Genomic DNA, 144,179 nt, shown 5'->3' on the forward strand with positions numbered 1-144,179 from the left:
GCACACATCACTCACATATAATTTAGGGTATAGATGAGTCATTAACACTGGGGTGGGTAAAGAACCAGTTTGCAATTGTCTGAACAGCACCGCCTCCGCTCGGCTCAGCCCCGGGTGCGGGGGTGGGAAAGTCCTTCGAGCGAGGCGGTGGAACTGTGTAAGTTCGTTGAACATCGTCATGCGGTCCTTGGCACTACACCACGTTGGACGGTCGGTTGCAGCGGCGCGGTTGGTTAGCGCTCGCGCCACTGCGTGTGCCGTCTCGTTGTGGTTATCGTGCTTCTCGGACGCATCGTTGCCCGCGTGCGCCGGGAACCACTTGATTCTAACATACCGATTCTGTCGTTGCAGGTCAGCCGAACACAGAACGCGCATAGCCTCACCACACACTTTGCCCTTTGCATAATTCCGCACTGCACTTCGCGAATCGCACAACACCGCCTGGCACCCGGGGTCGGCAATGGCCAGGGCAATGGCCACCTCCTCCGCCTGACACGCCTCGCGGACCCGTAAGCTCGTCGCTGCCCTCGTCGCGCCGGACGTCGCCTCGATGACGGTAGCTACGAACGCCGCGCAGTCTCCCTCGTATTCTGCCGCATCCACGAACCTTGCGTACTCGTCCTTGGCGTGAAAGTCGATGAGGGCCTTGGCCCTCGCCGCTCTTCTCTCCTTGTTATACTCCGGGTTGATGTTTCTCGGGATGAGGTCCACCCGAATTCGGCGCCGGGTTCCGTCCGGGACAGAAACGTCGCTACTCGCCGCTTTCGCTCCGGGCGTGAAGCCCAAGTATTGAAGTATGCGCCTGCCGGCTTCGGTCAAAGAGAGCCGCTCCAGCTGGGCGGTCCGTCGCGCTTCCGCAATTTCGTCGAGGGTATTGTGTACCCCCAGGCTCAGGAGCTTGTTGGTGTTCGTACACTCGAATAGTCCGAGTGCCGCCTTGTAAGCTCGGCGTATCAGGGCGTTGATTTTATTCCTTTCACATTGCATCCAGTTGTGGAAGGCTGAAACGTAGGTGACGTGGCTGATTACGAAGGAGTGCACAAGCCGAATCAAGCTTTCCTCCTTCATCCCGGCCTTGCGGTTGGCAACCCGTCTTATGAGACGTATTGCGTTGGTAATCTTGGCTGTAAGGCGGGAAATAGTCTCGCCGTTGCCCTGTCGCTTGTCTATAGTCATGCCGAGCACCCGGATTTTGTCGACCTCCGGGATCACGTGGCCGTTCCTCGTCACGATCTTGATGGCCTCGTGATCCCTCGCTTCGCTCTTCTTACGTCTGACGTACTTCGGTGGTAACACCAGCAGTTCTGACTTGCTCGGTGAGCAGATCAAACCGGAACCGTTCAGCTGGTCCTCAATCGCGTCGACGGCTTCTTGCAGCATGCTCTCAATGTGACAATCGCTGCCTCCCGGAACCCACAGCGTGATGTCATCGGCGTAGATGGTGTGCCGGACGCCCTCGACGCGAGAGAGTCGCTTGGCCACCCCGATCATAACGAGGTTGAATAACAACGGCGAGATGACCGAGCAAGTCAAGATCTTTGATACCAGCAAGTAATCCAGGGCGCCATCTTCATACCTTTGCACACGGATTCACAGCCGTCAGGTGCGACATCTCCCTTCTGGCTCTACTTAAGCAGCTGCCTTCGTCCGGCCACTTTCAGTGGGCACGGAAAAGCGGCAACCATGCAGTCGCCGCTAACCCCTTTTTGCTTCTAGATGCAGGTTTGTGAAGCTCCGTCTCTTTACTCTAAACGTACGAGTAACGTCTTTCTGCTGCTTTTCATGTGCCCAAGTGTATTTTTTGCCTCGCTGTGTGAATGTGCGTTTGTTCCAATGCTGCTCATCCTATATGGTGACGTGAACTTAATCCGGGACCCGCAACCGACACGCAGTACAAAGAACTTCTTGCAGCCATTTCTGCCCTTTCAGCAAAAATAGATTCACGACACACAGAGGTAATGAATGGTCTCGCCGAATTAAATGAAAAGCAATCTCAACTAACTAATCAAGTGTCCGATTTAACCACTAGATTAACGACAGTTCAATCGCTTGTTGAATCACTTGAGCTTAACCCGTCTTCAGCTGACATACCTGCAGTTATAGCTCACGCCGTTAAAACTGAAAATGCCTCTCTCTTGACACGTCTCGATGATCTAGAAGATCGCTCCCGCCGTGATAACTTAATACTTTATGCTATTTCTGACACTCCGTCAGAAACATGGGCGCAGTCCGAAAAATTGGTATGTGAATTTTTATCTCATCATCTTAAGTTTGAGATCCCCGAGAATATGGTATGTAGAGCCCACCGACTTGGCTCGTATACTGCTAATAAGACTCGCCCGATTGTAATGAAATTTTCTTGCTCAAAACTAAAGGATAAAATTCTGGCACTAAAATCTAATACGAAATCCACCGGGGTATCTGTGGGCGAAGATTTTTGCCGAGCAACGCGCCAGTCTAGGAAAAAGCTACTTGATTTTGCTAAGGCATCGGGCTAGACATACTCAATACGGCTTCACAAGTTATTTTTGAACAAGAAGTGCTACGTTTACTGTTCTACCACTGACAATGTATGTGAAGTCGACATGCCACGTGCAGCACGCTCTTCAGTTCGGTCGCGTCAAGCTATCGAAGGAAATGGCTCGACATAGCTAGCGCATGCGCAATGTAATAACAGCATATCAGTTTTTTTCACTAACGTGCGAAGTCTACTAAATAAACGTGCTACAGTGTCCTCAGTGATTGATTCATGCGCTGCTGACATTGTATGTCTCACCGAAACATGGCTGTCTGCTCGGATAAAAAATACCGAAATTTTTTATTGTGACAAAGTGTATTCATGTGATCGCTGCGATGGTGGTGTGCGATCAGGTGGAGGTGTCTTGATTGCAGTTACTGAAACGCTCACTTCGAACTCAGTTTCCATAGAAACACCACTTGAACTTGTTTGCGTGCGTGTTGTACTCGACAACAGAGATGTCATTTTTTGCACATGCTATCGCCCTCCAACTGCTTCGACATCCTTTTGCGATGACCTTCATGACGCATTGAACAAATTAGTTGTCAGATACCCAAATGCGCCCCTTTTTCTTCTTGGTGACTTCAACTTTCCCGATATCATTTGGCATAATGACACGGCAACGCCCCAGTCTTCTCAGAGTACCCAGTTTATAAACACTTGTTTGGACTTCCACTTCACCCAGCTTGTACTGAAACCAACGTGCGTGTCTGCCTCTTCATCTAACATACTAGACCTGATTCTCACTACGAACCCTCACACAGTTTCCCCAATTCTTTACTTAAAAGGCTTAAGTGATCACCTTGCACTCACTTTTCATATCAACCCACGGGCTCCTGTTCAGAAAACTACGAAGGTGATCCGCGATTACAGGAAAGCTGACTTGGCTTCCATTACCGCTGAAATGGAAAATTTCGCAGCTTCTTACATCGCTAATTGCGATCAGCACTGTGTTGAAGAAAACTGGTGCATTTTTAAAAATTAATTGTCACTAATCGAACGTTTCGTACCGCAAAGAACAGTCGCTTGCAAGCCACGGTCCCCTTGGTTCGACCCCTTTTTGAAGCGACTACGTAACAAAAAAGCGGTTGTTTCGTCGCGCAAAAGCTTCACGCATTGACGCTACTTGGTCCGCTTACTACCGCACTGAGAGTGACTACAACGCAGCCGCCGCTAGTGCGAAACAGCATTTTTATTCTGTTACACTTCCGTCTATCTTGCAAACTAATCCTCGAAAATTCTGGACCATAGTTAACGGTACTCCCAGCAAAATAATCCAATTAATATACCCCAATGATGAACCTGTTGCTCCTGAAGAACGCTGTAATACATTTAATGATGCGTTTTCTTCCCATGTTACCGCAATGTCACATAGATTACCGCTTGTATCCAATTCTGGCTTTTCGCCCATGGATTCAATCTCTATTGACTGGGTTGGTGTTAGCTGCCTAATTAACAATCAAAAAACGTCCTCCTCAGCCAGCCCAGACTGCCTGAATTCAAAAATTTTGAAGTGTACTAATGTAACTTCTGCTGTTATTTTGTCACACATTTTCACTCAGTCATTAAAGCAGTCTGTTCTTCCACACGACTGGTTCGTGGGAAAGGTGATTCCAGTTCACAAATCAGGTAACACACACTAACCCAGCAATTACAGGCCTATCTCACTAACAAGCATTTCATGCAAAATTCTCGAGCATATAAGATATTCACATTTGGCTGAGTTTTTAGAATTAAACTCCTTTTTCAACCCCTGTCAACACGGTTACCGTAAGTTCTTTTCCTGTGAAACACAGCTCTTTGAAGTTTACTAACGATCTCTTTGCAATTTCTTATCTAGGTACCGACATTGACTGCGTATTTCTTGATTTTGGCAAAGCCTTTGAGTCTGTGACCCATGATTTACTTCTGCTTAAGCTGACTGAACTTAACTTGGACGTAAACGTACTCGAGTGGATAAAAAAAATTCTTTCTAACAGGACGCAGTTTGTAAACGCTAATAACTGTAATTCTCGGTTTTCTAATGTACCAGCAGGTGTTCCTCAAGGCTCAGTCCTGGGTCCACTTCTCTTCCTGATCTACATTAACGATCTCCCGAACTGCGTTCTTTCCTCTTCCATAAAGCTTTTCGCGGATGGCTGTGTTCTTTACCGTAAAATTACTAATCCTTCAGATTCCCAAGAGCTGCAGGACGACGTTAACCGCGTAACTGAGTGGTGTTCTAATTGGTGCATGAGACTAAATTCAAATATATGCAAGGCCGTGCGTATATCTCGTAACACTGCCACGCACACGTACTTTATTAATGGTGCACCTGTGACGTCAGTTACCTCTTACAAGTATCTCGGCCTTCACATATCAAATAACCTTTCTTGGCACTCGCATATTGACTATGTTACTAAAAACGCTAACCGCATGCTTGGTTACTTGCGCCGTAATTTTAGCTCTGCCCCTTCTTCCGTGAAGCTAACTCTTTACAAAACCTTAGTTCGCTCCAAATTGGAGTATGCTTCAGCCATTTGGGATCCGATTCTTCATTAGTTTCTACTCTTGAAAGTATTCAAAACCGCGGTGCACGCTTTGTCTTATCTAATTATTCTCGCTATGCAAGTATCCCTTCAATGAAACGAACTCTTAACTTACCTGATCTTTCGTCACGCCGCAAATATTCCCGTCTCTCTCTTTTTAACAAAGTTTTTCACTTGAACCCCCTTTTAAAAGAAACCTTTCTTGCCCCTCCGTCTTATATTTCGGCTCGCACTGACCACAGCCTTAAAATCGGCGTGCCATTGTGCCGTGCAAACCGGTACAGTGACTCATTCATCCCTAGGACAAGCACGGACTGGAATTGCCTTCCCGCATCAATCGCACTCATCACCGACTCTACCAACCTCAAGACCGCTGTTCAGAATGCCTTTTGTTAATATCTTTTATTAATAATTTTTGTTTGTATTTTTACTGCATTACTTCTTCTTTTGACTCCACTCCTTTCTGTACGTGAAATCAATAAATAAATAAATAAATAAATAAATAAATAAATAAATAAATAAATAAATAAATGCTGGCACGAGAAGTGGGCTGGCGACTTGGTGGTCGCGCTGTTGCTTTTTTAGGGGGCCCGCGCTCACTCAGGAGACCAGAGTAGATAGTAGTGAAGAAGTTCCCCTAGGGAAACATCAGAAGAGCATCGCCGTCGATAACAAAAATAGGAGGAAAGCAAGAAAAAGAGCCCGCCATGAAATAGGCTACATAAACATGCAGGGCGGCAGAAGGAAGGAAAAGTGGACAGAGATGGAGGAGCAATTAAATAGCGAATAAATAGGGGTGTATGCGGTTACAGAAACGCACCTTAAAGACTCACAAGAGCCGCCAGTTATTGAGAGTTAAGTTTGGAAAGGGGTGCAACAGAACTAAGTCGGAAAGGGAGGGGGAGTCGGAATGCTCAACCATCAGGGAGCCAAATGGAAAACAGTAAATTCACAATAACAAGAGCATCTTTGGTTATCAGGTACAATGAGTGGGAAAAAACTTGGCTGGGCATTACGTATTTGTGGACCGGAAATAATTGCACAGAGAAGAATAAAGAGTTAGTGGAATGCATAAACGCTGATATTAAGGGTTTCGCGAATGGTGCTGAAATTGTCCTATTAGGTGACATGAATGCCCACAAACAGGATTCAGATGGTAATACCGACAACAAAGGGAAGTCAATGCTAGACCTTTGAAGCAACATAACCTCGTCGTGAATACAGGGCCTAAGTGTGAAGGGCAGATCACGTGAGAAGTGGGAAACCGGTATTCGACCAGTTATTACTGTCCGATGACAGAAGGAATTCGTGATAAGTTGAGAGAAATGGTCATCGATGAGGAAGGGTTTAGCAACAGAGGGAGTGACCATAAACGCATTTTGAAAATGGGATATGTAGTTGGGAAAGAGAGCAACGAGCGCAAAATGGGCAGTCCAAATTTTAACGCTGAACAAATAGCAAATATAGTCACTAGAGTTGAGGAAGAACTTGGCAAATGGCCAAGTAAATAGTGGGACTATGGTGAGCTTCTAAGTGTAATAACGACAGAAATACGGAAAGAGAAACATGTTTGTTGGAAAGGAAAAAAGAAACCGAAAAGCTGATGGAACAAGGAGATACGAGAAGAGATCGCCGAACGACAGAAAGCATCTCGAGAGCACAGGTAGGCAAAGAAGGCGCATGCCGCAGGATGAAGTAACCAGTAAATGGGAAATATACCGGGAGAAAAAGTCTATGGTTCAAATACTGGTGCAAGCAAAATTAAAAGGTGAAAGGGAACGTTGGTTCTCAGAAATACGTGAGGAAAAGAACGCCGCACCTAGAATATTTTGGAACCACATAGAATTATTACGCAGGAAGTCAACAGCAATATAACATATCGTAGACGAAGATAAAAACAGACTGGAAGGAGAAGCGGCATTAAATTGCATCCGAAAATTAACAGCCGAATCTTTCCAAGGCAATTACGAGGTTGTATTTGAAGAAAAAAAGAGCATGAGAGAGACTCAGGTGGGAAAGGAGCTGGTGCTGAAAAATTTCAACTGGAAGAAAGCGGAAGAGAAAATTCCTAAGCGCACAGCCACAGAGCTAGACGAGGTTCCCGTTAGGCTGATAAATGAACTAGGACCAAAAAGTAAGGAAGCTCTGGTGAAAGCGGTGGAAAAAACTTTAAAAAGATAGACGAATACAAGACAGTTGGCGACAAAGTAGAATGAATTTAATTTATATAGGTGAACGGGGGGAAAGACAGAATTCACTCATATAGACCGTTGACCATTACATCGGTAATATGCAGGGTAGCAATGCAGGCAATCAAATTAAAGCTTCAAGCATGGGCAGAGAAGAATGGCATTTCGGGAGAGCTTCAGAATGGCTTCAGAATATGTAGGCGTTTGGATGATAACTTGTTTGTTCTTGCTCAGTGTATTGAAAGATCAAAAGCACAAAGGAGACCGTTGTATGTGGCCTTTTTAGACATTACAGGAGCCTACGACAACGTAGACCGCAACATTTTGTGGGACATTTTGGAAGCGGAAAGCTTCGGTGACGATTGTCTAGAGGTTTTGAGAGAGATTTACCTAGAAAATACCGTTTGCGTTGAATGGGAATGGATGAGGAGCGAGCAGAAAGTTCATATCAACAAGGGACTGAGGCAGGGGCGCCCTTTATCCCCGCTGCTGATTATGATGAACACGGTGAGGATGGAGAGGGCGCTAGAAGGAAATAATATCGGGTTTAATCTCTCATACAAACAGGCGGGTACAGAAATAGAGCAGCAGCTCCCAGGTTTATTTTATGCGGACGACATTGTGTTCATATCTAACAATCAAAGTGATTTGCAACTTCTGGCTAATATCTGTGGACAGGAAGGCAACAATTTAGGTATTAAATTTAGTGTTAGAAAATCAGGTGTTATGGTATTCAATGAAAACAGTCAACAGACAGTGGAGATACAGGACCAGGAAATACCTCGGGTAACAGAATATAAATACGTTGGTATATGGATAACCGAAGGCAATAGATAATTGGAAACCACAGGGAAAAACCATAAAAGTAAAGGGGAAGAGAAATTCAGCCATAATGAAGCACAGAGCGCTATGTAGATACAATAGGCACGAGGTCCTCCGAGGCATGTGGAAAGGTGTAATGGTTCCAGGACTTACTTTTGGAAATGCGGTTGTTTGCTATAAATCAGGGGTACAATCAGGACTCGACGGGAACCAAAGGTCAGTGGGTCGCCTCGCATTGGGCGCTCACGGGAAGACTACAAATGAAGCTGTGCAGGGTGATATGGGCTGGACTAGTTTTGAAGTGAGGGAAGCTCGCAGTAAAATTCAGTATGAAGAACGGCTGAGGAATATGGAAGTATGCAAATGGGCTGGTATAGTGTTCAGGTATCTGTACAGGAAAAACATTGATTCACAGTGGAGGAAAAGAACTAGGAAGCTTACCAGCAAGTATGCGGCCTGTAGGGTGGACAACACAGCAACAAAGAAGGTCAAGCGGAAAGTCAAAGAGGCTGAATTAGTCTCATGGGTGGCGGCAATGAAAAAGAAACCTGCCATGAGTAACTACTTAAGAGGACAAAACGAAATCAGGAAAGAAACCATCTATGATAACTCAAAGGGAAGCTCATTACTTTTCGAAGTGAGATCGGGATGCCTTAGAACACGCACCTATAAAGCGAGATATAAGACGGAAGAAGAAGCATGTGCTTGCTACGGTAAAGCTAGGGAAACTACGGAGCATGTTTTATTAGAATGTGAAAACGTCTACCCAGCGGTCGATTTAGGCACCACTGGCCTCCTTGACGCCCTTGGGTTCAGCGTGAGCAGTGGTAAAGCAAACATGTCCGCAATAGGCTTTAGTAAGAGGCGATTGGGGGATTGCTGGAAGAAAAGTATGAAAGCGACAAAAGACGGAAAGGTACAAAAGCACAGTTCGCAATACGGGATCAGAAAATTTGGGCGTGGTAGTTCATAGTGTTTGTTTTTTCTTTTTTTATTGTTTAACCTAGGTACGACATTAGGCAGTATAACAGCAAGAGCTTGGTGGCGCAACCCACTGCCCCGTTCCAAAGGGGACGCTCATAACATCCATCCCTCTATCCATCCGACGCGGCTCATCTTTCCGCTCACAGCGCGATTCCTAAGTGCAGCGTCCGATGCGGGGCGCCTCTGACGTGATCGCTGCGCCGTAGCGCGTCTGGTGGGAAAGCGTTCCTTGCGATGTGTGCCGTGATGCTGGCGAGGAATCATGCGTCTGAGGTGCTCCCAAGCGAGATAGAGGACGATCCATCGAGGCGTCAGCCCCATGACCGCGTCCGCCTTTATGGCGCGTCGCGGCCCGGCTGTCTGTGCCGATCACGACGTTTGTTTGACATAGATCGTTTCTCCCTCCGAGACCTGTACAGAGTTCTTTGGTTCGTTCCGCTTGCTCAGGCGCACGTTTCGTCTTTGTGTGACTCAAGAGCATGCAGAGCGAATGAGTGGGCGGTGCGAACAGGGTGCGATAACGCATCGCGTTCCACTCTTGAAGGCGAAGCTTAAGCCTCCTCAAATTTTTTGGTCTGGCTGCTCTCTGGAAGTTCTCTGGCTACCAGACAACTAAAAGAAGCGAGGGGCGCTCGCCGCCATCTTTGCGGGGACCACGAATTGCAACGCGGGCGCTTGAGGACTTAAATCTACCTCGCTCAGTCAACTGTATACGGTCGTCTTCGGATTTGCTTACTTCCAGCTTTATCTTTTTAGGTGCTAACACTCCGTTCCGCATTGCGAAGCGGTGCGATACGAGCCGTGGTGAACAGTTTGAAGCTTTTGTGCGTGTGTCCCCTGCTGATGGTTTCTTCGCGGCGGTGATTAGCGGTGATCAACGCGCCGCGCTCTCATGAGTGCACATTACCTGCATCGTGTTCCACGCAAGTTGTAGACGCTCATTCACACATTGCGGTGCATTTTGGGTTCGTCTTTCTCTGGTGGCGTTCCTTTTCACATATCTCGCGCATGTATATATCTCCATTCTCTGCAGTTAGCGAAGGCTTCGCAGCTAGCCCGTGTTCACTCCGTCGCATGCTTAGGTGGCAGCTCGAAACCGATATGTGCTCGAACTGCAGGCCATTGATCTAAGAATGCCCTGATTAATAGGCACTCGTACATTAGACACACGTACATTGGCTTATTGCTCTCATGATAGCGACCAATGTTTTTCCTGTGAAACGTTTCGCTGGTCCCAGGCGGCATGCATTTTCATGCGCCAGCCGCGTCGCCAGCTCATAAATTAGGGTCAAAATGAGAAGCACAATCAGCCACAACAAACTTTCTGAAATCGAAGCCCAAGCCGGTCGGCACGAAATTTTATGCGTATAAGATGTACCCGATAACCTGCTGTTTCATGTCTTGTGATGACACAACGGCAACTCATCAATGTCGCCGGTGGGCGGCGTGTTCACTGCGAGCAGGGATCCTCGAGCTATCGCTCTCGAGTATGCAATCATTTACGCGCGATTTCGCGTCTCATGATCCGCCGCGTCGCAGGCCACCTGTTGCGCTGCGCAAGGTGTAATTGGCCCAGTGCGGGTCCTGCGCCGAGTCGCGCGAAAGTGATCGTATCCCTTTATGCAACTGCATTTCCAAGCTGGCAACGCATAAATAGGTCAACTACGCCCAGCGCGCGCCGGCCTCGCCGGGCGCTGCCATGCTGGTGGCATGTTTACATTTGGCCAGCTAGCATTACCGGCATTCGATTTTGCAAACTTCGGCCAGGTTCGGGTTGTCTTGGGATCCCAGCCCACGTGACTTCCTATCAGAACCGGAACTAGCGGGCTGCCAGAACTCCGAAAATCGAAGAGGCCCACTGTAGAAGAGTCCTTCAAAACACACAGAATTATTCTCCACTTCCGGCGGAGTTTTTTCTACTTCCTCTGTAAATAAAAAGATGTTGATCCATAAATATTTTCACAAACAATATTTTCCTCCCTGTTTGGCTGTTGCCTTGGCTTTCTTCCTTAGTAGATCGCTTAATTTCTCATCTTCTTGGGACTCTTGTTTCCAGTTGCCGATTTTGCACAAAAAGTGCAGTAGAGTTAAGGAAAAACCAGACGAGGTAAGGAGTGACAGTCATATTGCTTATGTGTTGAAAGTTTATTGCAAGGTCTGATGATGGACGCTGTTTCGCAATATTTCATTTTTCACCTTATCTAAATCATATTGCGGATGTATAGTTCCGATGATCCGACAGCGTCGCAGCGAGCCGTAACTCGAGGAAATAATGAAGCAAAAGGAAAAGTTAAATGCAATTGGCGTTTTCTCAGGCCACAATTCGTTCCACTAGCATACAGACCAGCTGACTATGAATCGAGTCTCCTTCCTGGCCCTGGATCAGTGTAAAAAAAGAAAGTTGAACTAACGTAGCAACAGCGATGTGCGTGATCGTTGAATAGATGGTGACATAAAAATTGTGTTGGGCATTATAAATCAAATAGAATATTGCCACATCCTATATGGTCGCTGCGGGTATGTGCCAGGCGATGAGAACGACGCTGAAGTAGCGCGCGAGTGGAAAAACAGAGACGACAACGACGTAGCGTTGACTGCTCTGATAAAGTGCTTCCATACGTCCTCTACGCCGGCTTTCCCGTCTTGTACTAGGCTGCGACACTGGTAGAGGTGCTGGGTAGGATTGCCTCATGCTCGGCACCCATTCGCGGAGCCATACCTCGAAAGGGGAATCACCTTCGTTCGTCGAAACTCCTGTTCACCGGTGCAGTCGCCGCCTGCTAGGCCTGACGCCAGAGTTCAACCCTTTGCATGACCCCGCTGGAACGCGTCTACTTACTTCCGCCATGGCTACTGCAAATCTATCGCAGGTGACGCTGCAGAATCCTAAGATACGAGAAAGTTTCCATGGCGACGCTTTTGAAGATGTCCAAGATTGGCTGGACCAATTTGAGCGTGTCGCCAGTTATAATGACTGGGGCTCCCAGGAAAAGCTGTGTAATGTCTATTTCGCGCTTCAAGACAGTGCGCGGACGTGGTTTGTGAACCGGGAGAGAAGTTTGACCACATGGGATGCCATCCGCACCCAGCTGCTAGACACGTTCACTAGTACCGACAGAAGAGACACTGCGCAGCGCCTACTCGAATCCCGTATTCAAAAACCAAACGAGAGCGTAGCCATGTATGCAGAAGATATGACCCGCCTTTTCCGCAGAGCAGACCCTGAGATGGCCGAAGAAAAGAAGTTACGCTATCTTTTGCGCGGAGTGAAGGAGGAACTGTTTGCCGGACTCATGAGGAACCCACCGACGACAGTGGTCGAATTCACCAAGGAGGCTACCGCTATAGAACGGGCACTAAAGCAACGGTACCGCCAATATGATCGCGCGAACTCGCATGTGAATGCTTGAATTCTACCTGAGAGCTACGGCACGTCTCTGCGTGAAGTCATCCGGGAGATTGTGCGAGAGGAGATCCGGCAGCTCAGGATTTCTCCTATGGCACCAGCGGTGGCTTCTGTCGCTGATATCGTTCGGGAGGAAGTTCGACAGGCCTTTTCGTCCCCCGACCGGCAGGCGGTGCCGCGACGACTAACCTACGCGGAAGCTGCCTGTCGTCCACCTCCCGCGACTTCGATGCTGCTGACACCGTCAACCACTACGACGCAGCCAGCACCGCCACCCCCGATGCCATATTTTCGCCAGTCACTGCCGCCGCCAGCTATGCCGTATCGCCGCCAGCCGATCGCTGCGCCTCGGTCTTACGGCGAATCCCCTGCCGGCTACCCGCTTCGAAAGACCGATTTGTGGCGCACCGCTGACCGCCGGCCGCTGTGCTTTCATTGCGGCGAAGCAGGACAAGTTTATCGCGCGTGCCACTACCGCGCAGCCGGGCATCCGAGGTTTCCCAGCTGCAATTACCCTGTGTTTGATGCTTCACGTACCTGCGACGAAAATTGTACAAACTTTCGGCTGGAAGGTTCCGCGACGCCTCGATCGTGTTCCCCTTCTCCAGCTCGTTATACCCCACCGACCCGTCGCGATTTTTCTGACGCCTCTAGGGGCAGGTCCCCTAGCCCGCGCCGGGGAAACTAGAAGCAGCGACCTCCGGGGGTGAGGTTGCAAACCGTCTAACTTTGCAAGAGCCCCCATCACCGACGACCGACGACTCTAAAACTCCGAATTCTCCAACCGCACCCCCTGTAACCGATGCCGTCAGCGCCGATCTTGTCGTTTTCATTGACGGCCACCAAGTGGCCGTCTCGTCGATACTGGTTCGCATTTTTCGATAATAAGTCAAAAGCTGGCCGACAGGTTGAGAAAAGTGAAGACGCCGTGGACCGGACCCAGCATCAGAACTGCCGGCGGCCAGCTGATGACGCCGACCGGAAAATGCACAGCCAGGATAGTAATCGCCGGTGAAACCTTCGTCGCCACCCTCGTCATTCTCTTCGAGTGCTGCAAGGAACTTATATTGGGTATGGATTTCTTGAGAGAGTACGGTGGAGTGATTAATGTCCGTGACCTCGTCGTCTCATTTTCTACGAGCTCAGACGACGTCGACCCCGCGGAGCACCAGCGACCCCGCTTACGTATCGCCGACGACGACGTCACGCTTCCGCCGCGAAGCTGTTCCCTCGTACCTGTTATCTGCGACAACTTGAACACCGGGACTGGTGCCACCGAAAACATCGACGCACTGGTACAGAGTCAAGGCGTTTCCATCGCCAGGGCCGTAATTAACGTACACGACGGACGTGCTGAACTCCTGCTGACAAATTTTACCAGGGAACGTCGACACATTGTTAGAGGCACGGCTGTTGTTTACTTCGACGAATTTACCTCAATACAAGACTGCTTCTCAGTGGAGCACGCGACGGCCACCGTGGCCATGCCTGCCCCTGTGGTTGATATCAGTCCTACCTTGTCACCCGTCGAACGTAACAGCCTTCTTGAGCTCATCGATGAGTTTAAGAGCTGCTTTTCATCTACGTCACGAGTCAGCCAGACGCCGCTCACTAAGCACCGTATTGTTGCCGAAACCGACGCCAGACCAATTCGGCAGAATCCTTATCGTGTGGCACCGAAAGAGCGCGAGGCGATACAAACGCGAGTGAAGACGATGCTTGAGGACGGGGTTATTCGGCCATCTAAGAGTCCTTGGGCATCGCCTGTCTAGTTGCTAAAAAGGACGGTAGCCTGCGCTTCTGCGTCGACTACCGAAAACTCAACCAGTTCACAAAGAAAGACGTTTATCCGCTGCCGCGTATCGACGATTCACTGGACAGGCTACGAAACGCACGTTACTTTTCGTCGATGGACTTGAAAAGCGGCTACTGGCAAATAGAAGTTGATGAGAGCGACCGTGAGAAGACCGCTTTTGTGACGCCCGACGGACTTTATGAATTTCAGGTGCTCCCCTTCGGTTTGTGTTCTGCGCCAGCAACGTTTCAGCTACTAATGGACACGGTACTCTCAGGCCTCAAATGGCAAACCTGTCTGGTGTACCTCGACGACGTGATTGTTTTCTCCGTCACGTTCGAGGAACACTTACGGAGACTAAAGACGGTCTTTGAAGCAATACGCTCAGCTGGTCTAACTGAAACCTGAAAAGTGCCATTTTGGCTTTGAAGAACTTCAATTTCTCGGTCACGTTGTCAGTCGTGAAGGTGTCCGACCTGACCCTGATAAAATCTCTGCCGTTGCTACTTTCCCAACGCCATCAGATAAAAAGACCGTGCGAAGTTTTCTGGGCCTTTGCGCCTACTACCGATGCTTTATTGCGGACTTTTCGCGCATCGCATGGCTATTAACGAATCTAACCAGAGAAGATGTCCCCTTCGTATGGGGTGACGACCAGCAACGGCTGCAGACGCCTCCCGTGCTCGCACACTTTGATGACGACGCTCCTACGATTCTTCATACCGACGCTAGTAATGTCGGCCTCGGCGCAGTGCTTGTACAGCGGCAGGACGGCGCCGAAAGAGTCATTGCTTACGCCAGCAGGACGCTATCAAGGACGGAGGCAAACTACTCCACTACAGAAAAAGAATGTCTCGCACTGGTGTGGGCCGTCCTGAAGTTTCGGCCATATTTGTATGGTCGGTGTTTCACCGTTGTCGGTGATCATCATGCACTTTGCTGGCTGACTAATTTAAAAGATCCAGCTGGTCGGCTAGCGCGCTGGAGTCTTCGTCTCCAAGAGTTCGACTTCACGGTTGTCTACAAATCAGGGAAACGACACACCGACGCCTACTACCTTTCTCGGTCTCCTGTTCAGACTGCAGTGCACGACGATGACACAGCTTTTCTAGGCGTGCTAGATACTGTCGCCGTTTCACGCCACCAACGCGAGCACGCAGAACTGGTTCCTCTTTTTGATTACTTAGAGGGAAGAACAGGCAGCGTGCCGAGGTTATTCGCCAGAGGGCTGCCTTCATTCTGCTTACACCACGACGTTCTGTATAAAAACTTTTCACCTAGTGGCAACAGCTACCTACTCGTCATTCCCGCATCTCTTCACGACGAAGTCCTACATGCTTGTCACAACAAGCCGACCGCTGGTCACTTGGGCTACACTCGGACATTGGCAAGAATTAGGCTAAAGTACTATTGGCCGAGACTTGCGTCGATCGTGAAACGTTACACACAGACATGCCTGGATTGCCAGCGCCGCAAAGCCCTACCCGGCAAGCCAGCTGGACTGCTGCATCCTGTTCAGATACCGCAAGCGCCATTCGAACAAATTGGCATGGACCTTTTAGGTCCGTTTCTACTGTCTACTGCCGGAAATAGGTTGATAATCGTCGTCACGGATTATCTTACGCGATACGCCGAAACAGGTGCTATCCAACGTTGGAACAGCAGCCGAAGCAGAGCGATTTTTGTCGAAGCCGTCGTCCTCAGGCATGGCGCTCCCGCAGTGGTCATAACAGACAGAGGATCTGCGTTCACGGCTGCGCTTCTGGATACCGTGTTGCGACTAAGTGGTACCACTCACCGAAAGACCACGGCTTATCATGCCCAAACTAATGGGCTGACAGAACGTATGAATAAGACTCTGGCCGACATGATGAGTATGTACATCGACGTCGACCACAAGAACTGGGACGAGATTTTGCCATATGTTACATTTGCGTATAACACGGCTCGTCAAGAGACAACACGCACGACGCCTTTCAACCTCGTTTACGGACGCGAAGTGACAACAATGTTGGACGCAATGCTGCCGCACGAGTGCGGTGACGCCGGGACTGGTGCAGAGGAAGCCGGGCAGCTTGCGCGTTTGCGAATCAAAGAACAACAGGAATACGATGCCCGACACTACAATCTTCGACACAGACCCGTCACGTACAACGTCGGTGACCAGGTGTGGGTCTGGACTCCGATTCGTCGGCGGGGGCTGTCTGAAAAGCTCCTGCGAAGATACTTCGGCCCGTGCACAGTTCTGCGCCGCATCAGCGATGTTAATTATGAAGTTGTCCCCGACAGCCATAACTGCTCCAAATGCCAGCGGCATCTGCCCGAGGTTGTGCATGTGCTTCGTATTAAGCCATACATTTCCTCATGACCTCAACTTGGCACCGTTTGTGTACAGCCTTCGGACGTTGGTGCATCGGGACGATGTCTCTTTTTTTCAAAGGGGGGGGGGGGGCAAATGCCACATCCTATATGGTCGCCGCGGGTATGTGCCAGGCGATGTGAACGACGCTGAAGTAGCGCGCGAGTGGAAAAACAGAGACAACGACGTCGCGTTGACTGCACTGATAAAGTGCTTCCATACGTCCTCTACGCCGGCTTTCCCGTCTTCTACTAGGCTGCGACAATATAATTACAACAATAAACTATGCCCTGCCTGCTGCAATAAATGGTGACAACTAAATTCATCTGGAGTTAATCGTGCGGGCACCGAATCGATGAGAAGACTGGCCTCCACACTCCAGATGCCAGTAACTACCGCTATCCAAAAGGAATTAAAAAATTAATCGTTCAACTCTGTGAAGATGGAATGGCAGCGAAAGCTGACGACAGTCAACGCTCTCAAACGAAAAGCAAAGTGTTTCACCTCCGCCGCGGGCCGGCCTGAAGATAGTGCAACACCGAACCGACCCTCGGTGGAGGTGAAGCAGGCGTGAAGCACCGTGCATACGTGGGCCAATCCCGAAAGCAGTGCAACACCTGGCCGACCCGCGGCAAAGGTAAAGCAAGCGTTAAGTACTCCCCCTACGTGGGCCGATGCCGAAGATAGCGCAACACCGGGCCGCCCCACGGCGGAGGTGAAAGCAGGCATTAAGAACTCCCCACATGTAACGATCCCGAAGATACTGCAATACCGGGCCCATCCTCGGCAGAGGTGAAGCAGGCGTTAAGCACTCCCCATACGTGGGTCCATCCCGAAGGTAGTGCAATGCCGGGCCGACACGCGGTCACGGAGTAAGACATTTAGGAGGGCAAACTCCCGTCAGCGCGAGCGAGCGCGGGCGACCAGATAAGGTCACAATTGTTGTATGCGCCGACGGGGCCATATACAGTGGCGGCGCCATGCGGCGCGTCGGAGAAGCCGCAGCGAAAAAAAAATGCAGCGCCCGGGCAGGCCGCTCCGGCGCGCTCTCAACCAACGTTACTAGATCCTTTCAGTTGTCAAACTCCCCTTGCGGCGGCCGTCGAGGCACGGCCCCTTTTCGTTTCCACTCAACAGGTGGCGCGGCGGCCGCTGTTAGCCCGGCCGTGCTCGGCGCCCTACGCTGCGAAGCGCTGGCGATTGCTTAGCGAGTGGCGTTATTTTTGTTGAAATCGCCAAATATGCACAGCGCGTCATTAATCTATTTGCAGCTTATTTCGTACCCATTCCTAAGTTTAAAAAATGCCACGACTTAGCCAACTGAACAAGGAAAGCGCTTGCACCCAAAGCTGTGACGGACCACTCTTCACTGCGGCCGTCGTTTGCGTCTGCTAGAGCACGGCCGCTTTTTATCCTGCGGCCGTGGCTAGATACTAGCAACTAAAAGAGAAAGAAATAAGACAAGATCTTTGTTTTTCTCAACGAGTTCAAAAGCTTTTATTACAGGAGCCGCATACGGCTTATGAATTTACCGCGTGGCTTTACAAAAGACGAGCTTTTTTGTTTGCGATGGCTACTTTCTCTCGTGTTTCTAGTCTGCACCCAGTCTTCGAACAGTGGCACAAACATCAGTACCAATGCATGATCAGCAAGGTGGTTTGCATTTGGTGCCATGACTTCACCATAGTTTATAAAGCCATCCATTCTGCATGAGGCCTTATTGAAGGAGACACCTCGCTTCAACTTTATCTCGTCAAGGAGCAATACTCCTAGCCGTGTCAAGTGACTTTTGTTGCTGAAATGGCTTCTGACACTGTTCAATGCAACTTGGTTGAATCCATACTTGCATGGTATTCCTGCTATTATTTGGCGAAGGCGAGCCTTTGATGGCAGTGGTAGCAGCTGCATATCACCAAGTGTAGGCCTTCGGGCTTGAGATTTGCAGTAACAAACATGTCATAAGCCATTCATCATCATATCGCCTCCCATTTTTTGACTTGGCTTTTGCAGCCATGAAAACTGTTTTGAAAGCTAGTTGCTGCCTGGCCGGAAGAATATGAAGAGAGCAGTCAATTGTCTCTTCTGTAATTGCACTAAGCTTCCTCTTCATCAGAACGACTTCTTCCTTCAGTTTTTCTCGCCTTGAGGTTGCACGAATTGCTTTGCGACGCAGTAACTTCAAGCGAGCAGCCTGCTTTTTCTTGGTATCTTTTTGCTGTTTCGTCCACTGCAAGAAAAGCTTCTCGAGAGTCCGGCACTGAGCACATGTAGCATTGACACTCAATGCCGTGCATGTGTTGCGCCTCCACGTTTCACCATGCTTTGTTGCCACCACTGACGAAGAGATTTTTGGGTACTTCTTTGCAGGACAGCCCTTACACAGCTTCAGCTGTTCCACATATAGCACGAGGCATGTGAAGTCTTCCATACACTTGAACTCAGTGGTCTGCTTCCCGGCATACACACTGCGTGGCACAACTCGACCATCTGCGCTGACAAATTAAGGCTGTCTGACAACACCACAGACATTTCTACATGCGGGATATTCTTTCTTATCCCGAGCTTGTACAAAACGACCGTTGCCTTAACAACGTCAAGGGACCAACCTCGAATTTTTCGTCCCTCTTTCGCCACGCGACTGAGCACATGAAACACATTCTCCGCCGGCATGCTGTCATCGGTAAGCAAGCTCGCTTCGTCGTCGGCAGCTCTGACAGCAGCATTCACACACTCAGCTTGTTTCTTATGCCGCTTTTGTTGTGCTGGTGATCGTCTGGGAGCTGGTGCTCTGCGTTTCCGTGTGGGTTTCGAGAGGGAACTTGGGCAGTTCGGAAACAGGCGAGGCACGGCGTCATCTTTCAGCGTCCATTTGTCGCGCGGTATGACCACAATATCACCACAAATGTTGTGTTCGAAGACCTTCAAAATCTCATCATTGATGAAGTGGAGGTCGCAGACGGAACACGAGCTTGAAAGCTTCTTGTCCAGCCGTGGTATAGCGCGCTCCCACTGTTGAAGGCGCTCAGCATTGCGGGGTGCCTTGAAAAAATGTCTCTTGTCCACGGATCGCGTGGAGTCGTAGCCGCTCTTACAGCCTGGAACGAAGCAGCGTGGCATAGTGCATACGACTGGCAGCGCGATGCACTAAACATTAAATACCGCGAGTGCGAGCGCAAACGTGAGCAAACGACGACTACACACAGCGGCCACCTGCGCACAACGTGCTGCTACGCTGCGCCTTGCCGGGCTAACTCCGTCGTGCGCGCCCTCTCGCGGCGCGCAACGGAAAGGGGCCAGGCGCCGCTCAGCAGTTTGAGAACTGAAAGAATTTAAGAGCGTTGCTCTCAACGGCGGTAATTTCTTTCCAGGCCGCCAGCACGATAACGGCTCCGCGGGCTTGTGACTTTCTCTGGTCGCCGCAAACAGCGGAGTTTCCACTCCTAAATAGACAGTTTTAGTATAGCGTAAAATGCTTGCGTTAGCGTTAGCGTGCGACGCAACGCTAACGCAAAGAAAGATTGCAATGCGCGGCACAAGGTAGTGTTTTAGAATAGCGGAACGGAGAAAAGCGTTAACGTTAACGCAATCAAATACAGCGCCATCTAGATGTAAAAACACAAAGTACTGGAAAGCCAAATCTATACGAAATGCCGAGCTTATCCAATGCCGAATCCGCAAGTGTGTCCCTAAGTCAAACTTATCGAAAGCCACAGTCGATGCGTTAATTACGCATGTAGGTGTTTGATTTGAGTGTTGTTTTGTCGAGAGTCGCGAAACGCACCGATTATTCTTAGCATGCCGCGATCGAGTATTCTGTGGGACCCATATTACGTGTCCTTTTTATGTCCGGATGACATCGACGCCCTCATGCTTCGGGAACGAGAGCGACCGCGCAGGTTCTACGTGTTCTTAAGATCCACTCAACATCGAAGCTATTCCGGAGGGGACGTTTCGCCGGCAATTTCGCTTCCGGAAATCCGATTTCCCACTTCTTTCACTTTTTTGCAACGGACGCCCATCTTGACGTCCGTCCGAATGGGGTCAAGGCGAAAACCTCCATCAGGAGGTTCATATCGTCGTCGTCGGTAAAACGCACACGCATTGCGACCACAGCACCGACCACACTACTGTGTTTTGCCGCGGAAAACGTGACAGGCATCTGCTTGACATGCGGCTTTACACCAAGCGAACGAGCGAAATACACTTGGGCGCCATCTCGAGGCGGATACAGCAAACATGAGCAAACATTAGCAACCCCTCTCGTTAAGCCTACTGCGCCGCTAATCGAGAACGTATATCGTAAACAACGCTCATTTGTCACCTGTGCGCCACTGTCGAAGCATCATCACACAAATCTAAAGCGAACACCAGCATTAGTGGGGAACGAATGAGCCGAACAGTGCAGGCCGACGACTCGATAGATCCGAAGCGGGCTGCTCTCACTTCAACTGGCGCCGCCATCTTGCCGTAGTAAGGCTCCCCTTGCGTGCGTTAGCGTTCAACGCTAAATCCTGAAAATAGAGAGTTTTAGAATTGGGGGCGCAAGGCACTGGGCCCCCAAGCCGCGTTGCGTCGGTTGCTCTTGGGTTTAGATGAGCAGCAGAGTTTGAGGATTGGGTCGAATGCAGACAGCGTTGGGTCGAGCGCTCGGGACGCCGCAGTGTGGAAAATAAAAAGGTGCTTGAAAGCAAAAAAAGAAAAAAAGGAACCTCTTTTCTTACAAGTCAAAACGAAAAGAATGCATTTTTGAGCAAAAAGAGGCGAACAATGTAAGAAGCGTAATCACTGTGTTAGTACCAGTTAGTATTACGAATTAAGTGTGCGATTCGAAGCCAAGCAAAGCCAATCGAAGCGAAGTGCTCTTAGTTAGTGTTTTCTTGTGTCGCGCTGCGAAAAAACTGTGAGTTCACCCGCGTGAAATGGCGAAAATCAGTTGAAGTAAATAAAGTTTGCTCTGCGACCATATGCTGTACGTCATCACTGTCACCCGCGAGGGCGGCCCAAGACGGCTTGGGGGCCCACGCTAGTTTTCGATTCTTGGGTTAACGCGAACGCAAGAACCCAAGACTGGCTCGGGTTCTGCGCATGCGCACTTGTCGCGCGCAATTTTCTTGGGTCCCCAAGCCGCTTGGGCCCCCAATTCTAAAGCTCTCTAGAGAGAATTGCGCGCGACAAGTGCGCATGCGCAGAACCCGAGCCAGTCTTGGGTTCTTGCGTTCGCGTTAACCCAAGACCCAAGAATCGAAAACTAGCGTGGGCCCCCAAGCCGTCTTGGGCCGCCCTCGCGGGTGACAGTGATGACGTACAGCATATGGTCGCAGAGCAAACTTTATTTACTTCAACTGATTTTCGCCATTTCACGCGGGTGAACTCACAGTTTTTTCGCAGCGCGACACAAGAAAACACTAAGAGCACTTCACTTCGATTGGCTTTGCTTGGCTTGGAATCGCACACTTAATTCGTAATACTAACTGGTACTAACACAGTGATTACGCTTCTTACATTGTTCGCCCCTTTTTGCTCAAAAATGCATTCTGTTCGTTTTCACTTGTAAGAAATGAGGTTCCTTCTTTTTTTTCTTTTTTTGCTTTCAAGCACCTTTTTATTTTCCACGCTGCGGCGTCCCGAGCGCTCGACCCAACGCTGTCTGCATTCGACCCAATCCTCAAACTCTGCTGCTCATCTAAACCCAAGAGCAACCGACACAACGCGGCTTGGGGGCCCAGTGCCTTGCGCCCCCAATTCTAAAACTCTCTATTAGCGTACGCACGTAAGAGCTCCAGCAGCGTTTACGTACAGCGCATGCGCAGTGTGGTGCACGCAACGCTAACTCTTTGCGTTTACTGCTTTACGCTATACTAAAACTCTGTTTCTTGCTCCGTGCACGCGGTGGAGGTGAAGCGGGCGTTAAGCACTCCCCATACGTGAACCCATACCGAAGATTCTGAAGGGCGCTTTATAGGTTCCAGAGTCCACAGGGGTATGTGCCATTGATATTGGACCCTTTTTGCAGTATCACCACCATCTTTCCCATATCTACAGCGACTCCATAGCCGCTATCAGAGCTTTCCAAAAGGGCACGGTCTGCGCACAGGCTCTCAGAATTGTTTCAAAGAAAGAGATTAAGAACCACTTCATATACTGGTTCCCGGCACACTTAGGACCAAAGATCGGCGACGTCCCCAACCTTAACGAGGCGGCTCACGAGGCTGCGCGCGCGCTTACAGACCGCGCGGCTTCACCCAACCAGTCGGAGAATAAGGACGCGCCCACTACATACAATGAAATCACTAAACACTACTACATACACCGCAGGCAGTATAGCACGCCACACCGCACGCTCACTCGAGCTCAAGCGGTTGCACTCAGAATGCTACAGACAGACACATACCCCACGCATAACAGATTACACCATTACATGCCTGAGCTCTACGACAAGTCTTATTGCACCAATTGCAATACATCCCTTAACGTATATCATTTACTCTGGCCGTGCTCGCAAGCTCACATAAACTCCGAACCGGACAAGCGCAAGTTTGAAAAAGCAATCCGGAGCGAAGAACTCGCTCCCCAACTCTGGGCTGTCCAGCAGGTCCACGACGCCGCCAGGAAACTCAACCTCCCGGTTCCGTCGTGGGAGACGCCCGCTCCATGAGAACCCAAAGCTCTCGTGGCCTGCAAGACCTGAATAAACTTGATTTCCTTCCTTCCTACCAGGATCGGCCCACATCATTTTTTGTTAACGGACGCCGAAAAAACTACGGAAGTTAGTCATACACTGCTTTCGCTGTAAAAGGCAGCAAAATGTTGATCGCCGAGTAGACAGATTTGTCGGCGCTTTAGGAATGCGTGTGAGGAGTGGCGGCGTGGGCGGATAGCGGGGGGGGGGGGGAGGGGGCGTATGCCGCTTAATTTCGGGGGGGGGGGCGGTCCCCCCTTGGGTACGTGCCTGATATATATACGTGTATATGTAACTATTGTACTCATATAGGAGGTTGTTGCCAAGTACTGCACCAGGGTGGCCAATCCTGCTCTGGTGAGGGAGGGCGTTAGCGGTTCTGGTCCCCGCGATCAGGCTTACTCCAGGCCCGTTTATGCAACTTTGTCAACACGCGGATTTTTTTTTTTTTCGTTGGAAAATTGCACGGCACCGGGATTCGAACCACGGTCCTCTTGCACGTGAGGCGGATGCTCTACCTCTACACCACCGAGTACACTACGCAAGTAATTTGCCCCGTACTCGCGTATGGGGCAGACACCTGGAGGCTTACGAAAAGGGTTCTACTTAAATTGAGGACGACGCAACGAGCTATGGAAAGAAGAATGATAGGTGTAACGTTAAGGAATAAGAAAAGAGCAGATTGGGTGAGGGAACAAGCGCGAGTTAATAACATCTTAGTTGCAATCAAGAAAAAGAAATGGAGCATGAGCAGGACATGTAATGAGGAGGGAAGATAACCGATGGTCATTAAGAGTTGCGGACTGAATTCCAAGGGAAGGGAAGCGTAGCAGGTGGCGGCAGAAAGTTACGTGGGCGGATGAGATTAAGAAGCTTGCAGGGACAACATGGCCACAATTAGTACATGACCGGGGTAGTTGGAGAAGTATGAGAGAGGCTTTTGCCCTGCAGTGAGCGTAACCAGGCTGATGATGATTATATGTAAATATTTATGTATTCTGCCCCTCCTGCTTGGGCCCCCATTTGGGACTGCAGTATTGTATAAAAAATAAATATCGCCAATGACTACAGTATACCGTTCGCACCTTTTCATTTGCTAATTGAACAACTTCATAAAACTTTTATTTCTTGACCACGTTGAAGCACAGGCTTGCATTACGTTTGTGTCTTCTATTTAGCTTTATAACGATGACTGTTGGAGTGGTGGCATATAGTAGACATCGAACATCAGGTTCCTGACTTGTACATATAGCCTTTTTCTTTTTTGATGTCACAGCGGTTAAAAGCCCAAAACTGGTTTGCTGCGTCCATCCGTCTTGTGTCATCAAGGTGTAAGAATATTATGAGAGGTATGCGAGCGGCAGCGCCTCGCCATGCTGAGGGCATGTCGACTACTTGTGTGCGCTTCTGTCATCCTCCGAGCGACGGCACCTTATGTTCAGGGGCCGCCAGCTCGTTCTAAAGGGTGAAGCCTCATCAACATCACATCATCGTTCGCGTTCTTCGCACGCAGTTGCGAGCACTTCTATGCTTTGCGCTGGTATACGTGTGTTACTTTTGCACGGTTTCTTGCAGTGTGAATTGTTTTGTGAACATGCTCACCAATTTATTTCTCACCATGACAATAGAAACAAGCGCGAACAAGACCAAACCAAAAAAACGAGCAGACAAACGAGCGGTTGGGCGGGTCCGCATTACACCAATTTCCCGCGCGCACATCATTTGAAGGGGCCGCTCTCATTGGTATCCGCCTATCGTGGCTCGCGTCTTCCATCGCGCACTTCGCGTTCGGTATTTCATCTTTTGCGTTCGCTTATGGCCCCCACATGATACATGCCATCTTACGGAAACTGTCTGAAGCGCACGCAAAACCGGTATGCTGGAACGGGTGCCGTTCACACACTTCTCATAATATCCTTACACCGTTGTAATCATCAAGCCATCGTTAGCGCATCATCGGGTGGCCAGCTCGTTATCCTCACCCTCGCCAGAAGGGAACAGAATGTGTTGCAGAGGTATGTAATTCTGAGCAAGTGATATATACTTCTCACATGGACTAATGCGCATCTGTTTGTATGGTGACTGATCATGGATGCCCTGGTCATATGATTGCTTTGCAACACCCACACAAGTGCCATTGCTGGCGAACGCTTGAGGCAGCCTTTATTGCCACAGGTGTACTCAGTTGGCCTCCAAAGGGAGACAGCAAGGTGCGGCGTGAAAAACAAAAATAATGGATGCAAGTTGTCTATAATAATGAGATAAATGCAAGGTAACCTTTACTTGGTAATCACTGATAACTGCATTTCAAAGCAAATTCGAGAATAAGGCACCCGTTGTGTTGCACTTACCTCAGCCGCCCCATAGCACACCAGTCTTCACCGCTACATGAGAACTACTGCAGAACTCCACTTCACAGGTTGGCTCCATACAAGAAGAAAAATACACTAAGTGACACCTGCAGTAAAAGGGCCTTCCACATCTGGTGCCTTGGCCTTGAGCTCTCAGGGCTAATCTTGTATAGAAGGTGCCAGGGGGATCGTGCCACGTTGCTCAGTGGGTAGGACACCGTACATGCAACGCGGAGATGTGGTTCGGTCCTCCCCTACGGCAAAGTATCTTCTCGAGCACTTTAATACCCCCTTACTACTTCTACACTACACTTCGATGATACATAACTAGCTTTCCATTTGAGGTGATTGTGACCAAGAAACAGAGCGCTTCCCCTTGCTCTGCCCACCCACAAATCATGTCCTTGCGGTAGCATGCACTAGAGAGCCAGATGTGCTAAATAAAGCACTATTGTGAAGAGATATGCATGTTACAAAATGTATAGAGCCTTAAATCATCATTCTGTGTGACATGCATGTATTTCAAATGCTATTACAAGCAATACTGTAGGGGGAGGTGACTACGTTGCATGAAATGCAAGCAAGTTTTTGAAAAGATAGCGCTGTCTGTTGTTACCCCTCATGGCAGAAGGAATCTCTCAAGCCTACCATGCTGCTACATTGTGTGCATGCAAATACTGGTAAATATTTCTCTACCAATGAGCAGAGGGATATAGGAAAAATCAACAAAGATGTCAAACATGTGCTTCCTCCACAGAGGCACACTTTACATGTAACAGCTGAAGCCAGGTGCACCAAGCTGTTTATTACACTTTCACGCCTTTTGAGCACTCCATCTTGCCTTCAGCTAACCAGCATCCATTTCAAGAACTCGCCTGGAAAAAAAGAAAAGCAAAGCTAGTTTATGGTTTCCAACACGGTTACAAGTTCTTATAGCTATCGTTTCAATCAAGAGCTCTTGGTTGAAACCAAGACGGGTTGATATGCACGCTGCACTATTAGAAAAAACATAAAAGGCTCAGGGTATGGTAGCACATATACAGGGTAAAAATGTAAAAATCATAGCACAACAAAACAAGGACAATGAGACAGCGCACAGGACAGGCAATAAACTTTCAACTAAGATTTAGTGAAAAAATGTTGCACTTTTAATCCAGCATTTGGTGTCACATTGTTGATATAAAACCATGATGACCAAGACAAACACAACTTACTGAACGCCATGGCAGAAATGCACTTACTTGCAACAAATTGTGGCTATAAAGGCAATCGAGCAAAATGACCACATGCACATCACCACCAAAGAAATCCCTTAGAAACTGTCACGAAAATTTGTTACAAATTAAAAACATGATTAAAAACAAATGATGTATTGGTTCAGAGCCTTGCTTATTAAGCCTCGTTTTCAATTTTGTCGATTTGTTGCCGCTTTTCCTTTTTTTTTTAATTACCGTGCTTACTCAGAAAATGATCGCACTTTTCTGTCAAAAAAAAGATTGACGTAAATTGAAGGGTGCGATAATTACGCGCATTAAATTTCCTCCGAAAAGAAAAAAAAAATTCTTCATCACGCATTTGATGCAGGATGGCAACAGGTCAACAAACGGGACACAAACAGGCTGCTGCCGCTGTAACAGTGCAGGACACCAAAACAAAAATGGCGGCCGGCGGAGCAAGCCGAACGCGCCGAACGTAATTTTTTTTTCTTCTTGTGAGTACATACGCGCATTGAAACAGTTTCTTCCGTATCAGTAATAATATTGTTAATATCAGCAAGTTTGCGACAATAACGTAGCCATGTTCACTTTTGGGGGACAGAAACCGAAATGGGTGCGCTTAGCTGCCAGTGACATAGAAACACATGGCGGGCATGTTGCGGAAACTGTGGCATTTGTCTTCACTACTATCCTAATACAGCACGTTTCCGCTTAGGGTGGGCAAATATCTTATCTGTGTTACAAGCGTCAACGTATGAATAGATAATAATAATAATATTTGGGGTTTTACGTGCCAAAACCACTTTCTGATTATGAGGCACGCCGTAGTGGAGGACTCCGGAAATTTTGACCACCTGGGGTTCTTTGACGTGCACCTAAATCTAAGCACACGGGTGTTTTCGCATTTCGCCCCCATCGAAATGCGGCCGCCGTGGCCGGGATTCGATCCCGCGACCTCGTGCTCAGCAGCCCAAAACGTATGAATAGAGTACACTTCTAATGTATCAGTGTAAACGTGGCTACTATCGTTGCCGCTCAAGATTTGCTGCGTGCCCACGAGTGCAGACGAGAGGAATCGAAAGGTGCCTTTTTTGTTGCTGTTGTTGACCACCACCGTTATAAAGCCAAGGCAAGTTTGCGTGTAGCCTTTTTTTTTTTCATGGAAGTGTGGACAGTGATGAAAGGAATGAAATGGGGCATCTGCTTAAAGGGCCGTTGAAGCGGTTCGGACAAATTTTGTAGACGCATAGGGTACAGCTAAAGCTAATCATTTGCACCACAATTTGTGTGAAACATCTCATATTAAGAGAGCTACGGATTACAAGTTACCCTCCTCCATAGTTACGCATTTTCTCAACTCGTTTGCCGAGTGATTAGGGCTAAGCTCCGCCCTCACTGGCTCTGCGTCACGATGGCACGTCGTGTCGTTGACTTCCGTTTTTCTAGGAGCGCGCGCGCGAAGCCTCTCCAAACACTCCGCCAGCTGCTTGGCAGTCGATCTCAAGCGAGCGCTATCGAAGCTGCGTGCGTTGCGAGCATTCTGTCGCAGCGGCGAACGTGTTTCGTATTCCGGTAACCACAGACTAATACCCCTGTCACACGGCAAATCTAATGTCATTTACAACGAATGACATTCGCTGATAATGCCATTTGTTTGGTGTTACACGGTAAAACGTAAGGACATTTTCGAAAATGACATTTACAAACGAATGAGTTCGCCAAACTCATTCGCATTCGTTTGGAACTGAAAGTGTATCCTCGACACCACGAGTTTACCAGTGTTTCGCAAAAAGTACATGCTTCTTTATTGTTTTAACAAAAAATCACTATTCATCATCATCATCATCATCAGCCTGGTTACGCCCACTGCAGGGCAAAAGCCTCTCCCATATTTCTCCAACAACCCCGGTCCTGTACTAATTGTGGCCATGCCGTGCCCGCAAACTTCTTAATCTCATCCGCCCACCTAACTTTCTGCCGCCCCCTGCTACGCTTCCCTTCCCCTGGGATCCAGTCCGTAACTCAATGACCATCGGTTATCTTCCCTCCTCATTACATGTCCTACCCATGCCCATTTCTTTTTCTTGATTTCAACTAAGATGTCATTAACTCGCATTTGTTCCCTCACCCAATCTGCTCTTTTCTTATCCCTTAACGTTACACCTATCATTCTTTCCATAGCTCGTTGCGTCGTCCTCAATTTGAGTAGAACCCTTTTCGTAAGCCTCCAGGTTTCTGCCCCGTACGTGAGTACTGGTAAGACACAGCTATTATATACTTTTTCTCTTGAGGGATAATGGCAACCTGCTGTTCATGATCTGCGAATGCCTGCCAAACGCACGCCAGCCCATTCTTATTCTTCTGATTATTTCAATCTCATGATCCGGATCCGCCGTCAGTACCTGCCCTAAGTAGATGTATTCCCTTACGACTTCCAGTGCCTCGCTGCCTATTGTAAATTGATGTTCTCTTCCGAGACTGTTAAGCATTACTTTAGTTTTCTGCAGATTAATTTTTAGACCAACTCTTCTGCTTTGCCTCTCAAGGTCAGTGAGCATGCATTGCGATTGGTCACCTGAGTTACTAAGCAAGGCAATATCATCAGCGAATCGCAAGTTACTAAGGTATTCTCCATTAACTTTTATCCCCAATTCTTCCCAATCCAGGTCTCTGAATACCTCCTGTAAACACGCTGTGAATAGCATTGGAGTAATCGTACCTCCCTGCCTGAAGCCTTTCTTTACTGGGATTTTGTTGCTTGCTTTATGGAGGACTACAGTGGCTGTGGAGCCGCTATAGATATCTTTCAGTATTTTTACATACGGCTCGTCTACACCCTGATTCCGTAATGCCTCCATGACTGCTGAGGTTTCGACAGAATCAAACGCTTTCTCGTAATCAATGAAAGCTATACATAAGGGTTGGTTATATTCCGCACATTTCTCTATCACCTTATTGATAGTGTGAATATGATCTATTGTTCAATAGCCTTTACGAAATCCTGCCTGGTCCTTTGCTTGACAGAAATCTACGGTGTCCCTGATTCTACTTGCGATTACCTTAGTAAATAGTTTGTAGGCAACGGACAGTAAGGTGATCGGTCTATAATTTTTCAAGTCTTTGGCGTCCCCTTTCTTATGGATTAGGATTATGTTAGCGTTCTTCCAAGATTCCGGTACGCTCGAGGTCATGAGGCATTGCGTATACAGGGTGGCCAGTTTCTCTAGAACAATCTGTCCACCATCCTTCAACAAATCTGCTGTTACCTGATCCTCCCCAGCAGCCTTCCCCTTTTACTATTCTCTCCTGCATTGTCGTCATGAGTTCCACTGGTACTGTATAAATGTCTATAGAACTCCTCAGCCACTTCAACTATCTCATCCATATTTGTAATGATATTGCCGGCTTTGTCTCTTAACGCATACATCCGATTCTTGCCAATTCCTAGTTTCTTCTTCACTGTTTTTAGGCTTCCTCCGTTCCTGAGAGCATGTTCAATTCTATCCATATTATACTTCCTTATGTCAGCTGTCTTACGCTTGTTGATTAACTTCGAAAGTTCTGCCAATTCTATTCTAGCTGTAGGGTTAGATGCTTTCATACATTGGCGTTTCTTGATAAGATCTTTCGTCTCCTGCGATAGTTTGCTGGTATCCTGCCTAACCGAGTTACCACCGACTTCCATTGCACACTCCTTAATAATGCCCACAAGATTGTCGTTCATTGCTTCAACACTAAAGTCCTCTTCCTGAGTTAAAGCCGAATACCTGTTCTGTAGCTTGATCTGGAATTCCTCTATTTTCCCTCTTACCGCTAACTCACTAATCGGCTTCTTATGTACCAGTTTCTTCCGTTCCCTCCTCAGGTCTAGGCTAATTCGAGTTCTTACCATCCTGTGGTCACTGCAGCGCACCTTGCCGAGCACGTCCACATCTTGTATGATGCCAGGGTTAGCGCAGAGTATGAAGTCTATTTCATTTCTAGTCTCGCCTTTTGAGCTCCTCCACGTCCACTTTCGGCTATCCCGCTTGCGGAAGAAGGTATTCGTTATCCTCATATTATTCTGTTCCGCAAACTCTACTGCTATTCCCCTGCTATTCCTAGTGCCTATGCCATATTCCCCCACTGCCTTGTCTCCAGCCTGCTTCTTGCCTACCTTGGCATTGAAGTCGCCCATCAGTATAGGATATTTTGTTGTGACTTTACCCATCGCCGATTCCATGTCTTCATAAGAGCTTTCGACTTCCTGGTCATCATGACTGGATGTAGGGGCGTAGACCTGTACAACCTTCATATTGTACCTCTTATTAAGTTTCACAACAAGATCTGACACCCTCTCGTTAACGCTATAGAATTCCTGTATGTTACCAGCTATATTCTTATCAATCAGGAATCCGACTCCTAGTTCTCTTCTATCCGCTAAGCCCCGGTAGCACAGGACGTGCCCGCTATTTAGCACTGTATACGCTTCTTTTGGCCTCCTAACTTCACTGAGCCCTATTATATCACTATTATTCTATCCATTTTATTACCCAATTATTGCTTTAACGACATTGAAGTCCATCACGTGCGTGAACACAGAAAACTACTCTCAGTCCAGTGACCAGACAGCCGTCTTTAGCTTTCGCTGCAGCAGTCGTCTTGGTTCGCACCGGAGCATCGGCCGCGGTCGCTTCAATTGACTTGGTCTAAAAGCGTGCGCGTTTTCCTGTGGCACGCGCCAAGAATGAGAATATTAGAAGCCCGCATGCACATCAGAACGGCGATGACATGCAACTGCCCTTCTCGTACCATTTTAGCAGATGTAGCGGACGCGCCTATCATTCTCTTCGCCCTGTTGCTTGCCTTAGTTTTGGCTTGGCTCGACTCGACTCGACTTCGTTGGCAATGTCGACAAGTTAGTGATCGAACGCTACAGTTTGAAAGCAACGATCACATATTCTAGTGGAATTTATCATATTGGAAAATAATTAATGGACAAAGTGGGTTTGAGACCTGTCTTGTTTTTTCTATAGTCATTGTCATCATTTTCAAATGACATTATTTTTCGCCGTGTGACAGCGCGCTGCGAAATGACATTAATCGCAACAAATGTCATTTGTTGGAAATGACATTAGATTTGCCGTGTGACAGGGGTATAACTGGGCGTTCCGACGAAACGGTGCACGATAAACTCAAGCTGATGAAGGAACTTTAGCGTAGACGTACGTGAGCTGCCTGATCGGTCTCTACGGTACAGCCACCCATTGGCGCAGACCTTAACCAGCCAAACAAAGAGGTAATATTGCTCTAACCAAGTATAAAACATTTTAAACATTTACAAAAACGTGTTAACGATTATACTCCTGCGAAAAATTTACACCGGCAGCAAAGATGAATACATTTTGTTACTGCTGTGTGTGGTTGAGCTCTGTGCCGCCAGATGGCTGCACCGTGCAGACCATTCACCAGGGTGTCTACCAAGTTGACATTTACAAGTTTCCTGAGTTTTCCAGGCTTTCCCTGAGTGACACAGAGCTTTGTTTTACGTCAAGAAAGGCTGACACCATGTTGTCCGATGCTAAAGAACGACTTAATCCAGTTTGAATAGTAACGAGTATCATTTATTTTATTAAAAAAGAAATCACAAGGGAGGGGTAAGTAAAATGCGCAGCGAATAAAATACCTTTGAAAAAATAGTCAAACTCATTGCAAATCGAGCCGAACGTTCCCAAATATGAATAAAAAGGAGATGCATACAGAATCAAATGTTTTCGAATATCAGCTATTTTTATCAACTGATAGCAAGCTCAATGGTATGAGGCCCGAACTTTGTCACAAGTGAGATTTTCTCTCAACAGCTGGTGTGTCAACCTCAACTGTCCTGACATACTATCAGCCTGTGCACAAGGCCTCAGTGCTGCGTTTCACTGCCTTATAGAGTTTAAGTAAAACCCTTGCTTGGGATAGTTGGTTCATGCTTGAATGAGTGAAGGCAAGGTGCAAAAGATCAGGACTGAAGAAGGAAACAAACGACAGCTTATTTTCGTTTGGATTAGGGCGGCAGGCTTCCCTTCCCGTGCATTCCTTAATGGTTTACTACTCCTTCCACCACGCGTTCGCTCCACGGACCATTTGAAGCATGCTCTTCGTCAGTCGCACAGTCAACCTCTGATTTCTCGTACTCCCTAGGGGCCGCGAAAATGTTCGTAAAATCGGACAGTTCGAAAAAAATGGATGCATGTCTTTTGCTGCCACTAAGGGCTCCATTCGCCACAGGCACATGCAAAAAGGCCTGCCCGTACACTTATTAGGCATATCGGTGCTCGTGCTGGGACATGAGATGGCGGGTAGACGCGTGTATAATTAAGGAATACATAGTATGTCCCGTGACAATTGCCCCTTCCCATGCTTATTATGCTTCACCGCATAACATTGCTGCATTGAGGCGAAGCTGACTTTCGGGACCCGGCATTATGCAACGCGCCGTGCTTTCCGAGCTTCGAAGCCAATCGCGAGGACCACAAAGGCTGAATCAGTGCCATTGGTGACAGCGGCGAATTCTTTCAATGAAAAGCTCGGCGCCGAACGGCAAGAAGCTTAATATCGAACGCTGAAGCAGCTAGGCCTTGCGTTTACCACGGCGGCGAGATAATCAAAATGGCGGCAGTGGTGGCATCGATTAATGCCGTTTCGGACCTGCAGTCACGGCAAAAAGTCTGGCAAATCGTACGGCGAAGGGCTCTTGCGTCTGAAATCTCAGACGTTCTTATGCACTGACTCAATTAGGAATGTGGTGGTGCCGCTATGGTGCCGCGATGCCCTCTGAATTATCGGGCGTCCGGAAAGTCGGCCAACTGGCAACTCCTCCAACGACACGGCGTCAAAAGACGATTCGCCACGATCCCTCGCTGTTACGCGAGCCAGCATTACCGCGACTTTCATTCTCTTTCAATAAAGTTGCCGCTAATTTTTCCGGATAGAAGCACAAATTCGCCGAGTTTTCCCTGAGTATTTCCAGACGATTCAAAATCCCTGAGAATTCCTGGTTTTTCCATTTGGGAGACACCCTTATTCATATTTGCGCTTCTGCTCATCCCGTGAAACGACACGCAAGGGGACACGGCGCGGCCCTGTCTCCTTGCGCTTGCGTTTACCCTAATACCTGACTCGCGAAACGCTATTGCTTTGGCAATCTTCCGGTGTAAAGTGACGGCCGCAAACGCGCAAATCCTGGCGCCGATCGGATAGCGGCAGTCCGATGCGCTGCAGCCAGTCTGATCGTCTGCTGCCTTGCAGAGGGACACGATGTCGCAGCTTGACATATTGCCGCTCGCAATGTTTGCAGTCCACAACGCAACAAAGTCGAATCATAGTGCTTGCGAAAAGACTCAGACCAACTCTGACCACGGAGCTCTCGTGAAAATGGAGCACAAGCAGACAACGCTTGCTGTGTGCCGGAAGTGCTTAAGTATAGTGAGAAATTGTTCCTGTGCACTCTCTTTCTGTTACTTTCTTTTTATAGAAACAAATTAACTAACATTCCAACTATTACGAACATCATTTGCTTCCTTCTCCATAAAGGTGCAAAACTTATAGATGACGCGCCCACATGACGCCAGTTGGGTGATTTACGTCATATGGGTAGGGGCGGCTGAAAATTCCGCCGAGCAGTGTGCTGCGATCGGCAGCGATGTACATTTTTTAAAACCTTATAATAAATTACACGCTTTCAGCGGAGCACTTAGATGCGTCCATTAATGTTCAGAAGGACCTACTCTAACGACTCAGTACGTTTGTAGAAAATCGTCGAAATTGTTTCAGGGTCCCTTTAAAGAATGTTTGGTGCGTCCAGACCGCTTGGTATCTCTTCAAAAGCCGTTCGCGTAGCGTGCGACAGCATTCGACAGATTATAAGAGCGATCATCATTAGCTACACTTGGCACACAACATATCGCTGCGGCAAGTTCAGGGGTGCGATCGTTATGCAAGTAAATAAGGTATGTGCCAACTGTGTTCTGCTATAATCCTTACCTGGTAATGGATTTCCGATTCAGTGTTTGCTTTTTAAATCATGCTTCTTCAATGTAAGTTTTCAATACTGTAGGTCCTTGGGCATATTTGTGGAATGCTGTTCGTGCACTTGGATTAAAAATGCTCTTTTTTTTTCAATAAACCCAGTGTAACAGATGTCCTGTGCACTGTCTCTTTGTTCTTGCCCTTTCTGTGCCGTCATTTTGATTTTATTCTGACCCAACTAGCACAAGTAAATGTCTTGCTTTTACAGGACGCCAACCCACATACAATAGCATACCATTCACTCTGCATGGCCGATGATGCTGTGTAATATATCGTGCCACTGCCTTGTACATGTGCAATTTTTTAAGCATTTCTTTGTTTAGCAGTTTTCATGTATAAACTTTGAAATTTTCAGTGCCTGCTTTTCGGGTGGATGATACTGATTGCTTATACTTACAGGATGTCGAAAGCGCTAGTACATCTTTAATGCATTAGCATTAGGTCCATGGAAGTAAAAAAAGTATGTGTGTAAAGTGTGGGAAGCTAGTCACGCAGACGTAAAGATGGGAAGGGAAAGCTTAAAAGAGAGAGAGAGAGAGAGTGTGTGTGTGTGTGTATAATTACAACTGACGATGGTCTGCTCAACGTGGATCTGGGACCTCAAAGAGCTGTGACGGAATGCCAACACATTTCTCACATTTACCGATACATCACCACTGATTTTTTGGCTTGTACATTTCATCATCATCATCAGCCTGGTTACGCCCACTGCCGGGCAAAGGCCTCTCCCATACTTCAACTACCCCGGTCAAGTACTAATTGTGGCCATGTTGTCCCTGCAAACTTCTTAATCTCACCCGCCCACCTAACTTTCTGCCGCCCCCTGCTGCACTTCCCTTCCCTTGGAATCCAGTCTGTAACCCTTAATGACCATTGGTTATCTTCTCTCCTCATTAAATGTCCTGCCCATGCCCCCCCCCCCCCATTTCTTTTTCTTGATTTCTACTAAGAGGTCATTAACTCGCGTTTGTTCCCTCACCCCCTAATCTGCTCTTTTCTTATCTCTTAACATTACACCCATCATTCTTTCCATAGCTCGTTGCGTCGTCCTCAATGTAAGTAGAACCCTTTTCCTAAGCCCCCCGGTTTCTGCCCCGTACGTGAGTACTGGTAAGACACAGCTGTTATATACTTTTCTCTTGAGGGATAAAGGCAACTGCTTTGCATGATCTGAGAATGCCTGCCAAATGCACCCCAGCTCATTCTTATTCTTCTAATTATTTCAGTCTCATGATTCGGATCTGCGGTCACTACCTGTCCTAAGTAGATGTATTCCCTTACCACTTCCACTGCCTCGCTACCTATCGCAAACTGCTGTTCTCTTCCAAGATTGTTAAACATTACTTTAGTTTTCTGCAGATTAATTTTTAGACCCACCCTTCTGCTTTGCCTCTCCAGGTCAGTGAGCATGCATTGCAATTGGTCACCTGAGTTACTAAGCGAGGCAATATCATCAGCGAATTGCAAGTTACTAAGGTATTCTCCATTAACTGTTATCCCCAATTCTTCCCAATCTAGGTCTCTGAATACCTGCTGTAAACACACTCATTGGAGAGATTGTATCTCCCAGCCCACGCCTTTCTTCATTGGGATTTTGTTGCTTTCTTTATTAGAGGACTACGGTGGCTGTGGAGACGATATAGATATCTTTCAGTATTTTTACATACGGCTCGTCTACACCGATTCCGCAATGCCTCCATGACTGCTGAGGTTTCGACTGAATCAAATGCTTTCTCGTAATCAATGAAAGCTATATATAGGGGTTGTTTATATTACGTACATTTCTCTATCACTTGATTGAAAGTGTGAATATGGTCTATGGTTGAGTAGCCTTTACGGAATCCTGCCTGGTCCATTGGTTGACAGAAGTCTAAGGTGTTCCTGATTCTATTTGCGATTACATTAGTAAACACTTTGTAAGCAACGGTCAGTAAGCTGATTGGTCTATAATTTTTCATGTCTTTGGCGTCCCCTCTCTTATGGATTAGGATTATGTTAGCGTTCATCCAAGCTTCCAGTACGCTCAAGGTCATGAGGGATTGCGTATACAAGGGTGGCCAGCTTTTCTAGAACAATCTGCCCACCATACTTCAACAAATCTGCTGTTACCTGATCCTCCCCAGCAGCCTTCCCCTTTTACTATTCTCTCCTGCATTATCGTCATGAGTTCCACTGGTACTGTATAAATCTCTCTGGAACTCCTCAGCCACTTGAACTATCTCATCCATATTAGTAATGATTTCGCCGGTTTTGTCTCTTAACGCATACATCTGATTCTTGCCTATTCCTAGTTTCTTCACTGCTTTCAGGCTTCCTCCATTCCTGTGAGCATGTTCAATTCTGTCCATATTATACTTCCTTATGTCAGCTGTCTTACGCTTGTTGATAAACTTGGAAAGTTCTGCCAGTTCTATTTTAGCTGTAGGGTTAGAGGCTTTCATACATTGGCGTTTCTTGTTCAGATCTTTCGTCTCCTACGATAGCTTACTGGTATCCTGTTTAACGGAGTTACCACCGACGTTTATTTCACCCTGCTTAATGATGCCCATAAGATTGTCATTGATTTTTTCAACACTAAGGTCCTCTTCCCGAGTTAAAGCCGAATACCTGTTCTGTAGCTTATCTGGAATTCCTCTATTTTCCCTCTTACCGCTAACTCATTGATCGGCTTCTTATGTACCAGTATCTTCCGTTCCCTCCTCAGGTCTAGGCTAATTCGAGTTCTTACCATTCTATGGCCACTGCAGTGCACTTTGCCGAGCACGTCCACATCTTGTATGATTCCAGGGTTAGCGCAGAGTATAAAGTCTAGTTCATTTCTAGTCTCGCCGTTCGGGCTCCTCCACGTCCACTTTCGGCTATCCTGCTTGCGCAAGAAGGTATTCAATACCCGCATATTATTCTGTTCTGCAAACTCTACTAAAAACTCTCCCCTGCTATTCCTAGAGCCTATGCCGTATTCCCCCACTAATTTGTCTCCAGCCTGCTTCTTGCCTACTCTGGCATTGAAGTCGCCCATCAGTATAGTGAATTTTGTTTTGACTGTACCCATCCCCGATTCGACGTCTTCACAGACGCTTTCGACTTCCTGGTCATCATGACTGGATGTAGGGGCGTAGACTTGTACGACTTTCAATTTGTACCTCTTATTAAGTTTCACAGCAAGACCTGCCACCCTCTCGTTAGTGCTATAGAAGTCGTGTATGTTACCTGCTATATCCTTATTAATGAGGAATCCGACTCCTAGTTCTCGTCTCTCCGCTAAGCCCCAGTAGCACAGGGCGTGCCCGCTTTTAAGCACTGCATATGCTTCTTTTGTCGTAACTTCACTGAGCCCTATAATATCCAATTTACTGCCCTCTAATTCCTCCAACAGCACTGCTAGACTCACCTCACTATATAACGTTCTAGCGTTAAAAGTTGCCAGGTTCAGATTCCAATGGTGGCCTGTTCAGACCCAAGCATTCTTAGCACCCGCTGCTGCGTCACAGGTCTGACCGCCGCTGTGGTCAGCTGCTTCGCAGCCGCTCGGGACTGAGGGCCGGGGTTTGATTGTTGTATTCATATAGGAGGTTGTGGCCAAGTACTGCACCAGGGTGGCCAATCCTGCTCTGGTGAGGGAGTGCGTTACCAGTTCTGGTCACCGGGATCAGCCGATCATATTGACCGCAAATAAGACGGGGACAGAGGGAGAGAACTGTCCCCGTCTGTCCCTCTGTCCCCGTCTTATTCGCGGTCAATATGATATGCAGTAAATACCAACTAGGCCAAAGAAGTTCTTCTGGAGGGATCAGCCTGTTTATGCAATTTTTATCAGCACGCGGATTTTTTTTTTTTTCATCCGGTGGAAAATTGTGTGGCACTGGGATTTGAACCACGGTCCTCTTGCACACGAGGCAGATACTCTACCTCTACGCCACCGCTGTGCCACCTTTCAGATGCATCCAGTGAAAACACACCACACGTATTTGTAGGGCAAGAGGAAAATGCAAGCAATGCAAAGGATGATATGTTACGTCGGTGTGCAGAACGATGTGACAAAATAAGGCAGAGCTGGTCACAACACAGCAAGCAGAAGTGACGTCTGCTTTACACACAATCTAAAAGCATAATTTTGTGTTTTTTTCAGACAGCTGTAGCTTGGATAGGAGGAGAAAAAGGAGGCAGACACTGCCGCTTATTATTGGACAGCGGAAGCCAGTGGACATTTATTGAAGCTGGGTTAGCAAAAGAAACAGGTGCAAAGATAATATGACAGGAAAGGCTGACAATTGGTTTGTTTGGAGGAGACGAAAAATTCAAACTAATTAATGTTGTACAAGTAATTATAGCAATTCAAGTTTCTTGATAGTTAGAACCTTTTTTTACTGTTTTACTTTTAATGTTGCCTTTCAACTGATTTAACCCGAGAGCCTTGTAACGCAAGCTCAACCATCCTACTCAGTTTTGGTGCGCATATACTTGTTTCCTTTCAATAAAATTTTTCAGTTGTAAGAATGTGCTTCGTCCTGTCCACTCTCTTCGTTTCTCATCCTTGTGTGCTTTTACAGTTTCAAGATATAGCAACACGAGAAAACAAATCAGCCACGGTGATAATGGAAGCTCTACAAGTCAATGTCATATCTCACAGATGTCTACCTGCTCCAAATCAGAAACTCAACAAGAAAATGAAACAACCAAATCTACAAGTGGCGGACGACAGAACCAAGATGACTGCAACAGACACCATTGGACTCCTCATAGGCTCAGATTATTATTGGAAGTTAATCACTGGCAGAGCATAAAAAAAATCGAAAGCAGACTGATGGCAGTCGAAACAATACTGGGTTGGCACTGCAAAGTCCATCGGAGTAAACCAAAACAAAATTAAATCAAGAACAAAATCAAGCACTCATGGTTCGAAAGGCTGAAGCTGCAGAAGCAACACTTCAGCAAGAGCTCTAAAGGTTTTGGAGATTGAATCAATGGGGATCACAAATCATAGCTGCAATACTACAAAGGCAGAAATTGTAGAAGAATTCGAGAATAACATAGTACAACCAAATGGTCACTATCAAGTCAGCTTGCTGTGGAAAGAAAACATTAACTTGGAATCAAGGCAAATGCAATGAAGAGACTCCTCCAACTGACGAAAAGATTAAAGAAAAATGATGACATGGTGCATCGCTACCATCAAGTGATCTCAGAATATATGACCTTGGGAGTCGCAGAGAGGTTCAGGAATCCTCAGAACCACTGTGCTAATGCATCCCACATCGCTCAGCTATTCGAGAGGACCAAGCCATGACAAAGGTTTGTGTAGTATTTGAATCCTTTCCACACACACGTGGAAAGACACGTCATTAAATGACAATCTGGAGGCAGGACCTAATTTAAATGGGGACATGCTGTCGCTGCTAATCGATTTTCGAAAGGAAAAAGTGGCCCTAGAAGGAGATGCAGAAAGGAATTCCTACAAATTTCAATCCACAAAGAGGACAAAGATGCCATGAGATTTCTGTAGTGGATGCTGATGGAAAGCTGCTGAATGAAGTACAAACTTGGCGCAAGACTAGGAGTAACTTTCGGTGCAACACCGAGCACGTTTCTTCTGACAGCTACAATCAAGCACCATTTAAAGCAAGTGGCTGAGCGATTTCCAGATACAACAGAAACACTACAGAAAGTGATTCAGATGGATGACGATATCCTACGGGCAGCGATGTTTGATGGTGCTGTCGAGCTGTACAAACAGGCAAAACAAGTGTTCAGAGATGAACTCAAGAAAGATGGGCATCCATTGAAGAAAGATTAAACAAAATAATAGATGAAAATGGAAAGGATGAAGCTCACATGGAGATCTGACTGAAAATATATGCATGATACAGAGGCACTCAAAAGACATGCTATCCTTCCTTGTGGACAATTGGGCATCCTTACCAGCAACATACTTAACAAGGACAGTGTTGTAAGCAAAAGCAAAGATATTTGATCTGCTTGGTTTGCTGTTACCTTTTATGATATGTGCATAGGTAGACTTTGAAAGAACTCTGGAAAAACGGATGCCACGTGGGATGATCCATTCCCTAAAGAAGAATGCGACAAGTGGAGGGACCTGATGTCGAAGTGGAGGAGCTGCGAGTTCTGGAAGTTCTCCATTGCTACACAAGCAAGGATCAAACAGTACAAGCATACAAGCTGCATGTGCTTGCCGACGCGAGTCAAAAAGCATATGGAGCGGCAGCATGCTTGGTAGTAGTACCTATACAATGATGGAACAAAAGAGTCAGGGATACTGACAGCAAGAAGCCGCACAGCTCCAGTCAAACAGCCAAGTTTAGCAAGACTTGAGCTAATGGTAACAGTGAAAGCATCAAGGCTAAGTGGCTACATCAAAAGTCACTTTACCAAAAGAATTCAACAAGCAGCCTGCTGGACTGACTCAATGGTTGCACTTCATTCGATGAAAGGAATAAGCAAAAAGGATACATTTGTTACCAACAGTCACAGAAGTACAAAGAAAACACTACAAACGAGCTGGTCACTCATTCAAGGTGAAAACAATCTGGCCGATCTACTCACATGTGGTACAAATGCAAAGACGTTGATGAACTTGAAAATATGGTGGAATGTACCCGAATCGATTACCTCCATGGACATGGGAAGAGCAAGCGCTATTCACATGAATTAACAGATGGGCGATCAACACGAAGCGCAATGTCACGCCTGCACAGGAACAGCAGAGAATAAACCAATCTTAAGAAATAAAAATTTATTCATCACATGGCCAGCTTTTCAGAGTATTCAGATTCATAGACAATGCAAGAAAAGAATATCACATGGGGCTGTTAACAGGAAACAATATTATAACTGCAGACATATTGGATACGACAAACACAAGTACTACTCAGGCAAACAAGTGGCGATGCTAATTCAAGTGCTAAATCCTTTAAAATAAATGGACAATAAGCCTACTGTGATGACAAAGATTTCCTAAGACAGAAAGGATGCTTGCACTACAGCCAAGATACAAGCCGGCACGTCATTGTACTTCAAAAGGATGGGTATTTTATGGAACTACTGATATGTAACGCTGATCAAATACTATTGCACAGCGTAGTTCAAACAATGCTAATGCAATTGCAGGCTAAGCTCTGGATACTGCAAGGTCACCAAGCTGTAAAAAAGTTTTAAACAAATACATAGTCAGCACTATGCATAACATAAGACTGGCTACTCAAATTATGCCTCACCTCCCAGCGGACTGAGTCAACGAATTGGAGCCATTTCAAGTCACAGGAGTCGACTTCACCAGAACACCTTATGCGAAAAACAAATGCGGGACTGTAAAACAATATGTAGTAATTTTCACTTGCACGGTGACAGAGGAGTACAGTAGAGATGACGAACAGCATGTTAACATCCAGTTTTTTACAAGCTTTTCAACGATTCACCGCACAATGGGGTATACCTCCCATAATCTACTCGGACAATGCCAGGATCTTTACAAAGGCCGAGAAGGAAATCAACAGAATGCTTGAAGCTGTTGGGCACAAACAGGTGAAGGATTACTGCATTACACACCAAATACAATGGAAAAGAATAGTCGAGTGTGCCCCGTGGTGCGGAGGATTTTACAAGCACCTCATACGAAGCCTGAAGACATCGATACAAAAAATAATCTCAAGAAAAACAACTTCAGTGGAGGAACTATGCACATTTGTAGCAGAAGTTGAAAGAGCACTTAACAATCAACCAACAACTTACATGTATGGTGAACCTAATGAGCTCATGCAACTGATGCCTGCAGACATCATAGGGACGGCAACAGCTTCAAGACAGACAAACAAGGCCATACAATGGAAACGTTGAAGAAAAATGGCGAAGTAGATGCAAGCTCATGAAAGCTTGGTTGAAGAGATGGCATCGCGAATATCTCAAGAAAATAGGACCTACTGACAAAGCCAATACACAATAAGCAAAACCAGTGTCCAAAGGCAATGTGGTACTTGAAGACCAGGGCCAAAGAACAGTTTGGAAAGTGTGTCGACTTGGAAAAAGTTACCCTGGACATGATGGAATAACAGGAGCTTGTCTGCTTTGAACAGGCAATAATGAATTTCTAAGATCTGTAAACATGACAGGTGATCTCTTGAAGGGTGATTCAAATAGCCTGCCAAAGCCCATCTCAGTGCAAGTTAGGAGGGCGGGAGCCTGTAAAATATCACCATCGAGGCACTCAAGGACGAAGAGCAAGAGAATGGCTCCTCTAACTATTGGACAGACCACAGAGTGGACTCGGTGGTACTACAGGAATGTATCGCCTTAACTGCCTTCGCGTCTTCATTATGCAGTTCACCACACTTCCTTGGCCCCGGCTGCTTGCTGGTCTCGGGGTGCTGTCCGCGTGCACTTCATCGGCAGCCAACTACGCATGCTCCAACCAACTACGCATGCATTACCCCTACGCATGCTCCAACCGGCGCAGACCATTCACTGCATTGTCACACTTCGACGGCTGTGGATACCCTGCTTCCACCGCAGTATCTTCATTGCCCGTAGTCAACATCATCGCCTTCTCTAACAATCGCCGAGCCTTCCCTTGGATTCGACTATATAAAACCTGACGAAACAATCGCAGCATTTAGTGGGCTCGTCGGTACTACAGAAATGGACTGCCCTAACTGCCTTCGTTTCTTCGTCATGCACGTAATGAACTATCATTGCCTTTATGTTAAGCGCTCCAGTAACCGCTGTCTGTTCGTACTGCCGGGCCCACGGTGCTCCATAGCTATTTTTTATGAGTGCTCCCACATGTTGCTGAAATTACTACTGTTGGCCCGGGACGTTGAAACAAATCCTGGGCCTGTCCTTCCCTCTGCAAATGACGACTCCAATAATATACTTGCCGCTTTTACAGCCCTACAATCGGGGCAGTCAACAATACTTGAGCAATTACGGTCCATCATGTCAACCCTTGCTGACCATGAGAAGGCACTCGCGGATCTAAACGCTAGGCTTGCCAAGAGTGAGTCTGATTTCCAGCCTATTTCAAATACAAAGTCTAAGATGGACCAAATAAAAAGCACTGCTGCTAACTGCTCTGCTCAGGCATCCACTTCGATTGCCCGCATTGACGACCTTGAGAACATGACTCCCCGAAGCAATTTGGAATTCTATGTTTCAGAGATGTAGAAAACGAAAGCTGGAGAGAGTCTGAAAAACTTATCATTGACCATTGTCAAGAGAAGCTCAACATAACGCTTGAAAGCAAAATTTTGAAAGAGCATATCGTCTAGGCGCTTTCAAAGAAGGAAAGACTCACCCAATAATAGTTAAATTTCTGCATTTCAAGGTCAAAGAATGCATTTTATCATCAGCTTACAAGCTTAACTCAACCGGTTACGCACTGAGTGAAGACTTCTCCCCTAACACCCGACTCGCCTGTGAATGCCTTATTGAATTCGCGAAAGCTAACATTTCTTACAATTTCCATCACAATAGACTAGTTTCCGGTGGCAAAACATACAGTTTTGATCAGCAGCTGAGAAAGTACTTGAGCGTAAACCATAGCAGTTACTAACCCATCCCAGCAGCAATGTCAAGCCCAGACACAATCGCCTATCACTTCTTTACACTAACATTCGCAGTTTAATGCCCAAACGCGATTCCCTATGTAGTTTTATCAGCTCATCATCCAGTAACATCGTTCTGCTAACCGAAACGTGGCTAAATTCCTCGATCTTAGATTCCAAAACCATGCCTGAGCTAACTGATTTTGATCTATTCCGGAAAGACAGACCTGACAGCTGCTGTGGCGATGGTGTTCTCATCGCCGCCAAATGTTTTTTAAAATTGTTTGGTTGTGAACGTAGTAACCTCGTTGGAAATTATTTGGGTGTGCTGTCATGCTTCATACCCCCACATTCTCATTGGCATATGCTGTCAACCACCTGATACGGACAGTTCCTTCATGACTGCATTTCATGACATGCTTGGTTCACTAATATCATCTTAACCCAGCACACCCATTTTGCTTTTCGGCAACTTCAACTTTCTGTCTATAGATTGGAGTGATATGGGCAACAACCTAACAAAAAGTTACGCTGGTAGTGAATTTTTGAATACTTGTCTAACATTTGGCCTGACACAAATTATCTAAGCCCACCCCTACCACTGACCATTATTCTAATATTCTCGATCTTATTTTCACTACCCGCCCTGAAGAACTCGGCACTCCTTCGTACATTACGGGCCTCAGTGACCACATTGTAGTCCGCCCTACTTTGTCTATTAATATTACCAAAAGTCCAAAGTCCAAAAAAGTACTAACACTATATGACAAAAGAGACTACACTAGCATGAATAACGATCTCTTTGTGTTCTAAACGATTTCACCTCTACCTACCACCTACGTTCTACTGAGTCAAACTGATCTCTCTTCAAATCCGAGTTGCTGTGCTTAATAAGACTTTACATCCCTACCATTAGCATAACCGAGCGAACGCATTCTCCATGGTTTAATATCACACTAAAACGTTTAAAGAACAAGAAAAAGCACCTTTTTCGTTCTGGCAAACTGTCTAACACTGAATGCATGCGGCTTAAATATCACGCCATTGCCAAAGAATAATCCGATATGACTACCCAAGCTAAAGGCCAGTTCTACTCTACTCCCCTCCCCCAAATATTACAAAACAAACCCAAGTGCTTCCGGAAAACTTATCTCCAATGTAAACACTACTGTTTCACTCTGTGAGGGCACTGGCTCGCCGGTAGACGTATCTAACGTACCTCACGCATTGAACCATGCATTCTGTTCAGTTTTTACTAACAACTCACAGTCTCCGTTCTCCCACCATTGCCGCATCCACCAATGGACACCATCCCATTCAACCCGCAAGGTACTGTCAATATAATTGATTTACTAAACTGTTCATCTTCCTGTGGTATTGATGGAATTAACTCCAAAGCTTTAAAAAATACTAAACATGTTTGCAGTCTTATTCTTTTTATCATATTTCATCAATCATTTCATACTGGTTCTGTTCCACATGAATGGTGAACCGGGAAGGCCATCCAAGTTTTCAAGAAAGGTGACCGATCATCCCCAAGTAACTACCAACCCATTTCGCTAACTAGTGTATGCTCTAAGATCATGGAACATGTCATCTACTCTAATGCCACGATATCTCTAACATCCATCAACTATTTTCATCCCAACCAGCATGGATTCCAGAAAGGCCACTTGTGTGAAACCCAATTAGCTTTGTTCCTGCATGACATTCATTACAATCTTTACCGCAATATCCCAACCAATGCACTGTTCCTAGAGTACGAGAAAGCATTTGGCAAAGTACCCCATTCACTCCTTTTACTCAAACTGTCACTTTTAAATCTTCATCTACATGTCCTTAATCCTTTGAGGGTCAATGACGTGAATATATGGCGCCGCAAACAAGTCCGAAAATGGTCGATGCCGTATATTTACGGTGCCGTCTGTACGTTTAAAAAGCGCGCCCATTTCCAAACTTTTTCTTTTCTATCATGTGCTGCCACTATGTGGAAATACGGGGAATTTTTCTCGCGAGCCTCCCTCTGCCCATTTTCATTGCATGGTTTGTTTTAGCGCTAGTTCACTCACGCGCGTCTATATAGTACCGCCCACGCATTGGCGTACGCGGGCGGGCGGTGGTTCGGGTTTTGTTTTTGCGGGCGGTTTCAGCTTCTTGCACTTGCAAAGCTGATGGCTATCTCGTTACTAATCGCTCAAGGGGCGACCGCCTCTTTCTCGCTAATTCAGTGCTCACAGGGGTGCGCATAGGAAGGATGCCACCGTGCATGCATTTCCGCTGCTTTATTTATTTTTTTTTTTGACACTCGCTAAAACTAATTGCTTCTGGTTGGCGATAAGATGAAGATTAGCGGAAGTTTGTCACACGTTTTGCTTTTCTTACGGGCACACAACCACACAGTTTCCTTGAGTGCGCGCACCTACGCAGTTCGATTACGCTATGGATGTACGTATGAGATATTAGTGTAAGAGCAGGAAGATTTGAGTCTTGCAAAATATTCTCGTGTGCATTTTCAAGGCCTTGAACTATGTGTATAAATATGCACGAAATGTTTAATTCTTATAAGTTTATTTCCTTTTTTCTTGTTGTTATTTATGAATGAAGAGTACATATATATACCAACGCAAGATATTTTTTCTCACTATACGGTCACCCTAGAAAAATTGCGGTGAATTTTTTTTTGAAGTCCCAAGAATTGAAATCTGCAATAAAAAAAAATCGACCCTGGGCAGTCACATGTGTCGAAAAAAATTGACCCTCAAAGGGCTAACTGATAAAAAAATGACTTATAGTGCGAAGGACAAGAGACTGTGAGAGACGACATACACTGCGCTGACTTCCAACAATATTTTATTGCGTTGCCACATCGTGTGTATGTATACAAGAGGGGGCATGCGCAGAAATTGAAAGGCAGTCACAAGGGGTCTTCTATCAGCAAGTCATTTTACTAAGAACATAACAACTTGAAAAAGATGAACATTACTATTTCTATCTATTGAGATACATGACTTCACCAGGGGTCAGCGCGATAGTGGGGGCACAATGCACACACTACCCAGTTTTCTGATGAAATCAGCTTCTATAATTTCCCGCGTGAACTGCAAGCTGTGTCTCGCTAAAACTTCCGTATCTTCAAAGAGGGGCACGCAGCCACAGTCCCGGCAATGGATACCCAAGTGGCCTTGAACAGTTATGGACGTTGTTATAGTGCTCTCTTAAATGATTGTTTAAGCACCTGCCTGTCTGCCTGGCTGCCGCAAAACAGGAGAATCTGTAAACCACATTCGTTGCACGTGTCACAAAACGTTTTCTGTGCCCGACAGAACAAAAACTCTGACGTGATTTAGGTGCGTTTACATGTTTACAGAGCCTTGCCAGCTTTTCTGGGGCTGAGAAAATGACTGATTCCTGCACGCTGCCAAATTTTTTTAGCCTATGGGAGACATCGTGCACATATGGTAGCACTGCAACCCTGTGCCTTTCAACCGGCTGGTTTCTTGAGTGAGCGGGCTCATCACATTTTGTGCTCCTCAGAAGCTGTTCCGCTATGGCTGAAATTAAGGCCAAAGGGTAGCCAGCCCAAGAAAGGAAATCAACCTGTGCAGCAAGACTACGCTGCATCTCGTGTGCACAAGGTTTATTGAGGCTATTAGCGAGGTGTAACTCTATAATACCTCGCTTAACGAGCTTTGAGTGTGCAGAGTTAAAGGGCAAGAGTGGCTTCTTACTTCTCGGTAATCACTTGCAATCTCTTCCTCTCAACTGGCTTCTCTTTGTTAATGACCTCCCTTAACTGTCTGATCTTTTGAAGAAGCTTATCACAGATGCTAGAAACCAAATGCAAAGGAAAACCAGCTAGGCACAGCTTTGTAACCTGGTTGTTAAAGCTGCTTTCTACTTTGTGGATGCAAGATTTATTTAGAGCTTCCTTCAGACAGGTCATAGCAACTCCTCTTTTTACTAACTTGGAGTGGGCACTGTCATATGAAATCAGCTGCTTGTTCGAACTTGGCTGGTATTCCAAACAGACATGCGTGTTCATTAAAGTTATACTGAGGTCCAGGAAGCGAATGCAATTACCACATGGCCTTTCGCACGTGAAGTTTGGAGCCTCCGAAGCATTTCTAAAAGCGTTAATTATCGATTCTACAGTGTCATCTAGCTTAGACCCTGGTACCACGTTAACAACCACCAGGTGTAGTCATCGATGTACTTCATTACGGAAGGAGCATACGACTGAACCAGAATGCTAATTACACACTTCTTAAAGGCACTTAGAAAGATATCTGAAAGAATGGGGGCAAGCAATGCACCAATGCAAATACCCTTGCGTTGTACATACTGTTGGTTTTCAAAACTAACGACAGTGGAATGAAGATAAAAGTTCACAGCTTCTAGAAACTGGTCACTATTCACTCTAGTTGCACAATTGAACCTAACTTCATCAAGATCTATGATCTTGCTCCTAATGGCATTGAGCACTCCATCATGAGGAATCGCATAATACAAGTCTTCAACGTCGAGTGAAAATGCCTACACATTGTCCCAAGTTGCTTGTTCTAAAGTCAGCACGACTTCTGTAGAGCTCTGCACAAAGAAAGGGTCATCTAGGGGCAACTGGCATTAATTGCACTTGAGCTAGTGCCCTACATGCATCTGCGAAGTCTTTTTCGAGATGATGTCCCTAAAGGGGCATTCAGGCTTATGGGTCTTGCCGGAGAAAAATATTTCCAAGATGCCTACCTCAGCCCTATTCGTTGCCTTCCGAAGAGCATCCTCCAAGACCACAATCTCAAGAAGGTTGCGCAAAGGCACAATGTTAATCATCAGCGCACCAGGTAAACTGGCCAATAATATGCCCTGTGCTGACAAAGGCAAAACCCGAACTATGCTCTAAAAAACTTTCAGCGCAGTACACGAAATGCACCAGAAATGTCGTATATGAGACACCCCTAAGCTGCAACCAGGTTTATATCAGTCAAACCGGACGGTGTTACAATGAAAGGGTGCGTCAGCACAATTGGGCCATAAATAACAATGCGGGGGGGCCATCTGGCTGAACATTGTAAGCGTCACAAACGCCGTCTGTATCTTCATGACACAAGGTTTCTGGCACACTCTAGAGATGGACTAGAAAGAGATATTAGAACCTTTCTACATTGCAAAGGCCGAAGGCACGTGCATTAGCTGCCAGTCAGTGGCACTTACCGAAAAAGAGATTGCTTTTCTCATGCGATAGAGAGGTCGTGAAGTCACAGTTGTGCTTTTCTTGTTTATCTATACACAGTTTTTTCATGGGCGCCACCATATTGCTACGTAGTGGCGCCATCTATGGGCAGTCGGCATGCTGGCTTGGGAGAGCGCTCCGTTTTGCATGGCAGGTATACGTTCGGCGATAGTTTCTGGTGTTTGTTTTTGCACTCACGCAGTTCATTTAGCATGACATGCGTCCTCTACACACTAAACAGTTCTGCGAGACGTACTGAAGTGGTTTAAGTCACTATGGCTGGACTTTCTGCTGGCATTGAGGTGGACGGAGAACGCAGCGTGATGTGTGCGCACATATATTTGAGCCTACAATCAGACTCAGAAATCAACTGTGTATTTCTGAATGTTCCATCCACTAATGTGACCTTATTGCAGTATTATCCTCAAGTTCTAAGCTGCGGTTTAGGAGAAATGAAACATATGCAACAATCGTAAGAGCGTGGGTACCGTTCTGCTACGATAGGAGCTGTACTGTTATACTTTGGCAAGCGTTCAAACTGCTTGCTGCAGGTTAAATTGCGCGACTACTTGGTTCGATGGATGAGGATTCCACCCATGAATAAAATAGTTTTGGCTAGTAATAGCAGCATACCTTATAGTCCAAATTAAGCTTGTCCAGCAAAGTGACCGTTTACGAACTGTACGAGCGTCCTAAGCAGTGGTAGGTGCTGGATTACAGATATCTTTGTTCTATGTAGCGCATGGTCCAAGCATACGGCATCAGCAGTTATATATTGTTATATATATCAGCGGTTATCATAATAAACGTTGTGCGGCATGACTATGCGAGGTCGTATTGCGGAATTAGCTCATTTTCTCTTGCTTTTTTTATGAAAGAAGATGATAACCAATTTATTTTTTTGGTTGTGTTCGTTACGTTCTCTACGACGCAATGACACATATTACGGAAATTTTGTCCTCAAAAACAGCCATTGCATTCTTTTTATGCCATACCTTTTATATATTATGGCTGTATACAGGCCAAAAAGGCCATGCCGAAGCACACAGCTTATATATGTATCATGCTGGTTCACCAACCGCAGTGATCGCTGTGTTGAGCAGCACCATCGGCCTCATGCAGGAAGGCTAGCGTAGACATACAGTGATTTCAAGCTTACTAGACTTCAAATGCGTGAGAATGATGCCGGTGTATCACAAATATTTGATAGCACCTGTTACTTAGATGTTTCGTGGTTGCCTTAGGTTGGCTGTGCACGAGCATGCGCTTTTATGTTTTATGTTTTACTCCCTACACCAAGCGATCAGACAGTGAGCTGATTTACCATTTAATGCTGGTAATACAGAGATACCGGCTTTCTTTATTGAATTAAAACCGATATAAGCAAAATAGTTCACAACATATACACACACCGCGACTGATAATGCAGGTACACCGTGGCTGATTATGCACGCCACATTTTTGCGCCCCCAAGACATATTTCTGCCTACTGTAGTTACAGATGCACCAAAAGGCTTCTCTGGCGGCCTTACATGAATGAACATGGTGCAAATTTCACGAAGTACAATCTAAAACATTTTGAAATCTTTCCACAGCATGCGACTGCAATACTTTCAAGCAGCGCCGTGCCGGATCACCCAAGCCACAGAGGAGGAAAGGCTTGCCGTGAGCTCTATCCTTCTCGCCCGATGAAAAGGTCTATATAAATCCTGTTTCTTCAAATGAACGTTCCGTTAGAATTAAGCGGCTGTCCTTCATACATGTTCTTTTAGTTCGCGTCTTTGTATCGCTCATTTCTTGAAGTTTGCAAAGTTAAGACATTCAATCGTTATGATAGAGTAAATCTAGACGTTTGATAGCTTTTGGGCGACAAGGAACAATTTAAAGTCAAAAATAAAATAGAGAATACCCATACAGATACATAGGGCTCCTTAGAAAATGTATGGGGAAGCTCTATGGGTGGACCATGTACTGTTGGACCAACTGAAATTTACGAGTCGGACAACTTTAAATGTGGAATGGATGAACTTAACACCAGGGTGTGAGACAACCTAAAATCTGGAGGTGGGCCAACTTGAAGTTCATGGGCGAGTCAACTTAAATTTGCATGTGGGTCAAGTTAAATTTAGGGCTGGGTCAACTCGAAGTTTGGGAGTGGGGGTGGCAATTGAAATTTGGGTGGGCCAACTTCAATTTTGGGGTGGGCCTAGTTGAAATTTGGGGCTGGGCCAACTCAAAACTTGGGGCTGGGCCAACTTGAAATTTTGAGGTAACCCTATGTCGAATGGAACACTGCCAAAAGTCTGAGCTATGAACACCTCATGGGCAAGCGGGTGCGTTGAGATGCTTCTCGCATTTTCATTGGGCCTTAACAAGGCGCAGTCAGAACACAGGCGAGAGCTTGCGTAGACAAGGAACGCATGCACAACAGAGGCTTGAAAGAACAGCAAGGGTGACATGGCATCACAGCGATGCACACTCCCCTATCGCAGTGCCTCATGCAGCACTGCAGCAGCTGGTGTTCCCTTTCAAACGCTCGGCTCTGTGGAGGTGTGCTCGTGGCCGGCGTTCCGGCTCAAATGGTACGATTGCATTGAGGGGGTCGGATGCGGTGGGAAAATATGACAACTGTCTACTAAAGCCTAAGCATTCTTTGCCACAAGAAAGGCCATGGGTAGACGTGCATAAGCTAGGAAAGGCAAGTAAGCAAAACTACAGACAAGACAAACAAGTAAGCTAAACAATGCTTACCCATAAGTAGACAATTCTCAGAATTTCTGTAGTTCTTTTTCTTTTTAGTTAGTCACTCTGTTGTAAATACTTCATTTTGACTCTATACTCTCTACTAGCCTTTACTTCTACTCTTTTACTGCCACCCCTCCTCTACAGCTGACCGTTGTTCATGTGTCAGCTGACTGCGCCAACCAGTTAGTGCAGTCAGTAGCAATTTTCTTTCCTTTATCTATCCATATGCTTATAGGCACAAAGCTATATTTACGATTTCATGCACAGAATCTTCATTTAACGGACCCGTATTTTGCAGAATGCTGAAAAAAAAAAAGTACACGCTAGGAAGAAAAAGATACTAAACTAGTGGACTGTAAATGTCACTCAAGGTTTCGTGCATTTCACTCTCAATCTGTTTTTATTATTACATGTGCTGCGTTCCACCGAGGTAGTGAGCGCTGCATGCAGTCTGCAGGTCATCTGTCGAGACGGTTTTTGAAGCAGCGGCTCGCACTCACATAACAGCCGCATCAAAAACGGCAGTGACAAACTACTTCCTACCCCTATAGCCACCATCAGCAGCACTGACCATTTTACACAGAGAAAGGTTCTACCAAGCTATTGTTGGAAGTACGGCAGGGAGAAAGACCCCAGTGCAGCAACAAAACAAGAATGGTGCCAGGCGCAGCTCCTCCTGAAAAAATGGGGGGAGGAGGCATTTTCAACTACAGCAGATCACCTGTCGCATGCTGCAACAGCAAAGAGCAGACTTTTTCCCCTTTTTCTTGGAAATGAGTGGCGTCGCGTCGCCTGGTGGGCGTATCTGAACTAGACGCAAGATGGCGGCCATGATACTTTCACTTTAGCTGCTGTAAAGCCGTACCCTACCTGTTCTGAAATGCTCACTCTGCAGAAGAGTCTGATGAGCACACACTTGTGAAATTGAAGGAGTAAAATAATCAAGAAAGCAACAACCTTATTTATGAGGGCCATGAGGTCTTAAAGTTCATTGCCTCTTATGAGAGTGTACTCAAGACGTTTTCGGAACAGGAGCATATCTTTTCGTTGACCAGCCCGGTAAAGACTATGAAGAACATCCTTTAGCTCAATATTCCGCTTCCACCAACTGTTTAGTACGACCACCCGAATGTGATGTTTGACCATTTTGTTATGATGCAACTACACATTTACCTATGGTTAAACCAGTGAAACCACAGGAAACGCATTGCGATAAAAATTGCTGTGAGGAAATTGTAAGCAAGGCTAAAGTATAACTTTATTAAAATGCTTGTAGAAATTATTTTCATCATGAACAAGCTACACCGATATGAAGTTCTGCTCAAAACTGCAAAATAAAACCAAAAGACAGTCTGTCACCAAAGATTTTGTTATGCCACAGGAATTAAAGAACAAAAACCTATGTGATACTGGGTTTGTAATATATCACCTATATTTTATGGTGCTTAGTATGCAATGAAAATGTGCATGTATTTGTTGCAATACATCCTTTCTGCATGTTAAATGGAAATATTGCTCCTTTGTTATATACCTTGTATCAGCTTCATACAACTACAATAGAGGTAAGCACAGCATATTACAAGTTGTGCAAAATTGAATCGTATTGTAGGGAGCACACCTATGGTGGCAATGATTGTTAGGAGAAAGCTTTAGCTGCGTGCGCAAGTCTTGATTACAATAACAAATATGTTGAAGGGCAAATAGTGGCCTGCTGGACATACATGAATGAGATATAGTCAATTTAAAGAAAATGCTCGATTGCATTTATACCTAATGTTATAGGAAGATTCACTGTATAAAATGAATCCAGATCTTGGCAGAGCAGAAATCTTTTTGCGTATTAAAGGAGCGGAAAGCCTCGTTTTGCAAATATCTGATAACCGGCTTTGTGGATCAGTTAAGAGATTTAAGAATATATGCGATTTTCTGTATTTTCTAAAATCAAGCTGTAAATCAATACAGTAAAATCTTGTTAATACAAAGTCATCAGGACTACAAAAAATCTAATTAAGTGGACTTTCGAATTACCCACATACAAAAAAAAGTGCAACCTAGACGAAAAATTTTGCTGCAGGAATGCGCTACCTTTATTCAGCGATTTTTGGGTTACTTAAAGTAATCAGAGATGCTGCTTTGCCGCGTCCTGTAGTTCAAGGCTCCAAGGGTCATGTTTTCTAGTTGGCCAACTACGTGCAGCATTTCAGAATTTCCACCGTGGCACTCAGCAAAACTGTGCATAACGTTTAGTGATTTGATAACTTCCCCGAAAGTGGGTGCTTGGGAGGGCTCGTTAGCATCGCCGTCGTTGCTGTCATCGCACATGGTCGCATCAGCGGTAGCTTCACTCTCTAAGTCCGAGTAGCGCGTTCGTTGATCATTTTCAAAGTTCAGATACTCGGCGAAGCCGACTGCACCGGATTCACTATCTTCTGCGCAGAGGGCACTGATGCGGTCGCAATACTCGGTTCTTTCTTCATCAAGTGCACATGAATAGTCAGCATCAGCATCGATGGTGCTTTCCTTCGAGAAGCCAGCGTGTTCAAAAGACTGCATGATTAAAATGGGTTTCACTTGCTTCAATGCATACACAATAAGACATATGGCCCAAAGGAGGTCGATGGAGTACTTCTTGCTGCTGTCGTAGCAAAGGAGCATGTGCTTGGGCAAGTGGTGGTGGTAAATCTTCCTTGTGTAGTCCATGACGCCTTGGTCCATTGGCTGCGAGATTGACATGGTGTTTGAAGGAAGAAATACCATCCTGATAGCTTTCAGGAGTGGGATGTCACCATGCGCTGGGCAAATATCAACAACGAAGAGTACATTCCTGCCTGTGGCCGTGAACTTGCAGTCAAGCTGCCGAATGTAATCTTCAAATATTACGCCTATTACCCAGGCTTTCTTGTTGTGCCGGTAGATAAGCTCATCCTTTTGACGGCAGCCTCGCATTTTTAAAGCAGCGAGGTTTCCCACTCTTTCCAACTACAAGTAGTGGCAGCTTGTGTTTACCGCATATGTTCGAGCCGAACAGAACGGTAATTCTTTCCTTGCCCTGCTTTCGACTCTTGGCCGCGGTTGTCCTTCGCTGTGAACATTTTTGTGGGCAGCATCTTGTAAAAAAAAAGGGCTGTCTTGTCCAAGGTTGTACACATCGTCTGCACCGTACTTGCTAAGCAACGGAGCCAACGTGCGTTTCTTTCAGTGTCAACGACACTCATTTGCGCTGCCGCTGTCGCCACAGACGGCTACGAAGGACAAATTATTGCGCTCTTTAAAACGGCTAAACCATCCATTGCTACACTTGAACTCTTCGTGCCTAAGTTGTAGAGCCAAGTCGTTGGCCTTCTCCCACAGTAGCGTTCCACTGACGGGAAGGTGGGCTTCGTTAGCCTTCTGGAGCCAGCGAAGTAAAGCCGATTTCACATCTTGGTACGCTGGAGCCCGTACTCGCGACCGCTTCGAAGAATATGTCTTGCTGTAGGGCTCCAGTACCTTTCGCTTGTTTGACTTTTTTTTTACTATCACATGCATTCATTTTTTTTTAACTGCCTGATTTTTTGGATGTTTTCGCGGCCCCTAGGAAGTTCGAAAAAAGATGGATGACTGTACTAGTGACCAAATGGTCGATGAGGCGAATGCGCAGGGGAAGGAGGTCGAGAACAGAAAGAACCGACGCATTGAGGAATGAACCGGAAAGAAAGTGCTGCTGCTTTTTTGAAGGAGCTTGAGCTCAAAAAACTAGGTGTTGGCTGACGTTAAGATGCAGGTGTCCCTCATCCAAACCAAAATAAACTCTTTAAAGCAGTGAAAGGCAACAGTGAGGCGTTGTGCGCAGACTGAGAGTATGTCAGGACAGTTGAAGTTGATTTTCGAGCTGCTGAGAGTGAATCTCACTAGTAACAAAGTTCGGGCCTCATACCAATGAGCTTGCTATCAGTTCATAGAAATAGATAATATTGAAACGTAGATTGAAGACAGAATCTTTAAAAATAGACGCTTCTGTTTAATGGCAGGCCAGGAGAAGAACGTGCAGTCCACGCGCTTCACCGTCTTTCATGGCGCTGACCTTGGCGCGCGCCGTCCCACGTTGTGGGAGCCCCACATCATTTTGTCAATTGCCCCCCGATGCGAAAAGCGACCGTCTTGGTCGTGTCAAAAAGTTTTTTCGGTGACAAGAAATGCAGCTCCTCCGATGCATCTCGGCGTTCACGTACGCGCATAGTAGGGTTTCAAGCGCACTACATGAACAACTTCCGTCCGAGGACAACGGAGCGAATCGGGGTCAGAACTGCAAGGGACTTCACTGTAGGTCACTTCACTGAGGCGACGTGCAACCTTGTAGGGACCAAAATACCGGCGGAGCAACTTTTCCAAGAGTCCACGGTGACGGATCGACCTCCAGACCCACACGAAGGTGCCGGAATTGTAATGGACGTCGCATCGACCCTGGTTGTAACGAAGGGTGTCGGTATGCTGTTGGTTCCGGATATGATGCCGAGCAAGCTGACGTGCTTCTTTGGCTCTTTGTAGGAATTCTTCCGCGTGTTCACTGGGTGGGCTATTATCAACCAGAGGTAGCAAGGCGTCAAGTGTTGACGTGACATGGTGCCCGTATACAACTTCAAACGGCGTAAACTGTGTAGTCTCCTGTACAGCAGTGTTATACGCGAAGGTTACATAGGGTAAAATGTCATCCCACATCTTGTGCTCTACGTCGATATACATGGAGAGCATATCAGCCAGCGTTCTGTTCAGACGTACAGTTAATCCATTGGTTTGAGGGTTATACGCAGTGCTCTTGCGGTGAGAGCAATGCGTCAGCTCGAGAACGCCCTCCATAAGTGCGGCTGTAAATGCTGCACCGCGGTCAGCGATGAGAACAGACGGTGCACCACGTCGTAGGACAATGTGGCGAACAAAGAACTTGGCCATTTCATACGAGTTTGCTTGCGGAGCAGTTTCGGTTTCGGCAAACCAGGTTAACCCTTTGAAGGTTTTTGCCGTACATGTACTGTGGCGGTTTTCTGTCCAGCAAGGTCTTTGCCGTACGGGTACGGTTTCGAACCTCCGTTTGAAATTTCGTGCTATAATGACGATCCGTGCTCACTGGGAGGTGCTGCCACCTCTCAGGACTTACAAGAAGCGTATGAAATTTGTGCTACCTTCCTGGGGAGATAAACAGAACTGATTTCTAGCTTCAGTGCGTCGCGCAGACTGTGGCAACACCCCTTTTGCGGTTTCGGTTTCACCGCGTGATCGAAACGGAGGCGCGCAAAACGTCATTTTTCTGTTTGTCGGCACTCTCTTGCAGGGGCGGTGATGGTTGATTTATATCTTGATTGGCGCTGCTCTTAGCTTATCACCGCCGTTCGCGAGGTATTCTCGCTCTCAGCAGCAACACGCGCGGTTTCGGTTCCGCCGCATGATCGCAACAGAGGCGCGCGAAACGAGATTTTTCTCTTTGTCGGCACGCTCTCGCAGGGGCGGCGGAAGTTGATTTCTATCTTGATTGGCGCTGCTCTTTGTTTATCACCGCCGCTCACGAGGTATTATCGCTCTCTGCGGCAACGCGCTCACGCGAGAAGGTGCCTCAGACCTCTGCCCAAGGCAGCTGCACGCAGAAAAGATGTCATGTGTGCGTCAACACAACTCATCACTCCAAGAGGAGAACAGACATGCATTTTAGGTGTGCAGACTGCGATAAGGTGCTGTGCGTAGAACCGTGTTTTAAGGAGTACCATACTCTGAAATACTACTGAACATTTTGCAGTTCTGAGTGATGCCGACACCAAAATAGTGTTCCTAATTTTTTTTTTACTATTTATTCCCGACTTTATACATTTTGTACATTCAAGATCCACAATAAAGTAATTTGACCACCTGGGAAAGTTTTTTTTCAAAATAATTCGCCCCTCAAAGGGTTAAGTAGTCAGTAGCGACAACTATCCATTTGTTGCGCGAAGAGGTCACTGGGAATGGCCTAAGTATATCCATTCCTATTTGTTGGAACGGTGCTTGAGGAGGGTCCACAGGGTGGAGAAAGCCAGCTGGTTTAACTGGTAGTTTCTTGCAGCGCTGACAATCACGGCACGTCTTGACGCACCGTTGCACAGAAGAAAAAAGCTGGGGCCAGTAATATTTCTGCCGTATCCTTGCTAATGTATTAGCGAATCCCATGTGTCCCGCACATGGCTCATCATGGCAGGCTTGCAAAATCTCTTGGCACAGTGCCGACAGCACGACAAGGAGGTACGTATTTGAACCGCTTCCGCAGTTTTTCTTGTAAAGGACGTTGTTGTGCAAAGAGTATGATGAAGATAAGCCGCGCACGAGCGACCAGGGTAAGACACCTTCAGCTCCTTGAAGGTGCTCGATCAGCGGCAGCAGCTCAGGGTCAGCGCACTGGTGCTCAGCCATCTTTATGGCGTCGATAACGCCGACAAATGGCAAGTCATGGTCAGGGTCCGAGGACATCGTAGGGAGTGGTGCGCGTGACAAACAGTCGGCGTCACTGTGCTTCCATCCAGATCGGTAGGCAACTGTAATGTCGTACTCTTGTAAGCACAGGCTCCAACAGGCTAGTCTGCCTGAAGGATCTTTGAGGTTGGCAAGCCAGCACAGGGCATGGTGATCGCTGACAGCCTTAGAGGGTCTACCGTACAAGTAGGGTCGGAATTTACCAATTGCCCACATAACCACTAAGCATTCTTTTTCAGTGGTTGAGTAGTTTTTCTCAGCCTTGGTGAGACAGCGGCTTGCATAAGCAATGGGGCGTTCCGCACCAGCTTGCCACTGCACAAGAACTGCACCGAGACCCGTATTGCTGGCGTCAGTATGAATTTCAGGGTCACGTCTTCGTCGAAATGAGCAAGTATTGGGGCTCCTTGCAAGCGCTTGCGCAATTCATTGAACGACTGCTGCTGCTCGTCCGGTCAAATGAAAGGCACATCGTCGCATGTGAGCAGTGTCAGAGGCTCAGCAATTCTCGAGAATCCCTTGACAAAGCGCCTATAACATGCGCACAAACCAAGGAAGCAATGGACAGCCTTCTTGTCGGTGGGTGGCGAAAACTCGGCTACGACAGCTAATTTGTCGAGGTCTGGTCGGACGCCTTTAGGACTAACGACATGGCCAAGAAATTTGAGCACTTGGAACCCTAAGTAGCATTTTTCAAGCTTGATGGTGAGGCCGGCAGTATGGATCACCGCGAGGACACTATCGAGTCATGCGAGATGTTCGTCAAACATGTTCGAGAACACGACGACGACGTCCAAGCATACGAGGCAGGTTTGCGATTTGAGTTCAGCAAGCACGGTATCCATCATCCGCTGAAAGGTGGCAGGTGCGGAACAGAGACCGAAGGGGAGAACTTTGAACTCGTAAAGCCCGTCAGGTGTCAGAAACTGTTTTTTCACGATCCTGTTCATCGACTTCGATTTGCCAATACCCTGATTTAAGATCCAACGAAGAAAAAAAATTGGCACATTGTAGACGATCCAATGCGTCGTCGACGCGTGGCAATGGATAAACATCGCGCTTGGTGACACGGTTAAACTTTCTATAATCTACACAGAAGCGTAGTGTGTTGTCTTTCTGACTAACACTACAGGGGAGGCCCACAGGCTTGTGGATGGCTGGATCACGTCGTCTTGGAGCATCTGCTTCACCTGAAGCTTGATCGCTTCCCTTTCCACTGAAGACATTCTGTAAGGATGCTGACGAACAGGACGTGCAGACTCATCCGTTATAATGCGGTGCTTTGTGATGGACGTGCGCCGTACTTTGGACGACGTTGAAAAACAGTCCGCAAATTCATTCACGAGACTCAGTAGACGGTCTTTCTGATGGTCTGGCAGAGCAGCGTTAACGTGAATCCGTTCTTTAGGCTGCGTAACCTAGATTGCTGAGACGATGCGATTTCCAATGTGGCAATGTCAGTAACATCAATGTTTTCGGAAAGAAATGTGTTTGCTGTTTCTCACGGTACATGCCGATATTCGCTGCTAAAGTTTGTTAGCAAGACGACTGAACATTTGTTGCGCACCTTAAGAAGCCCTCTGGCTATGCAAATGTGGCGCTCAAGAAGCAGAGGGATGTTTGCCTCCACAATTCCTTCGGTGTCGTCCTCCATGTCGCATCGGACAAGGGTAAGCACGCTGCTCTTGGGTGGTAACGTAACGTGATCGTCAGCTACGTGAAGCGCGATGTTACGGTCGTTGCCATTGCTGTTTGCTATGGCTTGCGTAGTAGCGAAGCAGACTCCAGACTCTTGCAAGTCGATGATGACACCGCTCGCCTGAATGAAATCCATGCCGAGTATAAGGTCCTTCGAACATTCAGGAAGAATGACGAAGTCGCCGATGTACGTGAAGCCCCGAATGTTGACTAGTCCTGTGCACCGGCCTATTGGAGTTATGAGGTGCCCTCCTGCAGTACGAATCTGAGTCCCGGTCCATTGCGTCGAAACTTTGTTCAGGATACGCGAGAGATTCTGGCTCATAACAGACATGTCCGCACCCACGACGATTAACGCCGTGACTTCGTGGTCATCTATGGTTGGTATGTCGCAAGATACTCACACCTAACTACACTGCTTTCACTGCGTCTCAATTATGTCATCTCGCGGTCATCTTAGTGGAGGATCTTCAGCGTTCACAACGTCAGCGACCTCACCTCCACAGGTCGCTGGACTCAGTTTTCCCGGGAGTCAAGGCTGGGTAAGCGACACCTTGTTGCGCTCGGCGTGAAGATGGGGCTGGAAGACCTGTTTCGGGCAGGTGACGGTGACCGGGGGACACGGAATCGTGAGGCAAATGAGGTCCTGGCGTCAGCGAGGTAGGCTTCAATCTCCAGGGGGCGTTCACCATTGCGCGGGCACGGCGCATTCAGTGAAAATCCAGGGAGCCCAGCTGGGTGGTAAGGACATGCCCTGTAGTGGTGATCTGCTTCACCGCAATTAAAACATTGGGATTGGGAAGAATTGGGGATAAAAGTTAATGGAGAATACCTTAGTAACTTGCGATTCGCTGATGATATTGCCTTGCTTAGTAACTCAGGGGACCAATTGCAATGCATGCTCACTGACCTGGAGAGGCAAAGCAGAAGAGTGGGTCTAAAAATTAATCTGCAGAAAACTAAAGTAATGCTTAACAGTCTCGGGAGAGAACAGCAATTTACAATAGGCAGCGAGGCACTGGAAGTCGTAAGGGAATACATCTACTTAGGGCAGGTAGTGACGGCGGATCCGGATCATGAGACGGAAATAATCAGAAGAATTAGAATGGGCTGGGGTGCGTTTGGCAGGCATTCCCAAATCATGAACAGCAGGTTGCCATTATCCCTCAAGAGAAAAGTATATAATAGCTGTGTCTTACCAGTACTCACCTACGGGGCAGAAATCTGGAGGCTTACGAAAAGGGTTCTACTCAAATTGAGGACGACACAACAAGCTATGGAAAGAAGAATGATAGGTGTAACGTTAAGGGATAAGAAAAGAGCAGATTGGGTGAGGGAACAAACGCGAGTTAATGACATCTTAGTTGAAATCAAGAAAAAGAAATGGGCATGGGCAGGACATGTAATGAGGAGGGCAGATAACCAATGGTCATTAAGGGTTACGGACTGGATCCCAAGGGAAGGGAAGTGCAGCAGGGGGCGGCAGAAAGTTAGGTGGGCGGATGAGATTAAGAAGTTTGCAGGGACGGCATGGCCACAATTAGTACATGACCGGGGTTGTTGGAGAAGCATGGGAGAGGCCTTTGCCCTGCAGTGGGCGCAACCAGGCTGATGATGATGATGATGAATTAAAAGCGCCTCCGGTCTGCGGTATCATAAAGTGCTGGTTCTACAATAAAAGTTTATTCCTCCTCTGGTCTGCAGTGCGTCATACGTCACTCTTGCGGTGTGGTCGTGTTTCAGACATGAATGGCGTGCGGCGAGTCCTGAAGTCGCCAGTTGCTTGTTCAACAGCACGCACACCATGAAAGTCCGGGACGTCGCGCACATCGTAAAAAGTCGGAGACAACGAACTTCTTGCAACTTCCGCATACGACATGCGAGGCTGTGGCTGCCGGACCTCATGCTGTGGTGTCTCGCTTCGCTCCGGGACTTGTACTGCCTGCCCAATTTCCTCCCGGACGACCTCAGCCAGAGTGAGTCGCGGTACTGATGCCGGAGCCACCTGAAGCTTTTGAAGCTCTTCTCGGACAATTAGGCTCCCGCAAGGCGTCGGTATTGTCCAAGGGCATAGTGAGAGGGTCACGCGATAGGGTCGACACGTCGCAGTTGTACTGCCTTGTTCGCTGCTGCAGTGCCTTTTCCATTAATATAGCTTCCGCGAGAAACTCTAACGGTCTTTGGAGAGTTGGGTACCGTATTTACACGATTGTAAGTCGACCACTTTTTTAAAATTTGAAAGTATGAAGTTGGGAGGTCAACTTACAATCGAAACCAAAACATGGCCCCGCCAAAAAAAGCAATACCAACGAGAGCTACAACGTAGTTACAATTTTATGTCTGCTCCATGGCCCTACCCATATCTTTTCGCTATCCCGTGTGTTTGTTCGCTTTTCGGAAGGGTTTTTCAACATTTTTGAGAGTCTTACAGTGGATGCAACACTCATGGGGGGGTGTCAATGGTTGATGGAAGCGCCGCTGTTCCCATTTGCGGCGGCACCCTCAGAACGGCGGCGCTTGCGGGGAGTATCGGTAGTTCATGGAAGAGCAGACACCGCTCGCGGGTTTCTCTTTCTCTGTTTAAAGGCATTGGTATTGGTTTGACCAACTTTTTGACGCGCTCCACTTGACTGCCGGCTACGTGCTACTTCTATGCTTCCCCAGTCGTCATGAGTGCTGCAGGCTCACTAATCGTTCGGCACTCATTCATAGCAGCGTTCAAGAGGGCTGCCATCCTTTCGCCGAAGAAACAAATCACTGCGTAGCGGGCTGCAATTTCGATGTTTCTAAATGGGTGGTGCGAGAGTGGCGACTGCAGCGAAGCGAAATTTTCACCCTGTGGCGGCAAGTGAGAAATTTCCCACGTGCCTAAGTCTGGATGCTTTCCGGAGCTGCAGGCTAAGCTTGCGGCGTACGTCGCTGAAATGCGTGATCGGTCCCTGCCATTGAAGTGCGACATGGTCATGAAACAAGCCCGGACTTTCGCCTTAATTTTAAGGTTCTGCTCCGCCGTGAGTACAACGAGCGGCTGGCGGCAGAAGACTGCAAAATTACGCCAACCGGACCTGTCAAAAGAGCCTCCCTGACGGCTGCGTGTAGTTGGGTGCATTTGGCATGGGCTGCTGTTCTGCAAGATGTCCTGGTGCGGTCGTTTGCCAAATTTGAAATTTCACTGGACCACGACGCACTGTGGGACCGCAGCAACGATGACGATGGCAGCACTAGTGAAGACGAGTAGTCCAGTGACCATATCAGCTACTAATAAATTTTCGTTATCGAATGCGCCCTCGTTTTTTGTTTTTTTTCCGTTCAAGCAATATGGGGGTCGACTTACATTCGGGTCGACTTACAATCGTGTAAATACGGTATTAGTCCACCGAACAACTCTTGGTTGATGCTGCGCATCCAGCTCCTGACCTTTTTTTCTTCCGGCATGGATGGATCCACGTCAAAAAAGTCGGCACATATCTTCCAAACATTGTGATGCTTTCGTTCGGCCGCTGCACTCTCGCCTGAATTGCAGATTCAGCTCGCTCCTTGCAATTGAGGCTGGCGTATGTGCTGATTAGCTGCCATCGGAATTCGTCCCATGTCGATAGGGCCGCCTCACGGTTCTCAAACCATGTCCGCGCATAGTCCTCGAGGGCAAAGTAGGCGTCGTGTAGCTTGTGCTCTGGAGTCCAGCCATTGAATTCTGAGACACGCTCAAAGTGATCGAGCCAGTCCTCAACATCTTCGAAGGTGTCCCCATAGAAAGATGTGGGGATTCGCGGCTGGTTAAGTACGACCTCGGTCAGTGCGGTTGAGGAAGAAGATGGAACTGAGATACTCATCCTTATGACTCGATTGGGTAGAGGCTCGTGCTCAGGTGGCAGTCCTTGAAGTCGACGGCTTGTCCGTACGTGAACTCAACCGAGTTCGAGTCAGCTCAACCGGACCGTACTGGGCTTGTAGGCGTTGTTCGATCTAGGAGTGGTAGCATGTACCTCGCAACTCCACCAGAGAAATGTAATGTAGACTGAAGACGGAGGAAGAGGAGGAAAGAACTTTATTGTGTGCCCTGCGAGTTGATGGGGAGGGCCAAAGGCCCCGCCTAGGTGACGGCCAGGAGTTCGTGGGTCCTGGCGGCATCCTCAGCCCGCTGGACGGCCCATACTTGATCCTCGAGGGCAAGGCTTCCCAGCGCATGCAAAGGCTGCTGCTAGAGACCGCGTTTTCTTTATTGTTATTTATCTCTAGGCATTCCCATAATATATGCTCCAGAGTGGCTTTGGATTCACATGTTTTGCATTTGTCCGTAGGATATACATCCGGATATATGATGTGCGAGAACGCAGGATTCGGATACATCCTAGTTTGTAACTGCCGCCATGCGACAGACTGCTGCTTTGTCAATTTTGCGTGAAGTCGCGGGAATATGCGCCTCTGTAACCTATAATGTTTCGTAATGTCATTATATGTTGTCATTCTGTCCTCCCACTCCCACTCATTTACCGCACCGTCACGTCCGGAGGGTGTCGGGGCTAACTTGCGACTGCAGCTCGGTCCGTAAGCCCTTGAGCCACGTCGTGTGCCGCCTTGTTGTTGCCGTCCTCCGCGAGGGTGTGAGCGGGCATCCAGGTGATGTAGATCTTTATTTTGTAATTTTGGCCTCCTGCAAGAAGAATGCATAGTGCCTCCGGGGAGATTCGGCCATTGGCAAAGTTTCTTAGTGCCGTCTGAGAGTTGACGACTATGACGGTTGCGTTAGTCTGAGCTACTGCGAGCGCTATGGCTACTTCTTCAGCTATCTCGTTACTTGTGGTGCGTATTGTCGCGCACGTCTTGCACAGTTTCTCCCTATGGATTAAGGCTGCTGTAAACCCCCGTCTGCGACTGTATCGAGCCGCATCTACAAACACTGCGTCCTTGTCGCTGCCGAATTTCTTCTGTATTTGCTTCGCTCTGTTCTCTCTTCTGTCCTTATTGTGTTCTGGGTGCATGTTCTTTGGTATGGGAGGTATTACCAATCTTTCCTTCGTCTCTCTCAGGATGTCCACCTTGACACCGTGCTGTGTGTGGTAACCTATGTCTTAATCTCTCTAGGATGTGTCTGCCTGCTCTAGCTTTAGAGAGTCGTTCATATTGTGGCGTACATTGCGCTTCAATGAGCTTGTCCATCGTGTTGTGTAAGCTTAATTGCAGCAACTTGTCCATGCTGATGGGTAGTCCTATGGCTAGTTTGTATATTTTCTGAATGAGGCATTCTAGTTTGATCTTTTCCGCGACCTGCCATTTTAAGTATGGCGCTACGTATACTATTCTACTTATTACGAAGGCCTGTATTAACCTGATCGTGTTTTCCTCTTTCATCCCGCTATGTTTATTTGTTATCCTTCTGATTAGCCTCATGATTTGCGCTACAGTTCCCTCCAGTCTTCTAAGGGTTTCTCCGTTGTTGCCCTTGGTTTCAATGAGGAGCCCCAATACCCTGATCCTATCGACCTTGGGTATGGGTTTCCTATCGGCCGTCTTTAACTGTATCTCCTCTCTATGGGTGAGCCCTTCACTGTAGTTGCCTGGCTTGCGACCTCCGCGAGTCGGTCTGTACAAAAACAGCTCCGATTTCTCTGCCCAGCATGTTAACCCCGTCCCCTCTATATATTTTTCTATTGTTTCGACTGCTGTTTGAAGCGTTTGTTCTATCTGCCCGTCACTTCCGTTTCTCACCCATAGGGTGATATCGTCAGCGTATAAGGTATGATTTAGACCCTCGATTTCTTGTAGCTTGGCTGGCAGCCCGATTAGCGCCAGATTGAATAGCATCGGTGATAAGACCGAGCCCTGTGGCGTACCTGCGCTGCCTATCTTGATCTCCTCCGAAACTAGGTGTGCTATCGTGATCTTTGCCTTTCTGCCCGTTATAAAATTGCATACATAATCGTACGTGCGTTTTCCCAGTCCTAGTTTGCCTACTCTACCTAGTATCATTGCATGTGTTACGTTATCAAAGGCCTTTTTTAGGTCCAACCCGAGAACTGCCCTTGTTGATCTGCCCTAATCGTCTATGATGTGATGTTTTAGTTGTAACAGAGCGTCCTGCACTGAGAGGTTTTTCCTGAATCCTATCATCGTGGGCGGGAGCGCATCGCAGTCTTCGAGGTAGGTGGTTATCCTCGCTAGGACCACATGCTCCATGAGTTTCCCCACGCAAGAAGTGAGCAATATGGGTCTCAAGTTCTCAATTTGCAGTCGCTTGCCCTGTTTAGGTATTAAAACGATTTGTGCCGTCTTCCATTGCTGCGGAATCTGCCCTGCCTCCCAGCATTCGTTAATATATTCGGTTACCTTAGCTATAGACTCATCGTCCAAGTTCCTTAGCGTTTTATTCGTTACACCGTCTAGTCCGGGTGCCGACTTGGTATTGAGTTCCTGTAGGGCTGCCCTGACCTCTGACTCACCAATTTTGCTGTCTAATTCGTCATTTACCTGCCCTGTGTAGGCAGGGTGTATGACGGGCAGCGCTTGCGAGATGTGTCTTTTCTCGATTTCCTTGAGGAAGTCCTGATGGAGTCCTAAAAAATAGATGCTTTTGTTTAATGGCGGGCAAGGAGAAGAACGTGCAGCCCACACGCTTCATCATCATTCATGGCGCCGAGCTTTGCACGCGCTGTCCCGCGTTGCGGGAGCCCCACATCATTGTGTCAATATTCAAAAATATTTGCTTTTGTATCTATTCCTTCTTATTTATATCTTAAAATTTTTGCCTCAATTTGCAATGGCCCTTACCCTTTTTCCCAAGGCTATTTAAATCATTGTGCATTTTACTAACCTCTCCCTTCTGTTTTATTTTAGAATAAAATAAACACTACTCTTCACTATTGAAACTGGATTAAGTCATTTTATTATTTTTTAACATGCTTACTAAAGCCCCTCCATACACGTTTCCGCCGACCAGGTTAAGTACCGCCAACTTGCCCTCCTCCTCCGCGCCCCTCTTCCACTCACCCCCTTAGCTTCCGGCGCCAAGTGGAACTTACGTAGCTGCAGCTTCCCGTTCCGAGTGGAAGTGACGTTTTGTTTTTTAGCGTTGTTTACTTTCGCGTCGCTGGAGAGGCTTTAATTGCGCCAGCTGCAGTTGAAACTGTGAATGCAATTCCATTCAAGAACCACCGCCTATTGTAACCAGCGATCTGCTCGTGTTTGCTGCTTCGTGTGAACCTGCGACCGGTTGTGGCACGAGCGACAACGTACAGTGGAATGTAGTGCCTGGGCGCTTGGAGACCACTGCCGTTTTTCGTGCATTTGGAAAACAGTGACCGCCAACTACTACTACAGCGGAATACAGCAGCTTGTCTCCTTTGCATTCTTCTTATGGCGACTGCCACAGCTCAACTAAGCACGCGCGGGCGTCTCACCATCGTCTAACAGCAGTCAAAGCGGAAATTCCCGCAGCGCAACTCCAGGAAGTGGAAATGCCAGAACCGGAAATTTTTAAACCGGAAATGCCGGAACCGGAAATACCGGAACCGGATTTGGTGTGAGGGGAAAAGGCGGCGCACAACAAAGGTTGGCGCTACTTAAGAAAGCGGCGGTGGCGCGTGGATGCAGGGGCTTTAATGCTTACCAGAGAGTGACAGAATCGGGCAACATTGTGTCAACCCATGTTGATATAAAGCAAAGTTCTGAGTCACAAAAAATTTTACCAAGGCATTCAGGAAAAACCTGGAAAACTCGGGAGAATTTGGAAATGCCAAGTTGGTAGACACTCTGCGAGTAAGAAAGACTACTAGAGAATCAAATTTTCGCCGATTTAGCGTAACTGCGCCGCACGTGGATCCCGTCCATGTTAAGCCGGATTATACCGCACTTTTAGCTTGACAAATCCAATGCGCTCTTGTCTGAGCAAAGGCAGAACACAATAGAGGCCCTGCTGTTGAACATGGACAACCAAATAGAGAAAATCGGCTCGACTCAGATAATCATCATCAGCCTGGTTACGCCCACTGCAGGACAAAGGCCTCTCCCATACTTCAACAACCCCGGTCATGCACTAATTGTGGCCATGTTGTTCCTGCAAACTTCTTAATCTCATCCGCCCACCTAACTTTCTGCCGGCCCCTGCTACGCTTCCCTTCCCTTGGAATCTAGTCCGTAACCCTTAATGACCATCGGTTATCTTCCCTCCTCATTACATGTCCTGCCCATGCCACCCCCCCCCCATTTCTTTTTCTTGATTTCTACTAAGATGTCATTAACTCGCTTTGTTCCCTCACTCAATGTGGTCTTTCCTTATCCCTTAACATTACACCCATCATTCATATTTCCATAGCTCATGGCGCCGTACTGAGTTTAAGTAGAACCCTTTTCGTAAGCCTCCAGGTTTCTGACCCGTACGTGAGTACTGGTAAGGCACAGCTATTATACACTTTTCTGTTGAGGGATAATGGCAACCTGCTGTTCATGATCTGAGAATGCCTGCCAAACACACCCAAGCCCATTCTTATTTTTCTGATTATTTCAGTCTCATGATCTGGATCGGCAGTCACTACCTGCCCTAAGTAGATGTATTCCCTTACCCCTTCCAGTGCCTCGCTATTTATCGTAAACTGCTGTTCTCTTCCGAGACTGTTAAACATTACTTTAGTTTTCTGCAGATTAATTTTTAGACCCACCCTTCAGCTTTGCCTCTCCAGGTCAGTGAGCATGCATTGCAATTGGTCCCCTGAGTTACTAAGCAAGGCAATATCATCAGCAATTTGCAGGTTACTAAGGTATTGTCCCTTAACTCTTATCCCCAATTCTTTTCAATCCAAGTCTCTGAGTACCTCCTGTAAACACGCTGTGAATAGCATTGGAGAGATCGTATCTCCCTGCCTGACGCCTTTCTTTATTGGAATTTTGTTGCTCTCTTTATGGAGGACTACAGTGGCTGTGGAGCTGCTATAGATGTCTTTCAGTATTTTTACTCCAAATAGAGAAAATAGAGAAAATCGGCTGGACTCGGAGAATACTTCACATTAAAGGAACATCGCGGGAGCCCGCAACAGCGTTGTCACAGGGCAAGAAGCAGCTGACAAAGTATACTAATTGTATGACTACCTGATGTGCAGGACCTGTTCACTGATACACTGGAATAGAATACGAGCAAGGAAAGCAGACAGCACGGGCGCTGGTTCTTGACATTCTTCACTGTACGTCACTTCCGCCGGGCGATAATGGCGTCTTTTTTTTTTTTTCAATTTTGCTATGATCATTGATTTTTTAGAGCTCTTTGTGACTGATTGAGCTGCATTTCAGGCCTAGGATTCTGCACAGAGGCTACTGCATGTCTAAATTATCTAAAACTAGCCTTTTTACGTGGTCGAAAATTTTGTTGCAGTTGGCTTTTAAAAGGAAATGCGCCAAGTCAATACTACAACATAGCATCACAAAATTAGACGAAGCAAAACAGCACTTGCTCTCAGCTGCACGGCTGTGAGTGCAGTGATACACAAGGCATACTGCTCACCACATGTAGCAGCAGAAAGGGGCCCCACATCCAGTTCGCACATGCTATGCTACGTGAACTTTTAGGTAGTAAGTTCAAGATACACAGTATTATCATTGAAAAGTATATGAATGGAACACAAATGTCAAATAAAACACAATATGATACGTGGAACTGATCATGGAATGGATAGTGATCGCAAATGGACGCGACAATATCAGGAAACGATTGCACATAGAAGCGCTGATGAATTGAAGGCTTGTGTTCTTCCGTGTATACGCTACATGCTGCAGTGGTTATATAAGCGGTGCGAAATACGTGAAGGCGCTTCGAGAAGTAATGGAGATGGCCTGGTAATATAATGATATCTATGATATAAGTATAAAAGGGAAATGGAATGACAAATAGTTAATGACTTCAGAGAAATATCAAGTTTGATCTGTTTTATGCGCAAATTGGGAGTTACCTGTTCTAGAGCAAGTCACTCTATTTTGTACGGATTATAGCAGGTTAAGTAGTTTTGATATTCAGACCATGTGGATGCTGCATATTCCGGTTGTGGCTGCACAATTATTTGCACAGTTTCTTCGCATTATTATGGGATTTTCACAAGTTCCAGTGCAGGCACCCTTGTGTCCTGGAAGCTCTGGCACAAATAGCATTAATATGCATAACCTATGAGAGATTATGCACAAGGTGAATACCTAAGTACATGTATGATGATGCCCAAGACACTACTGTGCTATCTACAAGGTAAAAGTGGTATGCTTGTGGCTAAGAGAGAATGTAACACTTAGTCGAGTGAAGTGCCTTTAGAAGAGTGAACTGCTCGACTACTTGGTTATCTAGTTGGCTAGTTGGTCATTATGCTCATTAAACAGCTGATGTAAGTGCCCATGTTGTCTCCTTTCTTGTGTGTGTGGCTTTGGTGCAAGACTCGTTTATTATGAGTGAAGTGCCATTTAGCATTTCTTACACCCTTAGGAAACGAAGTTAAAGTCACTTTGGAGGGCAAGATGGCCATCCATCGAATAAAGCAGCAAATAATGCAATCGTCAAAAAACAGTCGTAGGCAAGGAGATATGTTAGTGGGCAGGTTGTTAATGTAAATTAAAAACAATAAAGAATCAAGAATGCTGCCTTGAGGTACACCTACGTTACGTCATGGAGTGCTGAAGTATAATTTTGAACTATTAGAAACTGCTCGCAAAAAAAAAATTACGAAGCCATGACAGTGTAAAAGGCAAAGAACAGATAGTTTCGGAAACAAATTAGAATACACAACGCTGTCAAAAGATTTGGCGAAACCTAAACAGATGCAGTTGTAGGTTAGTGTCCATGTTAAAATGAAAGTCAGTCACGAATTATAGCAGTTGATTGTCGCAAGAAAACCCTTTCCGGAAGCCCCCAAGCTGTTCAGAAAAAAAAAATTGTGTTCAAGGTGACGGTAAATGTGAGAGGCAATAATGTGTTTCGGTAACTTGCAGCAAGTGCACTTCAGTGAAAGTGGATGGTAGTTTTGGGGTGAATTTGTTTCCACTTCTAAACACAGGGATGACCTTGGTAATTTTCCTGTCTTCGGAAAGAAAGCAAGCCAGACGATAGCGGGTGCTGGAAAATGAGGCAGTGAATTTGCCAAAAGGTAGATGCAGCATTTCTTAATGAGTTAATGTTGTCAACACCAGTCCTTGTAAACATTTTTAGGTTTGCACTGAGTTGAGTGATACCTTCAGCAATGACATGAATAAGGGCCAAATATTGATCATCCTGTTCAAGAACAATGGGTGTGTTGGAATGATCTTCACTTGTGAATACTGATGCAAAATATCTGTTAAATACAAGGAGGGCATTCACTGTCTGAAAGTGGTAAATCATCCTCGTTGCTCATTGAAATACGGTTACTAGCACTGTTGGGCAATATCATGTGCCAAAACTTTTTGGGACTAGATTTTAAGGGGAGGTTGTCAGAAAAATATTTGTCTTTAGAAACACAAATAGTAGAAAGAGAAGATTTGAAGAATTTACAGTTTAGTGCGTAAGCATTATTTCGTAAGTACCCTAGCCCCATCATGCGAAATGTGTAATGCCTAGTATCTGACAGAATTGAGTGATTTGCAACATGAAGACTTTTAATTGTTATAATAGTGTAAATGCTGACTGGTAGCTTAATAAGTGACAAGGAACAATTTAAACAATAAAAAAGTACATTAATCCCAGAGAATACCCTTAGTGATACATAGGGTTCCATCGAAAATGCATGGGGAATCTCATAGTAGGGGGTTGGCAAACTTTAAATTTGGGGTGGGTCAACTTGAAAATTTGAAGGTCGACCAAATGAAATTTGGGAGTGCGCCAACTGGAAATGTGCGAGTAGGCAAACTAAACATGGGGGGAAGGGCTACTTGGTGGGCCATCTTGAAATTGTAAATTTGGGGGTGGGCCAACTTCACTTTGGGGGTATGCTTTTTTTTTTTTCACACCAATGACGTGGACACAAAAGCTTGGCTATTCTGTACAGATACTCCTTTTTTTCGATAACAATTATGGACACTCCACACGAGTTTCCGCTATCACTGCCGTGATGTTCCTTATCAAGACCAAGTGCAATAGCATCGTGGCTGCACACTGTGTGCTGTAGGTACAAGGAGAAGGTGAGAGTGAACCGAGAAGAATGGCGACTTCGTACAGCGGCGTCTTCACACGTGCAAGGGGAAGGGGCAGGGGCGGATTATCCAGGGTTCAAAGGGTTCAAATGAACCAGGCCCTACCTGGCTTAGGGCGCCCCCCGAGGGCTGGACCGCTGAAGTGAACATGATGCATCTCCGAGCCGATCGGATGCATGCAGCCTGTCAGAGCACCTAGCACCTAACACCTCTGCCACGTTCAGCAACAGTGGCCATTCAGTGATCCAGCGAGCCTGCCCATACCACCGCTGCTTTAACTGCAGATGATGCTGCGATTCAACGGCACAGGAACGTTTCATGTCATCACCGCTGATCTTGTAAATATTTCACAGCCTAAAGTGTGTCCGTATCCCGCATAATAAGCCGTGTATCACATATAACCGCTGCGCGGCTGTTCTGCAAGCTCATGAACTTTCCAAATGCTGTTGAGGTCAATGAGCTGACCGCACTTGTCTTCGGAGTTCACTTTCTTCTTGTCCACAGCGAGCAAAACACTCAAAACATGAACTACAACATGAATGCTGTTAGGAATGGCCGTACAAGGTGACAACGTGCCAGCTATTTCAGTCCGCTGCACATGTTCCAATCCAACCGGACGGGGCGCACTTCAGAGAACTGCGAATAACCGGCAGCCACGTGGTGCGGGGTCAGCTCAGGAATGTGCTACCCAGCGTGCCACCCGGGACCAAGCAGAGTTCTATGAAGCCCCTCTGACGTCGGCTCTGTACCTTTACACCTGTGTGTGTGTGTGGCACTGAAACCTGCGTGGCACTGAAACCTGTGCAACACGTGTATGTGAGCCCTCCTCCACCTCCAAAAGGGCGGGTCATCTTCGGTGACGTCGAACGGTGACGTTGAACGATGTCTGGACGAACGTTTCCATTCGCTTGGAATCAAGGGGGGGACCAATTGCTTATAAACAGCGATTGTCGGCTGCTAGTGTGTGCTCATCATCGTGAGCTGAGTGCTCGTTGTCATGCTAGAAATGTACTCGTGAGCTGTGTGCTCGTAAGCTGTTTGCTGTATGTTAGTCTTGCGGGCTCCATATGGGAGTCACGCTAGACTGTCGATGTATGTCTTGTCTAAGATGTAAATAATGTAAATAAAGCCTGCTCGCCTAGTTCCTCCCAAGTTCATCCCTACAGCTACGACTGCCAACTTCTACAATGCATGCAGGGCACACAAGAACAGTAGGAAAGAAGCGTGAACAAAGCCACATACGAGGTGCACAACCAACAAACAGGTGTACACGGCAAAATAACGACAGAGGAGTTCAACAGGTACTAGTTGCTGCCATACAAAAAACGATAAGCCGACAAACGTTTGCAATATTTATTTAGCTTATTGCGCAACGTTACTTTGCAAAGCCTGTAGACATTTAGGCAGAGCGTTAAGTTACCGTTATGATCATCTATTCGTGCTTCAGTTAACAAAACAAAAATGAACATTTTTCTAGCCTAGTCCCCATGCGAGTCACTTAACCAGAAAAGTGACTTTCACAAGTGCACCTTAAGTGCAGTTTCTGAAACTCATCCCAAACTTATACTTTTCGTCTACTGTCATGAGTGAACTTTTCGTCAAGTTTAAGTTAAAGGCTCTTTCTTGAATACAGCAAAACAGCAGCGCAATGGGTCCAACTCGCACAGTCTGTAGTCAAACAAGAGAATAAAATAAACCTTACAGAAGGCTCAGCTTCTAGTGGCACCACAGTGAACATAGACAGAGCAATGCCAGTACAAAGCTCTCACTAGAGTTTTGTCCACAGGTTGACATATCAACTCGAGAAAGTGCTTGCCAAGCAGATCTTCATGAGTAAGTGGCTGTGCTGTTGTAGTGCAGCTTCGTCAACTGCATTTTACATGCTTTGTGCATATTGGCTGGTCTGCGTCGCACTTGCCTGGCGCTGCGGTGCACGCTTGCACTCGAAAAGCTGGGCAGGAAAGATGCCTTCAGCCTTCCTCGACTCAGCATTGTGTACTGCGCAGCTAGTGCTCAAGTCGTATTCGAGCTCCAGACGGCCACACAACGCGTCGGCATTCTTGCAACAGCTCAAATCACGAGCGCAACAGGGAGAACGCACGCAGAGAGAGATGCCCGTCAACTGGCAAATCATGAGCGAGCAATGCGCTTGGCTAACTAGGTGCAACATGGTGCAACTGAGAGATCAACGGTTGCATACGGTTTTTCAATATGAGCCATACCCGCAACGCTACCGTTTTGCCGCCAGGTGCACACATCATCTGCATAGGCCCTATTTAATAGTTGCTAATAACAAAATTACATGCTTACCAGCCCTGTGGCTTTCCCTAGATTACTTTGAGAGTATACATTAGGCATTTAGAGTCAATTTAGGACAACTGAAATTTCGTTGCAGTTGTCCTTTAAGAATATGATTGGCAATAAAGAGTGAAGCATTTGCATCAAGTTTTGTACCAACTTTAACAAAGCTACAGTAGAAGCCCACTGTATGTTACAGGAAGCTTTCGCAATTGATGCTACGGCCCAAAGCAAAACATTCACATGGTATAAGCACTTCAAAGATGAGCATTCTGGACACCTGTCAACAAGCACGACATTGAAAATGATAGCAAAAATATGCATGGCTATCGTTGCAAATTGCAGGCTAACATTAAGGATGTCTGATATTGTAAGACACGTCATATGGAACAGTTGAGCGAATTTTGTCAGAAGTTTTGAACATGAGATGCGTTTCTGCCAAATTGTGCCAAAACTGCTCAGCGATGAACAGAAGTGCCACCGTGTTCCTGTCTGTACGGAAATGATGCAACAAGTTAGAAGACCCCAGATTCATCTCCAATGTCATACCCGGTGATGAAACATGAGTTTACAGTTATGATCCTGAAACAAAGTGCAGCTGTCCCTACGCAAGTGCCCAATTCATCACAGCCGATGTTCATAGCCATGTGAAGTCCATGCTGATTGTTCTCTTTGACTTTCACAGAACTGTCTACAAGGAATTTGCATCTTCTGGACAAATAATCAATAGCAAGTTTTACTGTAAGGTTTTCAAGCGCTTAAAGTGCAAATATCCGGAGAAATCAAAGAACAAAAACTGGCTCCCCCACCACGACAATGCACCCGCTCACACACCACTCGTCGTTCGACAGTTCCCGACTTCCAAACATGTTGCAGTGATTCCGCACCTGCCCTATTCACCTAACCATGCCCCTGCGACGTTTTTGTGTCCCCAAAAATGAAATTGAGGCTGAAAGAGCATTGGTTTAGCACATTTGGAGAGATTTATTCAGAATAGCCAGAAGTTCTCAATGCACTCAGACCTGAAGACTTCCGCGGATGCATAGAATTGTGGGAGAGATACTGGGCTCGGTATACATGCTCAAGTGACTACTTCCAAGGAGAAAGCGCAGATTAGGAGTTATGCTGAGCTGATTATCTTTCACGGCCCAAATTCCCCGAACTTGTGGACAGCGCCTAAGCTGCCTGTTTCTGCTTTTTAGTCCTAGCCCTGTGCAATACTTTCGAATTTCCAATTTTGCCCTGCATTTCCTCATAGTAGCATGGTTTGTGCGCCTTACTCAATGCCCTATGGGGCCTGTAAGCTAACTTAAATATATGAAAATAGGAGCTCATTCATTACATAAGTTCCAGAACATAAGTTATTTTACATACTAAGCCAACAGTAGTAGACAAAGACATGTTCCAGTGCATAAGAACAATAAAAACAGGTGCACAGACAAAAGCATGACATGAAAGTTACAGCACTGAAGCAGTAACTGGGCTGTGACATTTGCTTTTGGTTTTTAGCAGACTTGCGTGCCTTGCAGTATGAGCTGGTCAGTCTAGGCGCCACGACATTTACGGAGGTGTTGGAGAAGTGCAGAATATCAAATGCAGTGGTCCACACTAGGATATGTTGAGGTCAATAGGCAGCAATAAAAAACTATATTAGAATGACAGTGATGGGCAATAAAGGAGTATTGATATGACATTTCTTACCACTGTTCTTGCGTTAAGTGAATGTCCTGGACCTCGAACTGCTAAAAAAAAAATGCTGGTGAGCCTCGGGGGTACAAATTTATTTCGCTATTTTCTTACAATTTAGTTTCGTTTTTTTCGGACATACCGAACCATAGTCCTTCCATGTTTTTCTGGTCATGAAACTCCGCCGTCATGCTATGGGAGAGGTTCATATGCTGCCCAAAGGCGCCGCGACGTGGCACCACTGTGCCACAGAGGGCATCGTTCGCGTACCGAAGCGCGTGCGCAGTGCAAGGCGAGCTGAGTGATCGGGTGCATTCTGTGCATGTGCTGGGTTATTTTTCGAGTGCTGGGCTGTTTAGTTGAAGTGGCGGGATGGGACAACGATGCCGAACACGTGTTGCAAGTAACAGCTGAAGAAGTAGAATGGTGGTATCCCTAACAAGCCATTCAAAAAAATATTGCTGTATTTGTGATGTGGCTACTTGTGTTCATTTGAGAGTTGTTTTAAAGGGACACTAAAGGTTACCAGAAACTCAACTTAAAGTGGTAGAGCAATGTTCTAGAACGTCTAAGGCGTCAATATAATCGCGAACAGAGCTTTAGTAACCGAGAGATTGAGGTAAATGCATGACACGATTTGAGACCCCCCAGCGACATTCCGGTACTAGCCCGATGACGAAAGGACTCCTCATAATTTGTGTTACTAATGCTCAACTACTCGTATTAAAAATATTGTTTCATTCGATTATAAGACGGAAAAAAATTCTACTTCTCTACGTCTATTCGATTCTAAGAAAAAATAACATTTTGACGTTACCCTTCAGTAATATGGGTGTTCGAAAGGTTTCGTTTTCGCTCGACTCTGCGCGCTCGACTCTGCGCCGCGCACGCTTTGGAGTTTCAGTAGTTTCGTTATCGCGTCGCGCTGTGAGGGTTCTGCTGGCTCGCGAAACTTTCATTTGGAACAAGCAGCGAGAATGCCACGTCCATGTGATGTCGTGGGAAGCCCTTGTTGCTTTCCCGCTCCGGAGAGCCGGTGTCGAGGCCGCCGTCGTAGTACACAACGACGCCAGCAGTGCGAGCCCTCAGCAGCAGGTCGCGCTCGTCGGTGCTCAAATCGCTGAAGTTTGAAATCGTTGAAGCCATTTAGGCTATGTTCCCGTAATCCGTCAGTAAGACATCTCCCTGTCTGTCCGATGTATTTTTTCCCAAAGGATAGCGGAAGCTCATATACAACAGCTTCTACGCAACCCACTGGCGCTTTTCGATGATTCGTAGAGCATCCGGCACCTGGCTTATGGTACGGTTCCGTTAATCGACATATTTTTGCCAGCTTCTCTGGTGCTGAAAAGATCACTTTTGTGTCCACCCAGCTAGCCATTTTCTTAAGACTATGTGCCGTTCTATGCAGGTAAGGCACTACTGCTACCTTCCCTCTGCGTTCCGTCCGTTGTTTTGCTGCGTCCCGATTGTGCTATTTGACCCCGCACCTTTTTAGCAGCCCCTCTACACTGAAACTTGCACCGATTCTTGAAATCCTGCTGCTGATAACCTTCCCGACTGGTCCATAAGACTCGTATAGATTTTGTGGTGGCAAGACTTCTTTAAAGCATTTCCAAAGCATAAGCTGGCAATGCTCCTCTTAACGAGTTTAGAGTGGACTGACCGATACGATAACAGGGGATTATTATCTAGCTTTATATTCCCAACACGTGTGTCGTTCCATGAACTCGAGCTGAATATCTAGGAAACGCAGAACGTCATCGGTGGGCTCTTCAATCGTGAGAGTAAGTGGGCTAAGGCATGCAGAAAAAGCTTCGTAGAGTTTTTTACGAAGTAAAAACGTCGTAAAACTTCGCTCGAAATAAAAACTTCGTTCAAAGCGGGACAAAATCGCCTCTAGTGAATGTGGTTTGCCTTAGAAACGTGCCGTAGAAAGTCATACTGCGGTGTATGTCGGTAATTATGACCATGTAACTTACAGAAGTCGCAGTTTCACGAGTAGCGAAGTACACGTTTCCGCTACATTTCTTCTGCGCTCTGCGCACACGCAGAGCCACCTTGCGGTAAACACACAAGACCCCCTCCTCGCAATGTACGGCGCTGCCCAGACACGTGGCGCGCCACTCGCCCATGATCGCGCCCGCCTTCATGGTGCGTCGCAGCCCGACTATCGGTGCCGATCGCGACGTTTGGCTGGCGTAGATCGTTTGAGTAGGCGGTGTGAACGGGGTGCAATAACGCTATCGTGTTCCACTCTTGAAGGCGAAGCTTAAGCGTCCTCCAAATTTTTCTTTGTCATTAGGTATTCTACGGTAGCAGCCCTTTGCGATAACAATTTGATTCTTTTGATCTCCTTATAAGATACTGCCCACAGTCAGAGCCCTTCTCTGCCACAGTTTAACAGAAAGCTAACAGCTGTGCTCGGCGAACAATCTGGCGCTATGCACAACAGAGAGTTGGCGCTGACTTACTGATAAGTGGGGATGACAGCCCATATGTTTGCATTTGGTGAAAAGTGGGACCACTGGCGCTTTGTTGCGACTGCGCGGTGTTTAATTTCAGGCAAATATTAAAAAGCGGAGCCCACTGAAGTGTTGAGGCGAACGGCGATGATGTAGAAATCTGGACCGAGACCACCCGGCCGTGTACAGCGGACGCATTTCGCCGGGGGCGAAATGCAAAACACCAGTTTATTTAAATTTAGGTGCATTTTAAAGATATTTAGTAGTGAAGTTTGTCTTGCAATAATCCTACCTAAATGTCATACAGAAATGGCATCGCTTTGCAGACCTTTAGGTGCATTTAAAGACATTTAGTAGCGAAGTTTGTCTTGCATTAATCCTACTTCAATCTCATTCAGACATTTATTTACGTTAATTTAAATTTAGGTGCATTTTAAAGGATCCCAGGTGGTCAAAATTAATCCTGAGTCCCGCACTACGGCGTGCCTGATAATCATATCGCAGTTCTGGCTCTTAAAATCCCAGATTCCTTCCATTTTTTTTTTTTTGTCTGAGACCGCCGCAAGCTCCATGTTATGTGCGGCTTTTTTTTCGTCCCGGGCGCTCATGGCAGAAGACGCGCTCAGGCACTAATTTAAACATATTCAATGTTAAAAATAGTTACGTGAAACTAAAGCGCCGGTTGAGGAAGTTGAGAAAGCTAGAATACCGAGGCTGCCCCACACACAACCATAGCGGTAGCGGCGTACGCATGCCCCGTTCGCAACCGTGCACGAGATGCACAGTTGAGCCTCTAGCGGCGGGCGCTGGCTCTATATGAAACTAAGGCGGCAGTTTCGTGACCAGAAAAAAAAATGGAAGGACTCTGACCGAGCTTAGGACGTACCCACCAAAGCAAGCAAGCAGCTGCAACAGCAACAGCAGAAGCAGACGATGCTAGTGTGGATCGTCTGCTGTGCGGAAATCTTCAAGACGTCACTGCAATTTTGATACTCATTTAACTTTCCAAGTGGCTCTAAATTATTGAGACGTTGCATATCGTTTTTAACATTAGATTATAAGTGAATAGTAATCAAAGCAGCATCTAGTACTAGTAAGCAAGAATTTTTCTGTTATCAATACAACTACTGTTATATTCCAGGCGCCACTAGCATAAGACAATCCATACTAGTGTCGTCTGCTTCTGCTATTGCTGTTGTAGCTGCTTGCTTGCTTTGGAGGGTATGTCCTAAATGTTATACCATTCACATAATATTAAAATATTTGGTTATCTGACATTCAGAAGTGGCTTGCACATTTATGTGCCAACCTTTGAAGGTTGGCACTGCCGCATAGGTCGAGTGAAATTGCAACACTAATCACACAAGCTTTCTGCAAATAAATGGGTATATTATAACAGCATATATTTTTACATGAAACAAAAGGCACATTAAATTATGGGGTTTTACGTGCCAAATCCACTTTCTGATTATGAGGCCCACCGTAGTGGAGGACTCCGGAAATTTCGACCACCTGGGGTTCTTTAACGTGCACCTAAATCTATGTACACGGGTGTTTTCGCATTTCGCCCCTATCGAAATGCGGCCGCCATGGCCGTGATTCGTTCCCGTGACCTCGTGCTCAGCAGCCTAACACCATAGCCACTGAGCAACCGCGGCGGGTAAAAGGCATGTGATTGGTGTTTCAGAAGATATTCCAGTGCATAACATGCATAAGTGTTTAAATGCAAAAGGATACTACGCACAGTCCGACCACATTTGTCGGTGAACACAAGCATGTACTGAAGACAAGCCGTCCGCTGAATGAACAGATATATCTAACCACATGGAGTCGCAGGCTGGTATGGTGCTAAAGTTCCTGCGCCTTTGTAGCTGAAGATGCCACACCACTATCCAGCAAACTGCAGCTCAATTTGAGCATAACCAAGTAACTTTCAAAACCGAAAATTCTGTCGCAACAGTTCGCCTTCAGGTCCACATCGTATAGACTGCCTACTGTCTCTCTCACCGTTGCCTATTGAAGTGTGTCATGATATAACTTTCCAGCATCCAAGCCGAATTTGCTTTCAAAAGTTTTAAAGATGAAATACAAAATTAAAAGAGGAACATTTTTCTGTACCCATTGGTTTGGAGCATTACAGTAAAGCTTACAATATAAATGCTTACCTGCCACTTTGTTTACCGCTGCCGACAGTGCTCTTTCGTCGTTTCAATAGTGGTGACACCCCAAGGCTTGGACACCAAACACCACATGCCACAGGCTTACACAGGCTTCCACGATGGCACCATCATGTCAAAGTCAGAATCCAATGCAGTCCAAGTTGCCTCTACCTTGGAAGACAAGCTGACCTATTCTGAATCCGAGCTTGGCTCATATTTGGAGTCAGAAGAACCGCCACTCCAATCAATAGTTGAAGGGCCCACACAAGCAGCCATCTCAAAGCAATCACATTGTCACACTCGAGAAAGAAGCGTTTTAGTTTATTTGTACTCAGTCAGACAAAGCAAAGACTGATGAAAGGGGCAAGGGAACAGCTATTCTGCAGAATGCACACAGAAGGAGGACTCTCGTCTCTGTAAAAGAGGTGCAGCGGCACGACTATCACCTCCAGAGCTGGTAAAAAGAAGATGGTTCACGAGCACAAAGTGCATGAAAAGAACACACTGGTGCACTCAACCTGAGCGGCCTCGGTATCAGCTGCTCCCGAGATCCTGCAGTACCATGGCTGGCCGTTCTACATTAACTGTGGCCATTGGCGGCTACCTCTTTGAGTCGCCAACCGCAAATTGGCAACACCAGACGACCGAGCCCAGCCATGCCACAGTCAACGCAGCGACTTTACTAAGACGAGAGTGATGTGGCCTCAAGTGGTCAGGCAGACAGACGTGCCACTGTTGTAGGGCTTCCGGGAATTCTACATTGACGTGCCGGACATCTAGTTCATCCAACTGGACAGCCACTCCCACATCAACAGGGTTCCAGGCCCCAACTGCCACCCCCGACTTCTACGAGGACTTGTGAGCAGCCATCTTTGCTCACTAGGCCACCTCGAACGCTCAGTCACAACGGCTCGCGCCATTTGAACTGTCATCTCCTTCTGCATCTTGTGCTACATCACCTGCGTCCACATGTGCGGATCGTCAGCACGTGCCGGCCCTAGCATCAGGCATCTACTCAGTTCGTGAGCCTCCTCCCCAGGTAAAAGGCAGTTGCACGATGACTCTTTCCAAGGAATTCACTGGGCCAAACGCAAGCGACTTTGCCTATGCTACAGCCTGCCGCTCTCCTTCCTCGCGACGCTCCCGCCAGATATCCACTTTCTGTTTGGTGATACCTCACTCATCCCAGATTCAGAGGCTCTCCCTCCAGCTCCACTAGACACAAATTTCACTCTCGCAGGCATGACGACACCACAAGCAGAACCTCTGTGATGCTTTCAGTGGCCATCGAAACCTTGACGCTATCGGCATTCAAGATTTCATCACATGCAGTAGCAGGCGAGCCTACCCGTGTTTTGCGCTCGCACCCTCCAAAGATGCACGGCTTACCGAAGTTTAACAGGAGCCCCCCTCCCCCGCCCAGTTCTGCCATCTGGTTTCTTTAGCTCAAGAATCACTTCTATGTTAACAATGGGAGTGACCTATCTCCATGCAAGTTGCGAGCTGCCAGACGGTCCTCTTTCGGAGCTCCGACTTGTACAGGTCCGGGCATCTACGAAAACCTGTCGCAGGTCGTGATTTCGCACTATAGTGTCACAGTGGCTGCACCTCATTCAGAACATACGCTGCCAGTGCAGCCTGGTACATCTATACCGGGTTGCAGAACCCAACACAACTAATAACTGCCACTGCCAACGACACTACCAATGCCACTGCCACCATTGCACACCATTCAACGATGACATCTCAAACGTTGTTCCCCTCAACGACCTGAGCTCTCAGCATGTGTCAAAAACCGGTCAATACGCCTCAGCTCTGCTTGCTGAGTTGCAATGCACAAGACAATGCACGCCTTTTTCACATCTTTCAATTGTGCTTCATACTAGGAGGGAAGCCCTGTAGTGGCGCAACTATTGCCTCCAGAGTCCTACGGTTCATGAGCATGTAGCGCGTCAAAAGAGCACGCTGGTGCACTCAACCTGAGTGACCGTGGCATCGGATGCTCCCAAGATCCTGTGGCCCCACGGCTGGCTGGTCTAAATAAACCATGGCTGCGGTGGATGCCGCTTTGCGCCACCTCAAAGGAGGCACGCAGTAGCAAATGCAGCGCAAGATGGGAAAAAAAGAAACAATCCATAAACGTCCTACAGATGGCAGAAAAATGCAGGAGTGGCCTTGCACTACCACACTGCGAATATCTGAATGGAAAACAGAAGTGCAGGGTGAGCCAGCCCTACTTCCGTGCTCCATTGGCTCACCCATGAAAACCCCAGACCGAGCAAGCTCAGAGAGAGGAGAAAGTGCGATTCTAGAAGAACAGCTCATGGAATTACCTCAGAGCTCTTGAGCACACCCCGATCGACCAACGTAAGGGTACATCAGTGACATGGTGCAACAGAAATGCGAAAACATATTGGTACATCAGAGACACTGAAAGGGTTAAACTCTGCAGGTTCTTCATGGAGGAGGCAAAATACCTATTTTTTTCAACACCATAAAATAAAATCGGATGCACGCTAGAGTTGACCTCCATTTCCCTACTTAGGTGCATGTTGGATTTAGGTATCTCGCAACTTCTCAGCTGTATTTAATTCATTTGCACGAGTATAGCACCAGTTTTGTTCAGCCACATGAGCACCTAAGAAATACTCTCTCCATGCAGTGACGTGTATAGCAAATTTCTTGACTCGTCCTCGTTGCAACCACTGAGTGCTTCCCATCTGCCAGAAGCGCCTTCCCTGCATCACACCAATGTGTGCGGCACTGAAATAATGCTAGAAATGCACTTGATCTTTTAAGGTGAAATTAATGTTACAGTGAAACAAGAATGTCCAAGGATACAATGAGTGTTGCAAACAAGAATTGCACAGCAGTTGCATCCCTGTAAGAAACAAGCTCACGTGTGATTGAAAAAACTGCAGTACCATCAATGCCCAAGCATGAATAAAGCAGGCCGTAGAGCAGTTCTCTGCCCACAGCTCAAGTAAAGGTTGCGGGTAAGAAGCATACCAGGTCAAGTCCCTCCCCAATCTAAGTAATGGCCACACAACTCCTCCCAGTGGCCTCTCACTACATGGCATTAATGCGATTGTGCACAAATTTCAGGCACAAGCAAGCTAATGATTCAGCTACGAGAGTCATTTATACTGTGCTATACAGCCTTCGGTATGCATTCCCTACCCACAAGCTAACAAGAGTGTCCCCACAAATAGCCAGCAGTAGCTAACCTCCCTGTCTTTCCACCTCTTTTTCCTCCTCCTCCCATCCAGCGGTTGAGTATGTAGCACAATACTGTGCCACATCACATATATATAAAATACTGCAATAAATACTAAATACTAATATAAAAAATGGTTTGTAGGTGAAGAAAAACCCGACAGACGCTGGTGCTTGGTGTCCACAAATTATATTTTTTAGCCAAGCCCACTCAATCAGGTGGAAGCCCGATTGTACCTATTCCACTGCTCACGCACCGTCAGAGTGCTGGTCGTGTCGCCGTCGTCTTTTGTGACCAGACCATTGTGGCACGTAGTAGTGCGCGTATTACAGTGCGCGTATAAGTGCCCGTATTACAAGGTGGCACTGTCAACTATGCGAAATAATGCGTGACATAACATTATTCACAGCTGCTTTTAAAGTCTTTCTTAGCAAGCTACCACTTCTGCATATCGGTTATGTTTTAGCCTCTTTCGTGGGCCGATCCCGGAGATAGAGCAGCCAAAAAAAGTGGGCCGATATGTGCTACTCGGTATGTGCCCCAGAGACCATTGGTTGCCATGACGTTCTGGATATACATAATAAATAGATAGATAGATATTGCGTATAAAAGTATGAATTAAATTGTTTGAGGGCAGGATTTGAACGGAGTGCACCTAGCACAACACCTCAATCCTCTAACTATTGGGCCACAGGTGTATGCCTTGAGCCGTACGCGTAATAGAACATCCGTAAGCCAGCACGATGAGATGCTTGGCAAGTTTTATCACAATATAATTATTTTAACATTCCATGCCATTTTTCGACGTCATCAATAATTTCCCATAAAAGCACAGAAATAGATTTCTTTATTTTTAATCCATTTTCTAAAGACTGTTACTAACATTAGCATACGATTTCTATTTGTCATAACTTGAACACAAGGTCACAAAAGATGTCCAGGTGTGTTCGCACTACACTCGCAGAGCCTGGCACACAAAAGGAGGCTGCATTCTAGGACCTCAGGTTAGACAGCTCTGCTTGCCAGAACAAATAGTAGCACGGCCTATGCAGGCTGTAACTACTCCTGTGTAACTGTGTTTAACTGTGTTACACGTGTAACTGTGTTTTCCCAGACTAAGTCACCACGGTCTGGTGGTTAGATAAGTACCTGCTGGTGCAGGATTTCTGCAGTTAAGCACTTCATCCCTCACAAACACGCTCCTGCGTGTTGTCTAATGCCAGCCGACCAGCGAAACACTGATAACTCTGAAGCTAGTCAGGCCTAATGCGCCCAGACCACTTTGTTGGTCCAGATGCAGAAACAACGTGCTGCTGCTGCATGTGCGGCCCATGCTGCAGCTCAACGGCGGAGGAGCCCTGACATGGCACTGCAGAAACAGTAGGCTAAGACTAACCTCTACTAAGGAATGCACCTTCACTTAAAGCCCATGCTAGACTCAATTTAGATAATGCCTGGCATGAATGTGCCAAAAACACTCACTGCGTTTTCTTCAGCACGTTCATGGCAGGCATCATAGAGATTAAGCCAAGCATGGCCTTCAAGTCAGGGCCCATTTCTGAATATGGAGGTAAGCAACGAACGTCGACAAAACCCTGCAGTTACAAACCCTGCAGACAAACTACAGCTACAAGCTTCGCCTTTATGATGCAACTGAATCTTTAAAATAAATAAGTCAATAAAGTTGTCCAGTGGCTGGATTTGAACAGAGAACCTTTAGCACAGAAGGCCGGTACTGTAACCATCACATCAATGACTGTTCCCTCCTTCCCCCAATGGCATGCCTCATAAACACATTGTAGTTTTGCCATGTAAACCCTCCGAAATTATTTGAACATGTCATAACCCGAAAGAATTCTGGGCCGATCCCATAGACAGTGCAGTCTGATGCCCCTATTACTCCCAACTTGCTCAGGGAGACTGTCTTTCATGAACTTCCAACTGCAGGTTGGAACGCCTCCCACTTGGTCTCCTTGAGCGAGCTCTGCATTAGAGCAGTTTGACCAGTACAAACATATGTTACAAACTGCACAAACAGCAAGGCCGCAGAGCAGCAGAACATTGGAGCCTCTGCCAGAGAGAAATGCAATGAAGGATTGAACTCAGCTAATGGAGGCAGATCGCTGCATGGGCCCCGACTCGCCCAAAAGGCTGAGCCCTGGTCCAATCCCCTCGGACCTGGGGCATGCCCTTGATGGGCCTACATCGAGCCTTCGTTCTTCGTCGGCCTTAAATTTGTGCATAAGCAGTGCTTCATCGTGCACCCGAAACCTAATATAACTTTAAGGCTGTAAGAACTATTTATAAGAGCCATTTTATTGCAAGAGCAATTAGGACACTTGAGATGCATTTGCACCAGCACCGTCATACTGTCAACGCACATCCCTGGTTCACGCATGGAGTACGAGTATAGAGTTTGTTTAGCTGGAAAAGCAGAGTCAACCTCGCGCAGGGTACAACTAGCCAGTGCTCTACCGTATGCTGTGTAGCAAAATAAACAATCCTCCTGACCTGCTCTGCTGGAGTCAAGGTTCTCACTTAGTACACTCCTGCAGAACACACACACTAGCATTGCCGCTCGCCAGCTGCATGCTTACATTGATGGCCATCAATGACAAATCCTCATCGCACTTGCTAGCATGTTGGAAAGTCACGCACTCCACGAGTACAGCACTAAACGTCGTTATCACTGTCAATGCTTTACCTTCGGTTGAAACTGCCAGCTTTCTTGCAAGTGTGCAGAATTATTCATGCTTACAACATTACTGTACACAAGAGTCTTAAATAAAATGCCTTACCAGAAATATTTACCCAGTCTGCTCCTGTCAGCCTTTTCATGTTAGGTGTACACACTCTGATGGAAAACTGTTTCACAATGTTTTATTGTCTCTGCAGCTTTACTGCAATGTCTTTGGATACATGCAGCGTAATTTGCAAATCAATGTCATTTTTAAGCAGTGTTCCTCTGGTGAGCATGTTAAAGCTGGCATGTCACATGTAACTTTACATGTCACGATCTGTCCCATTTAACGTGGTGCCGGCACTTGCCCAGTAGAAACATCAAGGTGTCCCACTGTTGTGGCCGGGGTACAGCAGATCGCCCTCCTGTGGAGCTTGCTTGAGAGCACTCGTTTTTTTGATGCTGGTGGGCGGTTAATAAGGTGAAATTCTTCATTTTTCACAGGTTTTCTTTATCAGAGCTGGCTGAAATTGTGCTAGATTTAAGTTTCTTTCAACTTTCTATAAATTCTTTAACGACAGCACACCATTCAGATAAGTATTTAATAGAATTGCCTAATTGAAATTAATAAATTGAATCGCCTCAACAAAAAGATTAATGGCAGCTGCTCTACTAGACTGAACAATATGCATTTGGTTATCTTCGCATAGAATGCCAGTCTTTTTTAAAAACGCAATGCATTATAGCTGGTACAACCTGCATATCATCATACAACTGGGAGAAAACAGGGGAACAAAACCACCCTCGTAACCCAGATTACATCTAAGCATAATCATACATAACAAGCTGATCCCACAATAAGAAGAGGATTTCTTTTTTTTTTTTTTTTGACAATGAAACATACGGGCTATGCGCACAATTATTGGTTTTATTCATTTCAAATGCCTAGCACATATCCCCAGCCACCCGACTCGTGTTCATGACTACCGCTATCAAACAAATGCTCACAGGCACAGCGCATACAGTGTGCGGCTAGATGACCAGATGTTGCCAGTTTGTTAATGTTAGAAGGTAAGTAAAAATTGAGGCGCCTGCCCGTCTGTCCAATGTATTCTTTCCAGCATGAGAAAGGAATACAATAAACCACTCCTTCCATGCATGATGCAAACCATTCGTGGTGTTTATTGCAGTCCATGGCGCTTCTCTACAGTATTGCTTACTTTCGCGCACAAACCAGAAAGTTTCAAAACGGAGGAGAAAAACACATCAATGTAAACATGTTTCCCACATTTCTTTAGATTATGCTAGCTTCATACAAATATGGCCTAAGCTTTTCGGAATGATATTTTCAGAATCAGATTGACATGAAAAAAATTATGACTGCTAGATAAAAAAAAACTAGGAAATTTGCTATGCCTTTCTGGAATTAATTTGGGGTTTAGCATTAATTACCTGTGCCACTTCACCATAACAGATTTCCTTAGATATCATAAACTTCTATAAACAACAGTTTCTAAATAAAAAATTTGCAGTTCCGTCGGAAAGGCAAAACACCAATTCTGATAGCAAATTAGTAGATAGCTGTATCAAGTAAGGATAGTAGTTATATCGGCCATATAAACTTGTAAACATTCGCTCACTAACCAAATTAACAATGATAGAATGTGTAAGCGTGACTCAACAAGGATGTAGAAAGAAACAGACACACAGAAACAGCGCTGTCTTTGTGTGCCTGCTTCTTTCTGCATCCTTGTTCAGTCGTGCTTACACATTCTATCATGGATTCAAACCAACTAGACCTTCAACATGTTTTAACTAAATTAACCAGCAAGGTGTCAGCATGTACAGATAAACATGAACACACATCGCTTGATGACAGCAGAAAGTGTCTATGAAAACGCTGGAGTTAGGACAAGCCAATTGACCTCCGTGCATCTGTGACTTCGAGTACAAAACGTAGAAGGCACAGTGCATACGAAGCTACAGGCACTACGTGCACTCTGCAAACATCATAAATTGCTTGAAAACGAGGAGCGCGCGGGTGCACACCACACAGCAGACCGCTCTCAAGACACACGAGCGCCAGCAACGCATCCCTATGGCGTCTACCCAAGGCGTGTACCATGGCATCTGCAATTCGCGTGGCCTTAGTAGACGCCGTGGTTGCCTTCACTTTGCACGGAGTGGTGGGCGACGAGGACATCGAGGCACCGTAGCGGTTGCCGGAGAAGAGAGCCCATGCCTCGCACAGAAGAGGGCCCGCAGCCTGGCTGTGTTCCTCGCTCACGAGATTGGACTGTGTTCTCACCCTGACATGCGTTCACTCATACGGAACCTCACTGCGACAGCAGAAATGCGGCTGGAGTGTTTATATAAGTGCTATCGCGATAAAACAACAACACCACCCGTGGTTCTGAACTCGAATGCATTTCCAGCTTTTTGAATGGTCAAGCAAAGAACAAGGCGCCCATTTGACCAGACAGAGGCTACTCCGAGAAAATGCAAAAGCCTTTTCCAATAGCTGAACATCCAAATGAAGTAAGAATGTAACTGATGGCAGACAGCTACAACTTGTACTACACAGCTTATTTCATTGCTAGCCACCAAGTCACCAGCATGATGTGCTCGAAATTCCAGCCCATTAGGCCTATGAAGATTACAGTTACGCTACTGACTATTTATGAGATGGAGCAATTTTGGAATCAGCAGAATGTTCATTTTGGAGCCCTTTGGAGCCGGTAGTTTAGCATTTTAGAGCACTTCGAAACAGCAAGTTGCATTTTAAATAGGGATGTGACTCTTGACCTCAATAAGGAACCAAGTGGGTTGTGAAATGTCTGCTCAACTCAGAGTTTGGTTCAGGCACCCTTTCGCTGGCAGTCAGTGTGCAGTGCACAAAATGAGCCCATGAAAAACTATCACCACTGCACACTTGCAACAGGCATGAGCAACAAGGTATCAGAACCGCCTGGGAACATATCTTTCTGGTGTGACAAGTTGCTCCCCAAACATCAGTGCCTACAGGCAGCCAACAATGTGTTCCTTAACAGTTTGCAGTGTGATAGAGTCACTTACTTTATGTTCCCACCATCTTGCAGACCGAGGTGGTGAACTGTTTTCACAGTGCGAAAACCCATTCACAGACAAAAGTAAGCTTCTGGCAGAGGTCTTGGTGGCTGTGCACTAAGGTGTGAGATCATCTCGAAAGAAGGGTCCCGTAAGCAACCTTTGGTACAGCACTACGTGCAAAAATTACATTGGTTTTAGCAAAGAAGACAGGCGTGTACTTCAGGCGCATCGTCGACGCCTCGCTCAAGAACAGAGCTCGCGCGCTCGGTGCTAGACGCTTGATCAACAGTCGTGCCTGTGTATCGTGCAACATTCTGGCTTTATAATTAAACCACCATACATATTTGGTGGAGGTCGCTAGGTTTTCCCCAACCCTGGAACTCCGCAGTCGGAAGTTGCCGCCCATCATGTCTGCAGACGCAAGCCAAACACCACAACCGGCCTCACCCACACTTCTGTGTACTGGCTTGCTGCGTCAACGGGATCCAGCTATTTTCAGCGCTCTGACGAAAATGACGACGAAGACTGGCTTTTATCCTATGAATGTGTGAGGGCTCATAACAAATGGGACGATGCTCACAAATTGAACAACGCAGTTTTCTATCTCACGGGCATCAAGAGCGTGTGGTTCCGCAACCAGGAATCCAACCTTCGCACCTGGTCAAACTTCAAGACGAGCTTCACGCAAGTTTTAGGTCGGCTCGTTGTGTGAAAGCTTCGTGCCGATAAGCACTTGCGCGACCGTTCCCAGCAGCCCGGTGAGAACTTAACTACATAAAAGACGTCGTTGACCTTTGCAAGTGCTTCAATGCATCAATGACCGAATCCGATAAGATCCATCATATTTTGAAGGGCATCGCAGACAATGCCTTTCAAATGTTCCTATAGAAAAACCTGCAGACCGTCGTCGAAGAAGCTGTTCTTTGCCAGAGTTACGATGAACTCCACAGACGTCTCCTGACCCGGCATTCTTCCATGCAGGATGTCTGTTTCGAGCTTAACTGCAGTTCCCGACCACGGCCCCGTGCTCTGCGAGATCAAAGAGTTAATTTGTGCCGAAGTCACTCGGAAGCCATCTCTAATCACTGTCGTTCCAAGCTCTACACCATCTTTGACCCTAAACCTGCGACAAATGATACAGGAGCAAGTATCTGAGGCTGTTCCGCCCTGCGTGCACCACCGCCGGCACCTGCACCTATAACATACGCTGAAGTTGTAGCGCGGACCGTGCCACCGACGTTCTCGCCACCACAGCCCGCTTTACTATCACGTCCGTCCGCGTTTCCCCGCCAGGATACCAGCCAGCACTGGATCCTGGCACTATTCTACTTCAACAGATCCAACACTATTCTACGTCCACCTAACTGCTCTTCTAAGCGTCTGTTTAACAACGCGAGTCTACGTCTTCATGGTTCATCTAATGCCTTCAATACCAGATACCTACTGCTATTGAATTATGGAACGCGCTACCCAACAGTATGGTAAATGAAAGTGACCCAGATCAATTTCGGCACCTATTGTCATGTTTTTTAAACCTTTAACCTACCACTACTACGCCGTTACTCTAACGTTTAACTTTCTTTTACTGCTCTGTTATACTGCCAGTTGTGTTGCCATTTTTACTGCGACTTGTACCTTACTTTTTGTTTTTACTTATTTATTGCCCATCGTCTACAAGCACGTATACTAAGTTTTGTTTACCTTTGTACACGTAAGTTAACCATTGTATAATAATGACCATAGTGTTTATTGGTGCATTTGCCACCCCCCCTCCTATGTAATACCCTTAAAGGGGTCCTGCAAGGACAATAAATGATGATGATGATGAAATGATTGCGGCTCTTTCGGATTACCTGTTTGACCCTCCGGCGACTCGTCCTTCCCGTTCTCTCCTCCGTCAAGCTTCTCACTTTACGGTACAGGATTGACTGCTCTATTGCAGAAACTATGCTTCAAACGGTTGCAAGTGGTTGCACGTTGTCCCACACCACCTCCACAGAGATGTGTGCTCCGCTTTTCATGCAGACCAATGCGCCCATGCTGGCCTCTTCAAAACGTACACCAGGCTCCGCTTGCGCTTCTATTGGCATGGGATATACAGTTTTCTGCAGAAGTACTAGCGCTCCTGTTCAGAATGCCAATGCCGCAAGTCTCCTGCTTACCATCACTGTGGTCCCTTGCAGCCAATCCCGCACCCCTCCTGACCATTTGAACATGTCGGCATCAACCTCTATGGCCCTCTACACCTGCTGGGAATTGTTGGATTGTTGTTGCCATAGATCCCCTTTCGCGTTATGCAGAAACAGCTGCCCTACCAACCGCCACAGCCCATGACGTTGCATCCTTCCTCTTGCAACACTTTATACTTTGCCATGGTGCGCCCCAGGAACTTCTCAGTGACAGAAGACGTGTCTTCCTTTCCGAGGTAGTTAATGTGCTCCTTACTGCATGCCGTACTGTCCGTTGTACCACTACTGCCTATCACTCGCAGACTAACAGCGTGACTGAACGATTAAATTGTACTTTAGGCGATATGCTATCGATGTACATTGCGTCCAACCACACCAACTGGGACCTCGTTTTACCATACATTACCTATGCATGCAACACCGCCTCACAGGCCACGATAGGCTTTTCTCCGTTCATCTTCGCGTATGGCCGTGAACCTTCCTGCACCGTCGTAACGATTCTGCCCTACCGATCTGACCCGTCGGAGTGCATACAACTGTCTGAAGCTTCCAGATATGCCGAGGAATGACGCCAGCTGGCCCGCTCTTGTGCGACTGAAGACCAATGGCAGCAAAAGTTCCGTCGCGATGACGACTGACCCACCAGCTCATATCAGCTGGACTCTTTAGTCTGGCTCCGGATACCGTCCACCACCCCCGGTCTTTGCGGTCTTTGCTCTAAACTCCCAGCCAAGTACCTACCGCGTCGTGCAACAGACGTCTCCTGTAAGTTACTTTGTCAAGCCTCTGACGCTGACTTAAGGCGCCGTGGAAGTCGCGTGCACTGACTCAAACCATACTGCGGCCCGGTCATTTTCTCCTACCCTTGAGTCTCCAGGTTGGCGCCCCCTTGTCCGGGTGGAAGTTGTAGTGAAGAAGACAGGCTTGAGGCACATCGTGAATGCTTCACTCTAGAACAGAGCTTGGTGTGCAACGCTTCTTCAACAGACCTGCCTGTGCAAAGTTCTGGTTTGTTAATTAAACCACCTTATATTATCTTTATCTCGGAACAAAATTCCTCTCATTTTCTAAACGCGTCACATGGTGAGAAATAATATTCAGCAAAAATATTAACCGAAAGGCCACGAGATGGTCGAGAGTTCTACGCTACCTAAAAATTAAATTCTGGGGCTTTACGTGCCAAAACCACCATATATGATTGAGGCACGCCGTAGTGGCGGCACAACGAATTACTTTAACCAGCACACACCGTGTACGGGCAATCTTGCACTTCGCCGCGCCATCGCCACGCGGCCGCCAGGATTGCTATCCCGCACAGCGCTACGCCAAAGCACGGCATCGTTACCTCTTGTGTCCTGCCCCGGACACACGACGGCGGATTTCGACGAGCAAGCACAGTTGTTTTACAACACCAGTCAGAACCTTGCCGCACCGTTCTGCCCTTTTCGTGAACGCAGTAAGGGCGCAATCCCCGCCAGGCCCGCACACAATCAAATGGGATTTGAGAGCGCGTGGGAAAATAATCAGTACAAACCTTCACTTGAGTTGCTTGAAGATGTCCTTGGCAGCGCAGTGGTCGACGCAGTGTAAAAAGTCGAACAGCTCCTCCGTGCAAGTCTCAAGCGTTTGCGAGCGGCTGTTGACGCGGTCGTTGCATTCCTGCAGCTTCTCGCCGAAGCTCGCGCACTTGGCCTCCGCCCGGCACTTGTCCCGAATAATGTCCAAGGGGTCCACCAGCTCGTCGTCCTCATCGGTAGCCTTCACCACAGGCTTCACTTTATCCATGGCGACCAAATGAGACACGCGCCAGCGAAAGGACACCGTGACCTAGGCGCTGCCCTATCTCCCCGTTTGCACCGGATCGATAGCATGAACACTTTGTTTGAATTAGTGTGGTAAGGTCTGCCACCAGTTTATTTTTTTTTTCATTTTTTTTACGTTTATTGTCAGCCATTAGGATCCAGGATTCTGTAAAGTAATTGTTAACAAATAATTGATCTTGCAAGAAGTTTATTGCCTTGTGTTCGCTGCTTGGTCACCAGTGTATTTGGTCTCAAAGGCCATACTCTGATGTCCTGCATAGTAACTCTATGTGTCCTGCAGTAGCGGTGTGGAGTCGTCTGGGGAGGACCGCGTTGCACGAGACGCTGCCTTTTTTATTTCCTTTATTATTTATACTTTGTCTGTCTAAATGACATAAAAAAATCACTCACGTGAACTGATCCTAGTTTTAAATAGAGTAGCATGTTAGACCCACAGATCTCCTCTATAGTCATGGAATTTCTCATATATAGAGTTTCTAAATAAATACCCTAGAGAGAAATGTGGCGCTAGTGTCTATGGGGGCTCTCATGAGTTATGAGCGTTGCCTCAACTACAGTGTCCTCGAATAGGGCTCAGATGACGGCTCCACTTGAGGCTCTTGATGTCGCCTCCGAGAGATGGCGCTACAAACATCTTCACCTGAACCGTTTTGCAGTCCTGCGCCTACGCTTTGCGGGTTCTGCGGGTTATTTCACTGCATAGAGTAAATCTAAATAAGTTGTTGCTATCTGTATTACCGTAAAGGCGTCTATTCGCATTTTGTGCTATATATTAAAATAAAAACTTTACCATTGTGACTGCGACGGCTCGGGAGGCGTTATCGATGACCTCGCGAGTGCATAAATTTGGGTGCTGGTTCGCCACCAAAGTGGGCAGCTTGCGGTAGTTTGTAGCAGTTACTGTGACGATAATGTGAGCGCGATGATTCGTTTTATACGTTTTATCTAGTACCAGTAATCACTGTGTAATCGTCCACTGCGGTCCACTAAGACCAGCGTCGAGCGTGCGCCGCTCTCATTAGCAGTGGACCATTGCCCAATTAAGCTGATCACAATTTGTCAAGTTGCGGACAGTTTTCTTGCGTCATAAGTGCGACGTGTGAGTACATATCTCCGGAAAGAAATATATGGCGCAAATATTTATGAAAAATTATTTTCCTTAAAATATCAAACAAGCTTATTTATAATTGTACACGATAATCCCAGGAATGATTTCAGCGAGTAGGCGACATTAATTGTTCTCTGAGAGCATAAAATTGCTTTTATTTTCGAATGCACTTTCAAGTTCGTACATTTTATTACGAACAGCAGAAACAAAAATGATGTACCATATTGTTGCTGGAGTGAAAAATAAGCAAAATCAGCCCCACCGAAGAATACTTAAAGAACTGCACAGATTCCAAAAATAATACAAAGCTCACTGTTAGTGCATGCAGGAAATATTTCTTTCTACAACAATAGCAATGTTTAAAAAATCAAACTAACCATTTTTTTTCTCAGAGAGCGCACACCAGATACAAAGCACTTTAAGTGCATGCTCAAGAATATGGAGTAGGGCGAGGAGGAGGAATAAACTTTATTAGTAGAAATGAGCCGACGGTAAAATCGTCCGAGGTGGGCGGCGTCTCTATAGTCCAGGATGCCGTGGGCCTGAGCCGATAGCTTGGCCCTGCTCACCAGGCGATGCTGGTCTTCAGGGCTCGAGCTTGTCAGCTGGTCCTCCCACTGCTCGACGGTTGGTCCGCGGTGATGGGCGGTGTCGATGGGCTTTGTTGACATTCCCATACCATGTGGTAGAGGGTATTGGGCGTAGAGCAGAAGGCGCATTTGTGAGTATAGCTCGTAGGATACATGGCGTACGTGTAGCAGGGTGCCGTGCGGGAATGCACCGGTCTATAGTTTTCGGAAGATCACCGCCTCTTCTCTTGTCAGCTTGGGATGCGGGGGTGGATAGATTCTCCTTCCCAGTCTGTATAGTGGCTCAGGATATCGGCGTATCTTTTCGGGACGCTATCTTAATTGTCTACCGGTGCTCGTGAACCCGGTGGGATAGCCCGGAGAATGTGATCTCGGGCAGCGGCATTGGCCGCTACATTACCCGCCAGGGACTCGTGTCCCGGGGCCCAGACAATGTACAGTTCTGGAAAATTGTGTCGTTTTTCGAGGATGCTCAGGGCTTGTTTGGAAATGCGGCCCTTTTGGTAATTTCTACATGCTGTTTGTGAGTCGGTGATGATTGTGATTTGATCTTCCTCTCGCTGGACCGTAGTGGCCGCCAGGGCTATCGCCGTTTCTTCCGCGCAGTCGATGTCTGGAGTGCTTACCGAGGCCGTTGCTACCAGAGCGGCCCACGCTATCAGCGTGATCAACGACCATGGGATGGAAGACGACGAAGTCGAAGATTGCGGACGTGCTTCGCATGGGCTCCCGCTTTGAGACCGTTTTTCGGTGGAACTCCCTGTGCTGTGGACTTGCTTTTTGTGGGATTGTCCACAGGAAGTTGCCCTCTCCCTGCGGACACCTAATTTCGGCAAGTTTGCCCCCTTTTTAGGGGTTTTTCCACGCTTTTCGTGCTCAACCACCGCGCGGCAAAGTTAGGCCTCATCATTAGGCCGAGCCGCCGCCGACGGCACCGGGCTCCGGGACGGTGACTTGTGGTTGTGGGCCTCTGTGAGGCTGAAGACAATGGAGTACTCCGTTGAGGGAGAGACTATAACGCCCGAAGAGTTCGAGGCGGGAGAATGGGCCTGGGTTTTGCGGGCTCAAGATAGATTCAAGAAATCTGTATACGGGAACAATCCCGAGAGTAGGCCTAGCGAGAAGCAGGCGGGCAGCGACGGGCGCCAGACGCACGGAGCAGAACAAGTCAAGCGCGGGAAAGCGCCGGTGTGGAAGAAACGGGGACCGTTTCTGAAGATGCCAGCCAAGGACTTCAAGGTTGTGTGCCGACCCAAGAATTGGGACTTGAGTATGGTGACGTCGAGGGAACTCGGATATGCCTTGAGAGCGGCAGCGGAGCTGACGAATGCGACTGCGGCGGAGGAAGACCTGGTGCGGGTCAACGAGACAAATAACACGATGACGGTGAGCACGCCGTGTATGCATCGCTGTGGGGCATATGCGAATGTAAAGACGCTCAAGCTGAGCGGTCATGACCTTGAGATTTCGGCGTACGTGGCGGCGCCGGAGAACTCTGTGCGCGGAGTCATTTACAACGCGTACAACGGATGCCCACTGGCAGAAGTTCGGGCGGGATTCTTGAAGAGGAATGACGGCATAGAAATTTTGGATGCCAGACCTTTGGGAAAGTCGAAGGCGATTCAGATAACGTTCGGGGGGAAGCATGTTCCCTGGCAGGTTATTTACTGGAACTGTTTGTACGCGGTGATTCCGTACAGAGAGTTAGTCGAGACCTGCTATAACTGCAGACGAGTGGGACATCGGGCGGACGTTTGTTATCGTCCGAAGACTAATCTGTGTCGCCGTTGCGGAAAGGATCATCCTGCGCCACCGGAAGGAGAGCCGCTGACCTGCACTCCGGACTGCATCGTGTGCCATGGGGCGCACAACACGGGGAGCCGGAACTGCAAGTTTCGTCTAGCCCGTAAGCAGCCGACGGGCCTGCAGCAGGCCAGTGAGGACAACGGCCAAACTGACAAGGAGGAGCGGCGCTCGAGGCCCAGGAAGCGGTCATCCAGCGGTGCGAGAGACGATAACAAGAGCAGGGACCGGTCCACTTCCTTCCCACCACTGCCCGGACCCGAGCGTGGCAAAGGAGAACAGGGTTCCAGTCATGGAAGAAGTCCCAGTGCCACGAGAAAAAAGGTGAGCTGGCCCTACGTGGCCTCCCAGAGTGAGACTGCTCGAGAGAAGGAGCTACAAAGGCAGGTGCAGCAGCAGGCTGAGACGATTAAAAAGATGGAAGTCAGGATAGCAGAGATGGAACGCGCGCTTAAAAGCGACAAAGGACAAAGGGTACAGACGCCGGTGGTCCAGGCCCCACTGAAAGCGGCACAGGCGACTGCTTCTCGCGAGAGCGAGAGCACAGCTATGGAGGTGGAGAATCGGGGGAAGCTTAAGAGGCCGCCATCGGCGGATGATGGAGCTAATGCAAAAAGAGTGGCAGAAACTTCAACGGCGGACACGCCGCAGCCAGTCGTTAAAGTCACTAGTCTTAGGGGGGAAATGTCTGCCCTTGCGGACAGAATAGGAAAACAGGAGGAAAGACAGGGTAGGTTGGAAGCTCGGGTCGACAGGATCGAAGCCAGACTAGACAAGATTGAGGAGCGTCTTGACGCCTTCACCAATGATATGCGGGCTTTCCAAACACAGGTTATGGGCATGTTTCAACAGCTCAATGCTACGCTACAGGCTAGATTGCCTCCCGTAGTCGGCCAAGCGCCGATGTTAGTGAACCTAGTGCCTAATCATGGCCCCTCGCCAGCAAATTGAGGTTTGGCAGTGGAACTGCAGGGGCTTCCGTCGCAAGCGGGGGAACCTGCAATTGCACATACAAAATCTGGACAGTAAGCCTGACATTATAGCTTTGCAAGAGGCTAGTGGCTGGGTGAAATTACCGGGATTTAAGGCATTTACACCGCCAGAGATTGATCGGGGGGGTGTATCGAGCGTCTTCACGGCCGTTCTAGTCCATCGCAACGCCACGGCGATTCAGCATACCATAGATAGCAGCAGAGAGGACTACGTCCTGCTAGAGGTTCTGCCCAAAAGAAAGGACGATAAGAGTCTCTTTGTACTTAATGTATATTCTTCTCCTAAAGATAAAGGGCTGGGCTTGCCAGACCTATTGATAAAGACGCAACGGCTAGCGGCTAGGGCTCAACTCATCGTGGTTGGAGATTTCAACGCGCCTCATCCGGAGTGGGGCTACATCCGAGCCACTCCAAAGGGAAATAGGCTTTGGCGGGTAGCTCAGGACCTACAATGGACAACCTTGAATAACCCGCTCGATCATACGAGGATAGGCAACAGCGTTAGCACAGACACATCTCCGGACCTCACATTTGTTAAAGGTATTAGGGATGCAAAGTGGGTAAACACGGGACAGCCACTGGGCAGTGATCATTATATCCTTTCCACGGTATTTCGTGCTGCTAAGCACAAAGACAGGGTAAAAGGGACTAGAGTGACGGATTGGGACAGATTTCGGAAAGTCAGGAAAGACACAGTGAGCGGGGAAATCGAGGACTTGGGAGCCTGGGTTGAGGCGCTCAAGCAGGACGTGAAGGGTACCACAGAAGAGGTTCCGACGGTGGAGGAAGGTTTTACGGCGGACTCTCGACTGTTACACATGTGGGAAGCGCATGCGAGTCTGCTTCGGAGGTGGAAGAAACAAAAGCATAATGGGGTCCTCCGTAGGAAGGTGGCCAAGCTAGAACGAGAAATCGAAACCTACACGTTGGACTTGCAGTGCAAACAATGGGGGCAGATTTGTGACAGGATGAATGGGCAATTCGGATGCAAAAAAACATGGCAGTTGTTGAGGCACCTTTTAGATCCGGCGGCAACCAAATCGGCGCAGAAGGGTCAAATGGCTAGGTTAGTTCATCAGTATCAAGGCACGACTGGGGAGTTCATTCAAGAACTCCGAAGTCGTTACATAAACGGCGAGGCGGGCGGTTTCTTGCCGGATTACTCGGGAGAGGAAAACCTCGAATTAGATGCGGACTTTACGGTGGCGGAGGTGGAGTTTGCAATGGGGCAGCTTCGTACTACGTCGGCAGCGGGTCCTGACGGGGTCACTAATAAAATGCTGAGGAACCTGGATTTCAAGTCAGTGGTGGCGCTCACGGACTTGATGAACAAATATTGGGCGGCCGGGGAGATCCCCGCAGAGTGGAAGCATGCTAGGATTACATTTATTCCTAAACCAGGGAAGAAGATCTGTATTGAGAATCTTCGACCCATTTCGCTGACGTCCTGCTTGGCCAAATTGATGGAGCATGTGGTCCTCAACAGGCTTCAGGGTTATGTGGAGGACAAGGAGTTGATACCTAAAACGATGATTGGCTTTAGGGCTAATTTATCAACGCAGGACGTCATGATACAGCTCAAAAAGGACGTGGTTGATCCTGGGTACGGCACGGGCACCAAGGCTATCTTGGGGCTCGACCTTACAAAGGCCTTTGACAATGTCACCCATGAGGCAATATTAAGGAACCTATCGGACATAGGACCGGGGGGTAGAACCTTCCGATACATCAGATCATTTCTGGAGGATAGGACTGCGGAGATTGTAGTCGGAGAATTTAAATCGGATCCTTTCCCGTTGGGGGGCAGGGGGACACCACAAGGGTCGGTTTTATCGCCGTTCTTGTTTAATCTCGCCTTGATCAAGATACCGCCCAGGCTGGCAATGATATCGGGACTTAAACATACATTTTATGCGGATGACATTACTCTGTGGGTAACAAGGGGAAGCGACGCACAATTGGAGGAAACTTTACAACAGGCAGTGGATATTGTGGAGGAGCTAGCGGGGGAGGCAGGACTCTCGTGCTCTCATCCCAAGTCCGAGCTTTTTGTGCTTAGGCATAAACCAAGAGGGATACATGCGAGGCACTATGTGCCGCCACCACCGCTGAAGGTGAAAGTGGGGGGTGCACCGGTCGCTGAGGTCCAAACGATCAGGATCCTGGGGCTGTATCTGCAGACTAACAGGAAGAATAGGGAGGCCTTGGAAAGACTCAAAAATACTGTCAATGCTACCGTGAGACTTATCAGGAGAATCGCCAATCGTAAACAAGGCGTCAAGGAAAAGGACTTGTGTAAGCTGGTACAGGCGTTTGTGCTCAGTAGAATAGTGTATGCGACGCCTTATATGAAGATGGACGCGACGGAGAAAGGCAAGGTGGAGGCTATGATTAGACAGGCGTATAAGGCGGCCCTTGGGTTGCCTAACAATACTTCTACCGAAAGGCTGCTGGGATTAGGGGTGCATAACACCTTGGAAGAACTGCGGGAGGCACACTTGGCGATGCAACTCAGTAGACTTTCCAAAACGAAAGTAGGGAGGGATATATTGGAAGGGATCGGCATTGGAGTTGATCCTCCAGCTGGGGACATGAAAATTCAGGTGAAGCGAGAAATGCACAAGGGCTTGTACATAAAACCTTTACCTAAAAATATGCATCCGATACATCACGAGAACCGTAGGAGGGCAAGAGCCAGAGCTTTACATGCTAAGTACGGGAAGTACAACGGGGCAGTCTACGTAGATGTCGCCGAGTATAAGAACAAGGACGCATTTGCAGTTGCGGTGGTGGACGGCCGGGGACGCTTAGTCACCTCTGGATCAGTCAAAACCCGCTCCTCAGAAACTGCAGAGGAGGCGGCGATAGCGCTAGCTATAGGTAATACTGAAGCTGACCTGATTTTCAGCGACTCTAAAACAGCCATCCGAAATTTGGCGAGGGGCAGAATCTCTGCCACAGCGGCAGGATTACTAAATCGGGCCACGGGGCGAGGGACTACGGAGGTGGAAATTGTCTGGGTACCGGCCCACTCTGGGAACCCTGGGAACGAGGCGGCTCACATGAATGCTCGAGGTTTCGTCAGCCGAGCAGGTGAGCCGGACGTTCCCGGGAGGTCCACGAGAGATGGGCTGGTGTCGTTTCACGACATTACTAACCATTACAAACTTGAGCGGAGAATTTACCCTCCACCGGACAAGCAATTGGTGAAGGCGCAGGAAAGCGTCTGGCGAAGATTGCAGACGAGATCTTTCTATAGCCCATACGTGTTAAACAAAATCTACCCGGACGTTCAGCCGGAATGCAAATGGTGCCAGGAACTGGCCACCTATGACCACATATTATGGAGCTGTAGCATAGCGCCGCCACCGGCGGATATTATGCGTGATCCTTCTCTCGAGCAGTGGGAGGCCGTGTTGGCCAGCTCAGACCCGGTCGTCCAGACCAGGGCCGTGGAGTGGGCCACCCAGGTCGCCGTCAGCCATGAGCTGATGGCCATCTAGCACGGAATCGTCCGCACATGCGTTCTGACGAAAATAAAGTTTTTCCATCCATCCAACGACCATGGAGTAGGGCGAAATGAAAAATATATATATATATATATATATATATATATATATATATATATATATATATACAAAATTACCATTAAGGTCATAGTGAACCAGATTCCTCAAGAGTTCAAGTACGGTGTTGGTTCTTTCGTGCGCTTTTTCATATGGTGCGCCATCGTGACATATAGGCTTCATTAATGTTGGCATATAATTTGTTTTTATTTTTTTAGATCTGCCTGCCCCCTCTTCATGCAAAGCAAACATAACTTTAATTGCATATTTTTTAAAAATGGAGAAAATGTTTAAACGTGTACTGCACAGCTTTCTCATACAGTTTGATTTATTTTCCGATGCCTATAGCTGCTTCCTTCCTGCTGCGTTGGTCTGCGTTCACGCCTTTCCCGAAAAAATGCAGCCGTGTAGTTAAATAGAAGCTGATAATTTTTCTTGTAACTTCAGCTGTCCCAGGTAGCACAAAAGAGATACGTAACGTTTTCGTAGCGTTTATCCAAGACGATAAAAACGGGTTAAAGAAGACACGAATGAGAGAACTTTGGCGGGAAAACATCGTATATCTCTGCTAATGTCCGGCTTAATTGCTTTCTTGAGACGATCTAGAACAGGTCTGCAAGACGTATTCGAAAAGCTGGTCTAGAAATAGGATTGGGAAAGACACAACTAATCCCTTTGTAAAAACTATTCGTAACCAATTTCTAAACGTTTTTAGGACGTTATCAAAAAGCTGGTCTAGAAGCGGTCTTGAAAGGTTTACGATCATCTGAAGCTAATTTTCGCGGGTGACGGGCGCGATCAGACATCGTTGTTCAAAACACGCGTTTAGTTTCGCCTCACGCGACTGGCCTATGCCGTGCAGACGTCGTCAGCCGCACCCGTTGGCACGGCCTAGGCCAATCGCGTGAAGTGAAACTGATCGGGCGTTTCGAACAACGATCTCCAATCGCGCCCCAGATGAGTAGAAGCGTCGGTGTTGACTGTAAGAGCCATGGCGCAGTGCCAAGTACTGTTCCCCGCATGGCCGGTGCATCCTATACCAAGTCGCACGAAAATGAGCCTGTTAGGAATAATAAATCCTTAATACCGCCTTTAGTAAGCTACGATGCTTACAACCACAATGGGAATGAAATCCTGCAAAGAACAAATGGCCACGTCTTGGCAGGTGGCCAGACCAAGCCCTTCATGCCAAGAGTGCATGAAATGAGAACATTGTGACAAAGCAAAAACACTTTATTAAAATGTAATGCTTATGTAAGGTTCGAACAAACTGTGTGAGAAATGCAAATAGAAGTAAAAGTACATCAACAATGACAAAAGTCGCAGAAAGGATTCGTAATGAACTCGAAAGTGAACATTCACTAGCACATAAACAAAATTCCAAGTACACATACAAAAATGAACAGAAAAACCTGGAGTGTACTAAAGTGTCTAATTTATCATACTAATGTGCACGTGCTATTAGATGGACTAGAGTTATGGAGAAGTGACATCGGAGCGAATGGAAGAAGTAGACTGAAAAATGCAAGAGTATGAATCGGATGGTAACTGCCTCCAAGCAATGTTACCAATCAGCTAGAAGCTTGAAAAGAGCACAAAAAGAAATACCACCGCATACCATCATAAAACAATCCTGTGACAGAAATAAAAAAAAATGGGAATGCAAAATTTGAAATATTGCCTTTCGGATATATCAGAGAAAGTAATGGCGAGAAAAAATAACCATACAACAAAAAAGCAATAAAGTGAAATTAGTACAGAATACTTAAACGGGGGATTCAGTGTAACAAGTGAACACTACTGTAGTACAGCGAATGATGAGACAGTAATGCTGCATCTTGCCACTCCAGAACGTGAGAAATGAATATGCAAGCCTCATATTAGAAACTTACATGAACATGGAAATAAACTGGAATGCACTGGAAGCTGCATTTGTGTAACAAAGGAAGCAATGGTCGTAATAAATAGTAAGTGTTTTATCTAAAAAGCCCTTTACAAGAGGCAAAGTTGTACCTCTCTGGCAAAAACAAAGTTGCAACGAATAATTTGCAAGCCAGCAAATACAATAATTAGCACACTGACATGTCACACTTTGCGCACATCTCCAGTCTCCTAAAGTAAAAAAAAGCACTCTGAATGAGAAAAACGTTTAACACATGTAGCCCAGAGCAAATTCTTTGCCAGTTCACTCACACTTTCACACCCAAAAACATTTGCCACAAAGTGCAGGCACAGTTCCACTGATGTTTACCAATTCACCCCCACTTTCACGTCCAAAAATATTTGGCACACAGTCAAGGCAGAGCTTCATAGATAAACAGCTTGAGAGCACCCTACTGATTATTGTGCAGTCCCGCTGCTGGAAATAGAACTGCCGCACATGTTGGTAGTGGTTTCAATGTAGACACACTTGCTGCCCTGGACAGGTATGCTCAGATATCTGCACTGGTGCTCCATTTTGTCGAAGTAGACACATTGATGCACTACGCTGGTAATTGAAATGTTTTGAATGCACAAGTATTGGCTTCACCAGAAAGACTTGCCCACATACCACCACTGGCATATATATGCACTTGCTCTTGTATCTGTATCTGTTCGGTCGCTGTTTTTGTGAGGTGCTTTGAGTTTTCTGGTTTTTGGGCATTTACGGTTACCGTTGACGACGATTGATTAACAAGACGTCGGGCGAAGATTCAATGAGCCAGGCGCCTTACAGGTACGACATTTCTTTTTTGAGGACCTGGCTATTACCTTGCCGCTACGGTGGTCGGAAGCCGAGAACATCGTCACGAGCCTTATGCTCGTACAAACGTAACAAGCCATATGAATGATGCTACGGGCCGTAATGAAAAGCCTGGGGCCTTGCAAGCGTCACAAAGCTTCATAAAGCCGGCACGTTTGGTTCTCCACAACTCGGAATCAACTTCAGCGAATTCAGGAATAATGGCTGACGGTGAAGCCGAGAGCAAGAAGCCTCGCCTAGAAGACAGCAAGTACGATGACACAACATCGAATTATGAGCTAAGTGATGAAGAAGAGATGGGTGAAGATGCACCATTTACTTTGGTCACGTACAAGAAAAAGCGAGCCGAAGGCATTCCTGTTGTCTTTCGCCCAACAAGTGAAGGTACTACTTTTTGGCAAGTAAATCCAAACCGAGTGTCTGCCGAAATAGTTTCCGCTGCCAAAGAAAAAGTACAGTCTTTCAGGACGAACAGAGATGGAAGCTTCAGTGTCAGCGTTGCTTCCTTAGCGTCGGCGAAACGCCTTTTGATGCTTTCAAGTGTAGGCGGCCTGAAAGTCAAGCCCTTCATCCCCGAGTCATACACGCGAAACGTTGGGAAAGTAAAACATGTGCCTCTGCAGTATACAGACGAACAACTCCTAGACTTCTTGAAAGACGCAGGAGTTATATCGGCACGCAGACAGATAAGATATTCCCGCCAAGAAGATGGAGCAGTACAGTCACGTCCACTGCACACGGTAATTCTGACTTTCACAGACGATCGCCCTATTCCAGGAAGAATTTAATTGGGTTTCACCAGTCGCCCTGTCGAGGAATACCTAGGACCAGCACTTCGCTGCTATAACTGCCAGAGATTTGGGCACATGGCGAAAACCTGCCGTAGCACACGTCGATGCAAAATCTGCTCAGAAGATCATGACCACAAGGAGTGCAAGTCACTTCTTCAACCTAAATGTGCAAACTGTGCGGGGAACCATGCCGCCTCCTTCTCAGGCTGCCCTCAGAAAAAAGCAGCGGCACAAATGCGTCGACATGAACTAATCCATGGAAGACAACCGCGACGCAACGAACCCGCCCCAAACCTTGAGAATGTTCATCCAGTGCCAGATCACCCACCTCAGCGGGCACCGGAACCACCACAGCCAAAAGCATCAACAAGCTATTCCTCCTCTAGAGAACAACTAACAGTGCAATCAAGAGACCAATCAAGAGGATCACAGTCAAGTGCCCAGTCTTATGTATCAGTGCTACGGAAACCCAGACGACAACAGGCAGAAAGTAATACACAAGGAAGCTCCAGTACTCGCACACATTTCTCTCAGCGACCTTACTCATCTACTGCAGCAGTAACACCAGCTAATAGCGAACATACCACAGCATCGGTGACACAACTGATTTTGCCAATGCTTTTCGCAGCTCTTAAGGCAATCCTGTCTGCTCTGCCGGAAGCAAACAACCTACCAGAAGTGAAAGCCTTGTTGCCTCTAGAAGCACTATTGTGTCAACAATCCGGGCCGAAACTGCGGCAGGCAGAGCATGAATAACCGCTACAAAAATGTCTCCATATTTCAGTGGAATGCCAACAGTCTTCGAAGGAAGTGTGCTGACTTTCGTAAACTGCTTGTGCAATACAACTTCTCAATACTTTGCATTCAAGAGGCGGGAATCAATGACGACTTTCGCCTCTCAAATTATGTGATATACAAGACTTCTCGTCAAAGTGCTGTTAGCAGAGTGCTCCTGTGCGTCAGAAAGGACCTACCATCTTATCAAATTCAGTCCAGTGATTCAGACTTCACGGAATTCATCGCATGTAAAGTATCCTTTGGCAAGCTCTGTATAACAGTGATTAATCTATATCTACAACCTTCAAACCGGATTTCAGTAGAAGCGCTAGTGCATATCTTCAAAATAGCTCATTCTAATGTATTTATATGTGGCGACTTCAATGCACACAACACCATCTGGGGCAGCGATCATTGTGATGCACGGGGTAACGTTATTGAGTGCGCCATAGATAAATGCAACTTGACTGTTTTAAACGATGGGTCGCCAATATTCCTTCGTGGATATAATTACTCAAGCTGCATAGATGTTACCCTGTGTTCACATGATCTAGTGAACGGTGTGGGATGGACAACAGATATGGAAACGCGCGGAAGTGATCATTTTCCCATCCTTGTTTACCACCCTAGCATGCACTGTGATATCAGGCGTTACAGCAGACTAACCAACTGGCAAGCTTTTCGGTACCGCCTAACGGATCAAATTAATCAACATGCAACAGTGGAAAAATTTACAGAATTTTTGCAGGACAATATGAACATATGCACAAAGAAGGTCCCAATTCCAAAAGATAATGCTGCAGTTGACGGAGACTATGAACACCTAAGAGCCATCCGACGTCGATCCGAAAGAGCTTACCGACAGAGCGGAAGTTTAGAAGCATACAGAAACGCTCAGAAAATACACAATGTAATGCGCAGACGAATGGAAAATTTAGGCAAACGGCGCTGGCGCGATTTCTGCCGCACGCTGTCTCCTCACTCGGCTGTCCCACGAATTTTTCTAGTAATTCGTTCTTTAAGCGGACCTGTAACACAGAGCTTCCCATTTCGTGCTCTCGCTGCAGCTCGGGACACGTGTGAAATAATAGTTGCAGATGAATTTTGTGAGCTTATTTCCAGACTTGCTTTTTCATCGCAATGTGCAGAATTTGATATTTCAGTAGTGTTGGCTAAGCGAAAAATTACTGCTTGCTACTGGGCCCAACATCCTCAATTAGATCATACTTTCACATTAAGCGAGCTTCAATGTGCAATTGCATCACGTCGCCAAAAGTCCGCTGCTGGGCCGGACGGCATTACGTACAATATGCTAAGAAACCTCGGACCGACAGGTACAAATGCTCTCTTAGACATCTATAATAACTTATGGATAGAGGAAACTGTACCTGACTCTTGGAAAGTCGCTCGAATCATACCAATTTTAAAACCTGGTAAGACGCCCTTGTGCCTTGAATCCTTCCGCCCTGTTAGTTTGACAAGTTGTTTATGCAAAGTAATGGAGAAAATGATTGACGCGCGACTTCAATGGTGGTGTAATGAAACGAATGTGCTGTCCAACTACTTAGTAGGTTTTAGAAAACATAGATGCACAATGGATGCAATATTAGATATAGTAACCTGTGTGGAGCACGAGCGTGCACGTGGGAACATGACTATAGCAGTATTCCTAGACATCAAGAGGGCATTTGACACTGTTAGTCACGTTCATGTTTTGCTAAGCATGTTGGAACTTGGTCTGTCTGGCAGGTCCTTGCGATGGATGTCTGAATTTCTATCAGGTCGCAAAATATTTGTTCAGACGGGTGAAGGAAAGAGTGCTGAACATGTTGTCAAACAGGGAGTACCACAGGGAAGTGTACTCAGCCCCTTCCTTTTTAACTGCGTCATGGCTGATCTAACAAGAAGGCTACCATCACAGTTAAAGTTTTCACTGTATGCAGATGATGTGTGTTTTTGGACATCTGGGTCTAATGCTCAACTACTTCAAATGGCATTGCAAGACGGCATAAATATAATCAACAAATTTTTGAGAGAGAGAGGAATGGTACTATCACACGCAAAGACAGCTGTATTGCCCTTCACTCGAAGGCAGTTAAAAAATTTCACTCTTAATCTGGAAGGACACCCTCTAATGATTGTCACACAGCATCGATTTCTAGGCATAATACTTGAGGCAGCTATCCTGGGCACCCCACATAAAGAAACTCGAAAACGAGGTCAATGTCATAGTGACTGTACTTCGCAGACTTGGAGGCACATCATAGGCCGGATCAGTATCGTCCATGCTGACTGTTCACAATGCATTAATACGACAAAAAGTTGCGTATTCCGCGCCCATCTTACACGGACTTTCCCACACGTCAGAAGAGCGACTTCAAAGACTTTTAGCTAGAGGACTACGCCTATGCCTAGGTGTTCCACGAGCGACTTCTAGTTCTCTTGTAATAGCTGAGGCTCGCCAATCACCATTTCCAGTTATGCGAACTACAGAAACATGCCGGCATTATTTCCGTCTTCAAACCCAGCATAAAAACCACCCATTGGCTCTAGACATAATGAAACGAGATAGAAGTTATGTTCATGTAGAAATTCAAGAAAATGTTCACATATTGCCAAGAAATGAATTTTGGGACTCAGACATCGAATATCCTCCATGGCTGCTTACAGTTCCAAAAATCGAATTGTCAGTAGATGGGACATTCAGCAAAAGAGACATGTTCATTCGAGCTGCTCAACAACTAGCGCTGTGCCAGATATATATGCGGTATTCAGGATACACACACGTCTACACAGATGGCTCCAGTACAGCAACCTCTTCAACTTCATCATTCATTATACCGCACCTCAACAAACAAGGATCAATTAAGTTATCTCGTGCGACTTCGTCCACAACGGCTGAACTGTTCGCAATCCTAGTGCGATAAAATATATATTGTCAGTAAGAGATGCGCAAAAATGGGTAATTTTCAGCGATTCACAGGCGGCTCTAACATTACTCTGCAACACAAAGGGGAAAACATTCAGTGACAGTATAATATATGAAACACTTAAAAACCTCACAAAGGCAAGCGAAGCGAAACATTCAATAGCATTCCAGTGGATACCAGGGCATTGCGACATTCCTGGCAACACAGCAGCCGATGAAGCAGCACGACAAGCGCACCTCAAAGATGATACGGCTCCGCTCCCAATATCAAAGGATGAATTACGCTGCATTATAAGGACAACGTCTCTCAAAATGTCTAGAAACACTTGGTTTGACCAGAATTCTAAGAGCTCGGACTTATATCATATTGATCCATTTATTGAATTCAAATTTTCATTGTCATTAGATAGAACTATGGAAACCCTTATTCATCGATTAAGGCTAGGCACTGCCTACACAAAGCATTTCTTACACAGAATCGGCCGTGCGGAAACCCCCGAATGTGATTGTGGATTTGCAGACGAAGATATATGTCACCTCCTTCTAGATTGCCCACATCACGACACACCAAGAAGCCGACTTAAATCAGCGCTAATTAAATTAGACCGCAGACCTTTCAGTTTAAGGAAACTTTTGGGCCCTCGGCCAACAACGACCTTACAGAAGAGTGCTTTAAAAGCACTAAAGACTTTTCTTGAAGACAGCGGCATTGCTGGACGTTATTAGCGCTTTCATTGTTCCCTTCATTTCATTGTCACTGTATATATCCATCTGTTTGTGAATTATGTTACGTTGACTGTTCTGTTGTGACTGTATGTGATAATGCATTTACACGATGTATGTACCACCCGCTGACTAGACAATGTGTTATTAGGCGACAATATCTTTTGTACTTTTGAGACTTTCATCTACATAAGTGTGGAGACATTTACATTGTATACTGTATGTACCATGTGTTCCTTACGTCATAGTCTTCCTGTGGAAACGTTGAGTGACAAGTCCGGGTGCTTGTGTGAAAAGACTATTTGATATGTAACCTTGAACCCTGTACGATGTATGCCGGAACCACTCAAGAGATGAGGAGTAGCCGGCGCCTTAAACTGTGCGCCAACATCTCCTTATATCATATCAATAAAAAAAAAGTATTCCCTATGTGGGAGCCATGTGTAAAACCGGTGTCATACGACCACTCTCGATCGCGATCAAGCCCGATCCGGATCGAAATTATCGATGCGATTGGCTCACTCTCGTAGCTTGCGCAGAGGAGCCAATCACGACCGAGAAATTCGATTTGTAACGGACAGGATAGCGGCTAAAAGAGCCCCGTGTGAAACCGGTATCAAATAATGCACAGACGTACGCTAGGAAAATGTGTTGCACAAGGACAAAGAACTGCGACATGCCCTGTTGTGCGAAGCGCGCGAACAGAACACACACACACACACACACACACACACATATATATATATATATATATATATATATATATATATATATATATATATATATATATATATATATATATATATATATATATATATATATATATATTGTGAGCATTATTCATACTCTTCATATTCTCACCTGTACATACTCATCATCACCGTTTTGGACCCTGGTTGTGGGGCTCTCACTCGAGAGAATAAAGAAGAGACTGGCTGCCTAAACCTCGTCTCACAAGTGGTGGAGTGTGCTGTCCGGTTCCTTCGCCCTCTCGCTCCCGGTCTCTCTCCAGCTTCACCTACGCTACATCCCTGGAGCTCCGCTCGGGTCGCCGCCTCTACCAACTGCACTCAACCATGTCGCAAGACCAGCAGACCAGTACCACGACATCCACCTTGCCTACTCCTGCGGGAACCCCTTCTTGGACAGTCACCACCCCTCAGAAGGATCCACCGCTCTTTGCTGGGCTTCCAGGCGACGACGTTGAAGACTGGTTGGAGCTATACGAGCGCGTGAGTGACTTTAACCACTGGAACGAATCAGCAAAACTTGCTCACGTCGCCTTCTACCTAACCGGAGTTGCGAAAACTTGGTTTTCCAATCATGAGCTCGATTTGGTCAACTGGAGCATCTTTAAACACCATCTACGCCAGATTTTCGCGAACTCGTCTGTCCGCTCCGATATCGCTAAGAAGAAGCTTGCTGAGCGTGTACAGCACTCAGGCGAGTCCTACACTTCGTACATAGAGGACGTCCTCGCCCTCTGCCGCCGCGTGAACACCTCGATGGCAGAGAGTGACCGTGTGCGCCACCTGCTCAAGGGTATTGGGACTGCGGCATTCAATGCTCTTGTAGTGCTGAATCCCACTACCGTCGCCGACATCATCAGTACGTGTCAGCGTCTCGATGACCTTCATATGCTCCGCTTACACCCTGACACGTCTGATTGCAAGGCGTCCAACGACAGCGAGCTACGTGCTTTGATTCGCTCCATCATCCGTGAGGAACTGCACGCCCAAGCTTCGTCAAACCCTCCTGAGGTCCATCTGATGCCCCCTGGTCGCGGCCTACGCCATATCGTAAGGGAAGTTGCCTGGCTTCCAACGTTATCAAAACGTATTCACCCCTCGTTTTTAAGCTATCTTGTTTGGAACGTCTTTGATGCGTCAATTTTGGTCAAAAATCCGTTTCAGACGTTGAATCCCTTAATACGACGTTTTCAAGACTTCGTGTGCTACCTGGGTGTGTTCTCATTGCAACCAATGTTGCTCATGCACCTTGTCCTCACGAGGGTGAGTATATCCATATTACTGTCTGCAAGCAGTTCTTGCTTACTAAAACATTCTGTAAACAGGTTTTGAAGCATTTCGCAATCCGCACACGGCACATGTTTGGTCAAGCTTGTCTTCACGGTGTAAGTTTCTTTTCCACTGATGTCTCCTTTCTTCGTCTTGCGGGACACTGAAAAGAGACGCCTTCGGCGAGTCTTTCACTCGACTATGACCTGTCCGGCACCCTGATGCAAAACAAATCATGCGCCGGCGACTAGGCATAGTTCCTTAGCGCACCGCAGAACGAGCACAAAGGATGTCCAAGGACGTTGCAGAGACAAGTCTACGAACATTGCACTTTACAAAAACAATCAAAATCCAGTCGATTCGCATCCTCGTGTGCAGGCTGCAGCACGCAAATGTTGCTAAAAGGAACAAATGTATGCTAAAGAAAAATCGTCGTCATGCAATTTCGTAGCAGTAGACCCTTAATGTGAAAGCTGTACAGTAACGCTGATATTGGCTACGTGGTGCAGATTCGTAGCGATGCTGAGGTGCTTGTGCGCAAGAGTAATTAATGAAGAAATCGCGTATTGCTTGTGCGCAAGGGTAATTAATGCCCGGCTGTTACGATGTCTAGCTCATATACGGGGCGCTCTATGTGGGTGAAACATGGGCTCAGACCGCTACAAGCGCGCGCGAAATAGCTCTGAAGGCTTGGCAGTACACTTGTTCGACGTCTCTGTGCTTGTACTGCGACAGGAGACGTGACGGTAGGTGTGCACGTGTATCACACTATATCCTTCCAGTGGCCGCTTTCCACTCTTGATATACTTCGCCGCAATACAATGCGCATGCTTGATTGCGCGACACTGGTGCCTTGCGGCGAAGCTGACTTTAGGCAAACGGAATTATGCAACGCTCGAGCCATCTCATCCGTCACTGCGGATACAAAACGCATACACGTTCAAGCTACTTGAGCTGCATCATTTTGTCGATGTTTACCCCTCTTTGTTAAATGATGAGGATAACGTACGCCTGTGTGGGTGATTTAAAAGATTGATAAAAAGCCTAGTAACCTATGTGCAGTCAGTCAAAAAACACTATTTATGAAGGTGTCCACGCTCCTGTAAAAAAAAAGAATGCAATTCAGTGATGACCCTCTGGAGGTGGACCCGCACCTATGTAAACACAACCGGCTCATCAGTCACAAACTTGGGGCTGAAGAGAACTTTTTAATGCTCATTCATCATCATCATCATCATCATCAGCCTGGTTACGCCCACTGCAGGGCAAAGGCCTCTCCCATACTTCTCCAACAACCCCGGTCATGTACTAATTGTGGCCATGCCATGCCTGCAAACTTCTTAATCTCAGACACCCACCTAACTTTCTGCCGCCCCCTGCTACGCTTCCCTTCCCTTGGGATCCAGTTCGTAACCCTTAATGACCATCGGTTATCTTCCCTCCTCATTACATGTCCTGCCCATGCCCATTTCCTTTTCTTGATTTCAACTAAGATGTCATTAACTCGCGTTTGTTCCCTCACCCAATCTGCTCTTTTCTTATCCCTTAACGTTACACCTATCATTCTTCTTTCCATAGCTCGTTGCGTCGTCCTCAATTTGAGTAGAACCCTTTTCGTAAGCCTCCAGGTTTCTGCCCCGTAGGTGAGTACTGGTAAGACACAGCTATTATATACTTTTCTCTTGAGGGATAATGGAAACCTGCTGTTCATGATCTGCGAATGCCTGCCAAACGCGCCCCAGCCCATTCTTATTCTTCTGATTATTTCCGTCTCATGATCCGGATCCGCCGTCACTACCTGCCCTAAGTAAATGTATTCCCTTACGACTTCCAGTGCCTCGTTGCCTATTGTAAATTGCTGTTCTCTTTCGAGACTGTTAAGCATTACTTTAGTTTTCTGCAGATTAATTTTTAGACCTACTCATGCTCAATGTTCATTATACGACATTGATAGCGATTAAATTGTGGTCAGCCAGTGACAAACCCATTGCACTAAACAGTTCCGTATTCATCAGCAGGGCATAGTGTTTTGCCAGTGTGGCTGTACAGCTCTCACAACGATCTACGGCTCAGATGGCATGGCGACGCAAGTTTTAGTACTTTCACATACAGAGTACGAAATGTTCAATTCCCACGAATCTCCAAGTGTGTTGTATCTTGAGTTACATTAAGAACTAATGCATCGGCACGGCAGTTGAATTCATAAACTGTATCCGTTCCCGCGATTCTCCTGAAATATGTGGTATGCTCAACGACACTAATGATCAATGCATCGGCAAGACGTAAGGCTTTGCCATTAAAGTCATCCGAGAAAACGTCTCACGTCCAAATGTATCCCCCTGCGACTATCAGAATTTAATATGCTACCGCCGTAAAAAAAGCAACAAAGTCACCTCGGACACGGCTTCATCGCCTTGCCGGCCACGCATTGTCTGCCAGCTCGGCTAGGGACAAACGGAGCTACCAACTTTCTTCCCCGTAGTACCTAGGCGAAGAGAAATTTCAAGGACCGAAAGTCCCCACATTTTGCTCTCGCAATTACTGCTTCTCGCGCATGCGCAGTAAGAGTGGAGAGATCCAATTATGATGTGTTCGTGGGAATGATGGGAAGTACAGGCTTCGGATTGACTTCAATCTTTAGACTAGCGGCGTTTTCTTGCCGCTCAGTAAACAAAGTTATACTCAAATATTATCGCGTAGAATCTAATTTTATTTCTGCAGTATTTTATGTAATCTATAACACGCTACATAACTTTGTATGATTTTGAGATGGAAGCACAGTTTACTATGGTTTAACACCAGGACACACCAGGGTATGCATACTTGTGCGATTATGTTCCCGATTTAACGCCAAAGAATAATTATTTATTTATTTTTGCAACAGCAATAACAACCATGCATGTACTTATAGAAAGATACTCAATAAATATTTATGGAAATGAAATGTTGTATTGTGAGAAAGTGTTGCGCCCTTGAGCGGAATGCTGCAAGTGTCGTCTGCTACGACGCCTGCTCGCTGGGAACGCGAGACTTTTCTCGCAGAAGACAGGCACTTGCGAACTCTCGCTCTTTCGAAAGGCTGCGTCGGCTGTCACGATTGCTGAACGACTTCAAGTACTTTTAAGAACATCTGCTGCACTGCTAGCAGCGATGCTTGAGGCCTCCTACGAGTATGATTAATTTTATTTTACGTTGACGTACCACTTCCGAAGCGTTACGGCGTAGCTTTGCACTTACCCATTTTGCGACACTAGACTACAGCCAGGAAGCAGCAACCTTTCCTACCACAAATAAGTTTGTGTTCTCAAAGTCCTAAAACACGCATTTCAATGAGCACATAAACGAGCAATGCATAATGAAGCCCGCAAAAAAATTTCATTGTCAAGCCACTAGAAGTACTACTGTTGATGTCTTGTATCACTAGTGCCTTCTTTTTCCTATTCTCAAGTTTCATAAAGCACGTGACGCTACAGCGCCAATCTAACACACTTAAGAAACCACGGTCCAAACGCTTAAAACATGTTCTTTCAATGTTTATGATGCCGTCGCTTTCTCGTCAGGCCTTCGACACCACACCGCGACACAAACATCGTCCCAGTCACTGGCCCAGCGCGCTATCGCCACTTCGAGTAACATAACAAAGGCAGAGAGAGAGAGAGAGAGAGAGAGAGAGAGAGAGAGAGAGAGAGCTCTTTATTAGAAAAACGGAGAATTTTGCCGGCGCGTATATAACCGCTGCTACTCTGTACAGGGATGGGGAATGGGATTAAGAGATTCCAGTAGAGAGTGGGAGAAAAAGAGGACAAGAATAAATATGGAATGTCCGAGTGGACCTGATACTAACATTTACAGGTGACATGGCGGGTAAATTTAGGCTTTTGTATATAAGGTGTGCAATTTTTAAGGCTTTCCTATTAGACCAATTTCTGACAGGTATTTGAACAATAAATCGAATACCCGTCGCTGTTTTGAAGGGCCGGGCATTGGACCTAAGATATGCTCGGTAACGTTAACGGTCCGTAGCAAATCATATCCATTTTTTGCTCAAAAAATTGTCTCTCGTCGTGGTACGCGGGCATTCTAATAATATGCGCTCAATTGTCTCTAAGTTGCGACAGTTATCACAGTATGGGTTAGTGGTAAGCCCTATGCGGTACAGATAATTGTTCGTGTATGCCACGTTCAGTCGAAGACGATGGTACAATGTCTCTAAGTGTCGAGGAAGTGGTCATGGAATTTTTGGTCTCATTTCTGGGTCAATGTAACGCAGGAAGTTATCTTGGTGAAGCGGCAGATTCAAGATGCGGTCTTTTTCTTGATAGGCATATTTTTTTGCCATGTTTGAAGTGTCGGCTTTTGTCAAAAATGTTCTTTTGAACTTGCGGTATTGGAGTCCATTTCTGGCAGCTTCATCCCCTCTTTCATTTCCCGAAATGCCGGCATGGCCAAGTATCCAGTGGAACTTAATGCAATGCCCAGGAATCATAGCCCTGTGGTGAAGGTAAGCAACGTCAAATACTGCAGGTTCATTATTGCAACGCTTGTGCCTGTTCCACATACTTTGTAGGGCTGCTTTTGAATCTGTGAAAATCACCCATGTCTTGGCGGCTGCTGTCGAAGTACATACAGAAGGGCCTCCTTAATGCCATATAGCTCCGCCGAAGTAGATGATGTCGTTCGCTCAAGACGAAACGAGAATCGTTGCCCTGTAGAGGGAACAAAAAGTCCGCATGATGAACGATGTGGAGTTGTAGAGCCATCTGTGAAAATGTGCGTTGTGGCTGCGTATTCTTTGTGCATATAAACATATTCTTCGTGCATATAAACAAAGGCAGGGAGCTTTGCGTTGCACTGGTCCCACTGCAGGTTATAGCAATTGCGCTTGGAGAGAAGCCAAAACTGCCAAAAAATACTTGTAGACTAGTTGGCCAGTCAACAGAATGCCAATCCGAAGCTTGTACTTCCCATCATTCTCATGATGGTTGAACGATCGCAGCGCCAGATTTCCCTCTAGGTATGCTAATATGAAACTCTATGCCCTAGAGGGAAATGTGGTGCTAGTGTCTACGGGGGCTCTCATGAACGTTACCTCAACTAAGGTGGCTAAATGGGGAAGTGTGAAGACCGGCCCCTCGAGGCTGGCCACAAAGCACGGTCACACGGCGTCCCTGCGCGGTTCGCAATAAGCACAAAAGCACGGTTCGCAATAGGGGATCAGAAAATTTGGGCGTGGTAGTTCATAGTGCTTTCTTTTCTTTTTTCATTTTTTAAACTATAAGGTAGGACATTAGGCACTATAATAGCAAGAGCGTGGTGGCGCAACCCACCACCCCATTCTAAAGGGGACGCTCATAACATCCATCCATCCATCCATCCATCCATCCGCAGTTTCTCACAGCGTCTGCACACATCCGGGCGGTCAAACGATTTGTCGCGCTTTAGTTTTTCCGCTTCAATGCTTTCGATGCTGGCAGCTATTTTTTTTTCAGCCTTGTAGATACCGAGGGAATTTAATGGAGTGTTTCACAGCTCTCATTGCACGTATAAAGTGCAAGCACCGACCGCGCAGCCCACACAGCGAGGAGGGCTTTTGCATCCGCCTTTTGCCGAGGTTGGCGCGCTTATGCCATGTCGAAAGTGGAGCCACCGTGGAAGGCCAACGCGTTGGAACAGCTTTGAATGTGTCGCGCGCACATTAGTCACATATTTGGGATTGTAATAGCACTTTAGAGGGAGGAAGTTAATGCAATAATCAGCAATGTGGTAAAAGAAGTCTAAAAAGTACAAAACGCTGATGACTTATGGCGTTTTTCACTGGTCGATTCGGAGCAGAATTTCTTGCTCCGTGGCATCGAATCCGAATTTCACTGGTCGATCTGGAGCGGGTTCGCGCGTTCCACTGGTCGTTTCGGATCAACTCGCTCCGCGCCGGATCGCTCTCACTTGCTCCGCCGCCGAGGCGCGGATTCGGGCTGAAATAGCTCGCGTTACTTCCGTTTTCAAGCGAAATCGGTACCCGGTTTGTACGCACAACATTGTGTTGCTTCGCAAAATGGCTGCGTTCGGTGCTGCTGCAGCGCTCGCGTTTAGCGATGAGAGCGCGGACGACAGCGATTACGAAGTGACGCAAGTGCTGTACGAAGACTTCTATGCACGTTGTCCATGCACAATCCTTGCGGGCGCGACATGGAAATGACGGACTATGCGACTGCCACGGTCAAATTACACACGGGGGATGGCGAGTTTGGTTGCCGTGGAAACGTACAGAACGGAAGTAGGGCATGGTTTTCGGAACCGGTACGTGCGACGTGTACGCAGACTTCCTGTGTGATCCGCCGCGGAGCGTTTTTGCGCTCCGCTGGCCGATTCGGATTTGTGAAACCCGAGCGCTCGCTCGAGGATTTCGGCGGCCGCTCCAGATCGACCAGTGAAAAACGCCATTAATACGAGTTTATTGCAAATAGCACAGTCATTAGAGAGTTTTAGAATAGGGGCCCCAAACGTTTTGGGGCCCCAAAGAAATAGCGTCGAAGCCACTGCGCATGCGCAAGACGCAAACTCCGTTTGGGTTTTGCGTTGGGAACGCTATTTCACCGATTTAGCGGGAGCCCAAATAGCGGCCCCAAAAGCTTTGCGTCGGCAAACATGGCGGCACCCATCGAAGCGACGGCTCTAACCTAGCACAAAACTGGTTTCGATTCGCGGTAACGCGTGAAGTTCGCAAGCTAGGAGAAGTGAGTGCGGTTATCGCTTTCTCTCAACTAGCGTGTGTTATGAAGATTGACTCATTAGACGCCGCTGATTTTGAATTCGATTGTGGATTTTATGGCTCGTAGGCCTAACACGGCTAAGCTTGGCTGGTGAAGGCTAGTAAAGTTGGTTTGCCCAAAACTAAGCGCAACTAATTGTTTGCTGCTTACAGAGAATAACCTCTAAATTGTACTTAAACGCGAATACACGCAAGTAAAAATTATTATTCCTATCATAAAATGGTATATTTTATTTAATTATTTCTAATAGTTTTTGTTTGACGCCGTAGTGGCGCTGTCAGCGCAAGACGCTATCCGCAAACGTCAAACCCTATTCTAAAACTCTTCACTCCTACGTGCCCCAACGCTAACACCCGCAGAGCTCTTTGGGGCCCCAAACTATTGCGGCCCCTATTCTAAAACTCCCTATTGCGGTTTTTATTGGATGCTTAGTGCAGATACAAAAATATTGATATTTAGTACAGAAAAACGTCCCATAGTTTAAACACTGTAGGGGGACCTATTATAAAATAAAAAACACTAATACTACTTGACAACAAAAAGGCAGCGAATTATAAAAACACAAAAATGCAAATACAGATGCAAATACATAATGAGGCAAAAGAATAATACAATGGCAAATATAAAACGATAGGGATAAGGCTTAAGCTGAAGTAAGAAACGAAGCAAACAGTATCAAAACGACAGAATTGAAGTTGTGTTTTAAAAGACATATTCAATAAACGGAGCTATAGGTTAAACATGAAATTGCGAAGCTGATGTTTGAATGACGATATAGAAAAGGCACATTTAATGTTAAAAGGCAATGAATTCCAAAGTTTGATTAAAACAAATGCTACTCTTTGTGAACCGTAGTTCGTACCTTAGGGAGTATAAAATTGTTATTGGAGGAGGAGGAGGAGTAAACTTTTATTGTAGAACCAGCACTTTATGATGGTCGGGCCTAAGCCTCCCACGAAGGGACGTCGAGGGCTTGCCTCGCCGCCGCCTCGCGGGCGTGCTGGGTCGCCCAGGTTTGGTCGTCGAGGGCGGAGCTCCGCAGAGCCTCATGCAACCTCGACGAGAGAGTCGTGTTATTCTGGGTGTACTGAGCTGGGCACTCCCATAGCATATGCGGAAGCTTAGCCGGGTGGATTCCACAGCACCGGCAGTTGGGGGTAGTGTAGACGTCCGGAAATATAAGGTGGAGGCGGGCGGGTGAAGGGTACGTGTTTGTTTGTAGTAGACGCAGGGTGGTAGCCTACGCCCGGCTGAACTTTGGGTGAGGCGGGGGGAAGATTCGGCGACTGAGGTGAAAGGCCTTAACGAGATCGTTATAAGTTGTCAGACTGTCCCTGGTGTCCAGCTCATCTCCAGTGACTCCGGCGCGGTTGACTAGATCTCGCGCAATGGAGTGGGTGACCTCGTTGAGATTGGGGAGGTGTGGGTGGACAGGGCCCGCATGGGCCAGGATCCATGTTAGGGAGATTATGCTGTCTTTAGAGTGTGGTGCCTGGTAGAGGATGCGAAAAGCTTGGGGAGAAATACGGCCTTTGCTGAAGTTAGTAACGGCTGAGCGAGAGTCACACACTATGGTGTGACAGGTGGGATCTAAAGTGGCCAGGGCGATGGCCACTTCTTCAGCCGTCTCGGAAGTGGGGGTAGTGACGCTGCAGGCGTGGTGTAGGGCTCCATCGCGTGTGGCGACGGCCACAAATCGTGTGCCGTGGGAGTATTGGGCTGCATCAACAAATGTGACGCCAGGTACGTGGGCAAGGGCGTTTATGATAGCTCCGGCCCGAGCTTGGCGCCGGGCCCTGTTATATTCAGGGTGCATATTTCTAGGGATAGGGTCTATGTAGATCCAGCTACGGATGTCGGTCGGGATCGGTTGTTTGGGGCCCTGTTGCTGATGGTAGGTGAAGCCAAGCGTGGACAGAATAAAGCGCCCCGTTTCAGTAAGGGTGAGCCGTTCAAGCTGAGAGCGTTGTTGGGCTTCAATGAGTTCGGAAAGGTTGTTGTGAACTCCCAGTTGGTTGAAGAGTTCAGTGCTGGTGCAATGCGGGAGCCCAAGTGCTTGCTTGTAGACCCCTCGTATGAGGGTGTCGAACTTGTTTTGCTGAGCCCGGTACAAGTTGAGGTACGCAGCAACGTACGTAATGTGGCATATGACAAAGGATTGGACGAGTCGGGTGAAGGCTTTCTTCTTTGAGTCCTCCTCGTCGGTTAGATATACGTTTAAGAAGTCGTAGGGTGTTTTGCGATTGGGCGCAGATCTTGTTGAGAGCCAAGGCGTTGGAGCCGTTGGTAGAGATGGTGAGACCGAGAACCCGGATACTAGGGACGTGTGGGATAGGACTGCCATCTTGAAGGCGTAGGGTGATGGCGTCACAGGGTCGGTGATCAGATTGGTGTTTGGGAGGGCGACCCCGCTGAATGGACTTGTATAACAGAAGCTCCGATTTAGCCGGCGAACAGCGCAGTCCGGTCCCTTGGAGATAGGCTTCAACCGTGTCAATCGCCGTTTGGAGGGCTGATTCCACTTGACCATCACTGCCTCGGTACGACCAGCTGGTGATGTCGTCGGCGTAGATGGTATGGTTGATATTGTCGACTTGCTGTAGGTGCTTGGCAAGGTCAATCATGACTAAGTTAAAGAGCATGTGAGAGATAACTGAACCTTGCGGGGTGCCTTTGCTGCCAAGGGGAAGCTGGGCTGATCGTAAATCCCCGTCCGAGAGGGTAGCCGTGCGATTGGAGAGAAAGTCACGGATGTATTTGTAGGCTCGCTCTCCCAGGTGGAGGTTGGAGACCTGGTCAAGGATAGCTGCATGGGAAATGTTATCAAAGGCTTGAGTGAGATCGAGTCCGAGGATGGCTTTCATGTTACGGAAACGATCATTTAGCACTTGATGTTTGAGCTGCAACATAGCGTCTTGAGTAGAAAGGTGAGGGCGAAATCCAATGATGGTGTGGGGGTAGAGAGAGTTGTCCTCGAGGTGACTGTTGATGCGTGCTAAGAAGGCGTGTTCCATCACCTTGCCTACGCATGAAGTGAGGGAGATGGGCCTTAAGTTATTGAGGCTAGATGGTTTGCCAGGCTTTGGGATTAGGATAACGTTGGCAGTCTTCCAGGCGGCTGGAAGGGCACCACTGCGCCAGCAATCGTTGATGTAGTCAGTCAGATGGGACACGGACTCGTCATCGAGATTGCGAAGGCTTTTGTTAGTGACCCCGTCTGGCCCTGGAGCAGAACGACCGTTAAGCTTGCGTAGAGCGGCATGTATTTCAGATACGCTGAAATCGGCGTCTAGTGTAGGGTTGGGGCTACCGATGTAATTGCTGTGTGCACTGACTTGTCCCCTGGAGATATATCTGGTGCAGAGGTAGTCAAGCACCTGTTGTGGACCTTGCTTAAGGGTCTCCGTATAAAGGAGCTTCTGCAGCCGATCCTGTTGGGTGGTGCGGGTGGTGGTATTATCAAGCAGATGTTTGAGGAGTTTCCACGAGGAAGGGCGATGAAGTTGTCCATCCACCGTGTTACACAGCTCAGTCCATTGTTGCCGGCTGAGGGTTTGACAATGCTCCTCGATGGCTGTGTTCAGTTTGGAGATCTTAGTTCTGAGGCGACGGTTTAGGCGCTGCCCCTTCCATCGAGCTAGGATAGAGGCTTTAGCCTCCAGAAGATGGGCGAGGCGGCTATCCATGCGTTCGACTGAGGCATCTGTAGTTACCACCCGAGTGGCCGTTTGAACATCAGTGCGTAGCGCTTGCATCCAGGTGTTAATGTCGGTAATGCCTTCTGCTGAGGTCGAACCTATGCGTATTTTTCGAAAAACGTCCCAGTCGGTAATGGTGAATTCTTTAGTGGGGGCAGGGGCGGCAGCGAGTTGGGGTAAAGAGAGAGCAAGGATATAATGTTCGCTGCCCAGGTCTTGCTGGGTATTGGTCCAGTGTGCATTGTTGATATGTTTGATGAAGGTGAGGTCGGGGGTAGAGTCCCGGGTAGTGGAAGTACCGAGGCGTGTAGGAAAGGAGGGATCCGTGATGAGCGTAAGGCCTAAGTCGTGGTAATCTTGCCAGAGGTTGCGAGCTGCAGCTTCCGTGCGAACGTAGCCCCAGCCTGTATGGGCGAGGTTGAAATCACCGCCGATGAGTGGGGGTGCGTTCCAGCTACGTGAAGAGCCTTCTTAAAGAGGGTGAGGAAGCGACACCTTGCTTTATCCTTGGGGCTATTGTAAATGTTCAGAAGGAAGATGCATTCTTTCCGTTTACGATTGGGAATTAATTCGAGGAATAGATGTTCGATGTGAGGACTATTGAGATCATGTTCAATGACAGGAATACGACGCCGTACTAGGGTGGAGACCCGGTGAAGAGGGTGGGTGGTATGAAAGGTTTGATAACCGGGGAGCGTGGTCGGGGCGTTGTTGGTTTCTTGAAGTAGGATAGCATCCGGGCGGCGGGTATGTTGGCGTAGGCATTGATTGAGTACCGGTTGTTTGTGGTGAAAGCCTCGGCAGTTCCACTGCCAAATGAGGGCGTCTTGATTAGTGTGAGCCATGATGGGAGATGGTGGATGTTGCCATCGGCGTCCCGGAAGGGTCGCAGACGGGGGCGGCATGGCTAGGAGGCGTGAGAATATGAGTTTCCAGGTTGGTCACGCCTTGGACAATACCAATGAAGGCTTGCTGGATGGAGTCCAGTGCATGTTGGAAAGCGCTAATAGTTGTTTGAAGTGAGATGAGCATGTCTTTAACTTCAGAGCGGACCTGGCCCGTGGCTCCATCTTGCAGGGCTCTCTTCTTGGGGGCGGGAGTCGAGGGGGCCTCCTGACTAGGGGCAGGGACGTTCTGTGCGATAGGTGTAGGGGCTGGTGTTTGGGACTGTGTGAGGTCTCTAACCTCCTGCGAGAGTTTAGTTAGGAGATCGCGTAGGATGGCGTTCTCGCGCTTAAGCTGAGCTATTTCTGGGTTTTCTGGTGAAAGAGGAGGGTAGGTGACTTGTGTGTTGGCGATCTTACGACCCTCTCGCGAGGTGCCCATGAGAGCGTCTGCGAAGCTCACCTTGCTGTGGTTGGTAGATGTGATGCGTGAAGCCGATGCAGACCGGGATCTTGAGCGTTGTTGCCTGGATCGAGATGGAGTTCTGGAGCGGGAACGGCTCCCCCTTGACGGTGTGCGGGAGTGTGGCCTGGTTCTGGTGCTGAGGGTGGAGGGGCCGGCTTGTTTATAGGTGGCTTGGCTGGTTGTTCGTCGTTCTCCGATACGCTTGCGGCTGACGTACGGGGTTTTATATCGAGCGGCACAGCTTTTGTCCGCGGTGTGATGGGGACCACCACAGAGCGAGCACTTAGGGTTACAGCTATGGTCGGCGGGGGGGTTGCGGACACCGCAGCCCCGGCATATCTTGTTATTTGGGTAGGGACAAACGTCCATACGGTGTCCGAGGCGGCCACACTGGTAACAAATATCAATTTGCTTCCGATATAGCGAACATGGTAGTAACGTGGAACCGTAGCGGACCTGATAAGGCACATCCAGTCCGTCAAAAGCGATTATCACTGTTGTAGTAGAAGCGATGCGCTTGGCTGCCAAGGCTGTCGGGTTTCGGGCAGTGACAATTTTGTTGTGGATCTGCTGGGGAGTCTCCGTGAAGGGGGTCATCCCACGGATGACCCCCTTCGTCGTGCGCTCAGCTGCGGTTTCGTATGCATTGACCTCGTGGTTGACGCCGTTCACATGGATAGAGCGGATGCGAGCGTACCGGTCTGCATGGTCCGGGCGAGGTGTGCTGACGACAACGATGTTTTGTTGCATATTCGGGCAGACAGTGTGTCCTGAGCTTTCTTCGTCCGTGAGGTTGGCGTCTTGGAGAATGGCGGTGGTTACCACGGGACTGCCGATCTTGGCTATATGAAGGGCGCCCTTGGGGCGGATGACAATCTTGATATCCTCCGTCGGAAGCGGCGGCATGCGGCCCGCCTTCAAAAGTTGAGCTTTAACGGGCTGCGTCACCCGAGACCGGGGCCGGCTACTTGGGGCTTGAGATGATTCATCGGCCCGGGTCAAGTTGTCCGTGCCGCGTTTTGAGCGGCGGGATCGTGCAGTGAGCCAGCCAGACTGGGCGGTCACTTCATCTGGCGAAATATCCTGGCCGGCGACCTGGATCTCCATAGCGAAGACAGAGATGCGGGATCACTCTGGTAGGAATGTAAACGCCGCGCGCCGAGGCGCGACACGCCGCCGAGACCCAGTCGGTGCAGTCGGAGGCTTAACGACCGGCCAGCTAGGCTTAGCGCAGCGGCGACGTGGCGGGTGGAGAAAAGGTGCGGTTCCCAGGAAAATGGAAAGTCCCACCTGAAAGCGAGGTGTCCACAGAGTCCGGAGAACTTCAAGAATCGTTTGGTGAACACTTTAGGTCGCTAATCACAGAGAAATCTGCGATAACATTTGAGAAAGCCGGAGCCGACATGAAAAGATCCGCACTCCTCAGCCTCTTCTTCTTCCATCCTTATTGGAGGAAAAGCACGTAATATTTGAGTTAGTAAGGTGTCGGATAAGAACAAATTTGAGAAGGTTATGGTCTTTAACTGTTTGATAAGCCAATGTGCAGACATTAAATTTGATTAGATTGTCAATATTCAGTATGTGCACTTGCCGGTACAGATCAGTAACATGTGAACGTCGGTTGCTGCAGATGAGAATGCGAATGGCTTGATTCTGTACATGTTGGAGGGTAGAATGGTCGCAATGATATGTTTGACCCCAGGAAGCAATACAGTAATTTAGATGGCTGTGAATGAATGCATAGTATAAGGTGACCAAAGTAGTCAAGTCGAAATAAAATCTAGCTTTTAGTAATACCCTAATACCATAGGAAGTTTTCCGCTTTAGCTCATTAATATGGAAAATAAATTTTAGGCGGGCGTCAAGTTTGATACCAAGGAAGGAACAATGATCTGATAGATGAATAGGATGTGTGTTTATAAGGAGGGGCATAACTTGCGCGTTATTTATTGACTTGGAATAGAAAATTAAGAATTCACTTTTCGAGGGATTTATCAAAAGCTTATTTTTAGCACACCATGCTCTATAAGTTAAAGGGGTTGGGACACCAAATTTTGAGACTATAAAAAGCATGTTGTAGGCTGCTTCCGCATGCAAGGACACCCAGAACGAGGTATTGGACGCTGCAAACATTTCAAAATAATTTTAATTTAGCTCCAAAAAGTCATTAAAAACTTCTCGTAGTCGAGACCCATCGCTAGCGCGGCAGTTACTACGTCACAGAGGAGGAACGAAAGTATTGACGTCATAGCACACTAGCACAAAAACGTGACGTATGATGAGTAGCGATGAAATGACGATTACGGAGCCTGCTGAGCCGAGCGACCGAGCATAGCCTCCACTATGACCGAGCTACAGGCATATAGAAATCCTTTCTTAATGCAAAGTAGGGGTAAGGCGTGCAGACACGGACACAAGAAGAGAATTGGACAACACGAACGCCGCACGGCGGCCCGCGACCGGCAAACTGCGTGCGGCGAGTTGCCGTGCGGACGGGCGTTTGAGTGTGCACTAGCCGGCCGAAAGGGACCCGGATATGCGGCGTTCGTGTTGTCCGCTTCTCTCTTCGCATATAGTCTCATAGTTCGGCAGCTTGGAGCGGTCTCTCGTTTGCTTGACCTTTCTCAATGTGAGGGCCCGTCCACGTTACCGGCACGGAAACTCGCCGCACGCCGTTTGCCGTTCGCGGGCCCCTGTGCGACGGCGGTTTTGCTCGCGAACGGCGAGATTTCCTTGCCGTGGAGAGGATGGATCCGGGACCCATTTGTGCGGCAGCCGTACGGCAAAGCGGCCAATCAGCGACCGAGGAGTGGTCACTCTGGCACCGACGGCAGCTTCACCGCCTCTGACCATTCGGCGCCGCTGATATCGTCGCTAGGCCTTTTCCGGTTCACTTCAAAGCTAAAGCTTACGGCGCTTCGGAATGAATCACCGACTCTCACAAGCCGCAATATTTTCTTACCGTTGTTGTTGCTCGTCGCAATAATTATAATAATCGCGACATGCACTTCGAATCGCCAGTTGTTGACCTCTGCTGGCAGAGCACGCGTATGCGCGAGCAGACGACGCAGCATAGTTTTACGTCACTATTTTTTGTGGCCCACGTGACCAAGCCATGTTGCGTTTCCTCCTCTGTGACATCGTAGCATCCTCCGGAGCCCAGAAACCGAAACCGAAATCGCTCGATATAGTAATGCTATTATTGAATTATTTATCGGATATATATGAATCCCGCTGTGTGTATCGTGCTCCCTGAAGCATGACGCAACGTTTGAATCAACAAACGCATGAACGAAAATTTTGATGTCTCCACCCCTTTAAGCATTAAGGGTTGTTGTAATGTTGCTTAGAGAAATACTCGAACATAAGACAGTCGTGTCGTCGGCATATCAGATGCATTCTGATGATGTGGTTAGACACTGTGGAAGGTCATTAATTTATAGTAGAAATAAAAGTGGGCCCAGACTTGCGCCTTGCGGAACGCCGATGTTAATTATTTTTTAAGTGGTATAGATGCCGGAGATAGTTACTAATTGCTCACGACCAGATAAGTAACTACGGAAAAGATTGAGAGAGTTGCCAATAATGCCATAAGATGTAAGTTTAGAAAAAAGAACGTCATGATTTAGTGTATCAAAAGCGTTACTAAAATCTAGAAAAACAGAACCAACGAAGTTACCATTGTCAATTTCTAGTTTACATTTTTGCGTTGTGTAAATGAGGGCTAGGTTAGTCGAATACCCTTGTCTAAACCCAAATTGTTTCGGAGGAAACAGGTTAAATTTAGTTAGGTAGCTAGACATGCGAACATGTATTATTTCTTCAATTACTTTGCTAAAGAAGCGGAGAATGGATATCGGCCTATAATTAGAAATTAAGCATCTGTCACCTTTTTTAAATACCGGGATAACCTTACTCATCTTTAACTCACGGGGAAATGCGCCGGTTCCAAAAGTTACATTGAATACGTAGGTTAGCACGTCCGCAATATGATCAGCAATCATTTTCACGTGGTTAGCAGAAATATTATCGATACCTGCCCTAGGGGACTTTATACTAGTAATTGTTCTTGTTATCTCACCCGGGGTAACAGGAAAAAAGAAAAAAATGAGGGACCACAATGATCAAGTTCGTCATGCGTACTGGCTGAACCAGTATGGGAGAGGAGTAGTAGTCACTAAATGCATTAGCGATATCTAATGGGTTAGATATAACAGATCCTTCATGATGGATGTTGGCTAGAGGCGGATTAATGGTTTTATTGAGAAAGGAATTAGTCAAGCGCCATTGCTTTTTTTATATCTGAACCAGTACAATTAATTTCGTTTTGATAATAGCGCTTTTTCGCATCCTTCATTAGAGCATTAGGTGTGTTACAATATTGCTTGTAACGATCAAGTAGAGGCACATTAAATGGCTGTCTTTTTGTTTTTTTATATAAGTTATCTTTCTTACGCAGGCTATTAAGTAATCCCTTTGTTAACCATGGGTTTCGAGGGGAAGAATAACGTTTATGGCACTGTACACATGTTGTCGATGAAGATCCTCAATTAGATATTGTAGAGATGAAAGCTGTGTATGCTGATTCAGCATTATTCATCGAAATGGCACAAGACCAATCAGAATTAAGATAGCATTTCTATGAATTTGTCGCGATCAAACTTATTCTTAACAAAGCTTACACTATTTTTGCGAGGACTGTTCTCAAAGCAAAGTGCAACTGGGAAATGATCTGTAATATTGCTTTGAAGAATGAATGCGGAGGGAGGATGAAGAAGGTTCGGAAGTGCATGGTCAATAAGTGTTCCCAAACCATTATTAGTGCCACGGGTGGAAAGGGAGAGTAGAGATTCAAGACCATAACCTTGGAAACAGCTGACATACTGAGTTAGATAAGAGGAGGAATCGTCAAGTAAATTAATGTTAATCTCACCCAACATGACCACGGACTTTATTCTTTTGAAAGAATGTCAAGAATAGTGTCAAGTGCTTCACAAAAAGCAGAAATTGGCGAATGTGGTGATCGATAGATAGTACCAAAGACAATATTACCATCAATGCTTATTACAGAATGATCAACCTCAATCCACACCGACTCACAATCACAGATATTTAACTGAAGATGAAGCCTACGCTTGTATCTAATGTCGGACCGAATAAACGTAGCTGAGCCACCATGTTGGGATGAAATGCGATTGCAGTATTCTGAATTGTATGTAGAAAACCATAAAGATTTTTGTCAAAGTCACTCAGCCATGTCTCAGAAACGCTTATAATTGAGAAAGAATGAAGGCAAAAAGACAATAGGCTCTGATAATCGCGTAAATGTTTGCGAAGACTACGTGAATTGAAATGGATCGCAGAATGATAGTTATCCGAAAAATAGGATTGAATATCGTTAACGTAAATGTACGACATGCAATCAGATCAGAATAAGATGAATCGAGGGCAAAAAGAGAGAAAGATTAGTCAGTTTAATTGAATATCGCAAGGTCTATGTCAGTCCTTACGCGAAAAAGTTTGCTATCAGTAGATTGCCTCGCCTTGATGATGCAGTCATCGGTCTACAAAAAAGCCACTTTTTTTCTTTTTCAGTTGCAAGGCCTTGCTGAATAATTGCTTATTCTGTGGAGTGAGGTGGTCATTTAGGAAAACAGCTTTACCTCGTGCTTTGCTGAATCCAATGTCATAGTGCTAAGGCGTGCCTTTGGGGCTTTGCCGATGAACTCAGTTTTCAGGGCTCGAGAGTGAAATCGGACGAGCAAGTGCTTTGTCTCAAAAAGCGGATGGAACACGATGAATGACATCAATATTATTAACAGAAATAGGGCATTCTATTTTAGAGGCAATAGATCGAAGAATTGTCATGCAGTCTTCACCCTGGGTAACCGGAACGCCTTTGATTTCTAGGTTGCTTTTTCGTGAGTACTGTTCCAGATCACCAATTCGTCTTTCCAAAGACTCGTTATGCGCAATCGGGGATTTGTTCATTGCAGTTAGTTCTTCCTTTTCAGATTTGAGGGATTCAACAGTCCTGTTCAGAAAATCAAGACTGCTTGTTACTCCCTCTATCTCGTCCTTAAGGCCTTTAATGATCAAGGAAGGCTGGGAATCTAGCTTGAATACTACAGTTGTCGTTATCTTGTCAAGCAGGTTATGAAGTTTCTCTTTAAGGGCATTTTCTAGCTGTTCCACGTGTTTGGACAGTTTGGCGACAGTTGGCATGGTTAAATGATAACACAGGAAGCAGCAGCAGCAGTGGCACTAAATTATGAACTAAATGAATACCAATATATAGACAGGGGAAAATGTGCACGAACCTGTGAAGTCGAGACGGAAGAGTCAAGTATGCTTACACTGCTACACTACCACTGCTGCTGCTGCTGAATGAAGTTGAGTGGTCCGTAGGACGTTTATATAAAAAAATTAAATTATGGGATTTTACGTGTCAAAACCACTTTCTGATTATGAGGCACGCTGTACTGGAGGACCACGGAAATTTCGACCACCTGGGGTTCTTTAACGTGCACCTAAATCTATGCACAAGGGTGTTTTCGCATTTCGCCCCCATCGAAATGCGGCCGCCGTGGCCGGGATTCAATCCCGCGACCTCGTGCTCAGCAGCCTAACACCATAGGCACTGAGCAACCGCGGCGGGTGACGTTTATATAGGCAAGCTGCTGGCGCAGATCCGAGGGCCGCAGTGAGCTGTCAGAATTACGCCGGGAGCCCGATGACGCACGTTGCTGGCGATTGGGCCGGTTACTTACGGGCAGGGTCGCGAGTAGGTGCCGAATATTTCTTTAGGTAGGATGATAGCGTAAACCTGTGAAGTCGAGATGAAAGAGTCAAGTATGCATACACTGCTACACGGCCACTGCTGCTGCTGCTGCTGAAATTGCAGAGCATAACATTTTTTTTCAAAGCACGCAGCTTAACCCTCGTGACTGCGTTGTGAGCAGCACACTGGTTTAGCTCTTTGAGCGAAAAGCGAACATGTGATGCATTAAAAGTTAGCCACCGATCGTGTTAGAGCTGTGGAATGCTCCGTGCAGCCAATCTGTGGTACGTTGGCTGCTAGAAGCAAGAAATCCTGGACCACTTTTGCATGCAGTCGTGTAATGCTAAATGTACGATTGAGTCTGTCCTCGAGGGTTTATAAGGTTATACAGAGAGACTGATGGGTACAGAAGACCTCCCTCCGCCCCCCCCCCCCCCATTCCCGCTGTTCTTTCCAGCTTCTGCTGCCAATTGGTGGGGTACTTTCTCTTATCACAAGGCAGACATCCCTACGTGCTTTGCAATCAGTTAAAATGATGAGCTACCTGGCTACGTAGCCCGCAATATAATAAACCAGGTGTGCATCACTGTGCTTCTCCACATCGTCCACATGGTCCCAGGCAACTTCTGTCGCTTCTTTCACTTCGGCATGTAGTGGAGTGTCATCCAAGGCTGTTTCTTCGTTTTGTTCGAGCAGCTGCTAATCCGACAGCAGCGATTCCAAAAGTACAGGGGACACATTTCCTCCCGTGGTGCTCTTTGCCAAGCTGCAAAACATCATCCACTATTGTAAAAGCTTAAAGGGACGCTGAAAGCTTTTCTAGAAAAAATGAGTGAAGAGCAGTACGTCACGGTTTTCAACCCTCTGAATTCGAATATCGCATGTAAATAGAGCGAAAGAAAGCGCAAACATATTTTATTTCGACGAAAAGTGCAGCAGCGGACACGCCCAGCTCGCGCGCCTCGTTTCCGCCTGTGATTGGTCGGGCGCCTCGTGACGTCAACAATGGTGCTCGTCCGGACCGACTGCTGCCGCTACACACGAAGCACGGTGCAACGTAGTTTGGTGCTGTTTTGCTGAGACGGTCATGGAAAATTTGTAGAGATTGCTTTTCTCTGAGGAGTTCAGCGTTAAGTCCAAACTCCACGAGAGCGATTTTGCGCGCGACGGTGACGGGCGACGGCTTCGAGCGACTAAACGGGCAGTCGCTTGAACAGATCGCTCGGTGTTGTTGCTCGATCGCTCGTGGCCCGGAAGTGCTACGAGCTACTAGCCAATAGTGCGAAGCCGGAACTGGATGTACTGTTTGTCGCACGGAACGAGCAAACTATTGAAGCAAACTAAGAATACGAACCGAGTGCAAGACCTCCAGAAATATTTTATGCTCCTTTTTCAGTAAGATACATCAACTTAAATTGATAAAGCATGCGTCACGTTAGCTTCGGCGCGTTTATTGCTGCCCTCATACCGGGAAGTCGTCGTCAAAGCCGTCGCTCGCGTGGAGTTCGGCTTGCAGGCGACGAGTGAACGCGACAGCCATCGCCTCGCTTGTCGCGCTGTCGCTGTCGCGTGCAATATCACTTGTAAGGGGTTTATACTTTACTCCCTACATGTACGAGCCGATTGCGAAGAGCCGGCCTCTCCAAGAAGCAAAAAATGCTGGTGCGAGCACTGCTTTCCACGCGAACGAAGGCGAAGTGTTAGCATCTCCTTGTGTTGGAAATGTTCTTTGGCGAGTATGTTTTGTGCTAAGCTGCATTCAGCGTTCCAGTGAGTACGTTTCCGGACAAACAACTGTAGTGTTATGTTCCTGCATGCCTCCTCGCAGAACGTAAGCAGTGATGCAATCTTCGGCATTTGTGCGCTGCCCCAAAGCTGTCGGCAATCTACACAGACGGTTTAAACGCGGGAAAAGTTTACCGGCTGTTGTAGCACGTGTGGTATAGAACCTTCATCAGCGCGCCATCCGCACGCTACTCGCAACCGGCGAATTCCGTCAGCTACGTGAGGTGGTCGGTTTCTCTATGTCGGCGAGAAAAGGGGGAGCGCAGCGTCCTGGCGTGAGCAGGCTTTCCAACAGATGCAAACTTTACGCTTGCACTTCGTTATGGTAGCTGCATGCAGGCTGTTTCACAACACACGTGGGAACAGAAAATTTGCGGCGCTTGGCGATGAAAACTGCGTCAATCGTGGGAGACAAACATGCACCTTCCGTTCAGCGTGCTAACACGAAGGAGAATCCAAAGCACCCATTATTGATAAACTCCGGTAGTAATCGTCACGGAAGTGGTTAGAGCACAACACTGTTGTTCTTGAGCGTTTGAAGTTGTTTCGCTTCACAGCAGCCTCCCACTTAGCTGAAAGCGTCTTGTCTTGCAGGAACTAATGGAACATCGGAACATCGTCGCGGCCGCTGGTGTTCGTGCAAGCGTAGGCTGCGCAGAACGGCGGCATGATCGGCCTACAAGTTCAATCGATGCTGCGCACGTCAACTACCACTCCTGTATACACACAAACAAAGGCATGTAGAGTTGAGCGAAGCAGATTAGGACGGCACGCACGCAGAAATAAGCCGCGGAGGCTGCGAAGGAACGGAACACCAGTGCTGACGTCACTACGCCGCGGTTTCCGGTCTCCGCTCGCATCGTCAGCGTCAGCAGCAGCGCGCGGCGCTCAACCGGGGGCGGAGCTAAAGCGCAATTTTAACCGACGGTTGCGTCGCTCCTAAGTGAAAAATCCCCCACAAAATTTTACCTGCATGGTTTATAAGGTGCCCGCATCCGTATATGAGCGTTTTATTGAATTCGACAGACTCTTCAGCTTCCCTTTAACAGAGCTGCATATTAGACCACGAGAGCTACCTTGCGCAGCGCCGCCAGGCCCCGCACACTCTAAAGTTCAAGAAAGGCGGTAACTGGTGACACGCGTGTGGTAGAAGTGAAATGACATACTAAAACGCTGCTGCCATGCACGGAAGTGACGTCACAGTTATGATGATCTTGTTTAAGCAACTATGGCGTGTTCCGGTTTATAGTTTTGCACGCGATGTTGAAGCTCCTTCAGCTTTTCAGTTTAGCTAAAGCACACTTTTACGGTTTCTTACTGTATTGTGTGCTAGAATGTTGTTCTAGTTAGATGCGCTGGTAAAGCCGGATGGTGTTCGAGCTTGTGATCTCGAGCGACACTTGGGTGCAACGCCGGAGCAGCTCGTTTCCTTATGCCTTGCATTGCGTTTATGGTTGGTAGTTTGGTCTTGTGCAGCTCCTGTTACGCCTTTCAGTGCTGTTGCTCTTGTTTGTTGAATGTCCTGTTGTGAATGGGGTAAATGTGGGCTCTCAGTTTGGCAGCACTTTTTTTTTTATGGTAAACACGTTTAAACTCGTTCTAAGTGCTTGCTGCTGCAGTTGCCGCTTAGAGTTGTGCATCGATCGCGAAAAAAAATTTTTTTTCATCCTTCGTAGGATTGCTGTTGCAGATATTGCCTAAGGGAGCTGTTGCAATTTATATATGGCACTCGATGTTGCATTTACCTCTATTGTTTCTTGTCTTGCATGTCCATACTGTTTCCTTGTTTATCTAGGATTTTGGCGGCTAGCGAATCGCGACTTGCTTGAGCACCTGCTCGCTACAGTTCAAAAAGCACTTGTTCAGCAACCCCGATGTAAACTATGAAGACAAATATTGCCGAACGTGGCCCAGCCGCTCATCGTTCCACTCTGGCTCAATTTTGTTGTAAAGCTTGACTGTCTTGAAGACTAACCCCCGTATTCACAAACGCCCCTCGACTTGACCCTCCACTCGAAATGCTCCTTGAGGGCGGTTTTTCATTTCACAAATCGCCCTCCACTTGAAACGCGCCTTGAGTGAAGGAAAGCTAGAGCACTTTACTCGAGAATCTCAAGGTAGCCTCGCAGCTACCTTGAATCGCTCCTCGAGTGAAGTTAGTGCGTAAACATGGCTTCCTTGCGATCTGTCGCTGGCCTCGTCAGCATTTTCCGATGGACGCCAGTTGCCTCCGTAGCTTATCTTGGTTTAACCGTGCTGCGCATTTTCAAGGGCTTCGTTTTAGGGACCGTTGCAGTCCTCTGGAGCGCTTCGGCACCGGAATTATTCCACTGCAGCGCCGAGACAGATCGGCCGTCCTGTCACGAAGACTGCGAGCTGGTGCAGTGATTGTCGTCTTACTCCGTGCATGAGCCAGTTGATGACCTGCACACGGGTATTCTTCGTGCCAGTGCACCGAACCTACTATCGGCGTCAGTGCATTCACGTGTCAGTTCCGCATCAGTTCAAGCACGGCGCGATACATAACTGCGGCGGACTTCGAACTTGCAAAAAGAAAACAGCTACGAAGATTCCTGTCACCAGTGGGTGCATTGCCTGTGTGCGTGTGTCGCTTGCGCGAGCGCCGGCCGTCGCCCCGTCGGCGCTGTTTGCACTCGGGAAGATCGTCACTGCCTACGCTAATCCAAGGACGGCGAAACACGCCGCAGCAAAGCGAGCATCTTTGTAAACGAGCAGGTGCGTTCACTTTAATTTTTGCAATTTTCTTTAATTTGATGCGGCTAGTTGCGCTAAGGAAAATAAGAAATGGACTGTAATTTCGCGCGGACCGTGTGCAGTTGGTGCAATTTAAAGTCGTAAGCAATAATTACGTAATCCTTGCTTCAAACCACTCAGTTTAATTAGCTTGTCATCCCTATGAAGATCCAAGCTCAACGAGGAAGTCACCAACCATGAAATGGCATTCAGAATTATACCTGCACGTATACACAGGTTAATGTAATATTTTGTTCGAATAAAAGAGACAGAATAACAATACAACAGAGTAGAGTTTTGTGCATCACATTATTTTTTATTGCGATAAATAAAGGTGTAGCAGTGTAGTGACAGCACCTTATACAGACAGTGCAAGCAAGTGGTAGCAGATATATCTCGCACACCTTTATTGCGAACATCGCAGCTTTCTACAGGGTTCATTATGTAAGTGTTAGATCGCTGTTGTCGGTCTTGCTGAGCAAGCGGTAGACCCGCTGAAAAATGTTTCTTTGCAAATAAAAATAAATAAAAACAGTATGAGCTAATTATAGTACAAAAAAATCGCGCTCTAGAACACAAACTTCTTAAAGTAATGTATTATTACGATATGTAAACTAAAGAAAACGAATACAGTACTTAAGCTAGTTTCATGGACCTTCTTTAACATCGTTGTATGTTTATTACCAACCCCTTCTCTTTGCAGGAACCAGGTTGCCAACACACGCACGAAGAGCAACTGCCTTTCCAACTGTGCTGTGTGTGCTGCGCTTACATTGGTGTGCAAGTGGAGGAGAGGTCCAGTTAATGTCCTGCTGCACTATAATTGCCGTCGAAATATTCTGCTTAAGACATCTATCATTTTCCTGATATCCTACCCCCCAGCTCAAACGTCACCACTAAAAGCAGTTTGACCGCATGTATTTGCCTTCACAGACGCGTTGTAGCTGAAGTCATTGTATTTTTCATCCAGATGGCCTTTCTTCAGTCATATTTATTAAGTCAGTATGTACCCCTTAATAATTTATGGTCAATTCAAGTGCCAATTTTTTTTCTAAAACAATAAATTAACATTATTCTCGCCTTTTTGTACTTTGATAGTATGCAATACAGCGTGAACTCTGATCCTACAAACAGAAGCAGTAATGAAGGAGAAGAAAGGGGGTTGACCGAGGGGCGCGATTTTTAATAATCATATCATGAGAAGCCAACAAGCAAAGTCACCGAAGACAACATAAGGGAAATTACTTGTACTTACTAATTGAATTAAAGAAATGATAAATTAATGGCAATGAAAGTGGATGAAAAAACAACTTGCCGCAGATTGGAAATGGTGCAGTTCTAGTAGTAGTAGTAGTAGTTAGTTCTAGTAGTAAAATGTAAATACACAAGAAAGTGGATGGGAAAACGGTGCCGCGGTAGCTCCATTGGTTAGAGCATCGCACGCCTATGGCAAGTTTTCTCAACCACTTTCATTGCCATTAATTTGTCATTTCTTTAATTCAATTAGAAAGTAGAAGTAATTTCTCTTCTGTTGTCTTTGGTGTCTTCGTTTGTTTGTTTCCAAGGATATAAACAGAAGGAGTAGTACTGCTGACAAATATATTCTAGACTAAAACACCATCTCTGTTCAAGACAGTAGTCTGTCGGGTGTAGCCACCCGACGGCATGCAGTGGTAAATTCTTGTAGAATATATGCTGCTTCTACCCTGCTTCTAGCTTCAGCTTAAGATAAATTATGACGGCCCGAACAATGAGTTTCTTCCATTGGATGCGGATGGCAGTTGGCTTCAATGGGGCTTGCAGAACTTCAGCAATTGACCGAGGTACAATACCCAGGGTAGCAGCGTGTCTTGTGGGATCCCAAAATAGGCCAAATGGTGATGCCGACTGTCACAATGACAATGCTGAAAAATACAGTATAGAGCGCATTACTACCGTTATTTCAGAAAAGCTGAGATCAAACACAAAGCTATGGCATATTTTTAATCTACACTTGCTCATGCTAAAGTAGCTTCAGCATGCCACAAAATACTGAAGTGCTGGCTACAAATACTACGAAAGTGTTACTTCACAATTGTGCGCAGCAAAAAGATCCTGTCGCAGCTGCAAAGCACCACGGGCAACTGATGACCTCGCCCATCATATTCATGCGATTTAAAACAAAAATTATATGACAGCTGAAGGGGAATAAAAAATTAATTTGATTTCATTGACCTGGCTTTTTCATGTTTGTGGTTCTAAATAACACGGTGTCCATTTCGCCATTTTGTGAATGTGGGGACACGTAACATGAATATTTTTACAAAGTTTATGAAAATAAGCACAGACTAATTAGCGGGTAGGTTAGTCAAGTACTTCTTCAGCGCCTAGCTTTCAGGGAAGCGAGCTGCTGCGATTTGTACAGGCAGGCCCCATATCTATCGTTGCTTTCAGGTCTGCCAGAAGCCTTACTGTGCAGCACAGGCGTTGATTTTTTCATCAGCTGGTCCTTCCAAAGCCCACATCCTGCACCAGAATGCCAAAACTTTTATGTAGACAGGGCGCTCGCGCGCTAAGTAAATTCAATATACCTATGCAACGGAAAAGAAAAGACGTAGCCCAACTAAAAATATGTCGAAATTGCGTGAACTTGAAAGCATAGTTTACGGAACGCACATCAGCTGCTACCACATAGCACACTGAAAAAGCTAAGACGAAAAAACAAATGGCGGTGAAGTATTGACAAGTGAATTTTCGGAAGATTAAAACATTGCGTAGCGCATATGTGAAGTGAGAAAGCACAGGAAATGCAGGCACCAGTGCTGGCTCGTTGACCATATGTGCTACAAGTTGAGCAAGCCGACTGACCACCACGTCTTCTAAAACAAAGTACAGGACTCAAAAGACGCTTTTTTCTCCCAACCTGCTGGAGCTACGTACTCAACCATATACGCATTCTGCCGCATGTATACTGTAACTGCTTCTCCTCTACCGAAAGATTTCATACGCGATACTGGAATGATCGTTGGATGCAGGCGCCGATCCGTACCTTCCACATTTTCGTTTAAAAAAGCGAAACCAACAACAGATTGTCGTGCCGAATCTGCCACAAGTTCCCATTAGCAAAAAAAATATACATATGTGTTTTGCACAAGCTTATGCTGCCTCGAATATGTTCCAGGTACTAATTAATGCCTGCAACATAAGCAATTGGAGTCAATCATGCTTGTGCACATCGGAAACGGCTTATCGACAGCGCCGCGGCAACCTCAAGAAAACCTCATTAACATACTGTGCTTCCATGAAAAAATGGCTCACTCACCCATATTTTCTGTCCTGTTGTTGCGTTCAGCAAACTCGCAGCACCACTCGGTCTTGAAGGTAAACAAAGCTGCCCATCGGCCGTTCCATCTGTGGCCTCAGAAGTCATTCAGGCTCGGTCACCATACGCAGAAGGACAGAATTGCCCATCATAACCGCGTTTAACAACCGCAACGTCAGTCACCAATGAAACACTAGGAAACAAACAGCAGCGGACAAATGCCGGCGCAAATTATGAGCCATGAGCCATGCTCTCAGCTGTTGGGATGCGATTGTTGCCAGACCTCAAACACAGCTCCCGCTTGCTCTATCAGTCGAGCGCTCACAGTGGCAGCGTTGCCGAGATAAAGTTGTGCATTGCGCCGTGTAAATTGTTTGATTAGGAGGACGAATGAACTGAAACACGTATTTGTCTTAAATAATGGGACCTTTAATAAGCACATTGAAGAATAGTCTCGATATCAGACGCTTTTCTCGGTCGATACACTTCACTTAAGTCGAGGGCGCATTTTCAAGGCGTTCCTTGGCGGAGGAAAGGTGAAGTAGCGTTCATGAAACGCAACGGCGCCTTGAGTGAAGGAAGCCCCGTCGCCTCGACTTGGCTGAGTCGAGGAGAAGCTTCAAGTGAAGGCGTGTTTAAGAATACGGGGGTAAGAAATATCTTAAATTTCTTCCAGCTAGTTTGCTAAGCTGCTATTTAGTATTGCTTCTTTTGATGGCGCTATGCGAGGTACCAGGTTTGCGCAAATGTTCCTCGCAACTTGTTCTCAAACACTAAGTAGGTTTATTGCAGGAACCTGCATTAGGTTATAGATGTGAGAGGCACGCTAATATGACCGGTGTGGGTTTGCAGGCCCATGCATGCCACTCTCAAGCAAATGCCAAGTTTGCATTGTATGAGTCTTCCTTGACTTCGCAGGACATTTTTGGTTAATCCCTTCATCTGTACAAAAGAATGCTCATAGGTCTTGAGCCTTACCCTGATCTCCTTCTTCAACAAAAAAGAAAATATATTTTAGGCATTGCATTAGGGAATATATCTGGGTGATAATGTGACAATTTTCGCCTCTATAACCTTTCTTTTCTCCTATCTTATCAGTGAAGACTTTGTTCAAACAGAGTGCCGTGCAGTGACAAATTCTCATTACAGAATATTGTGGTGTTTCCTTAATGCATGCGAAACACTTGGGACTGACGCACTGTGGGTTAGGACAAGATTTGTCTGGGGTGAGGGAGTCGGTTTGTTCTTAATGCAAAGAAGCGTCCTTCGGTCATGCACGTATATTGACATCTATTGACAATATTGACATCTATCTGTCGGATTTTTGTATATGGCAATAGATAGCTTATCATTTAGCACTGAAACGCTGACGTCAAGGAAGTTAATATTAGATGCAGAATACGTGTGAGAAAATGACATAGATGGATGGGCATTGTTAAAGTCAGATACGAAAGAAAGCAGTTCTTGTTCCCCATGAGGCCAAATCAGAAAAACATCGTCAATGTAACGTTTGTAATAAAAAGGTTTTAACGTCCTGGTTAGCAAAAATTTATCTTCTAGCTGACCCATAAATATATTGGCGTAGTTCGGGCCAATTCGCGTACCCATAGACGTCCCACTAACTTACACATAGTGCTGTCCCTCAAATTCGAAGTTATTTCGTTCTAAAATAAGGGCTAGCAAAGTTGCCAATGTGTCGCTATCGATGAGTTTCTCGGGTGATGTAGATTCGTAGCAATTGACGACTGCCATGATGCCATCAGAATGTGGAATGTTAGTATACAAAGATGCTACATCAAGTGTGACCAAAAGAGAACCTTGAGGAATAATGAGATCGATTATATCCGACAGGAAGTGGGTAGTGTCTCTTACGTAAGAGGCAAATGTAGCTGGGATATGACTGATCAGGGAATCTACGTAGCTGGACAAATTTTCTGTGACTGTACCTATACCAGAAATGATGGGGTGACCTGGGTTGTTTATCTTATGTATTTTAGGTAAAAGGTAAAAACGACCAGCAACAGGACTTAGTGGAATTAGAGAATGAACCGCATTGTCAGCCACGTTTTTCTTCTTAACGAGATCTAGCACTGCGCTTTTGATCAGAGATTTATATTGCTCAGTGGGGTCATGATCAAGGCGTTTATAAAACGTTTCGTCTGCTATAGCTGTCTGTGGGCCTCTGCAGCGTAATCGGACTTATTCATTATGACAACGGCGCCACCTTTGTCAGCAGGCTTAATGACGATGTCTTTGCGAGAGGACAGGGTATCTAGTGCTTTCATTTCGCTGGCGGACAAATTACTGTGGAAGGGTGCTTGTTTTTGATACAATTGTAGAACGTCTCGTTGTACTGCTTTGATATACATGTCCAAAAATCTATCGCGCTGTGTAGGAGGGACCCAGCGCTTGCCAGAGGGTAACTCGTGTTTCGAATCGTTTGAATTGGAGCGGTCATGGAAGCATTCGCGCAAGCGTAAGCTACGGGCGAAATTATCCAAATCTTTCAGTAGTTGAAATTGATTATGTCCACCTGTTGCTGGACAAAAATTAAGACCACGACGTAGAACACTGCACTCCTCAGCTGTTAGCTGAATGTCCGAAATATTAACAATATTATTCTGCTCCTGATGGGCAAACCTACTAACAGAGGATGACGAAGAAGTGCCGGAGTGCACTTCTAGAGGTTGGGTTTGAAGAGGGGCAGAGTTGAATACCTTGTCCTCGCTTCCAGAAGAGCCCACAACACCGTCACGGGACAGTTTCTTGGCTTTCATTGCGTAGATTTCATACCGTTTTTTGGTTGCGAATGCGTCTAATGCGGCGGATTGGCTAGAGGACAAGTTTAAGCTCGCTGCAATTTGACTTTCTTGGTTCATGAATTTCTTACTGGAAGAACGATAGTGATCTAACACGACACCGGTGAGTTGTAGTGAAGCATTTGTTAGTATGTTATCCCATCTAGCTATATTGCGCTCAGACATGTCCGACAGAGCTGGTTTTACAACAATACAGAGACCCTTTGGTGCAACAGCCGCAGCTAGGTAGGTATTTAGCGTGTCTACATGTAGAGCATTGCGAATTCTTTTTTCTGTAACCTTCCTTAGCCTTAGAGATTCATTTGAACAGAGGTAAGAAATATTGTTACCCGGAGACACAGCCTTTAGTCAATTCGCCGGTGCATCATCCATGGTTTTCGTGTGGGCTCTAAGAAACTCGTAGCGGGGACCTTTCGGGGAGGAACCTGTAGCGTCCTGTGCTGAAGGCGACTGTTCAGCTGACGGAGCTATCGCTGCGGCGTTCTTTGGACGATTCTTTGAAGCAGCCTTCTTGCGGTTCTTTGAAGCAGCCTTCTTGCGATGGACATGTGTCTTGCGATTGTGGGGTGATGACTCCTTTTGAGAGGGACTACCATTCGTTGTCTGTCCTATCAATAACACCGGGTCAGAAGATGGGCCTTCAACGCTCGGTTCCTTAGTGCAGTGCTGAGGCGGGTTGCTGGGAGCACTGTCTAACCACGAATGGTACATAGCACTGGACGGCTTGTAACAGAGGTGCCGAATGTGACAGACCATGAGTGAGACGCCTTCGAAGTTCGGGTGTAAACCATCACAATGCGCTGGCGGGCTAGTTGGTGCGAATCCATGAATACCTTGTTTAGCGCAAAAAGACAGACACAAGAAAGACGACAGGACAAGGCGCTAAGGGACAAGGTGCTGTCGTCTTTCTTGGGTCTGTCTTTTTGCGCTAAACAAGGTATTCATGTAAACCATCAGCTGCGAGCACGCGGTGCGGGGGCAGCCATTCGAACCCATAGTCCAGGAAAAATACTAGTCGAGAGCGACTGCAGAATTTTTTCAACAGGGTGTTGAAATAACACGCTTCTTGGTTAAAGCAGCGAACAAATGTGGCGCTGGGGTACGCTCGTCGGCGGTTCGTGGTCCTTGGTAGTATCAGAGTCGCATAGATTCTGGTGACTTCAGGACGTTCCTTGGCGATGTGATTGATGACTTCACAGTAACTTTGTAAAGCTTTTCGGGCTGATACTCGAGCTAGGTCGATGGTGCTTACATGAAGAACGATTGTTGTGGTGTTCTGGGGGACGAAATCCAATAGTGCAGGTACGCCACTGATTGATGCACCGCACTGAGACACAAACGCTGGCGTTTTGTTCACCGCAGGATCGAAGTACTGGTAAATGTGCTTCGTCTGGGAGTCACCTACAACGGTCACTGACGGAGCTCCCTTTGGGTACTTCCAGTAGACGTGCTTCAACGCGGTCTTCTCCGGAACCCCCCCCCCCCCCATTGTTCCAATATACCAGAAAAAAAGCAGTTCTGGGTCCGGGTAAATATTCACAGTGAAGTAGACGTGCGTATGAAGCGGTTTATTGACGTTTCGGCCGGGGTCTGGCCTTCATCAGAATACATTGCATGGTGTCAGTACAGTTACTATAAATGTGCTTATCGACCAAATGAAGATACGTTTACATGAAAAACGAATAAAATGGGAGAGCAAAATGCATCTGAATCGTTCAAAGGATTGCTGACACGTGTATAGACCGATGGCGATTGCAAACATATCATCTAAAATACAAAGCATAAAAACGCACCGGAATGAATTGTAAAAACCAATCGCCACCGTGACAACAAAACGTCAATATGTGCTCAATATGTGCTATGTTATCAAGCAAACACAGACACAGAAAAAAGGGAATAGCGACGTATTAGTAGCAGAAGGGACAAGTGACGGGCTACAAAGACAGGAAACTCAATTTTCCTACACATTCATTCACACCACACGCGACGGTATCAAACTATATATATATATATATATATATATATATATATATATATATTAGATCATATGCTTCTCTGCACTGCATTTTGTACAATTGAGCCTAGAAAATGTCTATCTTACGGTGAACCTAACTAACGCAAACTTGTCGACCATTATGAGATGCATACAAGACCTTGCCCACGTATGGATTTATGTGAGCTATGACTACACTCTAAGAAACTGTTTACACCCTTTGGGTGGCATTTTGTCCCCAAACAATATATAATCGTCGTTTGTTTTGCCCACATTTCCTTTCTTTAATGCTGCGAGGCCGGTACTTCCTAGTCACGAACGGCTTGCGCGTAATCAGCTTGACACAGCACTCTCGACATTAAAGTAGCGAGCGCCAAGTTTTCAAGAGAGGAAATGCAAATAATTAAGGCCGATGACGATTATTGTTGTGGGACAAGACAAGACCCAAAGGGTGTAAACCTTTTTTTAGAGCGTACGGTGGACTGTCAGTGGCTGTGAAATCTTCAACATCTGGCTCCTCTCTCTCTTTCTCTTTCCAGAGAAAATTTTTTGCATTTAGAGATCCC

At 46.8% G+C, this 144,179-nt stretch overlaps 1 protein-coding gene and 2 long non-coding RNA genes across 6 annotated transcripts; 1 reads left to right on the forward strand and 2 right to left on the reverse strand.

The window, feature by feature from the left end:
- Positions 1-26,416: 26,416 nt before the first annotated feature.
- UQCR-11L (Ubiquinol-cytochrome c reductase 11 kDa subunit-like) lies at positions 26,417-94,361 on the reverse strand. Of its 4 annotated transcripts, XR_012826278.1 has the most exons (4): positions 94,034-94,361; positions 74,360-74,404; positions 61,103-61,338; positions 26,417-26,506 (listed from the first exon to the last, which is right to left on the reverse strand). XR_012826278.1 is itself a non-coding variant. In XM_075682909.1 (3 exons), the coding sequence occupies exon 1, from the start codon at positions 94,282-94,284 to the stop codon at positions 94,036-94,038; it is 249 nt and encodes an 82-aa protein (XP_075539024.1). In that variant the 5' UTR covers positions 94,285-94,361; the 3' UTR covers positions 26,417-26,505; positions 74,359-74,404; positions 94,034-94,035. The 4 variants fall into 4 exon arrangements, 2 of the variants coding, with proteins under 2 accessions (XP_075539024.1, XP_075539023.1); XR_012826279.1 differs by lacking the exon at positions 74,360-74,404; XM_075682909.1 differs by lacking the exon at positions 61,103-61,338 and having other exon boundaries at positions 26,417-26,505; positions 74,359-74,404.
- Positions 94,362-134,863: 40,502 nt separating this feature from the next.
- On the forward strand, positions 134,864-137,713 carry LOC142573277 (uncharacterized). The gene is made up of 2 exons (XR_012826281.1): positions 134,864-135,482; positions 136,204-137,713. It is a non-coding gene; the product is annotated as an uncharacterized LOC142573277 (long non-coding RNA).
- LOC142573275 (uncharacterized) lies at positions 135,477-139,449 on the reverse strand. Its single transcript, XR_012826280.1, has 3 exons — positions 138,802-139,449; positions 137,952-138,005; positions 135,477-137,404 (listed from the first exon to the last, which is right to left on the reverse strand). It is a non-coding gene; the product is annotated as an uncharacterized LOC142573275 (long non-coding RNA).
- Between the last annotated feature and the right edge of the window lie 4,730 nt (positions 139,450-144,179).

This window comes from Dermacentor variabilis, chromosome 2 (genome assembly GCF_050947875.1).
Source record: "Dermacentor variabilis isolate Ectoservices chromosome 2, ASM5094787v1, whole genome shotgun sequence".
Lineage (NCBI taxonomy): Eukaryota > Metazoa > Arthropoda > Arachnida > Ixodida > Ixodidae > Dermacentor > Dermacentor variabilis.

Excerpts from the sequence above, each read along its gene's own strand:
- UQCR-11L (XM_075682909.1), bottom strand. The coding sequence starts at position 94,284 with ATGGATAAAGTGAAGCCTGTGGTGAAGGCTACCGATGAGGACGACGAG.